The sequence below is a fragment of the Tachysurus vachellii genome, chromosome 19 (genome assembly GCF_030014155.1).
Source record: "Tachysurus vachellii isolate PV-2020 chromosome 19, HZAU_Pvac_v1, whole genome shotgun sequence".
Lineage (NCBI taxonomy): Eukaryota > Metazoa > Chordata > Actinopteri > Siluriformes > Bagridae > Tachysurus > Tachysurus vachellii.
The window spans coordinates 2,513,806-2,657,984 of NC_083478.1; the positions used below are offsets into that span (position 1 = coordinate 2,513,806).

Below are 144,179 nucleotides of genomic sequence, written 5' to 3' on the forward strand. Positions count from 1 at the left end.
ATACATGACATAACAAGAATTGTTATATTTATCCATTTATTGTTCCATTTAATGATATAGTACTGTAGCTACTGTATTAAAGGCAGGGTCTCCGATTTTTGAAAGCCAATGTCGACATTTGAAATCACCAAAACAAACCGACCCAGAAGTCACTAGCTTGTAACCCCTGTGTCTAGATTGGGAGAGTAGAGAATATTATTCAGAATAAAATATCTGAGAGTTGGAATGCAGAATTCCAAGGAACAATCATGCACATTGGAAAATACTGACACTTCTGTGTGTGGCATAAACACTGAGGTGTTTACAGCTTTGTTATGATGTTGCCTGTCCAACATGGACGTTGGTCATGTTATTGTAGAGGCAGTGTTTAGTCTTCAGGGGGTCACGGTGGCTTAGTGGTTAGCACATTCGCACATTCACACCTCCAGGATTGAAGGGTTCGATTCCCGCCTCTACCTTGTGTGTGTGGAGTTTGCATGTTCTCCCCGTGCCTCGGGGGTTTCCTCCGGGTACTCCGGTTTCCTCCCCCGGTCCAAAGACATGCATGGTAGGTTGATTGGCATCTCTGGAAAATTGTCCGTAGTGTGTGATTGCGTGAGTGAATGAGAGTGTGTGTGTGTGCCCTGCGATGGGTTGGCACTCCATCCAGGGTGTATCCTGCCTTGATGCCCGATGACGCCTGAGATAGGCACAAGCTCCCCGTGACCCGAGGTAGTCCGGATAAGCGGTAGAAAATGAATGAATGTTTAGTCTTCGTCGTTGAAGGTAACCTTCCACTTTTACAACTTCGCCAAAGGCAAACTCAGAACTATGAAGTGCTAGGACTTCAGTGTGTGCTGAGTCGCTAATAAAAAGACATGTCTAGGTAATTATGTTTGTCGTGATATATTGAACGTGGAGAAGCAAATGAGCTGCCCGGGACGTCTAACAGCTGTGCGTGCAGATGTTATCAGACCTCTCGTCCGAAGCACTAAAACAGAAGCGGGTCATTTTAACAGGTAACAGCTGTTCGTGGCTAATTTGTTCAATTACTGTGAGAGATATGCCGAGGATGTTTCTGTGTTTTAGCGGCCTGAGATGCAGCGATGACATTTTAAACTCTGCGTTTATGAAAGAGAAATTGGTGTGTTACAGCAGACAAGATCTAACCTGCTTCAATCTCTGTAGTTTACTCTAGAGAGCTGATATATGGCAGCAGATAATCAGTGAATAAACGAGAGTTGTCTTGGGTTGCTACTATTGTTTATTTAGGGCAGTCGCTTAACTAGCTCTGTGTTTCAATTCTCTAAAGTTAGCTAATGTTTGTCTGGCAATAGATTTGGTTTGGGAATATTCTCTAATCTTAGCTAAGTTTAGTTTGAGAATATTATTGAGATTAGCTAAGATTGGTTTAAAAAAAAAACTGTTATTAACTAGTTTTGGTTTGGGAATATTCCCTAATCTTATCTAAATTGGTTCGGGATTTTTTTCTACTCTTAGCTAGATTGGTTTTGGAAAATTCTTTACTCTTAGTTAAGATTGCTTGGGAAATATATTCTCTACTCTAGTCTTATATAGTTTGGGTTTGGGAATATTCTCTACTCTTATTCAGGGTAGGTTTAGTCATTTTCATGTCCTACATGTACAGTACATCTACATGGAAATCCAATGTTGTTGTCTGTGCTCAAACATCAACATTAGATAATAGATAGTGTCAGGTGAAACACAGAGGCAAGCTGAGAGGACACAACCGGAGAACTTTATTAATTCCAGACGGACATTCAAACATTACAGTAGCTGAACTGTAGTAGGAGCAGAGTGAGTAAATATGTGTTATTGTCAGCACTGTTTTATTCTGTTAAGGTTCTTCTTTTGCTCAGTAGACTTTCAAAGCAAAATGTTTTTTTCTATTCATTCACTCATTCAATTTTCTACCGCTTTATCCGAACTTCTCTCAGGCGTCATCTCAGGCATCATACACCCTGGACAGAGTGCCAACCCATCACAGGGCACACACACACACTCTCATTCACACACTACGGACAATTTTCCAGAGCTGCCAATGCATGCATGTCTTTGGACCGGGGGAGGAAACCGGAGTACCCGGAGGCAACCCCCAAGGCACGGGGAGAACATGCAAACTCCACACACACAAGGCGGAGGCGGGAATCGAACCCCGACCCTGGAGGTGTGAGGCGAACGTGCTAACCACTAAGCCACTTTATTTTAGATCAGACTCACAGACACGACATCAGACGTTTGTTTATACTGACTGAAAATATCTCCAGTCCATTTCCAGTCCACTGGCAGAATGGAACATCAGCATCCTGGTAAAAAGGGTTAGTTTGTATTATTGTATTATTATTAGGATTCGCAAGTGGCTCCTGCACGAAAATGCAAACTCCACACACACAAGGAGGAGGTGGGAATCGAACCCCCAACCCTGGAGGTGTGAGGCGAACGTGCTAACCACTAAGCCACTATGCCCCCTTATAGGCTATTATAATTGTACTGTATTTTCTGGCATTGTCTTTGGACGTGCAAAAAAAACCCCAAAAAATCTATTCTTTGTCAGTTAAAATCCATCCTGTTGTGTGTTCATCGCTCCGTGTTACACAGTAAAAATGATTAATTCCACAGTTATTTCTTAGCAAAATGCCACGGATTCTGTAATAGCTTTGGAAATTAGCCAGGTTTATACGGTAAGGACATAGTGTACTCGGTATCCTTTTTTTTAATCTCCTCTGCCACGAACTGTTAATGTTAGCAGCGTTAGCTTCAGGCGATTAGCACAGATGCAACTCCATCACTCTGAACGTCGCTAGCGTTTCAACAGCACGAAGATGAGACGCGCCTCCAGCTGCTCCGTCTGCTCATCACTCTTTTCTGCCTAATTCCGTTATACATCAGAAAGGTCACACTCCATGCCAAGTGGTTCAGAGTTTAATGTTTTCCCAAATAAGACACTTCAGCCCGAACTCGGCAGCTAATTATCACTGCTTTTTTAAGTTCAGCTCAGTTCAGCTCAGCGGCAGCTCTGATGCGGCCCTCAAGGAATCTTCATTTTCATCCATCGTTAACCTTTAGGTTTAATTCGTGTCAGAATGACCCCATTTTTATTACAAGTACGACGATATCGAAGATGTCAGTCCAGTTTAGACGTGTAGACAGCGATAATAATCAAAGGTCTCGTATTCATATTCAGGCTGAAGGAGTTTTCTGACATGATACCTGTAAAAACTGACTTTTTTATTAAAAAGAATTCACACTTGCTTCATCCTCGGTTTCGTTCAAGTGATGCTAAACTATTTTGACATATTTTGACACCAGGCCTTGATTCTTGCGAGGAATCGAATGATCAAACCTTCTCTTTGAACCCCGTCTGTCTCAGAAAAAAAAAAAACAGCGCTCAGCAATTATGCATGTCTCCTTATAAATATTTCAGCCATGATTGAGGTTGTGCTGACTGAAGCAGTTAATAACCTGCTTTTAAGGTCAGTTTATTACAGTAACCTGACAGCTGTGTTTGTTGAAGCTGCTTGAACAACCACAATCAAAGCCTGGATTAAACCCTAGGCTATGAGATAACTAGGCCGCTTTAAAAGGAAGAGTGTATATTTATGCTATTTAACACGGTTATTGAGTTAAGCACATGGGGATGTAATAGAATAGTATCGAATCCCAGGTCCACCAAGCTGCCAAGCCTGGGCCCCTGAGCAGGGCCTCAATCGCTCATTTGTACAAAATGAACAGACCGAGCCGAGTTCTGCGATCTGGAACTCGGGTTAAACCCATTTTTCTTGCGTAAGGTTGTTTTGAGCTGTATTAACTCCAGCAAACAGTTTGACAGTTTGATGTAACCATAACGCGTCGGTGTGAATTTTATGTTTCAGCTGTAAATACACTTAAGTATCTTTCACGCTGGAGGTTCAATCTGAAACAGAGCAAAATACGCATGAAAAATTGGTAACATCGATGATGTTGTGCAGACCGGGAGCACAGGAGTAAGGTACCAAACCCGAGACTTCCTGTAGGAGGTGGTGTAAGCATAAGGTGATGAGATATACGTCGAACACTAAGAAACAGAAACCGGTGATGTGTCTGGATCCCAAGGGAGTGCTAGTCCTTCTGCTGTGATTGATTCTCAGAAATTCATACATTCATTCATTCATCTTCTACCGCTTATCTGAACTACCTCGGGTCACGGGGAGCCTGTGCCTATCTCAGGCGTCATCGGGCGTCAAGGCAGGATACACCCTGGACGGAGTGCCAACCCATCACAGGGCACACACACACTGTCATTCACTCACGCAATCACACACTACGGAAAATTTTTCCAGAGATGCCAATCAACCTACCATGCATGTCTTTGGACCGGGGGAGGAAACCGGAGTACCCGGAGGAAAACCCCGAGGCACGGGGAGAACATGCAAACTGAACACACACAAGGCGGAGACGGGAATCGAACCCCCAACCCTGGAGGTGTGAGGCGAACGTGCTCACCACTAAGCCACCGTGCATCTCATGCATTTGTCAGACATACTCATCCAGAGTGACTTACTTTTATCTCATCTTTTATACAACTGAGCAATTGAGGGTTAAGGACATTGCTCAGGGGCCCAGCAGTGGCAGATCAGTGGTCCTGTGATTCAAACCTTTCAATCAGTAGTCCAAGTCTGAAGCGTAAAATGACAAGACGTCCTAAAGCCTTGTGCCGTGTGCAAAACGAGGACCATGAGACTACGAATGAACCGTTCGGGACGTGACATCGCACAGCATTTTCTGTGTTCATACCGTATGCTTAATGCGAAGCGGGAGCAAGGCCTACCTGAGCGCACGAGCCAGTGTCAGTGATCAGGTTATTAAATGAGTGTGAGCTGCTGTGAATCGCAGTCACACCAATGTATTCGCAAACACGGAGCAGTGAAGTCAAATGAAACTCTTTCCATGCTCGCTTCGCTGCACCACACTCGCTAATACCTTTGTGTGCATGCAAATGACAGCACCTTGTGCTCCTTTTTAATGAGCACGCTCACCGGTACCGCTCTGCATGCTCACGTCCACCCTGCTCACACTCTCTATTAAATATACTGTTGAAATGCCATAGAGATTCTTGCAGTGTTTTGAGAACATCTGCTCTGAGAACGACTTGTTTTACAGTCTGAAGAAAACCGAACATCCTTGCAACGAACGATTCTAGCCGCAGTTTTCAGAAAGTAGTTTTATACATAGTTATTGGGAACAAATGAGTTAGATCAGTGTTTTCTAATTCTGCACCATGTTTGTGCTTCTAATGCACTTGATTTAGTTCATTGAATTTAAAAAAAAAAAAAAATAAAAGGAATAATAATAAGAAGAAGAAGAGACATGTTGGGTTTCTAACACTTGTCATTTAGTTTCTATTCGGCTGTGAAGCTCATAGAGTATATTAAATATTTCTCTAAATGAAACTTCGTCCCTTTATGTTTTTCTCAAGGTGTCATGTTTTCCAGCTCTAACACACTGAATGAGGATATAGGATGTGAGGGCTGTTAATTAGCCTACTATTCATTAACTCTAAGTAGGAGACACGTTTAACACTCAAATTCACTTTACAGTTTTATTCCCAAATGCAGTCTGAATGGAAAAGACTTTATGTGTAATGTATTTATGAGATAGCAGTGACCTCTTGTGGCGGATTTTGTAATTACGGTCTAAAAACTAAGGTAAAGGGAAAAGTAGTGTATTTTTAATCTTTAAAGACATTAATTAAGGGGCAATTAATTGAGGGGCGATCCCTTTAGAAATATACCAAATAACAAATGTCTTTATGAGCAACTTGGACATTGTCGCATTTAACTTGAAATTGGCAAATGATTTAAAAAAAAAGATTTTTGCTCCATGATTCCATCATGTGACAAATTCTCAAGAGAGATTAAATATGTATATATTTATATTTATTTAAAATTAATATTAATATTTCAAGCAGGGTATTGCACAAGGAAATTTCCCCTCTTTAAAGAAATGAAGCCTTTATATTTGTCACATATACTTTACAGCACTGTGTACACACAAAATTTTTTTTTGCATAACAAAGCTTTGGATGTTGGGGTATCAACAATGATACAGTACTTCTGGAGCAGAGAGGGTTAAGGGCCATGCTCAAGGGCCAGACAGTGGTAACTGGGAGGTGCAGAGGGCTGAACCCTAACCTTCCAATCAGGAAGCCACCCAGAGCCCTAAACAACTGAGCTACTACTGTCTTTGTGCAACCTGCCCATCATTTCTACTACAGATCTTTATATTTCTATTTAAAAAAAAAAAAAGACAAAGTGTTGTGAAAATCTGTTCCAGTGGCTGATCAGAAGTTTTTTGTTTTGGGACCGGTTTGTGAAAATGCATTGAAGAAGACTTTAGGAGAGGATTTAACAAGCTCAGAGAAATCTTAAATGTGTTAAAATCCCACTGTAGGGTTGGGGGCTTTGACTCTCTCTATTATTCTGTGAAGCAGCTGTGTTTTAAAGCCTACAAGTACAAAATAACTGTCTGGGGATTCAACACTCTTCAGTTTTAATCAGTTTTGGCAGTTCCAGCCTTTGACTATCTGCTATGAGTGGACAAATGTACATGTGTGGTGGGTTTGTTTGTTTGTTTGTTTGTTTGTTTGTTTGTTTGTTTTGAGACATACATTAAGAACTACCTCGTTAGGCATTGCACAAAGGGAAGTTCTAGCTCTGTGGATAAGATATTGGAAGGTTATGAGTTCAAATCTCAGCATCCTCGAACTACCACTGCTGAGCCTTTGAGCTCAATTGCATAAACAAGTTCAGTTTAAGTTGCTGTCGATCGGGGGGTCTGGTAAATGTACATTATATCCAAGACTATAAAATGCCTTTATTTCTTTTTATTGTGTTTTATATATAACGTTCTAAAACACTTCGTTTCTTCCATATTTTTCCACGTTAACAGCCAGTCATTTCTTGTGAAAAACCACAGGGCCTCCAAGGAAACCAACAAGTTTTTCCTCACCACGGTCACCTCAGACTTGTTCATTAGGAATAAATACAAACGCGTTTAAATATAACTCTAATATTAATCTTGAATCTTAGAGTTATATTTAAACGCGTTTGTATTTATTCCTAATGAACAAGTCTGAGGTGACCGTGGTGAGGAAAAACTCCCATAGATAGAAGAAGAAGAAACCTTGAGAGGAACCCAAAAGTGAACCTCATCCTCATGTGTGGGTGACACTGGAGGATGTGATTATAAATATACAGTCTGATAAATAATAATAATAATAATAATAATAATAATAATAATAATAATAATCATAATAATAATTCACACAACCTTATTCTATTAACACACACACAGACACACACACACACGTGTGTTAATAAAATAAGGCTGTGTGAATTATTATTATTGAAATAAAATATTAATTATAAATAAAATAAAAAGTACAAATAAAATATTATTATTATAAAAATTATTAAAATATAATTTATATATATATATATAATATATATATAAAATGCATATAATATAATATAATATAATATGACATATAATATAATATAATATAATATAATATAATATAATATAATATAATATAATATAATATATTTGGAGCCAGCAATGCAGCACAGGTGTGCAGAACGAGGGGGCGTGGCTTAACCGCCAGGTCCATGCCTTATAAATATGGCGGCGTTGTGTTTCTGACATCTTCTCCATGTGTTCGCGGTAGTAAAACGTGATGAAGGCTTTTGTGTGTTAATTATTAGCATCTTTAGTAAAAGCTTCTGTAAACAACGACCGCGTCCCGACACATAAGGTGTTGAACATGAGCACCGGAACTCCTTATATAGGCAGTAAAATCAGCCTCATCTCCAAAGCCCAGATCCGCTATGAGGGGATTTTATACACTATTGATACCGACAACTCCACTGTGGCTTTGGCTAAAGGTAACGTTTTATTCCATAGGCTTTAATGTCGTTTCTTTCCAGAGTTGAAATCTTTGGGTCTGTTCAATTAATATATATATATTTTTTTTTTCCTTCTTAATTTTATTTTTAATTTTTTGTTCGTTAACGCAATGGTCGCGTGTTAACGAGGATTTCTGCTCACGTGACCCCACGTGGTCTTAATGAACCGATCAATTAACACCTGATTCAGTTAATTAAAGGTTTTATTTATTTATTTATTTTCCCCCAAATCTTATCACAAATTAGAGCAAGATCACTTTGAATAACATACAGGTCAGATTTTAAACCTCAGATTTTATTTTAAACATGTTGAGAGAAAGACTTTAGCTTGTTGATTGTGTGTGTGTGTGTGTGTGTGTGTGTGTGTGTGTGTGTGTGTGTCTGATCAGTGAGGTCCTTTGGTACTGAGGGACGACCTACAGACCGACCCGTACCGCCACGAGATGAGGTATTTGATTACATCATCTTCAGAGGAAGTGACATCAAAGACATTACGGTTTGTGAGCCACTGAAGCTGCACCCTGGTCTGCCTCAGGATCCTGCAATTGTTCAGGTACCATTACAATTTTTTTTTTTTTTTTTTTTCTTTTAAAAAACCTGAACTTTCCTAAACCTGAACCTAATGTCTGCCTTGTATTTCAGTCATCTGTAGGTAGTTCGTCTTTACCGTATGGCCATCAGGGTGGTTACAGTCCCTACAGGAGCATGATGCCACCTTATAACCCCCTTGCTGCTAGTTCACTGCTCAATCAGCAATATGCTGCTGCACTCAGCTTGGGTGAGAGTGTGAACTTTATTTATATTGAAACCTTTTTATTTATTTAGCATTTTTCCTCATTGCACTTATACTCATAAGCAGTTGTATTTATCCATTTGTAACGTGCTTAACCTTTTTAAAAGGGGTAAGTTTGCACCTGTTATTTCTTTCGTACCAGGAGCCGGACTGCATGGCCCTCTAAGAAGAGGTCCCATGGTGGAGCAGGCTGTCCAGACGGTGCCTGCTGAAATACCAGCTCCGAAAAAAGGCTTGGTATCCCAGCAGCAGGGCCGTGAGGGTGGCAGGGTGCAGCGAGGCAGAGGAAGTCCTCAAACACAGAGGAGCGCCATGTCTGCGAGTAAGAGCGCTGTTAAAATCAACATTAACATCCAGTGCAGAACACTTTCCAAACATCGGGTTCAAATCCTCTGCTTCTAGTCAGAGCCTCCGTAGTTCATGTTTCCTGTATTAGGAAATGAGTGTGGGTCATTTCATTATGCTCATGTTAGCAGTGATCTTGGGATTTGGTTGTCATGGGCTTTCAAAGTGTTCATTTATCTGAAGGAAGATTTAATGCTCTGTGGGATTTGAACCTCATCTAGTTACTGCATCATTAGTGCACGCTTGATTTGCACGGACAATTAAAACATGCTTCAGCTACTGTTCGTAGTTCTGTGTGGAAAATGGCTGCATCACCGCTTCCAGAAATTCTGTCAGGGTTCCCACAGAAATCTACCCACACGCTCCACATCGACCTTTTTGTCATGCCTTTCAATTTGCACCTGATGGGATGTCTGGTTGCACAGCGGTGTAGACGAGGCGTGAAACAATTATTTGAAGCCTTTGGTTAATTATAACATGCACATGTTAGGACTGTTAAGGATTTAATAATGGCATGGATTAAAGAGAACATTGGACTTTCTTTTTCAAAATACCTGCAAATGTGAGATCTGGTAAGTACATCAAAGCAAATTTGGACTTCAGATTCTCTTGATTTAAGTTGACTATACTGTCAGATCTCCTGTTGGGACGTCACTGGGGTGAGTCTGTTGGGTGTAAGGGGGAAATGTGGGATGTGGGAGCTTAGTGGTTAATGTGTTGGTCTTCTAATCAAAAGGTCGAGTTCCAATGCCAGGTCCACCAACCTGCCACATTGGGGCCCCTGACCAAGGCCCTTAATCCTCAATTGCTCACCTCTATAAAGTATGCAAAATGCTATTTGTCTGGATAAGGGCATCTGAGAACTGCCCTAAATGTAAAATAACATGTATACTGGTTTTAGCACTCCAAGATTTGCTTGCGTTACTAGTAAAGTGCACACTCCTGCGCTTCTCACTGGGGTTTCAGACTTGTACGCTTTACACAAGTGTATATTTGGTTTTTATGTTGGTCTCAAGTTATTTGTGTTGCATATTAGGATCAGTGACTGATGTGTATTTTTGTGGATAGATGCTCAGCAAGGAGAAGGGCAAAATCAAGCTAATGATGAAAACCGACCACCACAGAGGAGGAGACAAGGTACCTGCTATAAATTATCAACCTTATGAAAAAGGCTAAGAAAGATGGTAAAGTGGTTTGTGCATCAATGCTTAACTGTTTTTGTAACATTCTCTTGCTGCTTTCGCACTTTTCAGCTCTTAATTTTAAACGCCCGTTTCCCTGCAGGAAATCGCCGATCCCGGAATCGCAACCGAGGTCAGATTATTGTAGCCAACACAAAGCCCACCACACTTCAGTTTGAGTCAGACTTCGATTTTGAAACGGCTAACGCGCAGTTCAACAAGGACGAGCTGATCAAGGAAGCTGAAGACAACCCTGAAGTCAAAGGTTAACGAAGTGGCTGTTTATCAGAAGGTCCGCTTAACATCCGATTCTCCTCCTGTTGATGCTTTTATTGGGTATTTTCCTCCAGATAAAGAGGAGAAAGAGAAGTCCGACTCTGGAGTGGAGACTCAGAACAGCGAGGGAGCTGCAGATGAGGATCCCTTTGGCCCAAAGTGCTTCTACAACAAGGCCAAATGCTTCTTTGACAACATCTCTTCAGAACTTAAATCAAGGTATTTCAAACTGGTTGTACTTCCATTCCCTGTCTCTTTTTGAAATGTCCTGGGATTTGTTTATTAATCGCAGCTCTCTCCAATCTTCATATGCCCAGGTTTTTACTCGGTGTCAATTGAATTGGGCCAGTTTCACCTCAGCAGTGTTGCATGATCACTTAATATCATCGTATGTAGATACCCTGAAATGTCCCACTATGTTGGCTAATTCTGGCGCTAACCTTTGACTCAGGCGTACGACATGGGCGGAGGAGCGCAAACTGAACGTGGAGACGTTCGGAGTTCCCGGTCGCTTCCTGAGAGGCCGTGGGTTTCGTGGTGGGTTCAGAGGGAGGAGAGGAAGAGGGATGAATCAGCAGATCTCTGCTCAACCAGCTGTTGGAAGCAGTAGAGTGTGACGGGTAAGTGATGGGGAAATGACTTCTCAAAGCATTATTTAGCCAAATCAGGAAATTTCAAGATGAGGTTCTTATCAACTTTTTTTTTTTTTTTTTTTTATTGTAAAACCCCTCATGAAGCTCAATTATAGAATGTGGAGTCAATTATAAAATACCGCAAACCCAAAAGTTTCAGGTCTCCCATACTTTATGGTTTAATATTTGCTTCTACATCCAATGTCACTGGGGTTTAATTGTTTAAGGCTGCTGATGGAACAACTGTTTATAGCTGCACTGATGATCCATAAGTTTAAATAAATGTGACTGTGTAAATGGTATTAAATGCTGTTTAATAAATATTCTAATTGTAAGAATACTTTAAGCTGGGAAAAGTTACTTCATGCTCCACAAAATGTTTGCCTTTCTTTATTCCTTACTCACTTTAACTTGATCGTTTTCTCTCTTTCAGATCTTGACGAATTCTTCAGGTAGCCACCAAGTGGTTTTGTAAATAAGAAATGTTCTCCTCTCTTTTTTCCCTTTCTAAGTTTGTAATTTCAGTTGTAGTCTCGCACTTAAACTGTTATTAAATTAATTTTTTTATTTGCTTGTCCAAAGGCAGCTTTTTTTTTTTTTTTTTTGTTCATTATTGCTGCCTTCACTAGTGAAATGTTTACAAAATGTTTGCACAAACTGAACTGCACATTAATTTGATCTGTCAACATTTGATTCTAAGTAAAGCTCTTTTATTTATGCTTTATGATGGACGTAATATTGGAATTGCAGAATGTAGATTTGATTATCAATGTCAGCCTTTGGCATTTGTTCCCCGAACATTGATTAAAGAGGCTTTTTGTTTTGTTTCCTTTATTTTTGCTTTGCATATGAATTAACTGGGGACTTTGTACAAAAAAAAGAACCATTGTTAATAAATTGGAAAATGGCTGATAAACCTCCAAGTTTTAGTGCATGAATTCATTGCTTAACTTTTTTTTTTTTTTTTTTTTAAATGGATGGATCCCAGTTTGTTCAGGATGTTTTGGTGGCTGCAGATTTCTTTTTCTTTTCCGCTTCCTCTTTTTCTTTCTCCAGTGCAGATACAATCTTCTCCACTTCTTCAGGGTCCAAAATCTAGTGCAGAAATGCAAAGTTGAGGGTAAGATGTAGTTGTGCAGTGAAGGAAGGATTGGGGTGTGTGTGTGGGTGTAGTTGCTTTAAACTGACCTTCATGGTTTCACCATGCTTCATTTTGGCCAACTCGATATTTTTCCCACCTGATTGCACCACCTGCAAATAAACAGTTTAGAGGTTTTTTAATTATTTAATGTTAGTCAACCAATTTAAGGACCGTGTTGGTTGTGTCAGTATCTTTTATAATCTGGTGGACAGATTTCTGGTCTTTTTTTAAATTTTTTTTTTTTTTTGAGAGCCTGTCTAAAAACTCCCAAAATGTATTCCTACTTGTGTTGATGTAAATGTTTGATCCCACACTTGACACCCCCCCCAAACCCTTCCACCATGATGCAAATTATCCATTCAAAAATGGTAACTGGTTGGTACATAATATTATAACACATTATAAAGACAATAGTACGGTGGCCGAGGAGTGCAAAACATATTAACAAATCCGAAAACACAAGTCAGACAACCCGGAAACGGTAGTGTATCGTTTTTGAATGGAAACTTACCGATCATTGGACAAGACACCTGTCACTCAAGATATACAGGTATGGAATCTTATGTGTAAAGTTCTCCGTTTAAATATAAGAAAATAACAGAAGTAATCCATCCATTCCATCTTTTCCCTGCGGCAGACTGAACTTCATGTATACCTTGAGTGATGGGTGTCTTGTCCAATCACAAACTATAACAACCTCTTCCGGGTTGTCTGACTTGTTAATGTGTTTTCGGATTTGTTCATTTGTTTTGCACTTCTCGGCCACCGTACAATAGTGAGTTGACCTCTTGTTAAATAACCAACGTAGCACTATGCGGTTTGACGCTCAATAATTTCAGTACCTCAAGAAGAGCTCTGACTGCCAGTTTAAGCACTAATTCCTCAGACTCCATGTCCTCCTCTTTGTAGTTCTTCTCCAGGAATTCACGAACAGTTTTCGCTGAGCGCCCAATAGCGTTTGCCTGCGTGTGACAGATTTATGTAGTGAAGGCCAAAAATAGTCTAAAATGTTGTGGATATTGGCACGCTTTGAGGCATATGCTGAAGGTCAAGGGTTGATCATTTAAATTCTATCACAGCACTTATGGATTTTTCAAGTATGGTTGGAAAGAGTCTCCAGTGTGGCATTGTAACAAAGGGAAAGCTGGATCGTTCATGTTTTAGTTTAACCTAGGGCTGGGCGATAAAATGATAACGATATGTATCGCGATACACGTGATATCAATAAAAATGTGTTCGATAAAACGTTCGATATTGTTTTATTCTTCGGCAGAAGAAAACAGGTTGCTAAGCAGGTTTGGTTGCATTAACAAAGGCACTCGCTCTCTGGTAACCTAGCAATGTAGGGAGTGACACGTTAACAGCCAATCATGTAACAGTATCAAGTTTGGTTGCACCATATCGTTGTCTCGTGCTGGTCTGCTGGATTCCTCTTCAGTAACCGGCGACTGATAAGCAGAAAATGAGCCGCAGCGAGCGAGGAAATTGTAAATAAAAGGGGAAAAGTCAGCTACTTTTTTCATATTTCTGCAGGCAAACAATTACTGTACTGTATCAGGTTTGTTTTTTATATTACAGACGTATCTCCATCTACCTCAGTTTTATTCATGTTTACAAAAACACTGCACATATTTTAAAACACTTTATTCACCAGAAGGTGAACAGCTAGTGAACTTCCTAGCACTAAACTTGCACTAAATTTCTCAGGTTTCTCTATGTTTATATTTAACACTTTGCACTATTTTATTACACTTTATTCAGCATTACTTACATTTACTTTCATTTTGCATCTTAAATGTTAAGAGATAATTGTTAAGTGTTCATTGTGACTTTAGACATTATAATTATGTGAGTTTTCCTGGTTGTTGACATTTCTGTCTTAATAACTGAGGGGATTACGATCAGAGGAAGGTGAAGTTTAAAATAAAAATGTTTAAATGTAATATATTTTTCTCCTGGTCCTTATTTTAAATGGGTCATAAAAAATATCAATAATTATCGATATCGACCGATATGAAACACTGATATCGTGATACAGTTTTCAGCCATATCGCCCAGCCCTAGCTTAACCTGCAAAACTCCTGCCCTCCTTCCCACCCTTACTGACTTTCAGAGAGAGGGGGAAAAACCCAAGGGCTGGTCAGGGAATGCTGTATAGCTGCTATAACAATGTGATGAGAACTTGTTTTGCATGTCACAGCTTTACATGTAACTATACTATATTGTAATTGTTGCTAATTTTTCATGAGTAAAACTTCCATTACACCACCCAGGTTGTGTTCCTATAATGTCACCAACCCTAAAACTGTTCAGTGAGGCATACAACAACTTGAAGGAATAAATGTTGCAATGCTGTTTAAAGTAGACCATTTTAAAAAATAGGCAACATCTTATTTATTTCATGATTTCTGTAAGGAGATGTAGGTCAGTGATTTTGTAGCAAGAGGACAGAAGTCAATTTCCTACCTTCCAGGCATGGTATGTTCCAGAAGGATCAGTCTGATAGAGATTGGGAGTACCATCAAAATCAAAGCCCATGATGAGGGAGGAGATCCCAAATGGTCTTCGTCCGTTACTCTGCGTGTAACGCTGCATCAAATACATAGATGACATGAACTCCCTGTACTAGTGTTTTACTATTTTATATGTAAAGCCCGAGGCCTTACCTGTTTCATGTTGGCGATGTAGCGGGTGATGTACTCCACAGTGGCCGGATCCTCTACAGTCAGTCTGTGGCTTTGACACTCCACCCGAGCTCTGTTAACCAGGATCCTCGCGTCTGCCGTCAGGCCTGCAGATCAGATGAACCAGGAAAAATGTGTAGAGAAAATAAAATTGACTTAAACATGTTTAAAAATTTGAAATATCCAATTTTTCTTAGAGCAAACTTGAAATACGTTTAGATACCACTTAATTTCATTGCTATTTTAAGCTAATTAAGCAGTTCCTTAAGCTTTGTTGCCCCTTTTGTTTATTGTATAACTTTAGCGGGGGCACGGTGGCTTAGTGTTGAGCACGTTCGCCTCACACCTCCAGGGTTGGGGGTTCGATTCCCGCCTCCACCTTGTGTGTGTGGAGTTTGCATGTTCTCCCCGTGCCTCGGGGGTTTCCTCCGGGTACTCCGGTTTCCTCCCCCGGTCCAAAGACATGCATGGTAGGTTGACTGGCATCTCTGGAAAATTGTCCGTAGTGTGTGAGTGCGTGAGTGAATGAGAGTGTGTGTGTTTGCCCTGCGATGGGTTGGCACTCCGTCCAGGGTGTATCCTGCCTTGATGCCTGACGACGCCTGAGATAGGCACAGGATCCACGTGACCCGAGGTAGTTCGGATAAGCGGTAGAAGATGAATGAGTAAGAGTGAGTGAGTATAATGCTACAGTAGCTTTGCTTTAAGTAGTCTACCACTTTTTACTTATTTTTTAATGCAGTTCCAACTTTAATTCTGTTATAGCCGACTTGACGCTGCAGTTAATTTGATGGGTATAAAATAAAAATAGATCATTACTGATTTGAATGAATAACGGGTTTAACTTTTCTCGACGTTTTTCATTAAATCTTACGTATAGAAATGTTATGTATTCAGATCATACTTAAATGATTAGTTAGCATTTATTTATCTAACATGCTATTAAATTTAACAAAGGTTAACATGGAAGTTGTACAAATGATAACCCATGATTTTTGCTAACCAGCAAACGCCAGGAAGATGTTGTCATCCAGAGAGCAGATTTTCCGCACCGTCCTGTCATCCTGAAGCATGGCCGCCGATTTCTTCTCAACTCCGAGCACAACGACGTTTTTGCCTCTCACCCCCACCTGCAAGTGCAATGCATTTATAACCAAATGCACATAAAGGCAGGAGGCACTATACAAGAAATTCTTACAAATCTGTTCTTTTGGGGCTTTTGCTTATAGTGTGATTTTTCTGCTTGGAAAAGGAAAATGAATTTCAGGAAATCAAACTGAACCCAAACACACCAAGTACAGTTAAATCACAACCGTTATGCAGTAAATAAATTAATAAATAATAAATAAAAAATTCAGCCAAAATATTTAAAAAATAAATCGATAATTCTTATTCGATTTGTATCGTATTAAATTAGATATTAGTTGGAGTGTCAGGGTCAAATGTATCATGAGGAAATTTTTTTTTCCATTTATATTCAGACATAAACGAAATCTAAACTCATTCATTGTATGTGGCTGAGATAGATAGATAGATAGATAGATAGATAGATAGATAGATAGATAGATAGATAGACAGGCAGACAGACAGACAGATAAATACATAGACTGAGACAGACAGGCAGACAGACAGACAGACAGACAGACAGACAGACAGACAGACAGACAGATAGATAGATAGATAGATAGATAGATAGATAGATAGATAGATAGATAGATAGATAGACATACAGACAAACAGATAGGCAGACAGATAGATAGACAGGCAGACAGACAAATAAATAGATACAGTAGATAAAATGAGACAGACAGACACATAGATAGATAGATAGATAGATAGAGAGAGAGAGAGAGAGAGAGAGAGAGAGAGAGAGAGAGAGAGAGACAGACAGACAGACGGCCCACAGCTTTTGGGAAACCACATTTCTTCCTCTGTAAATTCAAACTCTTTACACTGAATGGTTTCCTTTATTCATTAATGGATAAATTAATAAAATAGAGCTTTAATCTTGAGATATACACACACACACACACACACACACACACACACACACACACACACACACACACACACACGAGCTGGCAGGGGCACATGTCAGTGTAGTCTGCTCTTACGCTGATCTTTATCTACACAACTCACTGAATCTGACATGACTTGGCAAACATAAGTGCTAAAAAGGTTTCTGTAGAGTGAAGTGTGCTGACTTCAGGCTCCTATAAGCTCTAATCCCCTGTTTAAGTCTTTAGAGACACGATATTGAGCGTCATATAGTAGTAGATTTTGCATTAACTGTAAATTGAGGCTGATTGCTCCACTTTGTCCTGTGTTTGTGTCATTGTGTGCTGTACTCACTGCAGTTGAACCCTTCTTCACTGCCTCTTGAGCATATTCCACCTGGAACAGATGTCCATCAGGAGAAAACACAGTAATGGCTCTGTCGTAGCTCATTATTCACACACGGTCTATATCTTGATTTATTTACACCAGTTTGTGGCTGGTTTGCGCTTCTGTTCTTCAAAGTAAAAGTGAAAGTAAGCTCCTTGAAGTGTAGACTAGATTTGAACAGCGCCTCCGTGCGACTCTAATGCGTAATTGCGCTGAAGGCTTTATTTGGTCACTGGCCTCCTTTTAAAGCTTTCTTATTGGATAAAGACAGACTATCAACTGCGTCGACATTAGATGATCTAAATAAATATTGCATCTCAGATGTAATGAGAAAGAACACCACAACACAACAGAAAGTCACATCAGTATCCAGTATACAGACATTTCTATTCCTTGGAACAGTGTGTTTGATGTAGAAATAAACAAACAAACAAACAAACAAACCAAAGTTATTAACAACAATATAAAAAAGTAATACATATAATATGCCTAATTATTAGTTCTAGTAGTAACAGTAGTAGTAATATTATTAATATTGTTGTTGATATTGATCTCACGAATACTCCTTTTACTTATTATAATAATAATAATTATTATTATTATTGTTGTTGTTTTTGTTGTTGTTTTTGTTGTAATTATTATTATTATTATTATTATTATTATTATTATTATCGTTATTATTATTATTATTGTTTTTATTGTTATTATTACTATTTTTATTATTATTATTGTTGTTTTTGTTGTAATTAGTATTTTATTATTATTATTATTATCGTTATAATTCTTCTTCTTCTTCTTCTTCTTCTTCTTCTTCTTCTTCTTATTATTATTATTATTATTATTATTATCTTTATTATTATTATTATTGTTTTTGTTGTTATTATTACTATTTTTATTATTATTGTTATTGTTATTGCTATTATTATTATTATTATTATTATTATTATTATTATTATTATTATCAGAACACAATTAATCCTAACCCTAAGCACCATTAACCTATCAGAACAGAGCAGATCCGATGTGGGCGTGGCCATCCTGAGCTCTGACTCAGAAAAACACAGGTCGCCTTTGTTTACGTGGTTCCGCAAGCGTACAACCCGTTTTACGTACAGAAAGGTGCGTAATGACGTTGGTGAATGAGCCGTAGTGGAAGCGTAGAGAGAGCCGCTCACTGAAGAGAGCTGGATGGAGCGAACCAAGAGCAGGTGTTTCCTCCATGTAGAACACGGGTGGGTTTCAGCATCTCCACCTCCAGCACCGTCATTACCGTTCTCACTATTTTTATTTTCAGTTTAGATTATCAGATTTTTTTTGTTTATTTCCAGAAGAGTTTTTTTTATTCTGATAAAGATCCATTTTCTTGTACAGACACCCCTATTTTCTTTATAATTATTACACCCGACCTGTCTATGTAACAGGCGCATGAAAGCCAGAGAATAAATATTTGAATAAAATCATTCTCATATTCAGATTTTTTGTTCTTGCGATTAAAAGAAATGTCAGTCGCTTTTTCATCAACACGACCGAGAGGAAAAGGTGAAGTGACCCAACAGACCATACAGAAGGTAACTATACGTTGTTGTTGTTGTTGTTGGGCGACAAAAAGCGTTTTATTATTATTATTATTATTATTATTATTATTATTATTATTATTATTATTATTATGATCACTTCATGTTTATTGGTGTAGAAGTGAAGCTGGTCCACATTGATCTAAAGCAAGGGTTTGTGTTTACACTTAATATTAAACCTCACCACAATAATCAGACCTCATTCAGGTGTCTTTCGGATGGCTTTTGTAGAACCGTGTAATGATAACAATAATATTATTTACATATTAAATATTATAGTGTAAATGCAGGAATGTGCATTATACATTATTTATATGTTATTATTATTATATACAATTTTATCATTGATTTATAGTAATCTAAAAAGTAAATATCAATATATTAATGGATAAAACCTTGGAGTTGGTGAACACACACACACACTTACACACACACACACTCACAAACACACAAACACACTCACAAACACACACACACACTTATCCTCTCTCCACACCTTTGTTTGCACTGGAAGGTGATGGATGTGTCGCTGTCATTCCACTGTCACTTTAATGGAAGACAGGCTGTTTGTCTTCGGATGCGTTACCTGTTTTTTTTCCCCCACTGAATATTTCCAATCGAAAAGGTGACATGAGGCCACAGTGATGCACTTTTATAGATCTTTTTCTTTGAAGTAAACATGCAAGCAGAAGTGAAATGTACCTAACGCACAATGTATTCGATTAGACAAGACATCTTTGGAGTCTTTAGCAAAGAACGAATTTTCCTTTAAAAAAAGAAAGCATAATCATGTACATGTTTTATTCATCTCATTAAGCCACAGTTCTGTGACAGAATACTCGTCACCTCCTTTTATATTCTGTATTAACCTAATTAAAGAATATTTTTAACGTAGAAGGCATAATTGTTAATGGTACAGTTTTTCTGTATGATGTTTATTTATCATGTATAGTCTCCAGTGCCAGGATTTTATAACGGAGAGAAGGGACTTTGAGGAGTTTACGCTGTAACATGTTTATGTTAACATTCCAGAGATCTTATATGTTATTACTCACTCACTCTCTCACTCATTTTCTACCGCTTATCCGAACTACCTCGGGTCACGGGGAGCCTGTGCCTATCTCAGGCGTCATCGGGCATCAAGGCAGGATACACCATGGACGGAGTGCCAACCCATCACAGAGCACACACACACACTCTCATTCACTCACGCAATCAGTGGTTAGCACGTTCGCCTCACACCGCCAGGGTTATGGGTTCGATTCCTGCCTCCGCCTTGTGTGTGTGGAGTTTGCATGTTCTCCCCGTGCCTCGGGGGTTTCCTCCGGGTACTCCGGTTTCCTCCCCCGGTCCAAAGACATGCATGGTAGGTTGATTGACATCTCTGGAAAATTGTCCATAGTGTGTGATTGCGTGAGTGAATGAGAGTGTGTGTGTGTGTGCCCTGCGATGGGTTGGCACTCCGTCCAGGGTGTATCCTGCCTTGATGCCCGATGACGCCTGAGATGGCTCCCCGTGACCCGAGGTAGTTCGGATAAGCGGTAGAAGATGAATGAACTTTCAAAGAAATACAGTACAAACAAGGTCAAATAATGTGTGTTTTTCTCTTTCCCACAAGATGCTGGATGAAAACCACTATCTGATTCAGTGCATTATGGACTATCAGAGCAAAGGAAAAACTGCAGAGTGCACACAGTAAGGATTTGCTTTATTTATTAAAAACGTGATGCACAGAGCAGTTGAGGGTGAACTGTCTTTATCTCCCACAACCTTATGGTTATGAATACAACTTTAATCAACAGTACTGTCTGATTAACATCGTCCACATTAATTAACTTCGCCTGAACTTCTTACCTCTCAGTGCACTATGGGCAGGGCTAAACTGTGGGTGGGGCTAAACTGTGGGCGGGGTCTGTCATCAACCACACCGATGATGTTACTCGTCCCTTTAACAGTTCAACTGATCACTTGAACAGAGTCTCTTATACTCTCACTATACCTAATCTAGTGAATGTAACCACGTATTGATGTTCATGATTAATGTTATTATTATTATTATTATTATTATTATTATTATTATTATTATTATTATTACCAATCATAATAATAATAATTTTTATAATTATGTGTTTAATTTAGGTATCAGCAGATTTTACACAGAAACCTGGTTTACTTGGCCACAATCGCAGACTCCAACCAAAACATGCAGTCCCTCTTACCTGCGGTAATCTATCTATCTATCTATCTATCTATCTATCTATCTATCTATCTATCTATCTATCTATCTATCTGTCTATCTGTCTGTCTGTCTGTCTGTCTGTCTGTCTGTCTTTTTTGTCCCTCTTACATCCTTTCTTCCTTCTTTCATTCCCCCCTTCATCCTTCTTCTCTTTATGTCTCTCCTTCTCTTAAATGTATTTTTATCTTTCATTATTTTGTCCCATATTACCCTTGCTTTCATTATTAGCTGTACAGAAATAAAACAAGCTAGAATTTAAATCTTGCTGTCTCTCTCTCTCTCGCTCTCTCTCTCTCGCTCTCTTTCTCTCTCTCTCTCTCTCTTTCTCTCTCTGTCTTTCTCTCTCTCTCTCTCTCTCTCTCTCTCTCTCTCTCTCTCTCTCTGTCTTTCTCTCTCTCTCTCTCTCTCTCTCTCTCTCTCTCTCTCTCTCTCTGTCTTTCTCTCTCTCTCTCTCTCTCTCTCTCTCTCTCTCTCTCTCTCTCTCTCCCTCTCTCTCTCTGTCTCCCCCCCCCCCCCTCTCAGCCTCCAAACCCCGGGATGAGTATGGGCGGAGGTGTGATGGGAGGGAGCAGTGCAGGAGGATCTCTACACTCTCAGAGTAACCTTAATGACGGCATGCCTTCTTCCTCACTAATGCAGAGTCAGATGAGTAATGGTGAGTCTCTCTGATCCTGCACACAGCTGTTCTCCTGCACTTCCTCTCTAACTGCACGACTGCCAATGCTTTCTGTTTCAGCTCTGCTCTGCTTTTCTCCAGATTAAAACGTATGAGGTTTTAAACTTGTATATAAACGTAAACTCTTTGTGTTCTAATAGATGACATGTTTAAATAATTGCCACTTTTAAACCCAAATAGAAAACATTAATATTCCCATTTTATGTCATATTATTTATAGAACTATAATAAATAAAATAATAAAGATATCTAATATTAATAATAATAATAATAATAATAATAATAATAATAATAACAATAATAATAATATAAATGAGTAAAACTAATATACAAAATCAAAACATCAGTATATACAGAATAGGTTAATTTGTAGATTCATTCTTTCTTCTATAAATTTCTCTATTACCTTGTTTTTTGTTCCTTCCTTTCTTCCCTTCTTCCTTCCTTCTTTCCTTCTCTCCATACTAACTTTCTCTTTAATCCTTTTGAATGACCCTATGTTTTTCCGTTCCTTGCTTTCTTCTAGGTGATATGAAATGAAAAGCGTAACACGACTTGATTAAACGAAACATTTAAGGAACGTCTTCAAGCTTCACACTTTATAATTCCTTTCCTTCTTTTTTCCGTCATTTTCTGTTGATGAACTGAACGTGTGTGTATCTCGTGCCATCGAGCCTGATTGCACATTTGACTGTGAGTGTCTGTTATCAGGACCGAGTCACACCCCCATGCAGCAGCAGCAGCAGTCCGGCACTTCCACCTCGTCCATGAGCTCCGGGTCGAGCTTCACTCATTCAGTGCCCTCATCTTTATCGTCACAGGGCACAGCACTGTACCCGTCCTCCCGCACCAACCTCAACATACAGGCCAGCCAAGGTGAGCCCAGAGAGCGCTCGCCCTGTCAATCTCAACCAGACGACCGATTGGACAGCAGAGAAATGAACAAAGATTTTTTTTATTTTGGTTTATTTTAGAATCAGATGCTTGTTTGCACCAGTGAACACGTACAAATGATTATCAGAGCAAGCTTTTGGACAGAGGAATGCGTTCAGGACAGACACTAGTTTATGCGTTCTGCAAAAAAGTTAGATTTTTTTTCTCATATTAACTGCAACAGATGGGAGGCTGCTAAAGTGATAAAAGGAACTCACTTGTTTTAGAAATGTTTCACAACATTAACTAGATTTGTAAAGTTCGTCGCGACAAACTTTGATGTTGGCTTTGACGGTGCAAGTATTCGCAAAGGCCGGTGCTTTTTGGAGGCGAGTGTACATAAGGGTCAGTGTTACTTTTGGAGGCTACACCACTGAGTTTGGTGTAGATAGTTCGAAAGCTTGCTGAGTTATAAACCTCCAAATTTTATAATGGGAGTCTATGGGGAAAAAAGGCCATTTTGAGACCCGCTACTGGAAGTACTGGTACTCGGATCGCTTAGAAAAGCAACAAACTTCAGACCAGCGCCTACAACATATCCGAATTTGGTGCATGTGGCTCAAAAGCCGTAGCCCGCATTACATTTTATAAATTTTTGTCTAAGCTGAAATAGGAAAACAGAATGTTGGCTTCTACAAAGCGACATAATTATACTTATATTATGTTGACTTAGTAAGTAAACATAAACTAGCAAATTAAAGCTAAACTCCCAGATGAAAAGAAACGAGCAAGCAAGTCCTAAAATGTAAACAAAAGATAACCTACCGAACATAGCTAACTCTGTTTCTTTGCTAAATGTAATCGGGGCAGTTTGACATACACTGTTGAACAATTCTGATTCCAAATGCTTGAGCTGTTGTGTAAATTAGCAAGATAGCAGCCGTTAGCCAGAAATGTAAATCAATAGTTTGTGCACATTAGGACAGGTATTAGGTGGGTCAAATACTATTTGAAACTTGTTTTTTTTTTCAGGTTTGCTTGATATTTAATATACCATATATCATTTTGTTGTATCAGGGTTCCAAATCTCCTGTGCTTCAATAAGAGGCAAAAGACAGCCAAAGACAAACACATTCAGTTCATCACGGTGATTATTTACCCTTCTCCTTTAACAACATTTGATCCCTTTCTAACAAGCTTAAGCAGTATTTTCTCTCCATGCAACCACTTACTCTAGCTTGGCTTCTGCTATTTATTTCTCCCTTTACTAGTTTTTGTTTTCTCTGGCTGTGTCTGATGCTTCTCCTTGACCTCCATGATGTTTCTATGACTTCAGATTTTATTTAGATGCAATCAGTGTTACGGTAATGTGTGATTTTCCCTCAGTCTCTATGATGCATCAACAAAGTTCAGGACCTCATTACTCCTCTTCTGGAGGTCAGCAGTATCAGGGGCAGCAGTCCATGGGCATGATGGGACAAAGTAATCAAGGCAACAGTATGGTCTCACAGAGGCCTCTGTATCGTCCTGCTCAGCAAGGTAAGTGTGGTATATTTACTATATGTTCTAGTGGAATTGGTTTGGAAATTTGGCTATTACTGGAAATAAGGAAATTTGGCTATTACTGTTCTAATGAACCTAAGATGCAATATACAAGTTTTAGGACAATCTGTGAGGATTCATAACCTGAGAGACTACGATTCACACAAACCTGCCATTTACACTTACAGCATTTAGCAGACACCCTTATCCAGAGCGACTTACATTTTTTATCTCATTTTTATACAACTGAGCAATTGAAGGTTAAGGGCCTTGCTCAGGGGCCTTGCTCAGGGGCCCAGGAGTGGCAGCTTGGTGGACGTAGGAATCGAACTCACAACCGTCCGATTGGTAGCCCAACACCTTAACCAATAGGCTACCACATCCCTCCCCAAGGGTTAGTCTTACAAACTACGACTAAGTCTCCATAAAACCATAACATTGTGTTCTATCTATCTACCTCATGATACTATACATCAGTGACAACGCAAGAATTGACGGCAATGGTAGAACAACTACCATCACCATATATGTTGATGGGTGATTTTATTAGTCATCATACACTATTGGGACACACACACACACACACACACACACACACACAAACACCAAAGGCAGAAGAATTGAAGAGTTTATAAATAATAATGATTTGTGCCTGATAAATGATGGCTCCAACACGTACCTTCATCCAGGACATGGAAAGTATTCTGCCATTGACCTAATCCTATGCAAGCCTGAAGTAATATTTGATTTTTCATGGCAAGTAATGAAGGAATCCTGTAGGAGTGACCATTATCCACTGATTCTAACATCTACCGAAGATGACATTCAACAGAACTCACCAAGGTGGCAAGTGAAAAAAGCCAACCGGTATATCTTCCAAAAAAGCCAACCGGTATATAAGAAAATCGAGAAAATTACAAGCAAAACCAAGAAAAGGAGAAAATCTCATTTGGCTCGGAAAACACCGAACCATATAACCAGCCTTTTTCAATGGAGGAACCTCTAAAAGCCATTAAAAGCTCAGGTTTACACTACCGGTTTTTGAAGCACTTACCTGATGATGTACAGTAGTAAGGATTATCTTCAACAGAATCTGAAAATCGGGAGACATTCCAGAGTCCTGGAAAGAAGCAATTGTCATTCAAAAAAAAATCAGTAAATACCAGCGTGGGTTTAGACGAGGGAAAAGCACTCTTGTTCATCTCATAAGATAAGAATCTTTATTTCGAGATGATTTTATCAAAAAAAGATCATGTAGTTGCTGTATGTTTTTATTTAGAAAAGGCCTATGACACTACATGAAGATATGGGATTGTAAAAGACCTGATATGATATGGGCCTTACAGGACATTTACCAATTTATATCCCCATCTTTATATCCAATAGGAAATTCTGTGTTCGAGTAAGAAATGTGTCTATCTGAAGCACATACGCAAGAATCCCAAGGAACGATTCTGTCAGTAACTCGGTAGCAAAGTCTGTATGTAGACGATGTCTGTATGTAGACGATTCCCCCTTTTTTTCTTAGAGTGTAACGATAGCATACACTCAAGCTGACATGGATTCCACAGCTTTCAAAACCCAAACATTCACTTTAAATCCATCAGCTTGTCATCTGAACATGTGCTTCAAAGAAATAAGACTTATTGTACAAAGCAGGTATCACAAATCGGATTAAATTGACCTAATTGTGCAGAATCTTGCATGATGCTAAAGCTTTCTGTTTATGACCAAAAACACCCTGGTGTAGATGACATCTGCCTTGTAAGCTTTAGATTTAGAGGACGGTTTTCCAGCCAGAAAGTGAGAATGATGGAGTTATTGTCATTTGTTGGCTACATTAAGTCTCTTGGCTTGATTTATTGTGCTTGGGTTTCTAGTGAGGTTTTTCTTAATAAAGGTTCTCTGAGACTTAAAGGTGCGGTGTACGATGTTTGAAAGCCAATGTTGACATTTGAAATCACCAAAACAAACACGCCCCTAACCCAAACGGGCGTCACCCCTGTTTTGATAGCTCCGCCCCCACACATACATACGTAACCCAGGCAACAATTATAGCGGAACCTGTTGGGGCAGCTGACCGAGGGGATATTTTTATCAATAAATGAACTCAGTGAGTAATACTATGGTAATACAAATGTGTTTTTGTAGTACTGTGTGTTGTACCGTGAAAGGTTTAGCTCCGTTTCACGCGGAAGACGTTCAGTTCTCTCCAGCGCTGGAAAGCTGATCCTATATTAACACGTCCTACTTCTTACCTTATCGTAAGCCTTTCTTCGCTTTCTTTCTTTGTTTTTATCCTCCATGTCAATGTTTCAATCGCTTTCTGCTAACGTCACACATGCGCACCGAACACTCTCATATCGACAAGACACGCCCCTTTCTGCTCATTGGCTACACGTTTGTTTTGTTTGTCGGTCCGACTCAGTTTTCTGAAGCGTTTTTCAAACAACGTGCACTGCACCTTTAAGAGGAAATAATACCTGGAGTTTCTGCACACCAGAACTACAACAATATCTTTTCCCTTTTTAACACTGTTACTTTTTTAATTACTTTTGCACCTCTTTTCTCGTACATAATTGTATTTTTATGACCATTTTTTCTTCTTTAATTTAGACCCCACATTTTTTTTTACTATGTTCAAAATTAGAGATAAACTTCATATAAGCTGACTTGTTGTTCTTCACATAAATCTTCACTCACAGAGAGATTATTACAGCCTGAGCCTTGCATATATACTGTATGCTCATTATAGTCAATACTAATCTATTCATTTATACAAATCTAGCCAATAATTCAGTGCTATCCTTAAGTAAAGATAGAAGAGGCTTCCCCAACACCACAGATTAAAACAACATCCCTTTTCTGCCCTTAAAACCACTTATTTGCTCCTCTGCTTCTTCTGAAGTGGAGGATGTTTGATCAGATCAGATCTGATTAACAAACCATGGTGTCACCCTGTGTTTCAGGATCACAGTACATGGGTCAGGAGGAGTTCTACGGAGAGCAGTACGGACACACTCCGAGCTCCAGCGAACCTATAAATCAGCAGTATTACCCTGATGGTAATCACACGGACCCTCACAAACATTCCTACAAGCAGTTTATCCACCTCCCGAAATCATCTACCACACTTCTGCTTACATTGCTTACATTTTTTCTGACCTTGTTTTTTTTTCTTCACATTTTTCACTTATTTGCAGTTCATTAATCCCAAGGTTTAAAATGTTTTTCTGATTCTAAATGTATTTTGGGGGGCACGGTGGCTTAGTGGTTAGCAAGTTCGCCTCACACCTCCAGGGTTGGGGGTTCGATTCCCGCCTCCGCCTTGTGTGTGTGGAGTTTGCATGTTCTCCCCGTGCCTCGGGGGTTTCCTCCGGGTACTCTGGTTTCCTTCCCCGGTCCAAAGACATGAATGGTAGGTTGATTGGCATCTCTGGAAAATTGTCCGTAGTGTGTGATTGCGTGAGTGAATGAGAGTGTGTGTGTGTGCCCTGTGATGGGTTGGCACTCCGTCCAGGGTGTATCCTGCCTTGATGCCCGATGACGCCTGAGATAGGCACAGGCTCCCCGTGACCCGAGAATAGTTCGGATAAGCGGTAGAAGATGAGTGATTGAGTGAGTGAGTAATTGTATTTTGTCTCAGAACAGAATTTTATTGTGAGTGCCTTTGGTGTGCTGAAATTTCAGATCTGGTAGATTTTATCTTTTATTTTGCTTGTATTTGACTGGACAAGAAGTGTACATCCTGTGTTTCAGTATTTTGAAATGAATTAATGCTGAAAAATATAGAAAGAAATGATATCATGATAACTGTACAAAGCGCAATAATGGTCAATTGCACATTACAGTATATGCTTCAAGCTCTCAATTCGAATCGGCCCAACACAAGCACCTTCTTTGCCAAAAAAAATGATTAATTAACGAGATACAGAAGCACAGTTACTGTATATAGATAGATTACCACTCCAGCTGTGCTTTTTGTTCCAATGTTATTGGATATTTGCATCTTAGCTAGCTTTTGTGAGTTTTATAGCCGGCTAGGTCAGGTTAGGTGAACTTTATTGCATTAAAAAAATTATTTTATAGCCAAGTTTCCCTGCAAGCTATCGGTTGTTAGGCTACTATGGTGTAATTAAAACTAGAAGCAAAATAGGTGAACTATTGCGTTGTTGAAATTGCATTGCATTGGGGAAATTTTTGATGATGGCTAATATATAGATCGGCATTCACTAAATTCCAGGGGTTTCGTTACCACGACGTAAAGTTTCCGGAGGTCTTGGAAAAACGCCCTCTTTCAAAAAAAGAGCATGCCTACAAAGGATTATGCAATAAAGTTCACCTAACTTGACCTAGCAGTCATACAGGTAGATTTATTTTAGAAAACAAATAAACAACCAAAAACTACGGTTAGGGTTAGGGTTAGATTATCAAATAGGCCACGCCTACCCGATGACGCAATATCTGTTACGCTGTTCTGAAATCCCTGGAAATAAGTGCATCCCTATATAGATCTTTCATGCTAACTATTGACCAAGTGATATTTATCACTTGATAAAATTTTAACATTCAGAGTTTTTTATATACAAGCAAATAGTACTTATAAAATATATCTCACCCTCTATAGGTCACAGTGAGTACTCATATCAGCAGTCTTCTTACGGAGAGCAGAGTTATGAGAGATCATTTGAAGACTCATCGCAGCACTATTATGAAGGCGGTGGGTAGAAGAACGTAACATAACGTGATTGTCCCACATTGTGACGCTTTGCACAAATGTTACGAATATGTCATATGTTTGTTGTTGGTGTTGTAGGAAACTCTCAGTATAGCCAACAGCAGTCACAATATCAGCAGAGCTCAGGTCAGCAGCAGACATTCAACCAACAGCAGTACCAATCACAGCCGGGATACAGCAACCAAGGACAGGGTTACGGTAAGAGCACAAACACCTTCACAACCTGAAACACTTACTTTACTGTCAGAATTAAGTATGAAGAAGGTAAATAAGATATCTGGTCTTATATATATATATATATATATATATGTACAGTATATAAGGACTTCCCAATGAAGTTGTAAATTTGTGCTTAACTTTGAAAACCTTTGCTTGTTGCTAGTTGAATTTGGAAATAAGATTAGTGCTGCTATTGGGAGTTTTTGGAAAATAATGTCTTTATGTTTTGGTGTTTGGTCAGTTATATACTGTAGGAATTTGCTTGACAGTGTTAGTGTTTGGTGAATGTTGATGTTTGTTGGAGAATCTTGTGTTTTGTGGAAGTCTGAATATTGGTGATTGGTTAAAAATATCTCGTATATCTTTCACCGAAATCTCTTTCACCGAGTATCTCAGTGTTTGATGAAGAAGATTGGTTGAGAATAAGAATGTTGTTTTTTTTTTTGTTTTTTTTTTATATTATTATATAAATAATATTGGTGAATGTCGGTTTTTGGTGAATTACGTTGGTGTTTGCTTACCAATACTTCATTTTGTTTTTGCGAATGTTAGGTGGGTCTGATAACGGTGGTGTTTTGTGGTGAATGGCTTTTCTGTATTTGGTGAAATACGTTGATTGTTTTGTGGAGAATGTTGTTGTTTAGAGAAGAATGTTGTGGTGGGCCTGATCTCCAACAACGACGAGACAGCCTACCTACAGGAGACTAAAAACCTGGAGAGATGGTGCCAGGAGAACAATCTTCTCCTGAACGTCAGCAAGACTAAGGAGTTGATAGTGGACTTCAGCACAAAGCAGGAGCGGTCATACCAACCACTAAACATCAACGGGACCCCAGTGGAGAGAGTGGACAGTTTTTGGTACCTAGGTGTTCACATCACACAGGACCTGTCTTGGTCCTGTCACATCAACACCCTGGTGAAGAAGGCCCGGCAGTGATTTTACCATCTGAGATGCTTAAGGGACTTCAGACTACCCTCTCAGGTGCTAAAGACTTTCTACATCTGCACCATTGAGAGCGTCCTGACGGGTAGCATCACTTCCTGGTTCGGGAAAAGCACCATTCAGGACAGGCGAGCACTCCAGAGGGTGGTGCAGTCAGCTGAACGTACCATCCACACTGAGCTCCCTGACCTGCAGGACATCTACAGCACGCGGTGCCGGACCAGAGCCAGGAAGATTGTAAAAGATCTCAGCCATCCCAACAATGGACTCTTTTCTTTGTTGCGTTCAGGGAAACGAGAACAGTAGATTTTGATAGCGTCTTTAATTGTTTTGGTCTTTTGTAAAGTATGATGATGTTTGGAAAATATTGGTGTTTGGTGACGTACATAGGTGTTTGGAGAAAAATGAAAATGATGTTTGGAGAACGTTGATGCTTGGATTTGGTGATTATACTGTATGTTGTTGCTTGGTATAGAATGCAGCAGTTTGTTGGAGAATTATTCAGTTGGTGTGCTTTGGTTGCCCAGACGTCATGTAGCCCCAGAGGAAATACACACGATACAATTAACATTAGGGCATTTATTATTATTATTTATTATTTCTTCTTCTTTTTCAGGTCCAGGACAGGGAGCTCCATCTCAGTACTCGCAGTATCAGCAGGGTCAGAGTCAGCAGTATTCCTCATATCGATCCACACAGTCTACACCTGGCCCTCAAACACAGAGATCTTATACTTACGAACAGGTAGAACATGCACACAGTACTTACTTATACACAAATAAAGTCTGGAACCGTCGAGAGTCAGATATATTCATATGTACTGTAATTGCTGAGTATTTGCAACAAAATGTTGGGTCAGATACCTCCTGATAGATTTAATGTTAGAAAATTATAATAAATCATTATAATTCCAAATAGACAATCTGTGTTAGACACCAGACAACAATTAAAACTGAGGTTAAGGATAGCATGAGAAAGGAAAATAGGAGACTATGTGCTAGAAAGACAGGAAACTCAGCTAGAAAGCCAGGATATACTGTAGGAATTGATTATAATTGTTACAGACATTCTCTGGGAACATTATTTAAAAGTCATATGTCCAAAAGCGTGGCTTTTTCACTTGAGGAAGTGTTTGTTGTCTTAATACTTAACATTTTTTATTTCATACATAAATATTTTTTCTTTTTCTTTGCAGGGTCAGTATGGAAACTACCAGCAGTAACGATACGCTGCCATGTTGACCATACGGCAAACCAATCAAATGAACAGGATCGCAAACGCCGCACTGTTCTGTCGTCCTGATCAATGAGAGAATTGGTTTGTCCAAAAATATTCTAGCTTCCACCTTCTTATGCAGATTGAGATCGGAAACCACTCTCACTGTCTGTCTATTTAACAGTTAAATATCCCGGCTACTTTCTTTCACCTACCTCCTCTTCATTTCTCACAGGGATTTAGAGCTTCTATCTCTGTACAGAGATAAAGGTATATATCAGACAGAAGAAAACCGACTAACAAATTCTAACGAATACATTCAGTATCTGTTTATATGAAGTGTGTAAAATAAGTGTGTGAAAACATTCCTAGTGTCCATCAGATGTTACGTGTTACATGTTAAAGGTGCAGGAGTTTTCTAGTTTTGCGTACTGTTAGCAACAACTCGGTATGGGTTTTTCTATTTTTTCTCTATTTAATTCTTTCTATTTTTATAGCTGTTTTTACAGTTTACAAAAGAAGTAGTTTAAGAAGGTTTACCGAACCCAACATTCTCCAACAAATAGCAACATTCACAATCACACACCAAGCTCCACTAAACACCAGTATTCTCCAACATACAACCTTCAAAACCAATACTATTAAATGGCAACAATGCACCAATATCTATCAAACACTAACATTTACCATCCAACACCATTAAACACCAATATTTACCCTCCAACACATTAAACATCAACATTTACCATCCAACATCATTAAACACTAACATTTACCATCCAACACAATTAAACACCAAGATTTACCATCCAACACCATTAAACACCAACATTTACCATCCAACACCATTAAACCCCAACATTTACCATCCAACACCATTAAACCCCAACATTTACCATCCAACACCATTAAACACCAACATTTACCATCCAACACCATTAAACACCAACATTTACCATCCAACACCATTAAACCCCAACATTTACCATCCAACACCATTAAACACCAACATTTACCATCCAACACCATTAAACACCAACATTTACCATCCAACATCATTAAACACTAACATTTACCATCCAACACAATTAACACTAACATTTACCATCCAACATCATTAAACACCAACATTTACCATCAAACACAATTAACACCAACATTTACCATCCGACACCATTAAACACCAACATTTACCATCCAACACCATTAAACACATTTTTCATAAAACATCATTAATTCAATTAACTCAGTTTTATTTTCATAGCACTTTTAACAACGAACATTGTCTCAAAGCAGCTTTACAGAACATAAAATATTTTTTAGGTTTATTTGTATTTATTCCTATTTACCCCTACTTGACCCTAACAGGCAATCTTGAGGCGAACGTGACAAGGAAAAACTTTCTGAGATGGTATGAGGAAGAAACGTTGAGAGGAACTAGACTAGAAGGAAACCTCAGCCTCGTTTAGGTGACACCAGACAGTGTGATTTATAAATTATTATAAAGACCGGAGTGTAATTATAAATAAGGTCCTTTCTATAGTCATACACAGACAATTGACTACTGAGCAACTCAGAAATTAACTTATCATCAGAAATTCAATCATTATAGATTCAACACCAACTCCTCCATGCCGAAGCCTACAAATGCTCAATGATGGAGATACAGCATATGTAGAATGTTATCTTGTGTATTGATTAAGAGGTTGTTTTTCTCAAAATCCTCAGGGGGTTGGCAAACATGGGGTTGGCAAAGCTGGCACAATCTCTATTTGCCTCGGAATGGGCAGGAAGAGAGAAGCAAGTGGAGAATAATCAGCATTAGCATTAAACACCATTATTAAACGCTAACAATCACTGACATTGTTTAGCTGAAATCAGTGTCCAACACCCAAGAGCATAAAACAGCAACATTCACTAACATTCTTCATCAGAAATCAGTATTCACCACCTACAGTAGTAGCATCAAATGCCAACAATCATCATCCAACACATTAAACACCAGCATCCACTTTACAAAACCATTAAACAACACGTCAAAAATACAGACATTATTCATCAAACAGCAACGTTCACCAACATCCCCTAACATCTTGTCCCTCACCAGAACGACACTGTTCAGGTTATCTATATATCCAGTGAGAACTTCTGTAATGTTTCTAAATGATTTGTTATAGTACGGTATATTTGCTATATTGCATCCACTCCGTTTGAATTTATGGTCTGTGTTCCATCTGTACATAAACTGTGAAGAACTGTAAAAAATATGGAAAAACTAAATCATAGTTCAGTTGATTTATCTCTCAGTTACTCACGCATATATGTGCTTTATACCTACTGCTGATTTTGTGTTTTTTTTTTTTTTTTTTGTATTGTTCATATTTTATATAAATTATAGTAGCAGATAACTAGGCATGTGCCAATATGAAGGTTTTATATTATCAATCGTTCTAAAACGTTTAACAAGTTTCTATAGTAATATCTTGCACAGGGATCGGTTTAGTGGACGTGCCACGAAGATGATACGATCAGGTTCTCTGTGAGGAGATGTTTATTTAATATTTTTGAAAGGAGTCTTGGAATAGCGGTGGTGAATCTGTCGATTTTTAGTTTCCAGCGCAGAGGACTTTACAGTTTCTATATAACAAGGTCATTTGTTTTAATTCAGGAGAGAAAACAAAGAGAGGCTGATGAGGAAACTGCTGTTTATAGCTGCTATAGCATAACTTTTTTTATGGACGTTCCATAAAACGACGGGGCAGTGGTGGCTCAACTGGTTAAGGCTCTGGGTTGTTGATCAGAGGATCGGGGTTCAAGGCCCAGCACTGCCAAGCTGCCACTGTTGGGCCATTGAGCAAGGCTCTCAACCCTCCCTGCTCCAGGGGTGCTGTATCATATCTGCCCCTGCACTCTGACCCCAACCTCCTCAGTTGGGGTATGTGAAGAAAAGAATTCCACTGTGCTGTGATGTGTATGTGACTTCTATAATGAAGACTTCTATGCCCCCGTTCTATTCTATTCTATTTAATAAATTAAAATTATTAGCACTTGAAATTTGCTGTCATAAAAGAAATATAAAAATCTTGGGGACGTGTAGTTTTTGGAACATTATCAACTTTGGGGTGGTACTGTACCAATCTCTCATTACACCACCCCATTGTTGATTATGCTCATATATTCACGTGTCCCTAAGAGCTTTATTCCTAACTTATCAGCACATAACTACCTATAACCACATAATTCTGTTTATGTAAAAATCTTTATATAATTTTTTTACTTGGATGTTTTGTTGTTGTTTTTTTTCTGAATTTGTACGATTCATTTAATTGGCACCTTATTTTTGTTAAATTTGTTGAATGAAAGAATGAGCATATTTATCAAAACTGCACATTCATCCTGTCTTCTAGCATGACCTCGTATGACATAACGTTTGTTGTTGTTTGTTTTTTTTTTGTTTGTTTGTTTGTTTGACATTTTAATCCTAATAGTTGCTGGGTTCCAGGAATGCAGAAAATGAAATCTGTGACCAATTATAGCCAAAGCTTACAACCTGTATGTTTTATATTTTGTACATATTTTGAATTAAACATTCTTTTTCAATGTAATTTGATTTTCTAATTGTTATTTTATGCTTTTTCATCCTTGATAGTTTCCTATTACTATCAACTGACGGATATAAAATGATCCCGTCTAATATTTGTAGGTATTTAGGTATCTAATGTTGTATAGACATTTTATTTACATTTCCTGTATTAACAATTTCATATTAATATCAAAATGTCATTATATTACCAGGTTGTAAAACATCTAAAGCTGCGATAATTGCAGGTTACTCGTGTTTACATATTAATTCATTTATATATTTGAAATGTTTTGATTCAGAGATAAGAATATAATCACTCATTACTTAGTACTTGGCAAAATACATCTGGCTTGCTCTTCTAGGAAGGTTCTGAACAAAGGCTTGGACTGTGACTGTGGGGATTTGTCCATTCAGCCAGAAACAGCTGTGAAGTCCAGCAAGAACATCTGGCATAAAATCCCAAAGGTGTTCAGTGGGGCTGAGTTAAAGGTTAACTGAAAGACTCTCAAGTTCTTCCAGTCTAAACTTTACAAACCGTGTCTTCACGGAGCTCTCTTCGTTCACAGTAGGTGTTGTCATGATGGAACAAATTTGGTCCTTTTAGATCCTGTGAAGAGAAATCTTAATGCTACAGAATACAGAGACAACCTATACAACTATGTTTCCAAACGTGTCGTTAAAGTTAATTTCGCCATATTGGTGTGATGCTCAGGTGTCCTATATGTATATGTACAATATACATATAATAAATACTAAATAATAAATAATAATAAAAACATTTTTTTGTAACAGAATTAGTGATAAAAAAATATAACAAGAATAAATCTTAAAATTAACAATATTGTTTCTAAAAGTATATACAGTTTTGTTCAAAATATTTAATTGTTTAAGTTAAATGTGACTGGACAATGTCAATAAAGTAAATCTTTCCTATTAATAATAATAATAATAATAATAATAATAATAATAATAATAATAATATAAATTGAAATAAAAATTAACCGCATACAATTAAATTAAAATGTGCATGTCTTTTCTTATAAAACGTTTAAATTAGATTTAATATACATCAATAAATATGTCGAAAATAATAATAAAAACAAATGTGAGGCGAATAAAACTAAAACTCAAGACGAATAATCAGGTAACTTTTTTTTGGCCTCCGCTCGCCTGCCGTAGTTTTATCTCCGCCCATCATCTGGTGTTGTTTCTGAAACATGAAGCATTAGAGGTGACTTCTGTTTTTATAGCGATCATTAATTATAAAAAAAAAAAAAAAACGGTGGAATTTTACTGAATAAATATATAAGCGCTAAAGCTATATTTAGAAAGGATAAACTCGATAATTAATGTATATGTGGCAGCATTATTAGCACAGCGGCTAACACACTCTGCTAGCATTAGCATTAGCATTGTAGCATTGCTAAGTGTTATTATAGCAGCACATTTAATCTGTCGCTCTGTATTTACTAATCATTTAATCATCAGTGCTTTTGTGTTTAATAAAATAGTTGTACTTTTAATTAAACCGCCTCTTTTCCTGCTATGAAGTGTAAAGGGGATGTTTGTTATCTAGTAGATATAAATATGTACTAACTATATCTATATAATATAGTCTAGTAGTCCAGTATAATCTGTATGTGTGTGTATATATATATATATATATATAAATAGTGAATGCAGCATGTAGAAGATATTCTTCTTAAAATTGTTGCTAATTTGTGGCCCACTGTTGAATATAATACAGTGATGCAAAGGGGTTTTGGTAAAGATAGATAGATATTTCCTTAATGTTATATTCATTCATTCATCTTCTACCGCTTATCCGAACTACCTCGGGTCACGAGGAGCCTGTGCCTATCTCAGGCGTCATCGGGCATCAAGGCAGGATACACCCTGGACAGAGTGCCAACCCATCGCAGGGCACACACACACACACTCATTCACTCACTACGGACAATTTTCCAGAGATGCCAATCAACCTACCATGCATGTCTTTGGACCGGGGGAGGAAACCAGAGTACCCGGAGGAAACCCCCGAGGCACGGGGAGAACATGCAAACTCCACACACACAACGCGGAGGCGGGAATCGAACCCCCAACCCTGGAGGTGTGAGGCGAACGTGCTAACCACTAAGCCACTGTGACCCCCCCTTAATGTTATATATTCAATTCATTTCAAGTTTATTTGTATGGCACTTTTTACAATTGACATTGTCTCAGAGCTGCTTTACAGAACATAAACATAGAACAAAAGGTTAATATAAAGAATAATATAAAGATTAATAGAATACAAAATTCAAGATTAATATTAGATAGATTTAGTTCACAATGTGTATGTATTTAACCCCAATGAGCAAGTCTGAGGTGACTCAGGTGACTGTGGGGAGGAAAAACTCCCTTAGATGGTAAAGGAAGAAACCTTGAGAGGAACCAGACTCAAAGGGGAACCTCATCCTCATATGGGTGACACTGGAGGGTGTGATTATAAATATACAGTCTGATAAATGTTGTATTGATGTAAAAGATCACATGGAGTTCACATCTCCTCTTTAGTATTGCAGAAAATGTGTTCATTTATTTTTGTCACTCAAACTGTTGTACCAGAATGAAGCTGGTGATCTGGAGGATCCTGAGCAAAGCTGTTAGTGTGCGCTCTGGGAATACAGCTGCTGGGGAGAAACATCTGTACAGATGTGCAAACAGCACCGTATTCATCAGAAACCTGTGGCTGAGCAGCAAACTGTGTGGAAAAACTCAAGGAAGTTCCAAGAAGAAAGAGCTGACTGAAAAGAAGCTGGTACGTAGAGCACGTGTTTGTCACGTGGTTGATAGAAATTCATTTATTGTGATCTCAGAAAGCTGAACATTTTCAGCCCTCGTAGACAAATTAGTGATGTGACTTTGTGACCTGTTAACATTAACAAGGTTTTATCCTCTTTCTGAGCTGTTAATCGCAGCCTCTGAAATCTGACATGCTTTTAGTAATAATAAAATAACATCATTTTTCCTGTTCGTAATTTTCAGACACGGTATTTCGTGGACCAGCGCAGAGTGAAGCTCCAGGCCGGGTCAGGAGGAGACGGATGCTGTAGCTTTCACAGTGAACCTCGCAAAGAGTGGGGCGGCCCTGACGGGGGCAACGGGGGTAACGGAGGCGACATCATCATAAAAGGTAGAAGGCTACTTTATTTTAAATGCTTTTAAAATGTATTTCACCCAAAGCTTGAAAGTTTAAAAAAGAAGGTACAGATTTCAGATGAAGTAGTATTTATTGTATTTAAGTTTTTATGTCATTTCTTTACATTTTGGAAAACGCATTTTCTGTCATTGACATCAGTGCCGAACAATTAGAAGAGTCTTAACAATTAAACAATTTAAAGCATAAAATAAAACAAATACACTGCCAGAGTAGTTTAATAACTGAATATATGAACTATCCCAGTGCTCTAAGTTTTCTTATTAATTATGTCATTTGGTTTCTAACATTTAGTTTCAGTCCACCGGATTGGACGAGTTAAGCGTCTTTCCAAGTGTGTTAATATTAAAGGTCGGGTCTCCGTTGTTTGGAAGCCAATGTTGACATTTGAAATCACCAAAACAAACACGCCCCTAACCCAAATGGGTCCCACCCCTGTATTGATAGCTCCACCCCACACATCCATACATAACCCAGGCAACTAATGGAAAGAAATGTGTCTTTATCATAGCTGAAGGGAAGAACAATACGATTGCAGATAAACAAACAAGCAAAAATCAAGCATAATCATGTAAAGGACAAAGGCATATATTAGTTCTGTGTAACAAAGCAAAACCAACGTTACTCACCTAAAAAGCAACCTCGGTGTTAGAGGTGTTATTTGTGTAGTAACAGCGTTTAGCTCAGGAGTTATTGACTCAGGAAACTCCAATCTGTGAATATGTGACCAACTTCCTGCTCCTTCAGTTCTCTCCAGCGCTGGAAAGCTGATCCTATATTAACACGTCCTACTTCTTACCTTATCGTAAGTCTTTCTTCACTTTCTTTCTTTGTTTTTATCCTCCATGTCAATGTTAAAACCGCTTTCTGCTAATGTCACACATGCGCACTGAACACTCTCTCCGCCCATATTGACAAGACACGCCCCTTTCTACTCACTGGCTACACGTTAGTTTTGTTTTTGTTTAGTTTGTCGTCCCGTCTCAGATTTCTGAAGCGTTTCTCAAACAACGGAGACTGCACCTTTAATTCCAACTGCCCATAATTCATTATAACAGTGCCATTTTTTTGAGCTTGTCACTTCGCTGGTGTTCATTCATTCATTCATTCATTCATTCATCTTCTACCGCTTATCCGAACTACCTCGGGTCACGGGGAGCCTGTGCCTATCTCAGGCGTCATCGGGCATCAAGGCAGGATACACCCTGGACGGAGTGCCAACCCATCGCAGGGCACACACACGCTCTCATTCACTCACGCAATCACACACTAGGGACAATTTTCCAGAGATGCCAATCAACCTACCATGCATGTCTTTGGACCGGGGGGAGGAAACCGGAGTACCCGGAGGAAACCCCCGAGGCACGGGGAGAACATGCAAACTCCACACACAAAAGGTGGAGGCGGGAATCGAACCCCGACCCTGGAGGTGTGAGGCGAACGTGCTAACCACTAAGCCACCGTGCCCCCCTTCGCTGGTGTTCACCAGGTAAAAATTCACTTCCTAGTTTAAAACGCTAACTACAGTAGTGTGGTGACATCATCAGTGGACAGTTGAAACTATACTTTTTATAAAATAAAATAAAAAAAAAAAGCTAATCAAAGGAAGACAAAAAGGAAGAAGGGACACCAAGTTCACAGGAAGCAGCTTTAACAGGAATGTACAAATCAATGACAGAGAGCCAACGTGGAATAAACCGAGTGTGTCATCTTTCAGGACCTGTTTCTGTTAGCGGAACAAAACTAAACAAAACATTGACCTATTTTGTGTTCAATTTAAAAAATCGTTCTTACTCAATACTGATTTCTTGTCCATAGAACTATTGTATAAAAAGCATTACATCACTACTGATGAGCCAATATTCAATATATCTGCAATACTGTTTGTGCAATAATAACAATTAAATACAGAATCAGGATATAAAATTGTCAGGACTCGGCCCGGACTCTGGCCATGTGCCTTTTTAGGGGTAGGTGCAGACACGGCAGTCTTGCTTGCGAAGCGTTTTCTTCTGATAGCCCTCCTAGACAAGGGTTCAGGCATAGGAGCGGCTATTTTATGATCTGAGACAGGCATGTTGGCGGCCATATTGGGAGCAGAGACCGGCCTAGTGACGGCCATGCTGTCAATGATTTTTCCATCCAGGGTTTCCCATAAGTTCCATCGGCTTCGGCTTTCTAAATTACTCACAAACCCCCAAAAGTCCAAAATTTGTAAGCTGTGTCTCTGCTGGAGACAAAGGTTCATCCAGACAGTCATTTAAGTACAACTTTAATTCTTCGTCGCTGAGGTTCAAACCAGCCGCACATGTCCAGAATAATTGGGCAAAACAACTCACTGCTCGTCCTTGTTGGCGGAGGGACATCAAGTCCTCCAACCTGTCCCACCATTCTTCCTCAGAGGAGGGGGGCAACACTTGGATTTGTATGCCGCTGTATCGGTACATGTCGGGGTACGGGAACACACCAATCGAAACGGGGAAATATCACTGCTGAATCCTAGATAAGTGGTCATAAAAGGTGCCGGAAGACTTACTGGGAATGCTGGATTTTGTCGGGCGAAGTATTCTGTCATAAAGCGTGAAACCGGTTAGATCCAAGTGCAGGTTTATTTGCAAAATCCAAAAACAGGCAAGGGTCAAAACACCAGGCAAACAGCAACAACAAAGGAAATCCAAAAGCAGTAGTCAATAATCCAGGCATAGGGCAGGTAGCAAACAAACACTAAAAACAGGCAGGATCAAAAACGAGGCAATAAACAGAACAGAGAAATACGCTCAGTATGCAGACAGGCTAACAATACTCCGCGTCGTAAGAGAGTTCTGAGTGAGCTTAAATAGACCAGGTGATTACAAACAGGAAACAGGTGTACCGAGTTGGTGGTGCAATGGATAGTGGGAATTAGAGTCCTGATGATAACGTGCAGCAAATCCTCTGCAGGCCAGCAGAGGGAGCCCTCATGGCTCACATAACAAAAATAATGATATAAAAATTGCAGCTTTAATGCAGTGCATTTCTTTATTTGTGAATTTATATGTATGTTGTAGTGAAGCTTATTGTTTTAGTATAATGACAAAAAATGTGTTGTTTTTTCCTGCAGTGAACAAGCAGATAAAGTCGTTGTCTCTCATATCGGCTGCATATCGAGGAGAAAACGGAGAATCTGGGAGGAGTAAGAACTGTTACGGACGCAACGCTGCTCCGAAATACATACAGGTAGGTTCACTCAAATCCACTCAGACTGAAGCAACTGATGATGGAATATATCACGATAGTCGAATAAACGATTAAAATGCCATAAAGTGTGTCAGACTTTTCTTTATCTGCTTCCCGTATGAAAGGTCACAGCTATATGACAAGGCATGTGAAACGTTCTAGTAGCTGTCACTTTGTCACTGTAGTAATTACAAAGCTATTACATGTTGTAGCTGACAAGGAGAATTTAAATCCTATAAACTAATGAGAGTCTGACTCCTAACCCTAAGGTTGTGGGTTCGAGTCTCGGGCCGGCAATACCACGAATGAGGTGCCCTTGAGCAAGGCACCGAACCCCCCAACTGCTCCCTGGGCGCCGCAGCATAAATGGCTGCCCACTGCTCCGGGTGTGTGTTCCATGGTGTGTGTGTGTGTTCACTGCTGTGTGTGTGCACTTTGGATGGGTTAAACACAGAAAGATGGGTCACTGTACTTAGCCGTACGTCACGTCACTTTAACATTAACAGATGAAGCTGAGAACGCTTTGAACAGACGGGACGATGCGATATTTCACACTGCGTCTCGAGCCGAAACCGGACCGACAGAAGGATCGAAATGAGTCGGGTGTTAATTAATTAGCGAATAAATCTTAATTGATTTAGTTTTACTGACCTCACTACTTATTACTGTGCAGCAACACTTTTATTTCCGAAGCCCTACTACTCTCTCACACTAGAACTTTGTAAACAACAAACTTACCTGCAAACTAGTCGCTTTTCGGCGAAATTCGCCGTTTTTAATCAAAATATGTCATTTGTGTGAATCGTGTAGATCAGAAGAGTTTATAGTATGGGGGTGGCTTCTTTCAGCTGTGCCCGAAACCGCTTACCTCCATCCAATAATTAGGCGAAATAGTGCTTAGGCAGCGGTTTTGGACGCAGCGTAGTAAACCATCTATCAAGCTGATGCCTCGCGTCTCTACTTCTAATGACTTTTTATGGCGGATGGCAAACCAACTTTTGGTGCATTCACCGCCACCAAATGGACTGGAGTGTGACGCACTAGTAAGTAGATGACGCCTCACGTCTCAATCATCCTCACGTCTTATATATTTGTGTTCATCAATTTATTAAGGTTCCAAGCAGGGGCGGTTTTAGGATTTCATCTTTAGGGGGTTTTAGCCCTCAGTGAGAATTTAAAACAAGAAGAGTTTTATATTATATATTATATGACAACTCTGGTAATAAGAATAGTGAAATTTCACTGCTTTTGGTTGCCGTCTTTGCGGCGATTAACATTATAGATAAACACATCCAGCTCTGACTGCGCGTGCACGCTGCGCGTACCTGTGCTTCTCCGTTCAAATAACGCACTTTTGAAAGACTACAACGCACGCGCGTAAAAGCAAAGTAAAAAAATCGCTCTTGGATCAAACTGATAAATAATTTTCTTTCCCATCCACGACATGTCCTGCATTTTAGCGTAATTTTTATTGTTTATTTATGAAAGTAAAAATTATACTTATAGTTTTAGGGTGGCTGAGATGACAGACAGGGGGCTGGAGCCACCCTAAAAAAGGTCTCGAACCGCCCCTGGTTCCAAGGCACTCAAATTGTACAGAGAAAAATTATTTCCAAGAAATTTTGGTAAAATTGCTTTTTTCACTTGAAGCAAATGTTGTCTTTTCCCTTTATGTTCTTGTCCGAGAGCTTCATTTTAAGTTCTCAATTTTTCAAAAATTTGGTGTATATTTCGAACCTTGTCACCTTTTTCACCTCTTGTGAGTTTGCAGGTATGTAAATGTAAAAAAAAAAAATTATCCTAATAATTATGACAGCATTATGACCTTCCTTTAACTACGGCACTATTAGTTGTTGAATTTGTGGTGAGTTGTGTATGTTAGCCGTTTTATGTGTGTGTAGGTCCCCGTGGGCACCGTGGTGAAGGAGCAGGGCAGAACAGTAGCCGATCTTGCTCATCACAGGCAGGAGTACGTAGCTGTACATGGAGGAGCAGGAGGAAAAGGCAACCGCTTCTTTCTTTCCAACGAAAACAGAGCACCGATGACGAGCACAGCCGGGGAAACGGGAGAAGGACGAGTGCTCCAGCTGGAACTGAGGACGATGGCACATGCTGGTTTGGTGAGGATGAGTGGGGGGGGAGCGACAGATGCAATGTAACAGATGCAATGTTTATCTATCCTAATAAAGCACTGTTCTTTTCTGATAAATAGATGATAGAACAGGAACGACATTGTGGCTCTAACCACCACGGCCAGGGTTCGATTCCCGGGCAGTTAATGCCCCCTTTCCACCAGAGCTAGTGCTGGTGCTGGTTCGAAGTTGGTTCCGCTGGCGAGCCTTTTAAGAACCGGTTTGCCTTCCCATGGGCTAGAGAGCCATCACAGGGCCGAGTGTTACATCACTGTATACAACGTTATACAGCAACGATATCGCAGCAGCGACAAACACAACATCAACAATGTTGGATGTTGCTTTACTGTTAATGCTCATGGCTTTGTGATTTAAAATGATTTAAAGGGGTGGTAAAACACGTTTTTTCGAAGGCTTGATTGTGTTTGTGGGGTGCACTGAAACATGTGTTCATGCTTCGTTTTTTAAAAAAATGCATTATTTTTCATATATTTTACCTTTATTCTACACTGCTCTGTCCCTCCTTGTAAAACGGTCTGATGGCTTCCGGGTTCTATGAAGCCAGTCCCTCAAAAATAGCAATGGGCTTTGATTGGTTAGCTGGCCCAGTGTGTTGTGATTCGCTAACCGCCTAGTGCACGTTTTTCGGAAACGTCACGCCCCTTACCTTTACCAGTAGTCTGTGCTTTGGTGGTATTATAAACAATGAATATAATAAATCATACTTACATGTTGTGGCCCGTAAACAGCTTCTGTTTTTAAAGTTGGAACTGCTCCATCTTTCAGGACAAGCCGTTGGGCGAATCCTGCATTGAACTCGCGAAGATTGCGGAAGCTTTCCTCCGTAAAATGTGCAGCACAGAGAGCGAGATTTGGGTAATAATTTTGAGGGACCGAGTTCAAAATAGATTTTAACCATTGATCCCTAACTTCCCCGTCCCTAGGAAGGCTGAACAAAGAGGACCTGCAATCCGGATGAAAATAACAGCGTTTCGTCTGCATCGCGGCAACGACACTCCAGCCTACTAACTAAACCACAACAACTCTTCTCCACAGCAATATAAAATGGCCACGCCCCCCCCTTATTTAATATTCACGGAGGAGGGGTTTATGTAAATATCGGGGTTAGTGACGTCAGCAACCCTGGAGGAATGTCGTGTAGTCCCTACCGGCCGTTTGCTGTAGTCCTTAGAAATGGATTTCTTTAAAAGCAAATATCTCCGTTTGGTTAAAACTTTGAACGTTGTAACTTTGCAGATGTTGTTTATGATCAACCAGGAACATTACACACTAGCTAAAGTTAGAAAAGTGAAATCGTGTTTTACCACCCCTTTAAAAATGGCGCTAACGACGTTCTCTTTTGTCTTTTTGGTCACAGTAGCCCCGCCCCCAGCCCCGCCTCCAGCCTCACGCAAGCTGTTCTTAAGTCTAGACCAACAACGTTTTGGTGCTACTTAAGAATCACTTTTCCTGGTTCAGAGCTGGTGCTTTGGCTGTCGAAAAAGAAAGAACTGGTTCTAAATTAGGCTCCGAACCAGCACTCAAACTGCCTCGGTGGAAAAGGGGCACTTGCGCCAGTCATACGGCCAGATAAGGGAGGGTTATATCAGGAAAGGCTTCTCTTATCCTACGTGTAGGTCATCGGCTTACACAAGCCTTCGTATCAGAGCGAATTGTCTAGCGGACAGGTTTAGCATCATGCACACCGCATGCTTGTAACACTCTCCTCAACCTTTTGGAGACCTTTGTTTGTGGTTTCTACTAAACACTAATAACTGGACACAATACCATTGTGTCAAAGCCTTCTTGAGCGTCCCGAGTGCTGATGTTTGAAGGTCAAGTCACATAATTATAAGGAAGTGTTCTGATCGATGTCATTTCCGAGACAGTGACCTGACACCAAAATACCATTTCTTCCTTTGGAAAACGATTAGTAATAAAAAAATGTCCCCTCCAAGCACCTAAAATCCTCTTTCTAAAGAAATTTGATGGAAATTAGCGATTAATGAGCCTTTTTTAAATTTGTAACTGTTATATAATCACATTCACGGTCAACTGGTCAATCTTTAGAGCCCGTGTTTACAACAATATCCTGTTTATTGTCTGCTTGTGTTCTTAACATACTTTTAACAGCATCAGTGTGAATGTTGTGAGTTTGTAGTTTTAATACATTCGGCCAGAAGATGTCACTAGCGAGAAACAATTTCCAGCAAAGGGGATTTTAATGTTTCATGAAGCTTCTTTTCACACACAAATATTAACATTCATAGCTTTATTGTGAAGCTAGAAACCCTTTCTCGCTTTTACTCAACATTTTCTCACCAACGTGAGACGTTATGAAAGACAAGTTTGTATGTGGAATTGTACGTCAAACATTATATGTAGCACATCAGTTACATCTAATTTGTACGTTTAATTCTTCAATGCAATGTTTTTATGCTGTTTCAAGAAGTCGGTTATGTACAAAACATATTACTGAGCCGTAAAGTGGGTCTTTTTTTTGTTATGTTTTCAGTCAAGCCCTAAGTTAAGATCCCTGTCAAATGTGTAAATGCTTCGTTGAAGCTTATTTTATATATTCGCGACAATTTAATTAATCATTTGTGTCCTGTTATTCCCGCCTCCGCCTTGTGTGTGTGGAGTTTGCATGTTCTCCTCATGCCTTGGGGGTTTCCTCCGGGTACTCCGGTTTCCTCCCCCGTCCTAAGACATGCATTGTAGGTTGATTGGCATCTCTGGAAAATTGTCCGTAGTGTGTGATTGTGTGAGTGAATGAGAGTGTGTGTGTGCCCTGCGATGGGTTGGCACTCCGTCCAGGGTGTATCCTGCCTTGATGCCCAATGACGCCTGAGGCTCCCCGTGACCCGAGGTAGTTCGGATAAGCGGTAGAAGATGAATGAATGAATGAATGAATGTCCTGTTATGTTTTAGATCATATTAAATATATTAACAACGGTCTGTAATTCAGAGTTTGCTACTAATCGGCAGAGATGGGGGACTCGAGTCATATGACTTGACTCGAGTCAGACTTAAGTCGCAGACTTGAGACTTGCTCGAGAAATATTAAAAAAAGTCTCGACTTGACTTTGACTTGACATTCATGACTTGAGACTTGGCTCGGACTTGATTTAAACGACTCAGAAATGGGGGACTCGACTTGACTCGAGTCAGACTTAAGTCGCATATTTGAGACTTGCTTGACAAATATTAAAAAAGGCTCGACTTGACTTTGACTTGACATTCATGACTTGAGACTTACTTGTGACTTGCACACGTGTGACTTACTCCCACTTTGCTAATCAGGTCCTACAAAACTGTTCCCAGGTGGGGTTTCCTAACGCAGGAAAGTCATCGTTGCTGAGAGCGATCTCTAACGCCCGTCCTGCTGTAGCGGCGTATCCCTTTACCACGCTAAATCCACACGTAGGCGTCGTCAAGTACAGAGACCACGAGCAACTTGCAGGTAAGCGTATGTCGCTCGTCATCCCAATAACTAACCGTCATTTATATTTTGTGATTTGATGTACAAACCTTTTACATCGTGACATGAACGTAACGTCATGTTAAACAGAATACCGGCAAAGCTGTGAAAATGCATTCAGTCTAAGGCCACGTTCACACTGCAGGTAAAAGTGGCCCAAATCTGATTTTTTTGGGGTGAAGTGACCAGGTCAGACTTGTTCAGGAGTAGTGTGAACACTCAAATCTAGCCCAGATCAGATTTTTTTTCAAATCAGATTCAGACCACTTCCATATGTGGTCCTGAATCAGACCCAAATCTGATTTTTTTCCAATGTGACCGCAGTGTGAACAACCGAGGCGGATTTGATGCGACTTTTACGTCAATCTACATCGACATTCGTCACAATTACGCACCGGCGATTTCGCACACAAACGTGACTACGCCTACAGAATGGATCAAATAATCAAAAGTTGCCCTCGACATCCGAAAATCTTCAAAACACTGCGTCTCTGTGCTGCCATTACACAAACATTTAGAAAGGAAAGTGAAAGTGCTTACTTCCTCCATAACCTCGCCAACTTTAGCGCAACGGCGTGCTGCGTGTGACATCATTGTTATTGTTCGTTTGCGCATGCGGGTCAGTTCAATACAGCAAACAGTTCACACTGGTATCTGATATAGGCCACATTTTAAAAGGTAATGTGAACAGCCAAACAAAAAAAATCAGATCTGAGCAAAATATCCGAATTGAGCATTAAGACTTGCGTGTGAACGCAGCCGAAGTTTAGCAGTCCAAACTGAGCACTTATTATAATGAGCATTTTTTAGGGTTTGAAGCTTAAGTGCTGTTTTATATGGTGTATAATGTATTATGACCACATTATATTATAACATTTTTATTTGATCAGTTTATCAGTAACATATCAGTTCATTCAGATTCAAACATCTGGAGTTCTGTTTTTTAATAAATGTGTAATACATTAAATTAATTTAAAATGACTAGCGTTCAGAAATGTTTTCATAGTAAATAAAGATTTCATATCATTTAAAGTATCCGTTTAAAAATATTATTATATTTAGAAATATTTTAGAATAGTGCTGTGGTGTATTATTGGACGTTTTAGATTACATAGACTATTTTATATTAGATTAGATTATATACAGTAGTAGGGCACGGTGGCTTAGTGGTTAGCACGTTCACCTCACACCTCCAGGGTTGGGGGTTCGATTCCCGCCTCCGCCTTGTATGTGTGGAGTTTGCATGTTCTCCCCGTTCCTCGGGGGTTTCCTCCGGGTACTCCGGTTTCCTCCCCCGGTCCAAAGACATGCATGGTAGGTTGATTGGCATCTCTGGAAAATTGTCCGTAGTGTGTGATTGTGTGAGTGAATGAGAGTGTGTGTGTGTGCCCTGTGATGGGTTGGCACTCCGTCCAGGGTGTATCCTGCCTTGATGCCTGATGACGCCTGAGATAGGCACAGGCTCCCCGTGACCCGAGGTAGTTCAGATAAGCGGTAGAAAATGAATGAATGAATGAAATAATATACAGTAGTAGTCTCTTATTTTTATGACTAAAAAAATAAAGAAAAGTAATAGAACTAGTTTTTGTCCCACCCCCATTATTCCTCTCATATTCTTTCTCTCTCTTTCTATCTCTCTGTTTTTGGTTCAGTGGCCGATATTCCCGGTATAATCCGCGGCGCTCACCTGAACCGTGGCCTCGGTTTGTCTTTCCTGCGCCACATCGAGCGCTGTCGCTTCCTGCTCTTCGTGTTGGACATGTCGTCCCCGGAGCCGTGGGACGAGCTGCGGTGTCTGCGCTTTGAACTAGATCAGTACGAAGCAGGTCTCTCTCAGCGTCCTCATGCCATCGTGGCTAATAAAATGGACCTGAGAGGCACACAGGAGAAACTGGAGGAGCTGAAGAGCCGAGCGGAGCAGCGCATCATCCCTCTCTCTGCTCTCACCGGGAATAACACAGAGGAGCTGATAATCCACCTGAGAGAGCTGTACGACGACCATAAGGAAGAGAACACGTTCAACTGGTAGACACGAGAGAAAAGATTTTACAGGTGTCAACATGTCTGTTATGTGTACGAGTCTCTTAGTCGCTGGCTATGTTAGCCTTGTAGTGTTTCATTACACAACAAAGTCAGGAAGCAAATGTCACACACCACACGTCATGTTCGGTCGACTGTAGATTCAGGAGCTTTGACGATCAGGATGAAGAACAACTTCTGAACTTCTTTGAGAGATTTAGAACAGGTTCTGGTCTAAGACTGCTTCCACAATTGTTTTTTTTTTCCTTTTTCTCCCCTTAAATATTATTAAGAAAAGTATTATTATTTTTTTTAACGTTGCAACAATCATAGAAGGCAAGGTGTCAGTGATATATAAGCTTTTTTTATTGAGTGAATTTAAGATTTGTTGCATTGGAAAAATGTATCACAGAAACCACTGACTTGTCTAAAGAGTTTGTTAGAGCAAATTGTATATTTATAATATACAGTATGTCGCTCTTTACTTTGACTTTACACTGAAACCGTTAAAACATTTGGAGTGAAAGAGCAGGGATGTAAAATGTTTTTCATTTATTTAGTAAATGCATTTCTAAATAAATATGTTGTTGCTTGATTATTATCACAGCTTGTGATTACGGTCCAGATCACTGATTATAAATGAACTAGAAGTTGTTAACACTCGTGTCATCATATTATAGTACGGTAAAAAAAAGTACTCTTATTATTAATAAATAATATGAATTAATATTTAATTAAAAAAGTATTCTTAATATTAACAAATAATAGTAATTAATATTTAATAAAAAAAAGTACTCTTAATATTAATAATATTAATATTGAATGAAAAAGTACTCAATATGAATACCTAATATTAATGAATATTTAATAAACAGTACTCTTACTATTAATACATAACATTAATTAATATTTAATAAAAAAGTACTAAATATTAATAAATAATGTTAATTAATATTTAATAATAAAGTACTCTTAATATTAAAACCTGAGAAAATGTAACCTTTTAAAACTCATCTATATCTATTTTATTTTTCATGTTATCTATATATTTTTCTCTAATCATTAAAGACACTCTGTTCCTCCGTGTTAACCGTCGCCAGCCGGTAGGAAGAAAGACCCAGCACATATCATTACAAATACATTTCTTCTTTCTTCTTTTCATTGTCTGTAATGCAAAAGCTGCTATAGTGGAAAAGTAGGAGCGCTTAAGACTCAGTTGAGAAAACACTTTTCTAAAAGTAGTGAAACCTGACATGCAGAGCGGAATGTGCTAAGAATGGAAATAACGCAAACGTCTGTATCCTGTAAATCACCTACACAGGAGGTCGAAGTACAGGACAGATGAGGGAAAGATAGAGGTGGGGCTCTGGGTTACTAACAGCTGGTGTGCGTGAAGGTTTTTATTCCGTTCCAGTCAATCTGGGAGCCACACCTCGATTCCACCCGCATAATCAGTCGATCTTGTCTTCCAGTAGACTTAGATGTGGCTTCTGTCTGGTTGAAAAGAATACCTGCACCCACACATAAAAAACATCTGGTCCGTCGTTATAAGAATGCACAAAAGCATTTGCGTCTCACGAAATTGTCCTTTCTCTTCCATGGGGGGAAATCTATAATAATAATATTAATAACAATAATAATAATAATAATACATTTTATTTAAAGGTGTCTTTCAGGGCACTCAAGGACACTGTACAGTTGAGTGGTGATGATTAAAATTAATACAACAAACAACAATTATTGACATTCATTCATTTTCTACCGCTTATCCGAACTACCTCGGGTCACGGGGAGCCTGTGCCTATCTCAGGCGTCATCGGGCATCAAGGCAGGATACACCCTGGATGGAGTGCCAACCCATCGCAGGGCACACACACACACACACACTCATTCGTGCATTATTTCAATGTTATATATTAAATGGTAGCCTAGTGTTTAAGGTGTTGGACTTCTGATCGGAAGGTCGTGAGTTCGAATCCCAGGTCCACCAAGCTGCCACTGCAGGGCCCCTGAGCAAGGCCCTTAACCCTCAATTGCTCAGTTGTATAAATTGAAATAAAAAAATTGTAAGTCGCTCTGGATAAGAGTGTCTGCTAAATGACAGAAATGTAATACAGCATGATTAAGGCTTTTATTGTCTGTGTCTACAACTTGGACCTTTGGAGAGTGCAAATCTGAGCGATAAATATATCTTGAATAACCGCAGTTGTCAGAAAACGGGTGTCTTCAGTGATAAAAACCCAGACCCAATGTGGTGATCGCTAAAAACATGATTTATTACATTAAAAACACAACACAAAACACAAAACCAGAGAACACTGGGAGAAAGAAAAGAAAAACAAAAATCCAAAAACAAGACCGAGACAACAAAGACGACACAAAGACGAGGATTCTGAATGAAAAGGAAAGACAAGTAGAGACGTACGGAACAAATGTGCTAAAGTGGGAAGGAATAAAGGCTAATTACGCAGCCAGCTGTAACTAATTTCCCACGCTATTTAAGAGCACACTTGAACTTGACCCTGGTGCGAAGTCCTAAAGGTCAGAGAGTCTGACTCCTAACCCTAAGGTTGTGGGTTCGAGTCTCGGGCCAGCCACGACTGAGGTGCCCTTGAGCAAGGCACCGAACCCCCCCAACTGCTCCCCGGGCGCCGCAGCATAAATGGCTGCCCACTGCTCCTGGTGTGTGTTCACGGTGTGTGTGTGTTCACTGCTGTGTGTGTGCACTTTGGACGGGTTAAATGCAGAGAACAAATTCAGAGTATGGGTCACCGTAATTAGGCGTATGTCACGTCACTTACTTTCTTTCTTTCTTTCTTTTTAGTCTCTAAACTGGCTTTAAAGTTTAAATTGTTCCACTGATTCCAAATTCAGAAAATTTACACATAGTCACACATGATCTTAAATTTATCCTTGGGGAGGTGACATTAAATCAGGCCTACACACAGCTGCCAGGCTGGAAAAGCGTACGTTTAGATTTGTTAGGATGTCCGGATTAAAATCGTTCTCAGGAACTGAGAGTGTATCTAGATTTTCATCATGGATTTCTTCTGGTCCTTCATCTGCATAGCTGCGTGGCTTGTAATCGCCGAGCTCCTGTTCTGAAGTTCGGAGCTGGAAGAGTTTCTGTAGTGAGCAAATAAAAACTTCTTCATCATTATATACGGTTTATATAATATAAAACATTTAAATGTACATAATTAAGTCCAGTAGGATTTATCTGTATAGTTGTAAAGTTGTATGTTTATGATTTTTTTTAAAGAAGATAGAGAAGCATGATTCCTGATAATTCATTCATTCATTCATTCATCTTCTACCGCTTATCCGAACTACCTCGGGTCACGGGGAGCCTGTGCCTATCTCAGGTGTCATTGGGCATCAAGGCAGGATACACCCTGGACGGAGTGCCAACCCATCGCAGGGCACACACACACTCTCATTCACTCACGCAATCACACACTAGGGACAATTTTCCAGAGATGCCAATCAACCTACCATGCATGTCTTTGGACCGGGGGAGGAAACCGGAGTACCCGGAGGAAACCCCCGAGGCAGGGAGAACATGCAAACTCCACACACACAAGGTGGAGGCGGGAATCGAACCCCGACCCTGGAGGTGTGAGGCAAACATGCTAACCACTAAGCCACTGTGCCCCCCATGGCACATCGTAGCACATCGTAGCACATCGTAGCACATCGTAGCACATCGTAGCACATCGTAGCACATCGTAGCTATTACAATTATAATATATACTTAAGTAAACATGTGGTAAGGTGCAGTCACACTTTCTTTCTTTCTTTCTTTCTTTCTTGGCAGAAAAATCACTGGTTGTGGTATTTTTGTAGTGATATTTGAAATGTGCCTCATGTGACATGCACTCTAGCCATAACAATGGAGTTTCTTCTTTAATTAGCTAGTATTAACTAACCTAGCTGAATAACTAACCTAGTTTACTATTTTAATCCATTATTATTAGTAGTAATAGTAGGTATGAAGTAAACATTAGGTCACATGACACATTCTGGTGAAAAGTTTAGTTTTTTTTAGTTTCATTTTGCATTGTCGGATTAAATAAAGCTCCTCATTTGCTCACTAAAAAGCCAATTTTTTTTTTTTACTGAGACTCACTGCTGCTCTTTTGTTTGTGACCAGACTGACAGATTTACCAGAATAACAGATTAACAGAGCTTTTTTTTTCTTTTACAGCATTGTCTGATGTGACAAAACAGAAACATACCAAAAACACTGCCAGTGCATTTAAAAGTGGCTTCGTTTTGTCCGTCTTTAAGCTTTCCACTCATTCTTGTACAATAATATGAAATATATGCGCATTGCATTTCAAAAAACCCAGTCAAGTGCTAATTTAGAATGCAATACACACATGCATCAGTTTTATCATTGAAATGATTTCAAATTCAAAGACTGTTTATACACCAGACTTAAAGGTGGGATGCACGATCTCTGAAAGCCAATGTTGACATTTGAAATCACTAAAACAAACACGCCCCTAACCCAAATGGGTGTCACCCCTGTTTTGATAGCTCCGCCCCACACATACATACGTAACCCAGGCAACTATTATGGTGGAACCTGTTGGGGCAGCTGACCGAGGGTATATTTTTATCAATAAATGTTTTTGTAATACTGTGTGTTGTACCGTGAAAGGTTTATCTCCGTTTCATGTGGAAGACGACGTTCAACACCTAGAACCCGAAGCAGAGGTAACGGCAGGTATCCGCCATGTCAATGTTTCAATCGCTTTTGGCTAACGTCAGACATGTGCACTGAACACTCTCTCCGCCACATAATGACTAGACACGCCCCTTTCTACTAATGTCACACATGCGCACTGAACACTCTCTCTGCCGCATATTGACAAGACACGCCCCTTTCTGCTCATTGGCTACACGTCTGTTTTGTTTGTCGGCCCGACTCAGTTTTCTGAAGCATTTTTCAAACAACGTGCACCTCACCTTTAAATCCACCTATTGACTATTACCAGCTTTAGTGGTAGATTTATTTTTTGTTTTGCTTACTTCCTTTGAAACCCATCCTAAGTCTAAAATCTGTGAAACTGCATCATAAAGAATAATAAAATGTGATAAAAATAAAAAATAGCACAGCATTACCTGATCAAGTCGATTCGACAGAACTCTGCTAATATAAGAGTAATCTCTGTAATTAGGAGAGTTTGTGCTCATTGACACCTGTTGGTAAAAAGAAATTAAATCAACATGGATGCTTTGGGGACAAATACTGTCTGATAAAAACTTTCAGAAATTTCCCTTTTTAACCCATTTCTGAAAGGAATTTACTGGCATCAACTGGCATGATTATTTTAACACACGCAAAAATACACCGACTTCATACGTTTAATTAGATCAAAATGGTCTTGCTTCTGTTATTATGCTTTTGTTTGAAACATTATAAAATTAAAGATGCTTTCCATGCTTTAGCATTTGACTGTCATGTCAATTAAGCCAACTCCTGTTCAGGATTTACTGTATGTATGTTGCCGTATACAAAGAGAACCTCCTTCAGAACTACTGAGATATAACCGTAGGTCTTCAGGAATGTATCAGGCTTTCAACGCTCAGTTTTGTGTGATTTACGAGTAGGTTGTAAAGATTGATATTCAATTTGATTTCATTAAATTAACCACATTTTAAACTAAAATTAACAAGTTGGCTAGTAAGTAAGTAGGTAGGTAAGAACTGATAGAATTTAAGATCTAAAAACAGATCTACGCAAGAACTAAACATTGTTAGCATCTGTAAAGTTGTCAGACGTGCATAAAAAAATACTAATCACCTTGCAGGGGGATTTTCCCAACATTTCATTTTCAGTTGATGTTGCAGAAGTACCCTAGAAATTAAATAAAAAAATGGTGGGCTGGTGAGTATTAAAAACTTGGACTAGAACATTATTAATACAGTTTGTGCTGCTGTGCACTGTATAGTACTGTATATGACTTTCCTGTGTGACGTTTTGTTTTTGTTCTGGCTCAGGATCCGGCGTTGCTCTTTGCTAACTAATGCCATCTAGTGCAAAATAATGTTTTGTGACAAATATTAATTAATCTAAATATATTTGTTGGTCGTTTCATTTAAATATATTTAATATTGATCTTGAATTTTGTATTATATTAATCTTTATATTATTCTTTATCATAAACTTTTGTTCTATGTTTATGTTCTGTAAAACTGCTCTGAGACGATGTCAATTGTAAAAGGCGATATACAAAACATTTGAATTGAATTGAATTAAATTAAAAGTTTCAATCCCAATTTCCTCCAAAGCACTTTCAGCTTTAAGTCTGTTGGAATATAATTCTGTCAGTGTTGCACTTCTGGTGAACACAAGAATTGTGCTCATCCTACTTCAGAAGTCAATGTTGTATTTGAACATGACTCACATTTAGGTGTTTTCACTAAATATCCACATTTTCACTTAAACAGCCACAAGCTAAATATTTTAAGCAGAAGCATTAAAATTACATTTCATCAAGTTACATGTATAATCAAGTTACATGTATTTTTTCTACTGTTATTTCTCTTGCACTTTGTCTCAACTAGTGTTTTTCATTGTTATTTATTATCGTTATACGTCGAGGATCTTAAAGTGATCATACTGCAGTAAACTTTTTTTTTTCCGGTTTTTTTTTTCTATTTTGAAACAGTGAACGTTTTACATTGAACAAATTACATACGTCGTGAAGGAGTGAATTCTTTCTGGAAAAGCCATTGGTCATCTTCCCGCTTCTTGCGTTCAGTAGTAATCGGGATATATGATTCGGGACCTTTATAAAAACAATAAGACACTTTATCAGCATGTTTAGTTGTTTTTTAAAGCTTGACATATAATATATCAAAGAAAAACTACTCGTTATTAATGTTACTGTAAACGTTCTCTCTAATAAATAATAGCAAATACAAAGTTATCATAAATTCTATTGCTATTTTACTTTGTGCCTTTATGATTAAAGGTCTAGAATACATGATATTATTGAGTATTTAAGTGTAGTATTTGTTTAAATAATGTGCATCTATATCCCTTAATAATTCTTCAGCTTTGGACTCACTGAAGGTCAGTTTAGAACTGTATGATTTTTTTTTTTTTTTAAATCTCTTCACACATCCTTTCAGGAACCTTTAGGTTTTTTTTTTTAAGTCTGTAAATTTGATTACCTCACAGTCTGTTCCAGGCATTTCAATGTTTGATATCATGAGATTCCCAGGAACATCATCATGCAGGATCATAGCTTTCTTTCGCTTTTTGCCGAGCTGGAGAGCCATCAGTAAAGTCGCTATCAAAGAAACATTTTCAGTTCTTTTATAAGTTAGAGTATGTATTAGTTGTGTCAGTATTGGTCATGTGACTCAGACTTACCTAGCAGAAGCAGTAAAGTGAAGATAATTATCCTAACAGCACTAAGGCCTAGCCGGACAGTGAGATGGTCGCTGGTGCAGAAACGCACTTTGACAAACAGGTTTTGGACTGAACCATGTCCTTGTACATCCGAAATTTTGATCCTTATCACATAATTGCCACCATAGACCGTGTCCTTTTTGACCAGGCTCACATTTGTTCCTGTAAAAAGATCAAATTATAAATGATATTTTCTTTTTTAAGATTAGATCAGATTTTTTTTATACATTATATTAATTAATTGTATTTTTCCTTGTATTTCTTTCGTTATTTTATGCCAACTCATGGGTTTATAGAATGTATAAATTTCATCTAATGATTTCAGCTTCATACATACATATATTTATATTTATAATTTGAAATTTGTTTTTCAGTACCAAAGTTTGGTTCTATCTTCCATTTTTCTTCCGTTTGGTCATCTTCCAGTAGCCAGTAAAACGGTGCACTGTTTGGCGGAAGGTCTGGGTCAGCAGCGTAGATATTAGTCGTTTTGTCAGATACACACATTTCCCCTGTATTTCTCACCAACAATGGCACATTATCATTCTCATCAAATAAGTGTATGAGTAGCGTCCCTGTACCGGTCTGTTGAGGATCAGCTGTAGGTCAGAGGAGAGAAGGCTTTTGGAAAAAATGTGAATAATAATAAAAGCCCAATTTCAAACTTTTAGTAAGAAAACAGCAGAAGTAAATACTGAGTATACAGCATGTATCAAGGTTAGGATTAGGGTTAGAAGTATTACAGAAGGGTTAGAGTTAGGGTTAGAAGTATAACAGAAGGGTTAGAGTTATGGTTAGAAGTATTACAGAAGGGTTAGGGTTAGGGTTAGAAGTATAACAGAAGTGTTAGGGTTAGATGTATAACAGAAGGGTTAGGGTTAGATGTATAACAGAAGGGTTAGGGTTAGATGTATAACAGAAGTGTTAGGGTTAGATGTATAACAGAAGGGTTAGGGTTAGCTGTATAACAGAAGGGTTAGGGTTAGAAGTGTTACAGAAGGGTTAGGGTTAGAAGTGTTACAGAAGGGTTAGGGTTAGAAGTATAACAGAAGGGTTAGAGTTAGGGTTAGAAGTATTACAGAAGGGTTAGGGTTAGGGTTAGAAGTATAATAGAAGTGTTAGGGTTAGAAGTATAACAGAAGTGTTAGGGTTAGAAGTATAACAGAAGGGTTAGGGTTAGATGTATAACAGAAGGGTTAGGGTTAGATGTATAGCAGAAGGGTTAGGGTTAGATGTATAACAGAAGGGTTAGGGTTAGATGTATAACAGAAGGGTTAGGGTTAGAAGTGTTACAGAAGGGTTAGGGTTAGATGTATAACAGAAGGGTTAGGGTTAGAAGTGTTACAGAAGGGTTAGGGTTAGAAGTATAACAGAAGGGTTAGGGTTAGAAGTATAACAGAAGGGTTAGGGTTAGAAGTATTGCAGAAGGGTTAGGGTTAGAATACAGAAATACAGAAGTATTTTCTGCTTTTGTGACCTTATCCATTTAGCAAAAAAACAAAAAAGACCATAAAACTGTTCTTATTTCTATTGTTGGATGAACTGTAATAAAGACTTTGTGTTTACATCCTACTGCCTTCGGGTCACTTTGATTGGACTGTAAACAAAAATTCTTGGAACACAAACTTTTTATTTATTTATTTTATATTTAATAAAAAAAAAAAATACAAATTCTAATCCCAGTCAGCTTGGTATACTCGGTTTAATAAGTGGCTTAACTGAAGTTATTATAAAGTAGTGTATTTGTCTCTTGTCCACAATGGTCCACTGTGGCTGTAGGCTTCTCAGTTCTCTCCGTCTCCAATCAACTATCACATCTGCCTCCTATTTGGCTGGATGATAGCTTGCAGCCACACTGTAGAGAACCCTATTATAACATTTCACATGCACTGTATATTACCTTTATTTACAGCATACACGATGACAGTATAAGTGTCGTTCTTCAATAACGCCGATTCTCTGTCCATAACATCGTTGACCAAAACCTGACCAGTTTCTGAATTAACAGTAACCCAGTTAATTTTATCTTCTTTTTTTTCAAAGCTGGATGACAGAAAGAAAGTGAGATATAATTATAAATACTTCATGAAGATCCGATGATTGTCAAAAACAATATACACATACTGTAGATGTCACAATGGTTAGATGTCACAATGGTTAAATTCTGGAAAACAGTCAGTGGATTTAAATAAAATTGTGTTGCGTTTGAAGTAAACACTAGGGATGAGCGAGTACAGCATTATCTGTATCTGTATCCGTATCTGTTAACCATATGAATTATCTGTATCTGTATCCGTACTCGGAGTGGGTGGGGCCTAACCCGAAAGTAGGCGGGACTTGTCTTGAAATGGGCGTGGCTTTAACCGGTAATAATTAATTTTTAATATTTATAACACTAGCTTACTACCCTCATGTTTTTATGAAATACAGCAAAAACGTGTCAGACACTCAGTGTCTGGTTACTGGTTAGAGACAGCTGAAGGTTTAAAAAAGAAAAAAAATCTCAGGCAGAGACGCAATGCGAGTCGCATTCTACCAAACAAGCACCACGTCTGAACGAACCCACGTTTACCAGAACTCTACTGGTTAGTAAGTACGTATTATTAACGTTACAACCCGAAGTACAAAGCTGAAGAAACCCTAAACGTTAACGGAAAAGACCCGCGAACCCGAGTGACTGAGGGAGAGACAGAGAGCTGTTCTGTGTGTGACTGTGAGTGTGCAGAGCGAGACATAGCAACACAATACATCTGTATGTGTGTAGGGGAAGGGCGCTGTGACTAGCCTATCACTGTAGGGGAGGGGCGCTGTGACTAGCCTATCACTGTAGGGGAGGGGCGTTGTGACTAGCCTATCACTGTAGGGGAGGGGCGTTGTGACTAGCCTATCACTGTAGGGGAGGGGCGCTGTGACTAGCCTATCACAGAACGCTGACACAATCAGCTACCCAATGATGATTTTCATTCAATCCGAGCACAGATATTGACTCGTATTACTCGTATAATACTCGTACTCAGCAGAAGTGCTTTATCCGTACCGGATACTCGTTTCAGCCGAGTATCCGGCTCATCTCTAGTAAACACAAATATGTTCTACCAAAGTAACAAACATGCGTTGTGTAACCTTCACATTGTGTAATCTTCAAAGTAAGCCTGCAAAGTTCACATTGTTTATCTGGTCAAATCTGTTTGTTTTTTCCTTCACTCAAATTGTTTATTTGCCGATGTGTAAGAAAAGTGTATGAAATAAGAAATAAAAAGAAATAAACCTAATCAGATTCCAGCTGTCACATTATTTGCGATGCTCCTGTGCTTGTAGCATTGTTTAAAAAATGTTAAAATGACTGAAAAAAAAAGAAATTTAGTCAAGAGATCCAACCTAATTGCTAAATTAATGAGTGATTATTTTCCCACATATTTACATATTGAATATATAACATTCAAAATTACAATACATTTCACATTTAAATGCAGTGTGATTATCAATAATTAGCATATTTTATGGTCAAGCACGGTTAGACAGAATATAAAAAATGCAGTTCCACTTACTAAAATGTGTTATCGAATGTCTTATCCGGGTCTGTGACTGACATTGTTTCCAAGACGGTACCTATTTTTATATTCTCCATGATTGTGATTTCTTTAAAAGGTAGTACGAATTCTGGAGGGTCATTTACATCCTCAACATTAATGGTGATGTTATAAGGCACACTGAACTCTTTGGGACGAGTCTCAACATCCCATAAGTCTGATGATTTACGTTTTTTCACCCTACAGAAAAAGTAGGGTATGTCATTTTCCACACTGATCCACAGATTCCTTGCAGATCGCTCCTCATAATCCATCGCCTGTATAATAACAGTTAAAAAAGTTTGAGTAGCACTTTGTTTGAAGGACACCTTTATAGTTCATTTATAACACATTCAAATATTTGCATGAATTTAAGAAATGACATTCATTCATTTATTCATTCATTTTCTACTGCTTATCCGAACTACTTCGGGTCACGGGGAGCCTGTGCCTCAGGCGTCATCGGGCATCAAGGCAGGATACACCCTGGACGGAGTGCCAACCCATCGCAGGGCACACACACACACTCTCATTCACTCACGCAATCACACACTATGGACAATTTTTCCAGAGATGCCAATCAACCTACCATGCATGTCTTTGGACTGGGGGAGGAAACCGGAGTACCCGGAGGAAACCCCCAAGGCACGGGGAGAACATGCAATCTCCACACACACAAGGCAGAGGCGGGAATCGAACCCCCAACCCTGGAGGTGTGAGACGAACGCGCTAACCACTAAGCCACCGTGCCCCCCTATGAAATGACATGTTATTGTAAAATTTCTGCAGCTTTGTCTTTACATGGATGCGAAAACGGGACCCATAATTACCGTTGTAGATTGACTGATATTAATTCATCAATCAATTTAAATGTGATTACATTTGATTATCATTAGTTCAATAAACATTTATTTGATTTGCATGGAGCTCCATAATCATTTTAATATCTATACACTGAACGTTCAATTTCATGCTCCTATAAGAAGTAGATAATAAAGTTAATAAAGTGTAGGCAAAAATGTCTCATTCAGCCAACTTATCTTTTGGAAGGTGTACATACAGTATCTTCTTCTTCATATTCTTTGTTACACTATTTTGAATTCAACCCATCCTTTCAGGTTTTTGCAAGTAAAGACATGTATTGCATTATCTTTTTGGCATGCACAAGCATGTGAAGTCTTGCATTAGAGATTTTCATACAGACATTTACGTTGCTGAACTAGATAGTTGTAAATCTACTGGCAACTCACAATACTATTCTTATTGTCTTCTTAATCCTGTATACTGTATATCGTCAATATATATTGATGACTTGGTTCCAAGGTTAGTGTCTGTATGTTCGGAGGGTTATCTAACAAGTGACTTTTTTTTAATGGAGATTAAATTGCATTTCTGTCTATTACCGTTTTATCCAATCAGGTTTATTACTCCAATGGTTCCCTTTTGTGTCCGTAAGTGTTGTTCCAAACTGTCCACAACTCCCTTGTGTGTTTTTTTTTTCTTTTTTTCTTTTTAAGTCATTTAATATCATTTTACTGTAACAGATTTCAATTTTGTAGGGGATGTTAAAAAAATCTTGTTAGCAAAAAGCTGTAATTTTCTTGGTTGTATAGGAGGTACAGTATCATTAGTGTAAATATTACATCACAACGATACAGACAGCAGAATGACACATTTTCGACAGCATATTTCTTCAAAAACTAATCAAACAAATACCTTTACAACAGTCAGGATTCCTTCATTAGTGTTGGGGTCTGTCTGGATTTTAAAACAGTTCTCAAGATCTCCATGAAGTGTGAATTTAGCTTTCCATGCTAGTGAACCCTTACTGTCGTTGTCATTGACCTGCAAGCGCAGAACCTCTACTCCACTCTCTCGTTCTTTTATCCTTGCAGGACCCTAAAGGGAGGGAAGATGATAATATGCTGACAGTAAATACTGGGCACTCACTATACCATTTTGCTAGTGTTTCATTTTTGTAGACTTATTTGAAATAATAAGATCTGAGTACAACAACAACAACAAAAAAAATAGATGTCAGTTTATTCGTTTCGTAGATCCTTGTATCCAAAGAAATTGAATTCAAGCACAAAATTGAGTGAATAGGAATGTAGATAATGTAGGTAACACATACAGGATGGATTTTTTCAGATTATTATATAAAATTTCACAAAATCAGTTGGAAAGAAGTTGCATGTTACTTAAAGGTGGGGTGTTCGATGTTTGAAAGCCAATGTTGACGTTTGAAATCACTGAAACAAACACGCCCCTAACCCAAATGGGTGTCACCCCTGTTTTAGCTCCGCCCCACAAATGCATATGTAACCCAGACAAGTATTATGGCGGAACCTGTTGGGGCAGCTGGCCGAGGGGATATTTTTATCAATAAATGAACACAAGAGTAATACTATGGTAATACACACGTGCTTTTGTAGTACTGTGTGTTGTACCGTGAAAGGTTTAGCTCCGTTTCACGCGGAAGACGTTCAGTTCTCTCCAGCGCTGGAAAGCTGATCCTATATTAACACGTCCTACTTCTTGCCTTACTATAAGCCTTTTTTCGCTTTTCGTTTCTATCCACCAAGTCAATGTTTCAATCGCTTTCTGCTAATGTCACACGTGCGCACCGAACACTGTCTCCGCTGCATATCGACAAGACCCGCCCCTTTCTTCTCATAGGCTACACGTTTGTTTTGTTAGTCGGCCCGACTCAGTTTTCTGAAACATTTTTCAAACAACGTGCACCCCACCTTTAACTCTACTTTGCATTTCTGCATTGATTTTATTTTTATTTTATAGTTTTAAGTTATTTCATTAATATACATAAGCAGTACTCACTGTGTGACCAGTAATGTAAGGGTGGTTATTGTTTTTGTCGATGATGTTCAGTACCACTGTGCTCGTACTGGACAGCTGCACTTTGTTTCCATTATCTGTAGCTTTGATCAGGAGTGTATATTTCTGTACTTTCTGAAATCATACAATTTTGTGTATATATATATATCTATCTATATATATATACGTATATATACGTATATACGTATATATACGTGTATATATATATATATATATATATATATATATATATATATATATATCTATCTATATATATATACGTATATATATAATAGATATTTTTAAAAAACAGGAATGTGTTGAGCACTGAATTGGATTTACCTGGTAGTCGAAGCAGCCTTTGAAATAAATACTTCCTATGTTGTTGTTCTGCTTGATGTAGAACTCAACATTATCTGTTTCTGGGGTGACGGAGACGATTGCGAATTTAAAGGTGCCATTGGGTGTGTTTGGGTCATCGAGATCTGAAGCAGAGACTGTAGTAACCAGATTACCTGCAAAGTTTTTAACAAAATAAAATGAAGTCATTTTCTAATTCACTCAAACCAGGAAAATTAAGCCTAGATAATTTTCTTAACATTTCTTACTTTGTACATATAAAACTGCAGCACCTTTATTTGCATTTTTATGTTCACAACTCTTTACATTCAGGAAGGATTTCACTATTCTGTTTTAATACCTTTTTTATTTTGTTTTAATTTTTATAAAATTTCACATTTATAAAGTCTATAATTTACTTAAGTGTTAAATGTTAGTATTCCTTAAGGGCCATATTCATAGTTGGTGCCTTAAGTACAAAAGCTATGTACATATTTAAACAAACACATAATTAATGAAATAAATCAGGGATTGGAAATGTGGCTTTTAGTACAGTACCTTGTGGTAGTTTGTCTACGGAAATGAACACTACACTTCCGCATGGTACAGTTTATTGAGCCAGGCTTTTTTTATGCCAGGCTGCTTTTTTCCTGCAAGTGCTGTTCTTGGTTATCTGAAGTAACATCTGAGGTCTGAACACTGATGTGCATAATTACTGCATTAAATCAAAAAAGTTCAAATTTATAGTGTAAGGTTTTGTTAAAATTCACATCCATATAGTAGAGTCTGTTTTGCTCCTTAGGGCACAGATGATAGCATATAAACGTGACCAAGACAATTACTGTATTTATTATTATTATTATTATTATTATTATTATTATTGTTGTTATTATTATTATTATTATTATTATTATTATTATTATTATTGTTTTTTATTATTATTAGTGTATTATTAGCATTATTGTTATTGTTGTTGTTATTATTATTATTATTGTTATGATTATTATTATTTTTGTTTTTATTATTATTATTTTTATTATTATTAATGTATTATTAGTATTATTGTTATTGTTGTTGTTGTTGAACAAAGCATTAAAAACACTTAACTTAACTGTTATTAAGATTAAATATAGTTTTTGGTGATTCTAACTTAGAAGTATATTAGAGATGATTGGAGTATTAACACGATAAACTAGACTTTTGTTCATTATGTCTTTAAAATGATCTTTCAATTTCGTTGATGTTAATGTTCTGTTAATTTATGTAACATAGCAGCATAAACATAGTAAACATAGTAAATTAACGATATGAAGACGTGGTATATACAGTTAAGTCACCTTGAGCTACAGACTCATCAATTGTTGCTTCATAGAGAGAAGAATTAAAAACAGGAGCGTGATCGTTAATATCCAGAATCTTAATCTCAACTCCAAGTTTTGTTTTCAGTGTGAAATGTTCATCCCGTTCTTCAAAAGTGAGCTGCAAAAGACACAAAGACATGTTGTGATTTAAATGCATCACTGGAGTAAAAGCCAAACGATGTACAGGACATTATTTTCTGATTTATAGAAAATTATAATAAAAGCTATCTTATAAACTTTTACAATGTTCAATACATTTACAAACATACATATGCTAATCTACTTCATGCATTAGCTTGAAGTAGATTAATTAAAATGAGATGTGCTTTTGTTTAAGTATATCCTTACAGTAAGTGGCGTCAGGCCGACAACAACACCCTCTTTACATCTGTTGGAACGAGTGCGCTAAAACTTGAAACTTGTGATTTGAATTTGCGCAATTTAATTGTCAAAGCTACTACGAGAGAAAATTTGTCTATCTTCTGACCAGTTAGAATTGAGAATTCACCAGTACTGTGTTATATGGTTCAAATATACTGTATTTACAAAATATATAGGAGTAAAATATACCGAGAGAGATTTATACGTCTCGTAGTCGACTTTCTTATGCACAAGTAATTCACCGGTTCTGCTGTTGATACTCAGCACATTTTCAGGGTCTTTCTCAATACCCATCCCTTTGAGAAAGATCCACACAAATTTGTCACGCTCCACATGGATCTAAAACAAAAGCAAATACAAAAATAAATATTTTCTTATTATTATTAACAACAAAAACAACAGTAATAACAACAATAATAACAATGAATTAGTTATCGTCTTCTAGTTCTCGCTTTGATTGCAACTTGATTGCAGTGCCTTGTAGTATCACGTTATGTATTGCAGTGTTTAGTATTTTCTGTAATCATTTGTGCATTTGGGGGGGGGGTGTGTGTGTTACACTTAAATTAAATTTTAATTTAATTGTATTTAAACATGCCTTTTTAACTCACTAGAATGCTAAATCAATGAGAACCCTTAGCTTGTTTCTTTGCAACGAGACGGTTCCATCTGGGGTAATAGGAGACACTGACACCCGAAGTGTGTTGCTTATGTCCAGTTTATTCTGTTGTTTTGTTTTGGTTGCGGTCACTGCAGAAAACCCGACATGAAGCGTCACACAGATAGCATGTCGGAAATGGCAATAGGGATTTAAGTGCTGTGGTGGCAATCTTAGGGTATTCCGCCATGACTTTAATCCAGAACACCGGCAGAGTTTCTAACTTTCTAACGACGTCTGTTTTGTACTCCTTTTTGCTAATTTGTGGGTTAAATTTGAGCAAACACAATATACACGTACACCAAGCACTGTTACACATGAGAAAGTACCGGTGAACAGAGAGAAGAGCGATACACACTTTCTCTGCACCAAAGCTACAACGCCACTGCCGCTTGCAGCCGCTCAGCTCCAGACGTCACCTAAAACCGGCCCGATATCACGATATTTTGCGCATGCGCGGTAAGCGCGGCTTTATGTGACGTCTCTCAGCTAAATAAAATAAAATGGAAATAATTTAATGTTCCTTGGGTGGCCCGGTACCATTTGGTCCACGGACCGGTACCGGTCCGCGGCCCGGGGGTTGGGGACCACTGATCTAGGATGTTGGTGCTGTTTATGGACTATAGATTATGTTTAATGATGTGACTGGTGTTTTAATGCCATTTTACATCATTGGTCATTATGGTATCAGGTAAAGCAAACAGCAAACAATAATGTAGCTGTAAGATATTTATCGATACTACAGTGATCAAACATTTTTGAATATAGCTTTTTAAAAATTTAAATATACAAACTTTAATGGAATCTTGATCTATTTCCGTGTTCTAAGAACCATTTTCATTTTGGTTCTAAGAACCAAGTCGCTTAAAATCTCAACTGTTTCCATTGACACCAATCTGACACCAGCCTTGTAATTGGTGAGAGTCGTGGGCTTCTCAGGCATTGTGCTTGAACCTGTAAGTTCTGTCCTGATTAATTAACCGCCTGATTAATACTAGGGTTTTAAGATCAAGAGGAACTGTTCAAAGTTTAATGATTAAAGGAAAAGCTATATGTCAGCCACTGACACCTTTGGACAATAAACACAGCCTGTCACAGCCATAGAGAAAAACTTGGCTTATTTATTAAGCTGTCTTATTAATTACATTCATCTATCACGTACCTACACTTATTATTACTTCAAAGTTTATCATTAACATTTTACTGGATTATACAGTATAATAGCGTATAATAAAATAACGCAGAAATCTGCTTCACCTTCCATCACAGTACATGATGAGTTAAATCATTTTACCATATTACACTATTGTGGTATATACAGTATTATATACTATATTCTTCCATATTACCACTTTATTTAACTTATTTAACTGTTGTAAACACTGTATATGCTGCTATTGCACTCTGGTTAGACCTAAACTGCATTTTGTTGCCTTCTACTTGTACATGTGTAATGACAATAAAGTTAAATCTAATCTAATCTAATCTAATCTAATCTAATCTAATCTAATTTTGCTCACAAAACCGAGTCTTATTTATGTCTAGCCTTATTTTGTCCATAGCGATCTACCGGCTGTAATTAGAAAACATTTTTTAAACAATGACAGTGTGGGACTGGGAATAGCAAACCAGTATGTTTGTGTGTTTTGTTTGCTTTGTTGGTGTAAAATTGCATTCTACATAATAAACTACTCTATATTCTACTTCAATAGTGATTTTTTTTTTCACTGTATGATCTTAGCTAGTACAGGTATAATACAGATTTAACAGTAGGCTTTGATATTCAGTACATACATATGTAATATACAGTACCCACCGTGCCAAGTACATATGGGTAAGGGCCTGGGTTTTCTTCTTCTATAACGAATGAGTCAATGATCCATGTTCTCTTCTGTCTGATTTGGCTCTGGCCGGATACCTCGACTTCGCACTGCAGTATGTAAGGAAAAATAAACATCTGAGATTAGCAGTATTTAGTTAGTATTTTTAATAAAAGTGTTGTAAGACATGAGCCTGAGCTTTAAAACTTTAGGCTAAGTAAACAAAAAGGATAGAATTGGATTGTGACGACAATATCACCACGTTGGCTTCTACCGGCACAGAATTATAAACACCGAACATCAGATTGACATTCTGCCAAACGTGTTTATTTTATTGTAGCTATCGTACATTTAGCTATTTTGTCTTCCTAAGTAAATGGAGTGGGATATTTAACTGAATGTAATATAATGTTTATATCTTATAGTGTGAATTTACATTACGTTAAGATTAGATTCATCTTTAGCTGCACACTGTATGTAAAACGCTGACCTAAAGGCTTATATCCTTTGAAAATAGTTGTCGTAGTTTAGTGAATTGATTTAGGAAATTTTATTCATTTCTACTGCGCAAATAGTGAGTCATTGATTCTTTTGTTGTTTTTAACCCGAGGCATCGATTTTTTTGTTGTTTGTTGTTTAACATTATTTGTGGTTCCTTCATAATCCCAAGTTAATTATATTTATACGTTATTATAAACAATATTATTCTAAAATCTAATTACTATAACTATTTTGACTTTAGTTATTTAGAACATATTTGTTCCTACAGCATTCCTACAGTGTTCATTATATAACAAAATATAATGAACATTAAGGATGTATGCAGAAAAGTTCAAATAAAAAAAACATGTTTATGTTAATGTTTATGTTAAACACATGTTTATGTTATGTTTATGTTAAAAAAAATACATTTCATTAAAAAACTTACTGTCACAGAGAGAATAATCATCGTAGTAATTATCGTCCTCATGCTGTCTTCATTGCCTTTCTTCTCTTATTTGGGTTTTTGAATGTGTGTGTGTATGTGTGTGTGTGCATGTGTCTGCGTGTGAGTGTGTGTGCTTGTGTGTGTGCGTGCCTGCCAGTGTTTGTGCTTGTGTGTGTGTGTGTGAGTATGTGTGAGTGTGTGTGTGTGTGTGCGCCTGCCTGTGTTTGTGCTTGTGTGTGTGTGTGTGCCTTCCTGTGTTTGTGCTTGTGTACACCTGCCTACCTTATCAGTTTCCATTATTTTATAATGGCTGTGGGAGGAGAATTCGGATGAAATTCTCTTGAAACGCTGCCTTGTTCTCTGACGTTTCACTTTTAGTGCCCTGTGTGTTTTTAAACTTGCTCTTAATAAGTCAGCACTCATTTTTGCTCTCGATCAAAGAATTTGTAGTCAAAAATGTCCTTTCAAAAAGACCTTACAAAGAGGAAAAGCCAAAAGAGGAGCTGCTTATTTTTATTTACTGGTCACACCAGACATGTTGGTACACATGAAAAATAAGCTAACAAATGAGGAATTGTGCTTGTAACTTGTGCTGCAACAAGCTGAACACTGAGACGGAGGTAGAACTAGAGGTGAATGAATACATTTTATTAACAGAATTGTATTAAAGTGAATAATAAAGGTGCGGTGATCGTTTCAGAAGGTATCTTTCCTATCATGGCATGCACTGTCCTGGGCTGACTGTGTGACACCATACCTTTATGATCTCATCTATGACCTTGTCTAATACCATGATATCCTGGGATTTGGCCTGGACATTCTTTCTGTTCTGATAAAAATGCACCAGGTATAACAGGGTAGAGAAAGTAAGAGGAGAATTCTTCATATGCTGTGTTATCTCAGTTAGGATTACACACATTTCATAATCTTACCCTGCAGTGTTTCTGTCAGCATCATTCAGTTTAAGAATTTTTGGCACATGAATTGTGTAAGGAATAACTGAAAGGAGCAGATAAGTAGATCCTCGGTTCTGTTCGTTCCCAAATTGGTTTGTTTTCCAGTCCTCCATTAGATTAAAACCTAAAACTTTACTTTCTCCAGCTGTTTGCACTGCCCAAGCTTCTCTAACTCTGTTGTCTGTCTGTCTTGTTTTTGTATATTTTGACAATTTTTGAAAGTGGACAGTCAGCAAATTGAAAAGTTTTTTTAGTTGAGGAAACTTTACTGAGCTGAAGCACGGCTCTTGTGGTGGCGATGGGAAGCTCCGGCTTGGGTCACTGAAAGAAAAGCAGCAAGCAGTTGGTATTTCATAGGGAAAAGTCATGTTGAAAAAGTGTTGTTAATTTCAGCTCTTCTCCGGTGAATCTAAGTGGGAGACAGAAAGAAGTGACACATAAGAGTACGGTGGCCGAGAAGTGCAAAACAAATTAACAAATCCCAAAACACATTAACAAATCCGAAAACAAATTAAAAAATCCGAAAACACATTAACAAATCCGAAAACAAATTAACAAATCCGAAAACACATTAACAAATCTGAAAACACATTAACAAATCTGAAAACAAATTAACAAATCCCAAAACAAATTAACAAATCTGAAAACAAATTAACAAATCCGAAAACACATTAACAAATCCGAAAACAAATTAACAAATCCCAAAACAAATTAACAAATCCCAAAACTGTAATGAGTCTGTTGGATGTTGGATGTTTCCTGTTAGCCTGTCTGCATACCGAGCGTATTTCTCTGTTCTGTTTATTGCCTCGTTTCTGACCCTGCCTGTTTTTCGTATTTGTGATTGTTTGCTACCTGCCCTGACCTACGCCTGGATTATCGACTACTGCTTTTGGATTTCCTTTGTTGTTGCTGTTTGCCTGGTGTTTTGAACCTTGCCTGTTTTTGGATTTTGCAAATAAACCTGCACTTGGATCTAACCGGTTTCACGCTTTATGACAAAAACACATTAACAAATCCGAAAACACAACGACATTTCAGACAACCTTCAGAAGAGATTGGTATAGTTTGTGATTGGAACACGTCACCTGTCACTCAAGATATACATGAAGTTCAACAGTCTGCCGCAGGGAAAAGTTGGAATGGATTACTGTGGATTAATTCTGTTATTTTCTTATATTTAAACGGAGAACTTTACACATAAGATTCCATACCTGTATATCTTGAGTGACAGGTGTCTTGTCCAATGATCGGTAAGTTTCCATTCAAAAACGATACACTACCGTTTCCGGGTTGTCTGACTTGTCATTGTGTTTTCAGATTTGTTAATGTGTATTCGGATTTGTTAATGTGTTTTTGGATTTGTTAATGTGTTTTCGGATTTGTTAATTTGTTTTCGGATTTGTTAATGTGTTTTCGGATTTGTTAATTTGTTTTGCACTTCTCGGCCACCGTATAAGAGATCTCCCAAAATGCGCTTTGCCCCTTAAAATCATGAAAGGCAAGAAGTCATAATATGCCATTTGTGGGTGTTGGTGTGTGTTTTGCTTTCACAGCCATTTATTTAGATGTGCAAGAAAAAGACATGATATGACAGTTAATATACGTTTCAGAATTCCTATTGCCTACAAAAGCTCAGAAAAAGATTGATATATTTCTCTCTATTTTTATTAACTCTAACCGTTACTTGTATAAGTATTCAATTCGATTTGTAGCAAGGAATTTCACAACCCAGACTGATAGAAAGCAAGCAGAAAGAATTTGCCAAAAAGAACGGACAATATCAGGCATTAGGTGTGCAAAGCTGATGGAGATTTAACTTAGATCATTCAATCAATAAATACCCACTTTTTTCAAAAAAAAAAAAAAAAAAAAAAAAGTCAAATAGCAAAAAAACAAAAAAACAAAAACAAAAAAAAATAAAAAAAATCAAAACAATTTCAATCCCAAGAGTTCTTATTTGTTTGACCAGTGATTTCAGGAAACCTTTTTTTTGTCTGTGATGTTTAGGGCCACTGTGCTGCACAGTTACTCATCACACCACCTTGTCATAGATTCTACTGATAGAATAACTGATTAAGATGCTTTAAAAGAGAAGCCTATTTAAGTAGAAGCTGAAATATTTAACCCTTGTATGATGTTCGGGTCTGTGGGACCCATATTCATAAACATCAATAGTTTTGAAAAACTTTGCTTCCTTGTAAATTTGTTGATTTTTTTCCACTCATAACTTGATTAAATTTGATTTTCCTTTTGTATTACATTTTATTAAAAAATCAACAAAAAATGAGTAGCACTTTAATTAAAAAATGTGATATAATAAAGGTAAAGGGCTAATATTTACCATATATGCTGTTTATATTGCTTGTAATTGGAATGAAGTAAACATCTGTAGAGTGTTTTAACATAAAATTTTGGATTGTGTTGAATTAAAAACCCAAAAATGCTGCGGGTCAAACAGACCCACGAACACTGGCTGAGTAACAAAATTACGAACAACATACAAGGGTTAAAATGGTATGTAATGTCATCTTTTCCAGGTCTACCATGCATTTATTATGGTTGTATCACGGTCTATTCAGACTAAAGTGAGATAAGGGACAAGTCTGCTCCGTTTTATTAAAACAAACATCTACTCTTTTAGATAGAAAAATAGTTGCATGCCAACACACTCCTGATTACGGCTTATCTCTCCCTGATGCAAACGTGTCCAAACAGGTTTCATCATGAAGAACTGGTAAAGAGAACAAAGTGATTTATTTATTCTTATTCCTTCCTCATTTGTACAAGTTAATGGTAACCGAATCCACCGACCTGCATGTATTTCCTCTTGTCCTAAAAGCTGTGGCACCTCCATGGTTGTTTTTGTTCTCGCCGTCTCCTACTAACAGGGAAAATGACTTTCATTTGAATTTAGAGTGTTCAGTTTATCAACAAGTCATGCGATATTTTAATGTTTTAACTTGAAATAAACTTTAAATAGGGGGGCACGGTGGCTTAGTGGTTAGCACGTTGGCCTCACACCTCCAGGGTTGGGGGTCCGATTCCCGTCTCCGCCTTGTGTGTGTGGAGTTCTCCCCGTGCCTCGGGGGTTTACTCTGGGTACTCTGGAGATAGATAAATAAAAAAGTATATAAACTATATAAAAACTATATAAAATATGAAGTGAAGTAAAGTGACGTGACATACAGCTAAGTACGGTGACCCTTACTCAGAATTTGTTCTCTGAATTTAACCCATCCAAAGTGAACACACACACCGTGAACACACACCCGGAGCAGTGGGCAGCCATTTATACTGCGGCGCCCGGGGAGCAGTGGGGGCGAACCCCCAACCTTAGGGTTAGGAGTCAAACTCTCTAACCGTTAGGCCCCGGGTTTTCGCATATCCCAGGCTATTATGAGTCTGGGGTCAGAGCTCAGGGTCAGCCATCGTGTGGCGCCCCTGGAGCAGGAGAGGTTAAGGGCCTTGCTCAAGGACCTAACTTAGGCCATGTCCACACTAATCCGGATATATTTGAAAACGGAGTTTACGTCTAAAAACGATCTGCGTCCACATTATCATTTTCAAACGTTTTCCAAAAGTTTCTCATCCACACTGAAATGTATGAAAACGCTTACATCTCCCTACTGTGCATGAGTAAAGCTTCGACCTTCGTCATATCCGCTATGCGTTTATTTACTTTCCGGCTCTCAAAAACTTAGCGGCAATGTCGAGGAAAGGCACTGATTTTTTTAAATGGACCGACAGTGAGGTGGAGTTGTTGCTGCGAGTAACACAGGAATATAAAGTGGCCAAAGCAAGCGAAAATGTAGACTGGGAGACGTGCCAAAACAAATACGGCGAAATACTGGACCATACTGGAGCAATATCCCGGGGACGACGTCGATTACCCCCACAGTAAGGACGAGGTCACAAAACTCACACTAACCACAAAATTAAAGGCTATCAGGCTTAAGTACAGGCATGCAGTAGACTCCGGAAAGAGAAGTGGGCATGGAAGGGTTGTACTACTGTACTTTGAACTCTGCAAGCAGATCTGGGGTGGTTCTCCAGCTGTCACCACCATTAATTGTGGCATTGAAACAAGCGACATTAACATCAGAAGCAGCACCACCAGCGATGAAAGTTATCCACCATCAGTCAGTCGCGATAGCCCTTCTCATGCTACAGCAAGTGAGGACTCAGATGGGATGCCTACAGAGACTCAAAACAGATGTGACAGGCTGAACGCAAAGCTGTCATCATATAGACAAGAGCGGCTTAAACGAAAATTGTCAAATGAAGGACAGCTCATTACACTTGCACAGGAAGATCTTAAGCTAAGGAGGCAGACATTTGAGAGGATGGAGGCTGCAAACAGAGAGTTTTCAGAGAACATTGGCAGACTGACATCAAACATTGAAAAACGTACAAATTCAGTTACAGACGTATTTTTACTTATGAGAAAATCAATGGCCCAGACTCCATTTGTAGCACCACCACCGCTGCCACAACGATACAGCTCACACCATTGGCAACCTGGTTACCTCTATGGTTCAGCTGTTGCCTCTGCTCCCTCTTCAGCACCAACCAGACAAACAGCACCACAGCACCATGAAGATTCTGCTCCATTTTCATACACTGAATATCTTTACTCTAATGACACAGTGTAGTCATGTCTTTAATACACATGATATATGTGCATGTTGAAAAAAGAAGCACTTTTTGTTATTGTTTGTTTAATTCTAAGTTTCCTGTAGCCATGGTTACAACGTTGTACCTGTGTTTAAATTGTTTAAATGGACTTTTTTGGTAATGCTCTGTTTTTCTCGGACTCCTTTCTGATGACAGACATGTAAAGTTTACATTAAAGTAAAATGTATTTTTTGTGAACATTTTCAGTTTCAACAATTAATGTTTACAATGCCTACAAGGACATGAGTTAATTTTCAGTTTTAATGTACAGTTAATGTACAGTTTGAAAGACTGGAGTTTTTTTTATGCAGTAACAACAAGTAGGCTAACTTTTTCCCCTGCTGAATATCTTGAAGCAATTACACAATAAATGATTGTTCATAAACAAAATACATTTTATTCATTTATTGAATCACAGGAGCCTAAGCACTTCAATAGACATTATATAACGTTCACAATCTGAAAGTATAATTTAATCAGACAAGCGTAATGTCTACCAAACTGAATTTTTCTTAACGTTTTAATTCAGAGAAATAACAGTAAGTGGCAAAATTTATATGCAATAATCTGAAATGAGCATCGTTCAAGGGTCAAGAAACTTGGCGAGCACATTTCTTACTCGCCTCCCCTCAGTTTCATTGCATTCTGTTCTGATATTATTGTGCCATGTTGGTGGCTGGAAGTCTCTGTCATACTGGACAGCTGCAGCAACATTTTGTTCTGGAATGATTTCTCTGTTAGCTTCACAAAAGTTATGCAAAACAAAACAGGCATTGATGACGAATGGAAGATCATCCAGATTTATGTCCATTGCCCTTCGTAATGCTCCAAATCTTGCTTTTAAACGTCCAAATGAGCATTCAATCACCATTCTGCACTTGCACAGTGAAAACCCAAAGTATTGTTCATGAGGAGTAGAACCTCCACTTGCATACTCTTTCATAACATAGGGCAGCAGGGGGTATGCTGGGTCTCCGAGAAGAAATACAGGAACAGGATCTTCTCCCTCCACAATTACTTTTGGACAAGAAGGAATCTTTCCATGTCTCAAGTAAGCATTGATTTGTGAATTGGCAAATATTCAAGCATCATGAACGCTGCCAGGCCATTTAATAACAACGTCCATGAATGTGTACTTGTAATCACAGGTAGCCTGTACATTCAAGGAGAATTTGCCTTTCCTGTTGATGTAATCAGTGGAGTTCGATGAAGGCTGCTTAATTTTGATATGCATGCCATCAATAGCCCCTAGACACTGTGGCATTCCGTGTGTTTTGTAAAAGTTTGTGACAAGTGTCTGTACCTCTGGTTCTGTGAATGGAAGTGAAACATACTCGGGACCAAGGTGAAATGTGATAGCTCTGCACACTTCTCTGATTATTTTAGACACAGTTTGTCGGGCTAATCCAAACGCATTCGCTGTTTTCCGCAGTCGACCTTCGTCGCTTAAATAGTATAGAGTACATGCAACCTTTGTAACAACGTCCACAGGTGATCTCATTCGTGTTGTCTGGCCTTGAATGTGATGTCGTAATAGTTCACTCAGATGGTACAGAGAATCCCTAGACATTCTGAAGTTTTCACGCCACTCCTCAGGCACGACAATTCCACGCACAAAGTTATCCCACCAAGCACGGCAGCGTCCAGGTCTCACCCAAAATCTCCGATCCATGTACGGTCTGAAACACAACTGTCCTCGAGTTCCGTCGCTAAACATCAACTGCGAGTATACATTCCGCCTTCTTTGAAGAAACGCAATCTGCAGTATGTACAAACTGACATTAATTTTTATCAAGGCTGTCAAAACGGAGAGCATCCAAAACAACTGCTGCACAATGCCGTTCACTATCTTGGCTGAATTGGTCACATGACTGCATCACATGACTAAATGCGTCATAGTATTCAAAAGCCTCCGTCTTTACAGTCCACACTAAGACGCGAAGACGGCGTTTTCAAATTTATCCGCTTTGGAGAGCGTCTTCCAACAGCTACGTTTTCGTTGACTTAAAACGGCGTCTCAGTGTGGACGAAAGGCCTTAGTATTAATAAAGGCACTAATATTCAAACGAAAACGTATTAGTGTGGACATGGAGTTAGATGTCTCAGCAGCTTGTGGGCTTGAACCCTGACCTTCTGATTAGGAACCCAGTGCCTTGACCACTGGACCATCACATCCTCATAATGTATATACATATACATAAATATACATATACATAAATGTGTATGGTTTTTAAAGATTGTCCTTAAAGTGCCCATGTGCAGTATGGTGTGCAAATAGTGTATATAGTGTATAAAGTGGCACTGTGCTGTGCAAGTCCACAGTTAAATCTTCTAGGAATCTTTGTGCAATGTCTAACAGAAACTATTAAACTCTATGCATTATTAGGCCTAGATCTCTCTATCTCTCTGACGACGAGATACGCTGGTTCTCTCTGACGACGAGATACGCTGGTTCTCTCTGACGACGAGATACGCTGGTTCTCTCTGACGACGAGATACGCTGGGTCTCTATGACGACGAGATACGCTGGTTCTCTATGACGACGAGATACGCTGGTTCTCTCTGATTACGAGATACGCTGGTTCTCTCTGACGACGAAATACGCTGGTTCTCTCTGACGACGAGATACGCTGGTTCTCTCTGACCATGAGATACGCTGGTTCTCTCTGACGATGAGATAAGCTGGTTCTCTCTGACGACGAGATACGCTGGTTCTCTCTGACGACGAGATACGCTGGTTCTCTCTGACGACGAGATACGCTGGGTCTCTATGACGACGAGATACGCTGGTTCTCTCTGACGACGAGATACGCTGGTTCTCTCTGACGACGAGATACGCTGGGTCTCTATGACGACGAGATACGCTGGTTCTCTCTGACGACGAGATACGCTGGTTCTCTCTGACGACGAGATACGCTGGTTCTCTCTGACGACGAGATACGCTGGTTCTCTATGACGACGAGATACGCTGGGTCTCTATGACGACGAGATACGCTGGTTCTCTCTGACGACGAGATACGCTGGTTCTCTATGACGACGAGATACGCTGGGTCTCTATGACGACGAGATACACTTTTTCTCTCTGACGACGAGATACGCTGGTTCTCTATGACGACGAGATACGCTGGGTCTCTATGACAACGAGATACGCTGGTTCTCTCTGACGACGAGATACGCTGGTTCTCTCTGACGACGAGATACGCTGGTTCTCTCTGACGACGAGATACGCTGGTTCTCTGTGACGACGAGATACGCTGGGTCTCTATGACGACGAGATACGCTGGTTCTCTCTGACGACGAGATACGCTGGTTCTCTATGACGACGAGATACGCTGGGTCTCTATGACGACGAGATACGCTGGTTCTCTCTGACAACGAGATACGCTGGTTCTCTATGACGACGAGATACGCTGGGTCTCTATGACGACGAGATACGCTGGTTCTCTCTGACGACGAGATACGCTGGTTCTCTCTGACGACGAGATACGCTGGTACTCTCTGACGACGAGATACGCTGGTTCTCTCTGACGACGAGATACGCTGGTTCTCTCTGACGACGAGATACACTGGTTCACACATTAACACCCAGTGCATTTCCTGAATTGCTTGCATCACAGCAGATAGCTGTTCATTATAAGAGGCTTTCAGCACTGTAAGATGTACAGTAGAACTTGTAGCATGTGGGCAGTCACTATGCTGCAGGTCTATTATATATTACCCTTTATTGCCCCGAAGTATTAAAAGTAGCATTTGATATAAAACAGAACAATACAGTACATTTAAAAAGACTTTTATTTATTTTGCAGACACATATCCAAAACAATTTACATATGAATCCAGTCTTAACACAGCTGAGCAGTTGAGGGCTATAATTTAAAAATGATCATTTCTTGTGTAATTGTTCTAAATGTGTCTGTATCACTGACTCATCTTAATGCTTCTATTCTCTGATGGAAGTGAGTCCATGGAAATATTATTATTATTATTATTATTATTATTATTATTATTATTATTATTATTATTATTATTATATCTGCACAAACTGGGCTTGAATCTTGACATTCATTATTTCACGTTTTATGTATAGATCTAATTCTCTCATAGCCCACGTAGACCATGTAATGTTCAACACAACAGTTTTACAAAAGTATTTTTTTATTGTTCATTTTTTTATTGGTGTGAAATATACAGTGTTGCTTGAAAGTTTGTGAACCCTTTAGAAATTCCTATATTTCTGCATGAATAAGACAAAAAAACATCATCAGATTTTCACAAAAGTCCTAAAAGAAAACAAAGTGAACACAATCAAACAAACCAGCCAACAATATTATATTTCTTCATTTAATTATTGAGAAAAATTATCCAGCATTACATGTCTGTGACTCCAAGTACGTGAACCTTTGCGTTCGGTATCTGTTGTGAGTCCTTGTGCTGCAATAACTAAGTAAATTGTCCAGTAACTTTTCATCGGTTCTGCGCAACAGCTTAGAAGAATTTTCTTCCATTCCACAGTACAGAAGAGCTTCAACACTCAGATTTTATTGGGTGTCCTCATATGAACTAGTTGCTTCAGGCTCTTTCACAATTTTTCTTTTGGATTAAAGTCAGGACATTGACTTGGCCATTCTAAAACATCATCTGTGTTCCTCTTTGTTCTTCATCCTTTGGTACAGAGTGCATGTGTTCGTTGTCTTGATGTATGACCCATTCTTTTTAGATTCAGTTCATGGACAGATGTCTTGCCATTTTCATTTAGAGATCACTGGAATAATTCTGAATTCATGGTGCAAACTGCCCTGGCCCAGATGCAGCGATACAGGCCCAAAGCATGATACTACCACCACCATGTTTCACAGACGGTATAAGGTTCTTATGCTGGAATTCAGCATTTTCCTTTCTCCAAAAATAATTCTTCATATTTAAAACAAAATGTCTTCTGGCTTGTCCACATGATCTTTAGCAAACTTCATGGTCAGCAATGTTCTTTTTGGAGAGTAGAGACTTTCTCCTTGTGACTCTGTCCTGCACACCGAAGTTGTTCAGTGTTCACCTGATGACAGACTCATGAACGTTAACATAAGCCAAAGTAAACGAGGCATTTAGTTGATTAGAAGTTCCCCTCTGTATTCCTTTCTGACTCAACAGACTGTCACATGTCTTTCTTTTGGAGTGATCTTAGCTGGTTGACCGCTTCTAAGAAAGTACCAATGGTCCAAACTCTTTAGAACCTTTTCCAACCTGATGAGCAACAATAACTCTTTTTCTCAAGTCCTCAGAAATCTTCAATGATCCTCTTCCACAAACTCACGACATGAACGTCAGATTTTGATACATCTCTGTTCTTTAAATAAAATAGGACCCTCACAGAGACCTGATTGTCTTCTCGTTGACCAAAATCAGATGGACTCGAATTTGACCTTACACTTGTCCCTCTCACAGATATATAATATTAATACATTTTCCTGAATATAAAAAATGAGCAAGTCTGAAAATCTGATGTTTATGGTCATATTTATGCACTCTCACTCATCTTCTACCGCTTATCCGAACTACCTCGGGTCACGGGGAGCCTGTGCCTATCTCAGGCGTCATCGGGCATCAAGGCAGGATACACCCTGGACGGAGTGCCAACCCATCGCAGGACACACACACTCTCATTCACTCACGCAATCACACACTAGGGACAATTTTCCAGAGATGCCAATCAACCTACCATGCATGTCTTTGGACCCGGAGGAAACCCCCGAGGCACGGGGAGAACATGCAAACTCCTCACACACAAGGCGGAGGCGGGAATTGAACCCCCAACCCTGGAGGTGTGAGACGAACATGCTAACCACTAAGCCACCGTGCCCCCCATATATATGCAGATATCTAAAAATGTCTAAAGGGTTCACAAACTTCCAAGCGACATTATACATGTTCTCCGTTGTTTTTAAAAGAAAATCTTTTTAGAATATCCGTGGACATTTTAATGAAATGCTGCTTAAAGGACACCGTTCTGACTCACCGCAGCACTGTGTCCCAGCTACAAAGCTACATTCTGGCAGCGGTTCAGATCTGAATACAGATGCAGATATTTACATCGCTACACAGATACCGTTAGTGGTATTGCATTACACCTTTAATATGTTTAATTATCATAAAATAAATTCCTCTCCAAAAAAATTCTTAGGTCTTTCCCAGTAAAATTATAAGTACTTTGAGTTAAAAAAAATCTTCCACCAACTACTAACACAGAACTTAAGATACAATACAACCCAATTATAGCTGCAACCAATGCTGTTTTCTTTAAAAAAATATTGTTCCCATCATTCTTTTATCTTCAGTAAGTGCCTTAACCCAACCAGGGTCTCATCCTGGGTTGGATGTTAGTTCACACACACATACTGTACCCACACTCATATAAAACAAAACCTAGGAGCGATGTTGAGTAGCCAGTTCAAATATATTGTTTTCATTTCCTGAAAGATAACGGTTTTGGAGATACGAGGATTCCACCTGACATTGACGATATGCAAGTTTGTAGGAAGTGGAAGCAAACCGGTCAAACAGGTGCCCATCTTTCCGTCCATCCATACATGAGGTAGGTATGCTAATTCAGAATAACCTACATATGTCAGTGCCTTTCAAACTTACAACACTAACCTTAAGCTGCTCACGAAGAGCGAGCTAAAATATTTAACGATTATTAATGTTTCAGTGTTTTCTCATACTATGACATTAGATCAGGTCTGCACACAGCTGCCAATTTGTTGAATTGGATATCTAAATTTGTAAAGATGTCTAGATTGAAATCTGTCTCAGGAAAGGAGAGGGTATCAAGGTTTGGGTCCGTCTCGAGTTCTCCTTCGTCTGCATAGCAGTGTGGTTTATAATCACCAAGCTCCTCTTGTGGGTTCTGGAGTTGGAGGAGGCTCTGTTAAGGAGGAATAAGGGGAAAAAAACATATATTAAAAAAAAAAACCCAAACACAAAACTTCTGCTAATAATTTAAGGTTGTAGCCGTAGAAATGGTTCAGCTAGAGCGGGTTCACATACGCTAGAGGATGTTCACAACTAGGATTTTTAGTAGTAGCCTTACATGATCAAGCTGGATCAACAATGCTTCTCTCATATGAAGGTCATCTGAGTAGTAAGTGGAATAGTTTCTGCTCATTGATTGCTGGGTGGGAAAAAGATATCATCATATCATTAATGTTTATCTGTTAGCTTTGGTGAAAAACATACAGTTATACCAACCAATATACAGTGATACCTCGAGATACGAGTGCTTTGACATACAAATTTTTTGAGATACGAGCTGTGATTCGACCAAATTTTTGTCTTGATATACGAACAAATTTTTGAGATACGAGAATCCGAGCCGCCGCCGCCGAAACAAAGATCCCCAACAACCACGTGTGCTCTGTTTCCCCGCCTCAGCTTCCCGCGTCTCTTTCAGTTAAAGCCGCCTTTCTACTGCACACGACAAACGACGGCCGATAAACAGGAAGTCATTCATTTCCTATGGAGAGTCGCAAAGGCGACTACACCGCATCCGATATGCCGACCGGACAGGCTTTTATTAAAACGACCGGCAGATGTTAGTGAGGAAAGAGTGACAAAAAGGGCAAAAACAAGTGAAAAGCGATGAAGAAAATTAAGCAAAATTAATGTAAAGAAAACAGAAATTGTAGCAATTAAGTTCAGTTAAGTTAAGAGAATTTCAGTTCTGTCAGGACCACTTTGTCAAAAGAGAATTTATTAGATGATACGCATACAGTTAGTGTTTGCGGTATGGTTCTGTTCTGAACAAAAATCCACGCGCCCGTCCATGCGCATGCGTGGTCAGAGGGCGGAGAGCAGCGACTAGAAAATAGAATAGACCCCCCGTATAACAGAACCATTAATCATGCATAGTATTAGATATGTTGGCGCACGGTGGCTTAGTGGTTAGCACGTTCGCCTCACACCTCCAGGGTTGGGGGTTTCCTCCGGGGTTTCCTCCGGGTAGTCCGGTGTCCTCCCCCGGTCCAAAGACATGCATGGTAGGTTGATTGGCATCTCTGGAAAATTGTCTGTACTGTGTGAGTGAATGAGAGTGCGTGTGTGTGCGCCCTGTGATGGGTTGGCACTCCGTCCAGGGTGTATCCTGCCTTGATGCCCGATGACGCCTGAGATAGGCACAGGCTCCCCGTGACACGAAGTAGTTCGGATAAGCGGTAGAAGATGAGTATGAGTATATTAGATATGCTCGCTTACGCGTTTTTGGAAAGTAGTAAATGAATGAATGGATAAATAAATAATTAAATAATTAGAGAGAGAGAGGGAGACAGATTTATGACGTAAACTGGAACAACGAACACGGGTTCCGGCATGGTGGAGTTGGGGTTGGAGGAGGGAGTTTAAATCGCGGCAGCAGCGAAGCGCTAGAGCGACTCTATGAATGGGAATTTAAATGGTCGGGTAATATGGATGTCGTAACCGGATTGGTGCGCGTCGTGGACAACTGATTAACAAATGATGCACGCTTGACGACGTGGCCTGCCAGAACTAATGTGATGCTTGATTTAAGTTCGTTAATTTTAGTGAAGTTTAGTTAAGTTCCATTTAAGTGTAAAGTAGCATTAAGAGTGTACAGTAGCGAGTAAGTGAACGAAAGTGAAAGTGTAATTCCTCCTAACTCCTCCTCCTGTTTAATCCTCCCTCAACCTCCATGCGCCGTAAAGTAAAACCAGTTTATTTTATTTTTTTTAACATTCTCTTTTATTACTGTATGTTTTTATACAATATTTGTCATTTATAAATACAGTACTGTACATTTTTCATATTCAAAACACATAAACAAAACAACTGGAGTGGAATTTTGCAAGCTGGAACGGATTAATGGGATTTCAAATCATTTAAATGGGGAAAATTGTTTTGAGATACGAGCAATTTGAGATACAAGCAAAGTCACGGAACGAATTAAACTCGTATCTCGAGGCATCGCTGTATATGAAATTTTCCAGCTGTCTAAAGAGTTAACTTTCCTCAAACATAATGGATTCTTTAAGGGTTTTTCTGACTCCTACTGGCACGATGACACATAAAGATTTATAATTCATAAAACTGAGCAAAAATTGGATTCAGTTAGCATTTACATTCAATGCCTGATATGATGTATTCGAGAGTACGATATGTAGCCTGAATAGCGGTGTCTTGTAAGAATGTTTGAAGGTAAATAACATCTTACCGTCATGTCGTAATTGTTCATCTGTCTGTAAGAACGTCTTGTCGAACTCTGAAATGTGCATAGAGTAAAAACAGTGTGTCAAATACAACTGTAATCTGGCTAATTTGTCTTGATTATTTATACCTTACCTTATCAGTATCTAGCACTGCTCCATGAGGTGTATAGTATGTGTTGTGCCTTTATCAACATAAAAGCGATACACACACAGCGCATGTAAGGAACATACCAACTACACAGAAACTGTGCGGTCATCTGGGATGGAACCATTCGATCATTTCAGACGTTAAGACATAAGACAGTTAAGTCTTATTTACGATAAGTCTTAAAAAACTTTAGTGCACACCACTTACTCATGTGCTGACTAGATACTATCAGGATTTTATTGCATTGAAACCAGATACTGTTAAATGTGCAGCAGATATTATCAGGTGTGAACCAGATATTATCAGGTGTGAACCAGACACCACTGCAGCTACACCCAAAATAGTTTCCTGTTTAACAGAACATAGTGGATAATATTTTTACCTTGCATTTATGCTGTAACTGAATGAATGTTGTCTAGTTTATAGAAATCTGCGTTTAGCTTGGTCTCAAATATAAAGACATCACATTTATTTATTTATTTATTTATTTATTTATTTATTTATATTTATATTTATATCTCACAATTCAAGTTTCTGACATTCTGTAAATAAAAAAAAAAAACATAACTGAATTATATTTACCCGTCGGAGAGATCTCCTAATGATTTGTTGTTCACTGGATGATCCAAAGCCCTGCAGAAGGGAAATGAAGAGAAAAAATAATGAGCTGATGAGTATAACAAGGATTGATCAGTTCTAGGATGCTGGTGTTTGTGGAACTGTTTGCTCATCATAAGTACAAGATGAGGTAGTACAGATCACTAACGAGGTATTTATAATGAATCTTAAAGCTAAAATGCTCCTGAGCATTGTGTGAAAGGCCAAACCTGTGAAAGCCTAAAATCACAAACGTCTCGAAAATATTTACCCAAGCAGTCAAGTTTGTGTCGTATAACATACAGTATATACACACTCACCGGCCACTTTATTTAGGTACACCTTACTAGTACCGGTGTGGTCTTCTGCTGCTGTAGCCCATCCGCCTCAAGGTTCGACGTGTTGTATGTTCAGAGATGCTCTTCTACATACCTCGGTTGTAACGAGTGGTTATTTGAGTTACTGTTGCCTTTCTATCAGCTCGAACCAGTCTGGCCATTCTCCTCTGACCTCTGGCATCAACATGGCATTTGCGCCCACAGAACTGCCGCTCACTGGATATTTTCTCTTTTTCCGACCATTCTCTGTAAACCCTAGAGATGGTTGTGTGTGAAAATCCCAGTAGATCAGCAGCTTCTGAAATACTCAGACCAGCCCGTCTGGCACCAACAACCATGCCACGTTCAAAGTCACTTAAATCACCTTTCTTCCCCATTCTGACGCTCGGTTTGAACTGCAGCAGATCGTCTTGACCATGTCTACATGCCTGAATGCGTTGAGTTGCTGCCATGTGATTGGCTGATTAGAAATTTACGTTAACGAGCAGTTGGACAGGTGTACCTAATAAAGTGGCCAGTGAGTGTATATACTGTATACAATAGATTTTTGACAATTGCTGTCACTTCTCGCTTTGTTGTCAAGAAAGAAATTGTTTAACTCTACAAATGTGTTCAAAATGTTATGCAAACCGTAGCCATTGCCATGATACTGAAGAAGTGAGGAACATTTTATGTTGTGCTTGGTGATCTCACGTACGTTGTGAACCAGTAACTCCTTAGTGGAAATCCCATTTTGAGCTTCAACATATTTGGATGTCTTCATGTTGTTCTCACTCATGTCCATTTGAAACGCTTTAGGTGGCAACTTTATAAAAAAAGATAAATATAATTAACACTTAATCATATATAAAGTTACACAGTACACAAATGTACACAATACGCCCTTTCCTTTACTGACAAGGTTATAGACCAAAGACGATTATACCAGACAGACACAACTTATTATTATTCATTCATTCATTCATCTTCTACCGCTTATCCGAACTACCTCGGGTCACGGGGAGCCTGTGCCTATCTCAGGCGTCATCGGGCATCAAGGCAGGATACACCCTGGACGGAGTGCCAACCCATCGCAGGGCACACACACACACTCACTCTCATTCACTCACACAATCACACACTACGGACAATTTTCCAGAGATGCCAATCAACCTACCATGCATGTCTTTGGACCGGGGGAGGAAACCGGAGTACCCGGAGGAAACCCCCGAGGCACGGGGAGAACATGCAAACTCCACACACACAAGGCGGAGGCGGGAATCGAACCCCCAACCCTGGAGGTGTGAGGCAAATGTGCTAACCACTAAGCCACCGTGCCCCCACTTATTATTATTATTATTATTATTATTATTATTATTATTATTATTATTATGAATCATTATAATATTAATAATAATAATAATAATATTAATACTAATAATAATATGAATCATAATTGTGAACATTTTCCACATTTCCTTCAAGTACAAAATCTATTTGAGTATTTATTGTAACTAATACAGTAATATATGTGTTTTAAATAATGATAGAAAGACAAAAATCGATTATAGTATTTCTAATGTAAATATACTGTTATAATGTATTTATAAGGTTTAGTAATCCTAATGTATTTTCAGTAACCTTGCAATCTGTTCCAGGTGTCTCAATGTTGGAGTTAATAAGATACCAGTCAGGAGCATCATCACTTGGGATCATAGCTTTCTGTTGTTTGCACGATAGCAAAAGAGCCATTAGAAGGAACACTGTCCAAAAACAAACAAACAAACAAACATTTTAGTTGTTATATCTGTTGGACAAATCCAAAGATATATCTTTAACATGTTGAAATTGTATTAATTTTAATACATTTATTAATAAAAATGATTAATAATTATCGTATTAATGATTAAATTAAGCATTCCGCATTTTTTTCTCATCTGATTATTTACATCACTGTTTAAAAAAAAAAGATTGATTTTATTGTTCAGCTGAAACTGTATATCTATTTGGATGCCCTGTTTAATTTATTACATTTTTCTTATGTCATTTATTTCATTCAAATGAAAGGATAAGATAAAATGAATACATCATGTGAATATTCCTAAATCTATTCAATTCAATTTTAATTCAATTTATTTGTATAGCGCTTTTAACAATTTCCCATTGTCTCAACTCAGCTTTACAGAAGTATGGAAACAGAAGAGAGAAAAATAAATAAATAAATAAATAAATAAATAAATAATAAGAAGAAGAAGACGAAAGAAAAAGAAAAAGAAAAAGAAGAAGAAAAATAAATAAACGAATATATACAATTAAAGCTTAAATTTAATTAAAATAATATATAAAAAAAATAAATCTCAGCTTTACCTAGCAGTAACAAGAAAGCAAAGATTATGATCCCAATGGCACTAAGACTCGGTTGTGCAGACACGGATCTTTGAACATGGCAGTTTGGTGTGATGCTGCAGTCACACACAGTGACGGACACGTTTTGGACCAAACCGAAGCCTTGGTTGTCTAATATTTTGATCTGAAGCATATAACGGCCTGAAAGTACGTTCTTCTCTCGGATAAGATTTACGGTCGTTCCTGCAGAGAGATCAGATTATGTGTTCGTTATGTCACATTAATTCAGCATTTTGATTTCTGTACAATATCAGTAATATTTATGAGTAACGGTTTATAAGATAACAATACAAATTGTTTCTCTTTAATTAGTATTTGGATTCTGGCTTAAACTGTGTAGAAATAAGTAACTAGAATTGTGGGTAAATATATTAAAAAGCAAACTAAAGATTACAGGAGATTTTGGCATAGACTTTATGAGCTTTGCATAAGTTTTACAGTGTAAACAATAAGCAACAAAGGCATGAGATGTAGCAGGATATTCAGATACACAACATAAAAATAAACGTTTACATATTACTATTATTGTTAATATTATAATAATATAGTTTGTTATACAGTATATTAGCTGTTATATTTTTCAAGGTCTTTGCAACATATGCATCATATTTTTAACCTTTTGTCACGTTTCTGATTTCAGGGCACACACACACTCTCATTCACTCACTACGGACAATTTTTCCAGAGATTCCAATCAACCTACCATGCATGTCTTTGGACCGGGGGAGGAAACCGGAGTACCCGGAGGAAACCCCCCGATGCACGGGGAGAACATGCAAACTCCACACACACAAGGTGGTTGTGGGAATCGAACCCCGAACCTGGAGGTGTGAGGCAAACGTGCTAACCACTAAGCCACTGTGCCCCCCTCTCTGGTTTGTCTTAAATTGCCTTATTTTCTGTACACACATGTTTTACATTTTTATTTGCTTATTAGAAGCAGGGTCAAAATGTAGAGTACTCTTGATTTTTTTACGCCCGAGCCGTTATATATCCGAGTATGACTCGGTCGGCTAAAATTGCACAAGCCTGTTATTACTATTACTTATTTATTTTCTTTTGCGGTAACTAGAAGTTGCAATCAGTAAATTATTGATATCATTAAGGATTTATTATTGGTCAAATCAACTCCTATTAGTGAAAGCTAAGTAAAAAATTGTCTAAAAAATTGTTGGATCATAAAACCATGATCGTGAAAATCATGAAACCATGATCCATGTCTACTGTTTTATCCCAATTTTAGGTGAAAAAGTCAATGATAAAGTGAAACTTGTACCAGGGTTCGGTTCAATTCTCCAATTTCCCTTGACATCTCCCAGGAGCTCATAGTGGAATGGTTCACTGTATGGTGGAAGATCCAGATCTTCAGCAGTGATGTTAGTCATAGTTTCTTCGTCTGATAAACACAGATATACTTTTTCACTGGCCTTCTGCAACTGCGGCACATTATCATTCTGATCTCCTAGATGGATGATCACCATCCCTGTACCTGTCAGTGGAGGTTCAGCTGTAGGTCAAATGACAGAGGGGGAAAAAGCAAATTGGTTATTATGTAGTCTATGGAGAGATGTCCATTAAAGCACAGGGGTGAGAAAGAATATTTTCTGTGTTCTTATATAATATGTTTGTATAAGATCTGCTCCTGCACTCTGGGTTCTGCATTAGAGAAGAAACCAATGAAGAAACTGACTACCACAAGAAATAGTGCTTACTACAGGAACCATCATACAAAATACTATACAGTATGTGCTCATCAACTGAAAAACACATAGGTGAGTGTTAATTTGAGACCATTCATCATCATGAGCTCCAAGAAGAGCTTAATGATAACAATTACAAATGTAAAAAAAAACCCAGAATATTTTCAACATGAATCAATTCCAAATCCATTGCAGAACTTATATTTTGTTATAAATGCATACAGTATATAGCATTTTTCTCCTTCTTCTCAGAAGTTCTTTAAGTATCACTGTACATTTCTTCTAGTTTCTGCTTCATAATCTCGAAAAAAAATCTATTCTTCTAACACTGGCTATGATACCTATATCTTTTAAAAACCTGACCTTGACCCCTGACAAACACTGTGAGGCAGGTGGGGGAGCGAGGGACATGGTGTGGTGGGGGTGGGGGGGTGCTTTAGTTAAAACACTGTGAGGCAGGTGGTGGGAGCGAGGGACACGGCAGTGCAGGTGGGGGGGAGTGAGGAACATGGCAAGGCAGGTGGGGGGAAGCGAAGAAAATGGCGCCGTTGCCAGAGGGAACCAAGCGACATCCACAGCCGAGCAGAAGGGCCGAGTGACAATCTGCGGCCAGACCCACGTCGAGAAAGTGAGGGATGGCGGGAAAAATTTCTCCACTACATCTACCACAAGAGCTAAAAAAAAAAGCAAAAGATATAGGCCTGCAACATCCCCCAGCAGCGTCCTCCACTGAAAAACAGGAAGTGAAGCGACGTCCCCTACAGGAACAGGTGCAGAGCGAAGTCCACCGAAGAACACTAGGAATCCAGGGGGGAAAAATTCCCAAAAGGCCTGAATGAGTAATCCAGAAAAAGTAGTTCCACAGATAGTAGGTGCCAGGCATAGTTATCCCTCTGGGTCTGAGTCTGGCTGAGTCCTTCTGTCAGGGTACGGGGGTGTCTTCACAGATAAAATTCAGACCCATACGCAGGGATAACATATAAGGGCTTTTATTTAGGGAAAAGATAACCAGGAACATAAGACACAGGAACACGGAAACAGGAACACTGACACAGAAACAAAACCAACAACAAACAAACGACAGCAAACCAAAGACACATGGTACAAGACACAAAAACTGCTAGAATGTCCCCCTAGTGTCCAAGCAAGGAAAAGTCCAGGTATTTCCTGACACATATGTACCTATGCAGGAATAACATGCATAAAACATATCAGTCAGGATTTATCCTCATCAAAGCACAGAGTCAGCATTAGTTAAAGTGGTAAATGACTTACTACTGGCTTCTAATTAGGACATTGTCTCTTTGCTGGTGTTGATTAAACTTTGACACCAATGATCATACTATTCTCCTCGATAAATTAGAAAATGTTGTCAGAAAAGCTCTCTCCTGGCTCAGGTCTTATTTGATTGATCGTTAATAGTTTGTACACGTAAATGGTGACCTTACCAATCTGTTATAGGCCACTGTTTTTTTTTTTTCCATATACTGTACAGTATATCGTCGCTGTCAGACGGAATCCTCGTATCTCCAAAACCGTTATTTTTCAGGAAATTAAAAAAACGCCGTACCTTATCTGCAGTGCACAGGGTTTAGTCCGCGTTGCAGTGGATTGTCTTGCGCTAAATTCCTGTCCTCAGACGAGCACCAGAACTAGCGGGGGTCAAGATTTTTTTTTCTTTGAGCCCAGTGTTTTGAAGACATTTACCTCAGAAGACGTGTTGATTCGTTGCGACTCTTCTTGAGGAGAAATATGCCGCGAAGCTCTCCCGCGGAGTGAGGAAGAGGTGGGCAGTTGAATTGTCCAATGGAGTTATGAGATTTGCGCTCAAGCTATTTTCAAGACTTTAGATTGGTTAATAACTTGTAAAAATAACAGACCCACGTGGGGACTGACCAATAGCATCGATATGTGAAAAAATATGAAATTGACCAAATTTGGACATACGAGGTTTCCGCCCGACAGTGACGATATGCTACCTTTGGGTACAATACTTTGCACAAATGCTGATGACACGCAGTTTTTAGCTAATCTTAATAAGTTTAAGTAATATGTAAAGGACGTTAGACGCTGGAGGCTTAGCTTATTAACTTCCTTATACATAATACTGAAACGATAGAAGTTCTTGTACTAGACCCAGAGTAACTTTGGATGGCTTTCAGATACAAACAAGCACTAACCACAACTTGTTAATAATTACAACATATCAAAAAAGAAAGTTAATGGATCAACCTTACAATTTCTTACCATTGTCCACAACATACACAGTGACACTGTAGGTATTGTTTTCCACAAATGGTGATTCTCTGTCCAGAACCTTGGCTGCAAAAACCTGCCCAGTCTTTGAATCTACAGTCACCCAGTTATCTTTATCTTCTCCTTTAACAAAGCTAGAAGAGATAGAGACAGCAAGATGGTATCAATATCCAGTTGTAGTTCTTGGTAATAAATTCCTAACGTTTGTATTCTAACATAATGTACATTTTAATTCAGTCCTTTTAGATCAGGAATTTATCCTTGCCAACATTTTTGACTAACATTTTCCTTAAACCATGTGAAGGAAAAACAATATTACATTAAATAATATTCTCTATTTTTTGCTGTTTTTAAGAGTCGAGCACAGTTTAACAATGATCTAAAGGCACCTTTAAAAAGATAGTTTCACTTACTAAAATGAGCTGCCAAATGAATTATCTGGGTCTCTGGCTGTAAGGGTTTCCAAAAGAGTTCCAACTTTTGTATTCTCCATGATCATTATTTCTTTAACAGGTGGTACAAATTCTGGCGGGTCGTTGACGTCCTCGATAGCGATAGTGGCGTTATAAAGCTGAAAAGCTTTAGCGTCAATCATTGTGGACTTTTCAGTTAAAGTCTCTACATCCCATAAATCATCCGAAGTAGGATTTTTCACTTTACAGTAGAAGTAGGGCACCTCATTTTCCACACTGATTGACACGTTTCTTGAAGTTTGCTGCTCGTAATCCATCGCCTATTTAATAAAGCAAAAATAACGTTTGTGATGCATGTAAACAATTTAAATAAAGTAGAAAGTTTTTACAGTGCTGAAGGTAACAGGAAATAACCCATAATATGGGAAGTTGTATGGTTAGCAGTATAAAGTGATTTACAGTTTAAATCATTGACACATTCACACCCACTGCTGGAGAAAAACATAAGACAAGCAGACATCGGGAGACTAAATGATTAATTAAAGACGGGATTAGACAGAGAATAAACTGATCAAACGCTAAACTTTACACTACCAACAACACGTTTCACTTTAGGGTTCTCAGGCTGATAGGGTTTGGTGCCAAAACCAAAAAGGTTGCTTCCCTCTCGTATTTTCACTTGTCTGCTGAATATCTAACATGTCTTTAACAAACTCTAAATAAATTCCTTCACTTCACCTTTATGGACTTTTATGTGTAGATTCGTGACTCATCATCTCAATTAAAGGCAGGGTCTCCGATATTTGAGAAACGCTTCTGAAAACTGTGTTGGGCCACCAAACAAAACAAAAACAAAACAAAAGTGTAGCCAATGAGCAGAAAGGGGCGGGTCTTGTCAATATGGGCGGAGAGAGTGTTCAGTGCGCATGTGTGCATGTGCGAATATTCACAGATTGGAGTTTCCTGAGTCAATAACTCCTGAGCTAAACGCTGTTTCTACACAAAACACGGTTGTAGCTGCGTCTCTACATTACTACGATAGAAAAGAGGTGTTATTTGTGTAGTAACAGCGTTTAGCTCAGGAGTTATTGACTCAGGAAACTCCAATCTGTGAATATGTGACCAACTTCCTACTCCTTCAGTTCTCTCCAGCGCTGGAAAGCTGATCCTATATTAACACGTCCTACTTCTTACCTTATCGTAAGCCTTTCTTCGCTTTCTTTCTTTGTTTTTATCCTCCATGTCAATGTTAAAACAGCTTTCTGCTAATGTCACACATGCGCACTGAACACTCTCTCCGCCCATATTGACAAGACACGCCCCTTTCTGCTCATTGGCCACACGTTTGTTTTGTTTTTGTTTAGCTTGTCGCCCCGACTCAGAAGCATTTCTCAAATATCGGAGACCCCACCTTTTAAACTTTTTCAGTTACAGGTTATATTACAAAATATGGAAAAGTTTAGAACTACATACAGTCGAGACGTTACAAAGTTAACCATGTGAAGTGATTTCCAGTCTGCCACACAGGTACGTAGCTAGTTTCACTCTGTGTGCAGTGTACAACTTGTATTGTACTTTTCACTGTAAAATAAATAAATAAATAAATAAATTCATACCTTTATAACAGTCAAAATTCCTTCATTAGTTTTGGGATCCGTCTGGATTTTAAAATAGTTTTCCCGATCTCCATGAAGAGTAAATTTAGCTTTCCAGGCTGGTGAACCTTCCGTGTCTTTGTCTTTTATCTGTACACGCAGAACTTCCACTCCGCTCTCTCGTTCTTTTATTTTTCCAGGACCCTAAAAACAACTTATGTTTATTACATAAATATCTGAAATATCAAGATTTGAGCTTTTAGTTGATTACCTTAAATATTGTATTTAAATATTTTTCTTTCTTTTTTTTTTTGATAAATGATTATATAGGAACTTCAGTTTATGAGCAGTCTGATTAGTTAGTTTGCGTAATGTATAACCAGGTTAGTACTCACTGTGTGACCAGCGAATTCAGGGAGGTGATTATTTTGGTCAATGATGTTCACGACCACTGTGCTTGTGCTGGACAACTGCACTTTGTCTCCGTTGTCTTTCGCTTCAACCAGGAGGGTATATTTCTGGGCTTTCTGTAAATAATTAATAAACATTAATCCACTATTACATTCTACTATATTCTAAATCTACCCATCAAATCCCTGTTTTGAACTAAAATCGTTTTGTTGACTGTAATTGAAAAACTCCACTAGGGGGCACAAATGCAGGCCTATAAACTCTGCTACTGACAAAATGTTCTAATGACGTTTAATTCTTTATTGGCAGCCTTAAAAATGTATGTTGTTTACATGACTTTTGCAAAAGAACATTTTTAGAGTCTTCAGTATATGGGGTTGAATAGTACAATAACAAATTTTACATTAATGTCGAGGAACCATGTTTAGAGTTTTTAATTTTCTGTGTGTGTGTGTGTGTGTGTGTGTGTGTGAATGCATTCATATTACTGGCTGATTTGTGTAGATTTTTTCCAGAATTAAGTTCAATTCACTTCCAAGTTTTAACACCACAAAGTGTGGAAAAGTTAGGGGGGTGTAGACAAAGTGTGTATTAGCATAGTACAATAAAACCACTACATTAAGTAGAAAGGTGAGATTTACCTCATAGTCCAAGCAGCCTTTGAAATAAATACTTCCTATGTCCATATTCTGTTTTATATAAAATTCAATGTTATCTGTTTTTGGGGTGACTGAGACGAGTCTGAATTCGAAGGTGCCATTGTTGGTGGATACATCGTCATCATCTGACGCAAAGACCGTCAGAATCAATTTACCTGTTGGGAAAATTATATTTTGTTTTAGTACAAAACTTGTAAAATTTGTAAAGTTCATACAAAGTTCATACAAAATGTGCAAAAATCTGGTGATGTTAAAATGATCTGATCCTATGTTAAAATGAAGTTATAGAGGCAGAGTTAGCTTATGAGCATTAACATCTAACCTTGTATCTCAATCTCAGTGTTAAGAATTTTGGTAAACTTTTCAGTAAGCCATAATTATAATAAAGCTTATGATTATTTCTAAATAGTAAATAATAATCATTTATTCATAATCAGTGAATGCTTTATGCACTATTCATGTGAATTCATCAAATTCATCCTATCCTTGTTTCTTTCCCGAGATCTATCGTGTCCAAATCTGTCATGACTGAGGATTTAATTAATATACTGTAAGGTGTTAATAAAAAAGTTTTCTTTTTTAAAATCGTACTGATATATTTTTTGGTTCTGGTTGCTGATTGAATATGATTTTTTCCCTAATTAAGTTGAATTCACTACAATCGTGTGTGTGTGTGTGTGTGTGTGTGTGTGTGTGTGAATACATTAATATTATTGGCTGATTTGTGTAGATTTTTTCCCTAATTAAGTTGAATTCACTAAAATCGTGTGTTTGTTTGTGTTTGTTTGTGTGTGTGTGTGTGTGTGTGTGTGTGTGTGTGTGTGTGTGTGTGTGTGTGTGTGAGTGAATACATTAATATTATTGGCTGATTTGTGTAGATTTTTTCCCTAATTAAGTTGAATTCACTACAATTGTGAGTGTGTGTGTGTGTGTGTGTGTGTGTGTGTGTGTATGTGTGTGTGTGTTTGGCAGTGCTTATGTGCTATGTTTGCAAAATCCCCAAACACTTTCAATTTAATTACAAGACCTGCAGTATATTTTAATATGTAAAATTAAGGTTATGTTACAAAGTTCTTAAAAAAAAAAAAAAGACACTCAGCCACAAAACAGTGGAAACTTTCACTGCTGCTCAGATGAACCCTATCTGCAATGGAAATTTTCTGTTTGTGGTAAACTTAGACCAGGTATTAGATCAGACGTTGATATATAAGGTTTGCATATCTGTTTCTCACAGAATAAATGTTTGAAAAGTTTCACTTTCGATTTCACAAAATTAATTATGTTGCAAAAAAGAAATAGAAATAGAATTATATTTAGAAATAGAATAATTTCAGATAGAAATAATTTCAGAAGCTTTAAGTAGCAATACAATGTAAACGAGCCACAGCACAAGAGACATTCGTTGTTTTGTTGATTCAATAATTATTTTTTTTAATCAGTTTTAATTATTAAGTAATAAACAAGCAAAAAGATGAAGAAAAATTACATTAGAGTTAGTGTTGTAAATGTGTAATATTGATGTATTTGTACCTAAAAATAGTTTGTAATTCTTTCTTGCGTTAATGGAATTTTATTGTAATTATTATTTTAATGTATATTATGTATTTCTTCAAATTTCTTCAAGAAATGATTTGGCAAAAAGTGGCTAACTTCATTGTATTGTAACCTAGTAGCTAATACAACACATGGACATTGTGTGCATATTGTTACACCACCTTGAGGTTCAGATTCATTGATTGCTTTTTCATAGTTAAGAGGTTTAAAAACCGGTGCATGGTCATTAATATCCTGGACCTTGACCTCAACGCCGAGCCTCGTGTCCACTTTGTTGTTTGAGACATTCTTTGCTTCGAACTTTAGCTGCAATAAGGAAAGAGTCTATTTACACTGTTGAAGTAATGAATTACAATCAATGTAGGGAAAATGTAAACAACAACAAAAAAATAGTGACACATATATTTTCTGACTTAATAGATGCTGATAAAATCCTTAGATGTTAAGTATCTTGTACTCATTATCGGATTAATTTAAATAAACAGGAATTATAAATCATGTAAAGTGTATGAAAGGTGTATAGGTTTATCAGCTGATTTGTGTATAGCTTTAAATGCTAAACTTTAATCTTGTTAGGTCATACATACCCTGAGGACTGGAAAGGCCTCAAAGTCGACTTTTTTATGCACAAGGACCTCACCGGTTTTACTGTTGATGCTCAGCAAACCTGTGGGTTCCATATCAACACCACTGCCACTGAGTTGAAAATTTACTAAATATTTTTTCTCTATATTAATCTGAAACAAAAAGCACACACAAGTGAAAGAAAGATTGATTGATTGATTGATTGCACGAGCCAGGGGATCAGCGTGCAGGGTAAGCCATGACACAGTACTTGGCTCTTTCACAGAAAGAAGTAAAGAGAGGAAGAATGGCACAAAAATGATGCAACAGAGCGTTTGCCCAATCATCAGGAGATCGCCGACTTTGAATCCCAATTATGCCAACGTGATTTATGGCTGTTAATCATGGTGCCGCTAGCAAATTGTGGATATCTATAAGCTCAAGTATGCTCTTTCCCACAAGTATACTATGCTGCGTTGTGGCTTGAGCAGCAATCTGTATAGACACAGTTGGCTGGCATTACCTGTCTTGGAGGATGCACGTGTTAACCTTCACCCTTCCAGGTTAGTACCTGTTGTATTATAAGCAGTGAGCTGGCTGTTGGTGCGATCGGCAAAACGATCAAATCTGTTTAATAGGCTTAGATTATGTTAAACAAACGTATTCAACACCTTCTGACCAATAGGATCAGAAAATTCAACAGCACGGTGGTATAAAGTAGATTCAGTCTGGTCTATGTTTTATAATACACATTAACAACACCCAGAAATGTTGGTCAGATTGGATAGTAAATGTGTTAAAATTATATTTAGGTTTGCTTCCAATTCCATTTTCTCATTATTTATATTATATCATATTGCACAGCCATACAAAAAAGCATTTTTAATAAACATATGTAATTTTGTTCCATATAGGGCTCATAGATTCTGATATTTATTAGGAGGAATGTTACAACTTTATATATATATATATATATATATATATATATATATATATATATATATATATATATATATATATATATTTGGTTTTTGGAGGGACGTCATCACACGCTAAACCCCACACCAACCCTTTTTTCCTTTTTGCGTAATAGCATCAGCACATATTCATATTGAAAAGATCAGAAATATTTGGATTATGTACATAGAGTCTGAGAAAGGGCACCTGGTGCTTAAAGCTTTAACAACATGCGTCATCAACGCTGCATTTTCTGCGCGCACAGAAGGTAATAAACAGCTTATAACCTCAGATTTATAAAAAATGTAAAAGATGATAAAAAAGATAAAAGATGTAAAAGTCTCCTCAAAGATTCCATTTGTACCAGTTTATCTCAGTTATTAAAGATACTCACAGTGCCGAGTACATATGGGAAAGGGCCAGGAGATTCTTCCTCTATAGTGAAGGAGTCAATGATCCATGTTCTCTTCTGCCTGATCTTGCTGTAGGCCGACACTGCAGCTACGCACTAAGACAATAAAGAAAAACTCAATGAGATAGACCACAAACAAGGCAAAACATTTGAGCAACTGTAATTTCAAACATGTCAGTGTATTTACACTGCTCTCTTTCTGAGTGAATACTCGTATTCATCCTGGTCCTGGAGAAACGTTGTCTCATTTCACTATGTACTGCAACAGCTACAGTATATATGGTTGAAATGACGATAAAAGGTTCTTGATCTGACTCTTGACTTGACTATAATTTTATATATACAGTAAAATTATTATATATTTGATCATTTTTGACCTATCCTATGTGTCAGGGTCAGCTCTATATAGTAAGTAGTGGTTTCCTAGAGCTACTGGACTCTAATGGTGCCATTATGTTTACAGTAAATATGTTTAAAAGCCTACTTTATTATTACTTGCTGCAAAGTTTCACAAGATGTCACCTTGTGATGTAAAAAAAAGACTAGAAGCTGCATTTTACTGAATAGCTTTATGGACTCATTAGGACGTATGAAAATGGCCATCGATTCTGTCGCATGGATTCTGCCGACTCATCCTTACAGCCGTCCTGAAGGGTCGTGAAAATTGCACTTTTGAAGTTCAGCAGGCTATTAAAACTGTTTTTTTACTTTAATATCAGTGTTAATAATAGAATTGGTACACTGCCAGTGGTTAGAAATGTTATGCATTTTGTTTTTTCTTAATTTAAGATAAAACAAAATGTTATGCATTTTGTTTTTTCTTAATTTAAGATAAAAAAAAAGTAATAAAAGTAATTAAGTAAACAATATATATGAATAATATGAGAAATGATTATTTTGATAGTATATAAAGGACTGAGGACCCAGACTTTAAACAATCACACTGGGCAATGTATATATATATATATATAAAATAAATTTCCAGCATTTAACAGACACCTTTATCCAGAGTGGCTTACATTTGATCTCAATTTATACAACTGAGCAATTGAGGGTTAAGGGTCTTGCTCAGGGTCTCGTAATAGAGTACGAATGGAAAAACAAACAAACATCTTACTGTATGACAAGATACAGATCAGGGGTGTCAAATCTTATCTGGGATCAAATCTTATACAGAATCCACAGATGAAAGCCAGGATCAACTGAAAAAACAGGTGAAATCAGGTGCGGCTCATGATTGATTGGAATGAAAAACAAAGCCACACACCCACAGTAAAGCTTTTAAGCTAAGATTGGACACCCCTCAGACAGACAGACAGACAGACAGACAGACAGACAGACAGACAGACAAAAAGATAGTTCACGAAAGATTTCATGACTTTATTATTTAACAAAGTACAGATTAAATTCTCATAATCACACTGTCACAAAGTTACTGAGTAACATTAATGTTGTGTTAATAATGTTTCTAAATGAATAATTATGGCCAAAGAATTTAAAAGACTTTTTTTTTTTTACTTCAGTACATTAGCTTTGTACATTCCATGTGTTTTAACAGCTGATTTTAGATTAAGAATACGCAACGAGCACGCAGCGAGATATGCAGCGAGAACGCAGGCTAATTTTAGAGTGTGGATGTTTCCAGAAACGGTTCTGATTATTTCAGATTAATTTTACACGATGATAAAACTTTTACCTTGAAGTTTGAACGATTTCCAAGACTACAGCTGCAAATTCAACCTGCACAAATAAAACAGGTGGAAAAAGACCCTTGTGTTGTCATCGCCCCGACCTCACCCAAACAGGATGAACTGGATTTTTATTTATTATCATACGTAAAGTTTACCCAGAAAGACGTGTACCAAAATCTGTTGTCAGGGAAATGTTACCACAGTAGTGTCACGGACATTCTGAAAAATACTGAACCAGATATTTAGAAGTAAAAGCCTAGTAAAAGTATAACCATCAGTTTTAGGGAGTAACTTAAAAGTAATTTCAGTAATGAGTAATGGGATTACTTTAAAAAACAAAATGCAAAGGAATCTGTATTATATTTAGAAAGAAGTATTAAATGAAGGAGTATTAAATGTTTGTGCCTCAGAATTTAAGCATAATGATTGACATATAATTAATTTATATGACTGAAGTCACTGGGGGGGCACGGTGGCTTAGTGGTTAGCACGTTCGCCTCACACCTCCAGGGTTGGGGGTTCGATTCCCGTCTCCGCCTTGTGTGTGTGGAGTTTGCATGTTCTCCCCGTGCCTCGGGGGTTTCCTCCGGGTACTCCGGTTTCCTCCCCCGGTCCAAAGACATGCATGGTAGGTGATTGGCATCTCTGGAAAATTGTCCGTAGTGTGTGATTGCGTGAGTGAATGAGAGTGTGTGTGTGCCCTGTGATGGGTTGGCACTCCGTCCAGGGTGTATCCTGCCTTGATGCCCGATGACGCCTGAGATAGGCACAGGCTCCCCGTGACCCGAGGTAGTTTGGATAAGTGGTAGAAAATGAGTGAGAGTGAGTGAAGTCACTTATTTATACAGAAGGCATTGATTGTTTTTACCAAACCAATTAAATGCTGCACACACTGTTGACTTGTTCTTACTTAATACTCTTTCGATTTTCTAAGTACATGTATTAACATGTTATCCTTATCATTGTATTTACATATCCTTTTCTATCTCAGCCTTTTTTTGATTGTTGCCCAGAAGACTTTTGTGCACAGGAATAACTAGTTATTTTCCGACGTTCCCTTTCAAAGCCAACAAAAAGCTGTCGGTTAAAACAACTCAGTCATTGTTGAAGCAATGATTAGTATTTTATATGTGTTTATAGATGTCACGAGGCCAGATGTGAAGCACAGTTCCGGTCATTTCTGTCACCCCAAACTTAATTATGTTCCTCTAAAAGCACAACCTGAAGTGTTTTATTCCCGTTATACCACAGCAGTAGACTTCATTTCTAGTGACACTTCTTATACTGTATGATAAATCATTTCAGTTCTATGTTAGTCGTTTGGGAACCTGCCCAAAATAATTGACATGACCTAAAGGTGGTGGTAATTCACATATGATCAGCTGTAACCTGGTGTTCCCTCACAAGTTTTTCTTTTTTTTTTGTAAATTGAAATTGGAAAAAAAAGCAGCTTGGTTATCTTTCTGCCCTGAAGCACCTAAGGATACAACTGATGTTCACCTCTGACTATTACAAAGCACTGACATTGGAGGCTCACAGACAGATCAAGACGAGACATAAACCTATTTAGAGATGACTAGCAAAAATATAATTTTATCTAGTTTGATCTTCCAAAATTGTTTGTTACTGTAATTTACATGTATTATTCTATAACGTGAACAAGGACAAAATGTGACAGAACACTGATTGCGTCAATTCAAATAAATAAATAACATATAAAACGTCAATGGCCAAACCTTTCTGTTGCATCAGGTAGCATGAACTCATTTGGTGTTCCATTTACTTAAACCCTCCTTTGTCAGTTTTGACAGGAACATATTTCTTACCTCTGGCTGTTTACTTTGACACCAGCTACAACAACACTTCATTGCCAATTATGTGTTGATGACAGTCCAACTTTCTTCTGTCAGTACGAGCAGTGATATCGAAACTTGCGTGGCATGTTATATGAAGCATTTATACATAAATCAACACTGTAGTTAGGAACAGTTTTTCTATACGTTTTTCTTCATGAAAATGAGTAAATTATAAAATATAAATGAAAGGAAAACTGCATCAAATTTAGATGTAAAAAATCATCAACCATGTGGAATTTACATGTTTTTTTTTGTTTTTTTTTTTACATGTTTTTTATATGTAATGAACTTTATTTATTTATTTATTTTTATAATTTTCCATGTGATAATTTACCTGTAAGATATTTAATAATGAAATTTATATCACATCATCCACACAAGGTTGCATACCTTGCAAAATAAAATGCTTAGTGTTTTTCCTGCACAACAATACAGTAGTTTCAAAATGATCTGTTGCAATTCATATTTGGTAAAATATTCATTAGTATTAATCATGCACAAAATAAGTGATGAAAGTTGGACGAAGGTTGGGATTTTTGTCAAAATTTGACATAAAACATCTGTAAGAGTTTTCACAATGTTGTAAGTAAGTCATTAAACAAATATAGCAGTGTGAGGTCTGAGTCTGACAGGTCTGAGTCTGAGGGTCTGAAGGTCAGGTCTGAGCAGGTCTGTGTTTGCTGTTAAGCAACTGTTTTTTTTTTCTCAAAGGAGGTTTCATATTAATATTTGTTGAATTAGTAAGTGGGGGTCACGGTGGCTTAGTGGTTAGCACATTCGCCTCACACCTCCAGGGTTGGGGGTTCTCCGGTTTCCTCCCCCGGTCCAAAGACATGCATGGTAGGTTGATTGGCATCTCTGGAAAAATTGTCCGTAGTGTGTGAGTGCGTGAGTGAATGAGAGTGTGTGTGTGCCCTGCGATGGGTTGGCACTCTGTCCAGGGTGTATCCTGCCTTGATGCCCGATGACGCCTGAGATAGGCACAGGCTCCCCGTGACCCGGGGTAGTTCGGATAAGCGGTAGAAAATGATTGTGAGTGAGTGAATTAATAAGCTGTTACCAGATTAATAAACACGGTGCTAGTTTTCCAGAAAAATCTTCAGTAAATATTCTGTAAATTAATGAGCCATTCAAAGCTCCGCACAGGTGGCAACACGAAATATGTTTTATAACAGCATGTTATTTAGAAGGATAAATCTGAAACATACCTGATTCGTGTTAATGTAAATTTTATGCTAGGTTTTTAAATTTATTTATACAGTAAATTTTCTATTAAAGTTAAACGTTTTCACTTTATTATTGAATTGAAAACCAGTAATGAACTATGATCCTATTCGTGTTCTAATAGGCATCAAATATTAAATATAATGTTTTAATTGTAAATAGTTTGAAATGAGGAAATTCCATAATTTCAGGCAAAATGTTTGTATCCTACTCACGATTCTGAGTGCATACGAATTTACACAAAGGAAGATTAAGTTAAGGTGCACACCAGTGGATTAACTTGAATCATATAATTAGCATGAATTATTGCTCTTTTATATCTGAAATATACCGTCAAGTTTCAATTGTTAATTTTTTATTATGTTTGCATCATTCGGTTATGACGCATATTTTGGGCGACAAAAAAAATAAACACGGTTTATTTTAAGAGCATTTATTAAGAGCATCATAATCTTAGAATTTCATTTAAAAAAAATAATAAAAAATTCAATTTAAATTAAATATTTATTTTCCAAATCTACAGGGAGCCGCAGCAGAGGGACGAAAGAACCACCTGCGGCTCCGGAGCCGCTGGTTGCCGACCCCTGATTTAGTAGATGCTAAAAATAGTTATGTATATGAATAGGTAAGGTATAAATGATTAATGATCAACAGATGAAAAATTGTCTTTTGGCTAATAATCATAAATATTTTAAGCTAATAAAAGCTTTTTAATCTTACCAAACACACAGCTAAATACAGTCAGTTAGCATAAAGCTAGTTAAAACCTCACTGGATAAGCATGAAGACCTTTTTTGATTAGTTTTTTGCTCCATAGCGAAAAATCTGTATGCCTCAACAATTAGGTTTGTAATCATCAAAAAGCAGCTGTCAAAATGTCCACAATGCATCTGTGCGATCATTTTGTCATCAAAGTCGAGAAAAGTCGACGCGCTGTGCAAATGACAGAAGTTAGTCAGTGAATCAGCTTTTATTTCTTCAACACAAAATGTTAGAATGAGAGTTCGGTCGAGCAACGTGACTTATTACGTTACAAATCCAGTACTACAGTTTACTATAAAGACCTCATTTTTATTTAAATGAATAAATTCCATGCTAAAACTGCCTATGATATCATGTGACGTGACCTTCCCTGACAGCTAAAAATGTAAGGTGATGGATATGATCATTTTCAGACAATGCTGAAGTCAAATTAGACAAAAATCATCTTGTGTTTTGCAATAACATTAAATGAGCTCATGCATTTATGTCATTGTTTTCTTATCTGTCTTTCTTACGTGACTGTACAAGATTTATGCTTTTTTGTCCTTGGCTGAAAAAGCTTGAACAAACACAGAACATGAATTTCATAATATTAAATGATTAAAAATCATATTGTCATATTGTGCAAAAAAAGCAAAAGACTAAAACTAAACAATATCAGTCACCAATGGGTAAATGACGACGTGTTACTTTAAGGTTGACACTGATCAGGTTGTTGACTGACACTAGATCAGGTTGTTCGCACTAATATAAAATAATGTTTGTTACTGTAATGGAAATATTAATGTTTGTTACTGTTACGACCTCAAAAGTGATAATTTTCTCTTTACTCTTTACGACACATCCTGAAATGTGTTGTAAAGATGTCTTGATGTCTTACATCGTAACAGTTTTGCAAACTATTAAAGTTTTGTGTCAATATAATTGTGGTATATGTTGACGTTTTCTGTACGAGGTTTATTTAATATACGTAGAAAAAGACACCGGTGTCAATTTATTCATTCATTCATTCATCTTCTACCGCTTATCCGAACTACCTCGGGTCACGGGGAGCCTGTGCCTAGCTCAGGTATCATCGGGCATCAAGGCAGGATACACCCTGGACGGAGTGCCAACCCATCGCAGGGCACACACACACACTCATTCACTCACGCACTCACACACTAGGGACAATTTTTCCAGAGATGCCAATCAACCTACCATGCATGTCTTTGGACCGGGAGAGGAAACCGGAGTACCCGGAGGAAACCCCCGAGGCCGGAGTACCCGGAGGAAACCCCCGAGGCACGGGGAGAACATGCAAACTCCACACACACAAGGTGGAGGCGGGAATCGAACACCGACCCTGGAGGTGTGAGGCGAACGTGCTAACCACTAAGCGGTGGAAGCTCGTTGGATGAACGTTAAATAAACCTCACTACCATATATCAACAACTACATGCGTTTAGAAATGTAGAAGGTCGTCTGTTCAAATCCTTGTGTAAATTGTTTTTGCTGCTTCTTCAGGAAAGACAAAAACGGTTTGCTTTAGTAAAGTGATCCTAGTTATTTACTTATTTATTTAGTTTTGTTACCTTGTCTTTGGTTCTTTGGCGTATTAATATACATCCATTTTTTCTGAATAGATAATCGTTCATATTTTAATCATCGCTTTTTAAGAAGCTCATATCCTAGCCAGAGTTAGTGTGCTGTATTAAAAGGTCCCTTTCTTAGGCATGGATTGACAGTAAAATGAATATCTATGCACATGTACTGAATTTAATCCATTGGACTAATGTATTATTGGGTATTTTTGGGATTCTTGGTGACACGTCATGTCATTTCTTCGGTCAAAACCAGTAGAAACAGATTCATTGCAGCAGAACCAGAGGAATTGACTCAATGTTTTATTGTCAAAGGGAGTGGTGCTACAGTAAATCATCCATAACCATTCTGTGTTTTTGAACATGTTTCGTTTTGCCAGTATTGCAAAAATAAGAAGTTGAACATGTGATTAACCGAATGCCTAATATTTATTTATTTATTTATTTATTTATTTATTTAACTTGTTCATTGTCCACTCTTAGTGAAACTGTAATTGAGTGCTCTATTAAAAGCACCTGTTTAAAGCTCACTTTCACTCACTCATTTTCTACCGCTTATCCGAACTACCTCGGGTCACGGGGAGCCTGTGCCTATCTCAGGTGTCATCGGGCATCAAGGCAGGATACACCCTGGACGGCGTGCCAAACCATCGCAGGGCACACACACACACACACTCTCATTCACTCATGCAATCCTGTTTAAAGCTTTTACTCTAAATTGGTGAAAGTTAATGCAAGTCAAGACTTGTCTTAATTCGATTTAATTGATATTCGAGTGTTATAATATAAACCCAAATAAAAATGATGTTTTGTTGGGTAACACTTTACCTAAAGGGAGTGAATTACGTAATGCTGATTTACAGTTAACATTATTCTCATTAGCTTTACCAAGGGAAAGAATAAAGAAAGCACAAGAACATGTAAAAGATCATTGTACTAATTACAGCGTACTGAAGGGAGCACCAATGTAAGGAATTATGCTGCATGTCTTTGGGGAACACACACACATACATACACACACACACACACACACACACATACACACACACTCTCACAATACACACACACACACACACACACATACATACACATACACACTCTCTCACAATACACACACACTCACAATACACACATACACACACACACACACACATACATACACATACACACTCTCTCACACTACACACACACACACACACATACACACAGACACATACACACACTCTCACAAAAAACACACACACATACATACACATACACACTCTCTCACAATACACACACACACACTCACAATACACACATACACACACACATACACACACACTCTCTCACAATATACACACAAACACTCACACACATACATACACACACACTCTCTCACAAACACACACACACACATACTCACACACATACACATGCATGCATACACACACATACACACACACACTCACACACACATACACACACATATACACTCTCTCACAATACAGTACACACACACATACACACACACACTCTCTCACAATACACACACACACACACATACATACACACACACACTCTCTCACAATACACACACATACACACACTCTCTCACAATACACACATACACACACACACTCTCTCACAATACACACACACACACATGCGTACATACACACACACACTCTCTCACAATACACACACATACACACACTCTCTCACAATACACACATACACACACACACTCTCTCACAATACACACACTCACACACACACATACATACACAAACACACTCTCTCACAATACACACACATACACATACACATACACTCTCTCACAATACACACACATATACACACACTTAGTCACACACTATGGAAAACATAGAGATCCCAGTGGGTCTACAATGCATGTATTCGGGCTGCGGAGAGGAAACTGGGATCCCCGAAGGAAACCCCAAAAGCAGAGCACAGGGAGAAAATGCTAATTCTTTACACATAAGCAGACATTGGAGTTTACACCACCAACCCCAGAGGTACACGGCAAACATCCAAACCACTAAGCCACCGTAATCAGAACTGCTAACATTTTTAAAGTTTGTAAAAATTACAAGCTTTATAATACTATGAAAGCTAACCTATAAATAACAATAACTTCATCTGAAGTGCTCAGTGTTAAAAGTTCAGTTTATTACCTCATGATTGAACAGTGTGAACTGCTTTGATGTAGCAAACTGGTAGAATCACCAACCCCACCCTTAACTTAGTGTGATACTGTGTTAAAGATAATTATTACTTTACAAAAGGTGCTTTCAAATTTTATTGTACTTTGCCCAAGGCATTATAACAAGCCATGTATGTTCCAACAGGTTTGTAACTGATCAGAGAATTATGGTTAATGATAATAAGGCATTTATAATCCTTCTAAAGAAACATTCATCTTTACAAACTAAATAAACAATTATTTTATGCATGTTTATAAAGATTCATGGATAAAAGCTGCCCTGTAGTCATATCTGAATCCCAACAGGATCTTGGCTAAAATACCGTAGTATGAGACTATTTGCAGTAATAAGAAGGTATGTAACATGAACACTCACCAGTGTGAGGATAAGCATGAAAGTCCATATCTTCATTTTTTGTAGCAGTGAATAAACAGGTGTGAAAGACGGAGCTGTAAAACCTTCACCGTTCTCAGATACCAGTCTACAGCAAGGGAAAGAGGAGGAGTGTGTTTTTATATGTATATGTGTGCTGGGTGTGAACGTGGACGTGGATGTGGACGTGCGTGTGTGTGTGTGTGTGTGTGTGTGTGTGTGTGTGCATGCATGTGTGCTCAAAAATATTTGTATTTGTGTTTAAACGAAGCAGATCAGGCTCGGTTGATGTGCTGTCATCAAAACCAGTGACGTTCTGCATGGGAACATTTCTTCTTTACTGGAAACTAGGCTTCTTAATGTGGGAATATTTTCTGCACCAGGGTCTCTTTTTTTGCCCTCCTCTTGACATGAAGTTAATGTTGTTATGTGGATGTGGATGTAATTCAAAATTAACCTTTATTTTTACATTATAGTGTCTTAACAAGGGGCACGGTGGCTTAGTGGTTATCACGTTCGCCTCACACCTCCAGGGCTGGGGGTTCACATGTTCTCCCCGTGCCTCTGAGGTTTCCTCCGGGTACTCCGGTTTCCTCCCCCGGTCCAAAGACATGCATGGTAGGTTGATTCGCATCTCTGGAAAATTGCCCGTAGTGTGTGAGTGTGTGAGTGAATGAGAGTATGTGTGTGTGTGCCCTGTGATGGGTTGGCACTCCGTCCAGGGTGTATCCTGCCTTGATGCCCGATGACGCCTGAGATAGGCACAGGCTCCCCGTGACCCGAGGTAGTTCGGATAAGCGGTAGAAAATGAGAGAGAGAGAGAGAGTGTGTCTTAACAGCCTTAACCAAGATGTAGTAAAGGCTCAAGATGGTGTCCTATTAACATATTCTGGCCTGGTGACACAATTTCTGCAGTCAAATGCACTTAGCCTTGATTCCATGATTGCGGTGCCAAAAAATACTTCAAAACCTCCCACCTTTAAAAAACCAAGCTTTATATTTAAACATTTTTCAACACAGAAACTTGCAAAAAGGCAAAAAAAATGCACTTAACCTTTTATAACCACTTAAATTCATCTCAAACAATCATCTGGATTGAATAGGATTTATTTTGCATCGTTAAAATTAAAAAATGTTTCAAAAGTTTCAAATGTCGTGTTATTATATTTTACTGTATTCTTAAACTAATGTAGTTTTAAAGGTTAAAATAACTACAGTTATAGTTAGCTGGCATAAGCATCATGCTGTTTGCTAAGTGCTGTAGTTTTGGGAAAGATTATTTTATACATTTTTTGAATTATTTATCATAAACAGGGACATCATTTCTCCAATGTTTTGTCCATTAGTTACTTTATTAAATGCATCACATTTATTGTTATAAAACATAAATTTCACATAGATGAAAATTATGTCTTTCAATGGCAGTTTTTAATAAAACATAGGAACATGAGAATTTTTAATGGATTTAGGATTGTTCCTCGGGTGATAGCGTGTATTTAGTATATGTATTTGAGTTCTTTGGTATTTCTTTTTTAGACTAAAAATATAAAGGTGGTGAATTTAAGTGTGTTTCTGTTGATTGTTGTTCGACATTTCGAAGACCTGACACCGGTACGTCGTGTTGAACGCTGGTCTTATTGCACCACTGAGATAACTTGGTTATAGCCTACAGCCTTATTTCACTATGCTTTAGATTAGACTTGACACTTGAACATCACACCCATATGTGGTTCTGTTGGAAGCACACAGTTGTCTAGAACACCATTGTATGCTGTTACATTGATATTTGGAATTAAATGACAAACATGTTTGAGCATGACAATGCCCCCTTGTACACAAAACAAGGTCAGTGCATAAAGTCTCTGTGATGAATTATTCATTATTTTATTGTTTTCATTGCATCACAAAGCATGAGAATATATTAAGTTTAGTGGTGAATTTAAGCAGAAATCCATTTTGTAAGACAAGTGATCTGTGACAATCAGTAGAAATGTCACAGATCACTTAGTTATAATAGAAAAGTTGTATGTTGACAGATGAGACAAAACTGGCTGGGTGACTTCACACAAAACACTTGAAAGCATGAAAGATGTTGAAAATTCAGTGTTGAAAGCAAACATAAGAAAAGTGATACCAGCTTTTGCGTAATGGGCAAGGAAAGGCAAATTTCCCAATCTGTCTATAAAATCTGACTTTTGACTTTTGTGTGTGTACAGGTCAACTTGTTAACTTGTGTGGTGACTTCACACATCACACACACACACACTATATATACTATACTCAAAAGTCAGAATTTATAGACAGATTGAGAAATTTTGGTGGGGCGCTGCTTTTCTTATTGACACACACACAGACACACACACACACATATATTTATTTATATATTTATATATCGGTGTGTGTGTGTGTGAGTGTGTGTGTCTGAGTATATCTCCTAAAACTCTCCATCAGTCAACAGTTGATCATGTCAGCGAAATAGACTTCATATTATAACTAGATCAAATTTCCTGTTTACATACTGTAATTGCACTTTTTGCCCTTATAGTACCCAGCTACAGAATGGAAACTCTCTGGTGTCACCCAGACAATGATAGGTTCCCTTTGAGTCGGTTCCTCTCCAAGGTTTCTTCCTTATAGCGTCACAGAGAGTTTCTCTTTGCCCCGTCACCTCGGGCTTGCTCAATACTCAATACGTATACATTGACAAATTTATGTACAGTATTTACACAATTTGCTCCTGAAATTAATCGTTATCGCTTTGTCACAACGTCTGTTATTAAAAGTGCTATACAAAAAATAAATTGTAATGAAAAGACAAAGATTTTTTGACACTTAAATAACCTCTATGACATCACAATTTGGAGGAAAGTCTCTAAAATGTATGAACTCTGTACTGTACATACTGTAATCAGCTTCTGTTTCTGCTTTTCTTAATATAAAAAACCGCGGACATATAAAGGGTTAAACCTGACGACTGTTAAAGTAGCTACTGTCATGGCTGGGGGGCTTCAAAAGCTCATATAGAAGCTGTCATCTCTCTGAAAAATTTCACAGAATCTATATGAGAATGAAACAAGTCACAGCCTGAAAGCTCATTCACCTTTGCTTTACGATACTTTTACCACTGCAGTTTCCCCTGATGCAATATGACACCTGTATTTTTCTCATACTCACAAGAATTCTTCACTAATTACTGCCATTGTAAAGATGACACCTTTACGGCCCGAGTCTTTTACTTTGCATATAGTGGGTGCAGATGGTAAAGCCTCGTTATATTAATGGCTTTTAATCTTTTTGTTTTCGTGAGACACCTGACTCACTGCTGGAGTCACAGACACAGCAAACAGCAATTAACTCTATGACGGCAACTGAGCAATTCTGATTTATGTGGAATTATAGTAAATACAACTTATGGTACAGTTCCCTTATGCACCAATTTGCCTACGATATGTTTTATTAATTACAAATTATCCACCATAGTTTTTTATCCATTTATAGTTACATTTTAATGTTGTGATGATAATAATCACCTATTAAACAAGTTTACGTTCTTCTTTACGTTATAGAAGCGGTTGCCGCCTCGTTTTAATCTCTCTTGACGTTAATGAGACAAAAAAATGCAGCTTGTCATGTAACCGATCTTCCTCGAAATCGTCTGAAAATTAAAAGAACCGATTTAGCTCAAAACACCGATGTCTCCTTCGCAATACAAAAATCTTGATAAGTTAAATTCATTTTAATTTGATGGTTGTGTAAATATAAGATTAGGAGTTTTTAGATATTTTTACTCAATTAATGCTTGCAATTGTCATGTTCCATTCCCAGATCATATTGCTTACTTCAAATATTTGATCTAATAATTTATTTGCGACTTTAATTAATTACTTGCTAATTAATATATAAAGTTTGCAGTAAATTATTTATATTTTCTATGTTTAATAACAACTTTTATTTATTATAAACTTTAATCTATTCATTATTAGACATTAATTATGTTAGTTTTTTCTATAGAACATATTTCGAGTTTATATTTTATGCTAATACCAACCTTTGATTTCAGACTGTCAGAGCTGCTGTTGTAGGAAATTAATGAACACCATGTGACCAATCCGAATAATAATAATAATAATAATAATAAAAAAAAAAAAAAACATTACCACAATTTAAAAGTCACAAAGACAAAAAATTGTGTCCTTTACACCTTTTTTGTGCAAATATTTACCTCAGTTCTGTTCCATAGACTCAGTAATGTGGGTTTAGGACACAACTCATACAACTCATTGTAATCTGAAGCCTGCAACATTAGACTTGTGGCCATTTTGAACTTATTAGAATCGCTATTATTTAGTTTAGTATTGCTCCACCCTCTAAGCCTTGCCACCCAGTGTTTAAAGACAGATTTGATCAAAAGATCTAGCGATAAACCTAAAATACAGTTAAAGGTGTGTATAAGTACAGGCATCCTGCAGAACCAAACAAAAAAGTTGTGTGGTAGGTTTTACACTCATGAGATGAAGATAGGTCATGTTGATTCAAGGTCATGTTGATTCAAGGTCATGTTGATTCAATTTTGGACCTCGTGGTTCCCGCATTCATTCATCGTCAGTGTAACTTTTATTTTAGTCATGTTCTCATGTTTTTATACATATATGTTGGGAGATCCGACCAAGTTAAATTGATAATATCGCAGGGTCATACATGTAAACATACTGTAGCTGTATGATCAGGAGGGAATGGGATTAAAAATACAGGTCTGTGCACATTGAATTCTCCTTTTTGTGAAAGATTACAAGCTGTTTAATAAGGTTTAAGCCTCACTTGTGAGATGATAAAAGACAGAGTAAGTGTAAGACAAGATAAGTGTACAATATTGTTGAAAGACCACGTTACCACAGGATTTCTTTCTTGCAATGAAGATATACAGTATATGGGAACTGAAATGTGTAACCTGATTAACAGAAGGACTGTGAAAACAACTGAAAAGCTAAAACCCCTCTGGGCTTTTTCTTCTCAGAGCTTTCAGTGGAGAACATTTAAGAAAAGTGTCATTAAACTTTGGCAGCTATGCATGTGAGAATCTGCCTTTCTGCTTTTTACTGTATCGCTTTCTTAAGCGACGTCCTGAGGCTACATAACGATACTGATTCAGCAGAGTGTAAAAGGTCAGAGGTTATACTTCAAATTTTCCATGAGTTTTAAATTGAGAATTTGCTTACAGTTGTTTTCTTTGCTCCTCTTCATAGTTAGCTTTCAAGTGAGGCAAAAGATTTAGCATAACTAAAAATATAAGCGTCTGTATTTTTCAGTACACACACACGAGGCCTACGTTCATCCGGGTTTTGCAGTGTAACAAACTAGTTCAACGACCTCCACCTAACACCTCAGGGGAGAAGTTACAGCCTGTCGTTTTTATATAGCCTTTTCCGTAGCAGAGCTTGTAGATGCAGAGCAGCTAAAAATCTGCATTTCTACAAAAAAAAAAAAAAATCTTTAAATCATCCGGTAATCATTTAGTTTTAACCCAAACAAAGCAGCTAAGCAGTAAGCTTTATTATTAAGCGATTAAATGTCTCCCCATTCATGAAGCCCCTTACCCAGGTGAGGTGGAGTTACATGTTTATCTTACAAGTTAGCTAGCTAGCAGCATGTATTAGATATAATATATAAATATGTTCGTCCATATACACACAACACCACTTAGCTTACGATGTGTATTATCTTCTGCTAGTAAACTAACGCTGTGTTGTTTAGTCCAGATGAGAAAATGGGAAGGGCTTAAGAGGAGGTCTCAAAGAAGAGCTTATGGGTAATAAGCCGATAACCTTGAACTCTCTGCAATGAATCAGCTCTGTCCTAATACCCAGATACACATCTTTATTACAATACATTCTCTTGCTTTCTCTATACTTCCTCATTGTTTGCACATCACACATTCTTACTACCAGTTAAACGTTAATTAGAATTCAGATCTGCAGTAGCCCTTGGTACACACTGCACGATTGTTTGTGTTCAGTAGCACATGTCTACAGAGGTGTTCGGCTCTACGGAGAAACGCTTCCCTCTTCTGATTACATTTATCATTGCAACTTTCTTTGACAGCTAGTTTAGTTTGCAAAAACTCAGACACATTTAGTAATAAAACATTTTGTTCTACAGGAAATTTTGTGTGAACACAGTGGCATTTTGAATTTTGATGATTCTTTATACCAGACATGTTGTGTTTTCTTTTGGATGACACCAGATGGTGGGATATTTAATTATTACGGTATGTATGTGTAGAAGAATAAAGGCAAACAGAGGTGAATGAGAAACTGCACATCCTAGTGCTCTGAAGCAGCAATGTTACCCTCTGCAAAACATGACCGGATTTGGGTGACTCGAGTCATATGACTTGACTCGAGTCAGACTTAAATCGCAAATTTGAGACTTGAGACTTGCTTGAGAAATATTAATAAAAGACTCGACTTGACTTTGACTTGACATTCATGACTTGAGACTTGACTCAGACTTGAGTTAAACGACTAAGAGATGGGGGACTCGACTTGACTCGAGTGAGACTTAAGTCGCAAATTTGAGTCCAGCTTCTTTGCAGAATGTTTGCTGTGTTCCTGAGTCATGCGGTACAAAGAGACTTCTGTTTTTTTTTTTTTTTTAATTGTATATGCAAGTTACTCTATGCAATGTAATTAAGCTTTCATCTAAATTTTATGTCCCCACACTGTCCTGTGTGCCACTGTGTGTAGGGATGTGGTAGCCTAGTGGTAAAGGTGTTGGGCTACCAATCGGAAGGTTGTGACTTCGATTCCTACGTCTACCAAGCTGCCACTGATGGGCCCCTGAGCAAGGCCCTTAACCTTAAATTGCTCAGTTGTATAAAAAAAAGAAATAAAGTGTAAGTTGCTCTGGATAAGGGCATCTGCTAAATTCTGTAAATGTAACCACACACAGCATCAGAATGAATTAATTAAAAATGTGCTCTCATGACTTTGACTTCAGCATGATTGCTGATACCAGTTTGAATACGTCAGTTCGGAAACCGTTTTTTGAGATTTGCATAGAAAAAAATCTGTACATTTTATCTACTGGACTAAGGCCAAACAAATAAAACAAAACACTTTTAGGGAACTAATTTACCTATAACACTAGAAAAAAACACTAGAAAATATTCTTTTAACTTATCTCTTCTTGCAAACAACAGTAATTGCAGTCACATCCCTACTACCTTTAAATATACATCTGTATATCATCGCTGTCGGGCGGAAACCTCGTATGTCCAAATTTGGTCAATTTCATATTTTTTCACATATCGATGCTATTGGTCAGTCCCCACGTGGGTCTGTTATTTTTACAAGTTATTAACCAATCTAAAGTCTTGAAAATAGCTTGAGCGCAAATCTCATAACTCCATTGGACACTTCAACTGTCCACCTCTTCCTCACTCCGCGGGAGAGCTTCACGGCATATTTCTCTTTAATAAGAGTCGCAACGAATCAACACGTCTTCTGAGGTAAATGTCTTCAAAACACTGGGCTCAAAGAAAAAAAAATCTTGACCCCTGCTAGTTCTGGTGCTCGTCTGAGGACAGGAATTTAGCGCAAGACAATCCACTGCAACCCGGACTAAACCCTGTGCACTGCAGATAAGGTACAGCGTTTTTTTAATTTCCTTAAAAATAACGGTTTTGGAGATACGAGGATTCCGCCTGAGAGCGACAATATATGTATACTGTTATTTGCAAACTAAAAAGCCAACAAAAATCAAGTGGAAGAACCAAAAATATTCACAGCAAAACTTACCGCCGACAAATGCAAGCGAACACGCGAAAGCATGGACAGGTCAAAGCTGAACGCAATGGCTTTCATGAAACATACAGTAATATGCCCACACACTTCACACTGGTTATAAAGCAATGGTATAAATAAAATTGAATTTATGTCTAAAATTTACCTTAGAAATTATTCCAGAATGATAACATGCCAGGGCCAGCTAGCTGGTCAGTTTATTTTACTGGCTAAGAGATTGGATAAGAGATCAGAATATTCAATGGCTTCCCCATTCAGCAGATCTAAATCTAGTAGAGCACATTTGGGGTGTCTTAAAAATCCTGTAATCGTGTCCACATTGGCCAGAATATCTATGGAATTTTTTCAATGCCTTAGGAAATCCATGTCATAAAGAATTGAGGCTGAGAGAAAAAGCGGTCCTGTTCAAGATTACTACAGTGTTTTGTAAATTATGTACAGGAACTGTTGTTGCTGTAGCCCAGCTGCTTAAGCTTAATATCCTATGCTACTGATTCCATCAGCCTTTCACCCTACAGTATTTGTCATCATTCTACCCAACACTGCGTATTTTGTTGTAGGACCCTAGCGCTCCAGTGGCAGCCTGTTATTACTTGGGACATAAATCAAATGCAAAGTATTAAGGTGGTCTCAGTATGGACCGCTCATGTGCTGCTGTAGCGGGGTCCGAGTTTCTGTTGTGTCTGTTGTGCAAAAAATAATAATAATCTGATTCCTTTATCAGAGACAATCCGGAATGCTAAACAATCATTAGAGACAGTGAGGTAATAAAAACTGGAAGTCGTGGCCAAATATAGAAAGTGGGAAACGAAACTGAAAAGTTAAGGATTGATAAATGACACCGAAGATGAGACACCAAAAAAATGAACAGTTGTAACAAGTCTTAGGGATTAAAAGGGGCAAATATCCACAGAAGATTCATTGTTGTAGGTATTACAGTGGTGTAGTTACAGTACAAAAACATCCAATAGATATCCAGAAGGTGGAGGTATGATATCCGTAAAATCACAGATGTGGGAAGCAGAGCTACTCAAAAAGATCCATTAGGAAGTGAGATCATTCAAAAAAATTACTTCTCTTTTATTCCTTGCTGCACGATTTCACCCAGAGTGCAAAATTTTGGCCCCAAATCCACCAGAAAGTCCAGACCATCATCTTCTGTGCTGTAGACAGAGAGCTTGTCAATTGACACAGCATCGGTAAAGGTTCCTTCAGAGCTGTAATCTTGTGGGTGATCTTCAGGGAAGTTCTTCTGCTCCGTAGCAAGATTCCAGAGCTTCTACAGTACAGAGTCATCAGGAGAAGAGAGAATTAACATGAAGACCAAAAATATAGAGTTTTGATATTGACAAGAAAGATCATTTGCAGCTGATAATTAGATGGTAAGTGATCTCACATAAGCTCAGCAGATTACTACAATATTTTGAAGGTTTACTTAGTACTCAGTACATGCAAAAAACATCTGTAAAGATTTCTGTACATAATTTTTTAACCTTCATTCCAATTTCCCAATCTATAGGAAATGTTCTTTCTTTCTTTGCCAGAAAACAGGAGGTCTTTACAGATAAAAGCTAGACCCAAATGCAGGATAATATAAAAATGGGTTTATTAAGGAAATAACAAAACTACAAACGCAAGGAAACCACTAGAGAGATTGGACAACAAAAAAAAAAAAACACAGAAACCAGGAAAGATGAAGCACAAAACCACAGGATTAAATGGGGAAGGTAATCATTGAGACACAAGGAACAGGTGTGCAGAGGCGGGAACGGATTAAGGAAGGGGCGGGGCTAACACAAACAAAACAAAAACAAAACACATGGCGCAAGACAAAACAAAGCCTGTCAGAAGGTCCCCCTGGTGGTCAGACAGGGAACAGTCTGTCTGACTGTCTGCTGTCTGTCTTCTGTCTGTTTGTCTGTCTGTCTCTGAAGTTAAATATTTGCAGTCATAACAGCAAAGGTTCTTTTTGAACGTTTTTTTTTCTTGCATTTTTTAATAAACAATGGTTTAATAATAATTAGGTTATTATTAGGCTTCCATTATGTAGCACAGCTGTCCTTGTGAATTCATTGTAATGTATTGGAACAAGAACTCTTATCCAGAGCGACTTACATTTATCTCATTTATACAGCTGAGCAATTGCCTTGCTCAGGGACCCAGGAGTGACAGCTTGGTGGCCCTGGGATTTGAACTCACGACCTTCCGATCAGTAGTCCACCTTAACCACTAAACTACCACACCCTAACTTGAGGTAGCAATTTCTCATCACTGTAAATTTCTGACCAATCAGAGACCCATGTAGCTTTTATAAAGATCAGCTGTGCATGTAATATATAAGTGAGCTAGATTTTACCTTTTCTAGATGCTGTTTCGTTATATCCTGTGACAGGAAACTAAAGGATGATTGATTGGCTCTGGTTAATTGGCTCTGGAAAGTACAAATATATGACAAACGGAATATGCAAAATTATTAATTGTATATACCATTTTGAAATGATATCTGAAAGCTTATGATGTATGTAAATCAGTTTACCCTGGTGGCGTTGTGTGTGCTATACTTTCTTCTAGTCCGGGTCTGATGGGACATAAAACACAGGTGACATTATGAACATCACAATTTGTTTTTGCTGTAATAATTCCACATGAAAATAAATAAGCATTTAAGAGAAACGCAGTGTGGAATTTCTAATTCACAATCAGATGGCGTTATGTAACCAGCTATTTTTGACAGCTGACAGATAATCTTTAGTAAATGTGAAACTTACTGGTGCGTAGATGTTCCATGATTCATCACTAAGTCCAATAGGGACCTGTGTATGCTGTAATGGGGACAAGCTCCAATAAAAGCCAATTGGGCTGTGGGTGAATTGTGGAGGAGCCTGGAAGAAAAATGCAAAATGTTAAGTTAAAGTGGAGCAAAAAAGTTATGCACTCCAGGAAAAATATCCCTTCAGCTGGTCAGGTCACAGGTTTACAATTTTGTGCATCAGATTAGATTTCATAAATATGCATTTAAGAGAAATGCAGTGTGGAATTTTAAATTCACAATCAGATGATATTGTGTGATTTCCAAGTTATTTGCCATTAACCAGCTATCACTGAAAGGTGATGACATAATCTTTATTAAATGTGAAACTTACTGATGAGTTTGCGCAGATGTTCTTTGATTTATGTGTGTCACTATGTCCATTAGCGGCCTGTGTAAGCTGTAATGGGGACAAAAACATTTAGAGAGACTGTAGGAGATGCGGAAAAAAAAAGGTTGTAATTGGTTAGTACAGAATTTTGTTTGTTATAGAAAGGAAATGAAATAGAATTTTATTAGAATCCCAGCTATAATATGCGAATATATAGCATAGAAATGCATTTAGATACTGATATACCATGAACATCAAATCATGCTTGGGAAGAATGTTGAAAACAGCTTATACAATCTTGAAATGGTCTTTGAGAGCATCTGTCAATATAGATTTAAGTTTTTTGACCATGCCTTCAGTATTAATCCAAACTCTAAGAATGTTTAGAATCTTCAGGAGCTCCAAGTCCTTTCTTCCTCTTCTTCCAAGTTTCTCCTTTAGGGGGCGCCACAGCAAATCATCTGTTTCCACCTAACTCTATCCTTGGCATCCTCTACTCTCGCACCAATAACCTTTATTTCCTCATTTAGCCTCACTGTTCTACTTCCCTCACTCTCGTTCATGTACATGTATTCTGTCTTACTACGACTGACTTTCATTCCTCTTCATTCCAAAGCAGACCTCCACCTTTCAAGGTGTTCCTCCACCTGCTCTCTACTCTCACAACAGATCACAATGTCTTCTGCAAACATCAATGTCCATGGCGATTCCTGTCTGACTTCATCTGTCAACTTGTCCATCACCATAGCAAACAAGAAGGGACTCAAAGCCGATCCTTGATGTACCCCCACCTCCACCTTGAACTCCTCTGTCTGGCCTACAGCACATCTCACTGCTGTCATACTCCTCTCATACATATCCTGAACTACTCTGACATACTTCTCTGCCCCTCCTGACAGCCTCATACAATACCATAGCTCCTCTCCCAGCACCCTGTCACACGCTTTCTCTAAATCCACAAAGACACAGTGCAGCTCCTTCTGACCATCTCTGTACTTCTACATAAACATTCTCAGAGCAGAAATTGCATCAATCGTACTCTTCCTGGGCATCAAGCCATACTGATGCTCACAAATAGCCACTTGCTTAGCTTCTGCTACTCTTTCCCATAGCTTCATTGTGTGTCCCATCAACTACCGTCCCAAAGCAAAGTCCATCATCATCTGTCCATCTAGGTTCCTTTCCTGAAGACCAAACCTCCCCATCACCTCCGCATCACCTCTGTTTCCAGTCATTACTCTCTACCATCTGGGAACACTGTCTATCACCTAATCTAACTTACTCCAGAATCTCTCCTTCTCTTCCGACTCACAGCCTACTTGTGGAGCATAACCACTGACCATATCCAACATCACCATTTCGATTTTTTTTTAGTTAGGAGGTGAAATAAAACATATATTTGTGAATACTCCACCCGCGCCATCCCGTACATTCCCCATTCCACACAAAGAAAGAGAAGTGAACTAGTTAATAACTTGACATTATATTGAAGGGGAAAACATTTGCGAAGAATACAATATGACACTACAGTATATAAACATGCACCAGAAGGATTGATGTTTTACTGAGTAAAAACACACCTTGCGTGAACCTTCTCCTTCCAAGTTGTATTTGATCAAAGTTTGGTTTCCATCATCTTGCAAGAATTCCATGAAATCGTTTATCTTTTTCTTTCTGTTCATTTCACATTTGCAGGCAAAACAAAAGAGCAGCACTGGAAAAAAAATCCTTAATTACATCTTAAAGTCATTAGATAATTAATGATGGTAAATCTTTAGATTTTAATCCAGGATTTCTAGTGGAATATAAAGGAATCTGTCTCTTTTTCTGTTTTTACTTTTATTAGACCGAGTTTTCACTTAACCAGTCTAAAGCCTTTATTTACAGGTTTGAGCTGAAATACTTTAGAAGTGTTTCAGATTATGATATTGTTCTAAATTTCTAGCTGTGTACTTTTTTATAATTCAGACTTGGGGTGTCTTTGGAATGACCTTTTAACCCCACTGAAAGCCAGCATAAGTTTATCATGTAATCCTTTTGGAAGCTGCAGCAAAGTCATGCTTTTTGTTTATTATAACTGGTTTAAGCAGCATGAATGTAATTGATATATATATGTGGTCATGTGACCATTGGAATAAAAACACGTGGTCATGTGAACAGTGGAATATTAAAGAATAAATAAATGAAATAATAAATAAATGAAGCAGATCTCTGAGCACTTTGGGTCTGTGTTCAGTGTTTAACTGCTAGAAACATGATTTATGTCATTTTTATTTTACCTAAATATGTTTTTTTTTTTTTTTATTAATTAATGTGTTGATTTTTTTTGTTAACATTGGGAATGAGATAATACATTATTATTAATTCATTCATAAATAATTAATTCATTTTGTCAAGAACACGTGCAGCTGAAATATATATATATATATATATATATATATATATATATATATATATATATATATATATATATATAAAGACTCACAAGCTATCAGGAGCAGTATTCCCAGCAAAATTCCTATAGCTGATATATGGAGGGTGGAGGATCGTGGTAGCCGGTTCTTGCACACAGTTCCGTTCCCACAGTCACATACCACCACTTTCAAGACATCGTTTGCTTGCACCCCCTGTTGGTCAGCAATCTTCAGGGGAACTGTATAATTTCCATATGGCAGAGTCTTCAGGCTAATCAGTAAGATTTCAGACACTGAGGCAGAAACACAACAGATGTGGATTGTTATAAACAAGACCTAAAGGTAATTACAAGTTATATATATATATATATATATATATACATATATACATACAGTATATATAAAAAGTAGAACAAGTGAATTAATGTAAGTCTGCGATTGTACAGATAGCAACAGTTATAGTTATCAGTAGTTAGTTATAGTTATATAGCAACAGTTATAGTTATCAGTAGTTAGTTATAGTTATATAGCAACAGTTATTCAGTTATTGTAACAGAGCTGCTGTTATGAAAGCATTATAAACACCATGCGACCAATCAGAATCAAGAATCAAGTATTCGACAGTATTGTGGAATAAACTGTTTTAATTCAAACTATATGAATTGCTTAAATTCAAATTTATTGTTTTGCATAGTCAACAATTAAGCAGATTTTAGTTTAATAAAAAAAAAATTATATGAAAAACAGCATTATCCGGTAATTAATCACCTGTGTGCTCAAACTTCCACATGCTCTTCAGCTCCTGATCATCTTTGTCAAGTGTGATGGTGAATGGTCCGCTATACGGATAAACATCAGCATCTTGTGCAGTGACTCTCACTCTGTCACCTTTGTTCCCACATATCACAGAAGGGTTGCAGGTTAGATAAGGTGCATTATCATTCTTATCTCCCAGCTTGACCACCAGAGTCCCTGTACCCGTGCCAGGAGGTTCTCCTGTGTGTATAAACAGTGTGGATATTGAGGTTAATTTTGTTTGTTTCACCTTTTTTTATTATTATTATTTATTAACATGCAAACATCTGTGCTAAGAAATTGTACCATCATCTATTGCTCGCATCACAACAGTGTAGGTGCTCTCATTGACATACGGAGACTCACGGTCCATTTTTTTTGCCAGGGTAATAATGCCAGTCTGTGGGTCTATGGACATCCAATTAGCTGGATCTTCTACCAGTTCATACCTTGAAACACACATGCCATTTATTCATTGCTGCTCTTGAAATGTTTACACTTTAAAGCTTAAAGCATCTGTAAGTCTTTTTTCACAGAAAATTGCTGTAATTATCTGAGGCTCAAAACAACCCGACTTCATGTCATCCCTCACAGTAAAACCTGCTTTTAATTGCATACCTGATCTTAGCTTGGTCTGAATCCTCGTCTGTGACCGTGGGAGTGTACAACACCTCTCCGGGCTCTTCCTCCTCAACCTCGTAAACGATATGTATTTTGTTGTGAAACACAGGTGGATCATTCACATCAATGACTTTGACGGTGACTTTAACGTTCTTGCTCCTATTTAAAGTCTTTGGAATGGGATTAACTGGCTTTCCATCAACACAAAAAAATAATGGCTCCTCATTGTCTACTCCTATTTCCAGTTCAGTCAGAGTGGTTCTCTCATAATCCTTTCCCTGTAGAACAAGGACATAAATATTGACATATTAAATCTCTTTCGCACAATATGTCGTGTTATATATGTTTTACACAATAAACAACAACTCTTTGTACACAAAGCTATTCTTTATATCTTATACTATATTTCTTAAACAAGCTTAACTTTTAAATAATATTGTAATCTATTGTGAATTTCTGAAATCTACCTTGATGACAGTCAGAACTCCTTCATTGGTAAGTGGGTCTGTTTCAATCTTGTAGTTGCCCTCCTCATTACCCTTCAGGATAGTGAACACTGCTCTAGATCCTGGAGTGTTAGGATTGTCCTTATCTTGCACAGGAATCCTTAAAATTTCTTTATTGGTTTCCATTTCCAAAACATTAGCGTTGAACTGGACCAGTTGAAATAAATTGTTAGATCAGTTAATGCATTATGTTCAAATTTAAGAGGTTTGTAAACCAGATATTGTGACACATAAAATATGCATTTAGCAAGATCATGAAGTACAATAAAATTTAGTGTTTACTTGTAGTATATCATGTAGTACAACATTTAGTATTTACTTCATGTATGAACTGAATTGTAAGCAATGTAGTGAGTCTAGTTTTAGGAGTGCCTCAGGGGTCAGTAATAGGATTATTTTTATTTACTTCACACATATGCGTTATTTGCAAAAACCTACCAACTCCTGCTAATTTAGTAAACTAAACATTTAAAGAATAGAAAGAAAAACAGTAGTGTGCAAAAAATAGTTTTCAAATGTATTTTTAAACGGCATCATATACATAAAATCCAACAAGACTGTTTCGCTTTGAGGGAATTTATATATTTGGATCAATAATTATGGGAGCATTTTGAGCATCTTATGGATCTTATGGACTGATACTTGAGTTTTGAGACTTGTTTGATTTTATTTCATTTGTCATTCAATAATGAAGTATGTAGAGTTGTATTTGTGTCAAACAGATATAATCTGGCACAGTTGAAGTAAATCAGGACGAGGTACTGTAGAGGTAGAGATAGAGGCAAATGCTCACCTTTAGGTCAGTGAACACAGGAGCGTGAGTGTTAGAATCAGTGATGTGGATATTTATAGTCGCAGTGGATGAGAGTGATGGTATTCCATGATCCCGTGCTTCGACAAACATTTTATATTTCTTTACTTTCTAAAGTACATGAGAGCAAAACAAGTGTCTATGTGAGTACAATGTCATTAAGATATTTCTCCAGGTGAGGAAAAGTCTTTATACAGATTAGATTATTACATCACATCACCTCATCATTGAATTATTTTACTTTACCAGCAGGACACAGTGTACTTTATAACAAAAAAAACTGTAAGCCTTTTCACAAGTTTTCACATTTCACCGTTAAACAATTCATGATAATAGTAATAGTATAAAAATAGATTATAAGCTAGATATAAAAAGTATGTGTGTTTACACTCACATCATAATCAAAGCACCCGGTGAAGACGAGTTTTGTGAGCTGGCTGCCTTTTTCATCCAAGATAGAATACAGAGAGATTTTTGGCAGTGCTGGCTCCTGAGACACTATCCTCATGGAGACATGAGAATTCTCAGTGCCTACCTCATCAATATCTGTTGCTTGCAGTAAAATAGGAAGCTGACCTAATGCATCAAGAATAGACAGAAAAAGTGTGATAAAATAATGAAAAAAGAAAACAATAGTGTAATGGTAATCTTACCATTTTACCTAGATAATGGCCTTAAATTAGACAAACAAATCAACACCATAGTTAGTACCGGCTTCTTTCACATACGCAGGTTAGCTAAAGTCAAAACTTTCTTAAGCAGGAAAAGTTTTGAAACAGTTATCCACGCTTTTATCTCAACTCGACGGGACTACTGTAATTCTTTGTACTCTGGGTTACCTCTCTTCCATCTCTCGTCTTCAAATGGTCCAAAATGCGGCAGCCCGTCTACTCACAGGTGGCCGCAAACAAGACCATATTACACCACCGTAACGAATACAAGATTCTGCTATTTGTCAACAAAGCTCTCAATAATCTAGCTCTCAAATATTTATCTGACTTGATTGTTATGTACAATCCTTCAAGATCACTTATGCCCCTTTTCCACCAAAAAGAACCGGGTGCTGGTACAGAGCTAGCGCTGGTGCTGGTTCAAAGTTGGTTCCACTGGTGAACCTTCTAAGAACCGGTTTGTTTTTCCACCGGCTAGAGAGCCATCACAGAGCCGAGTCTGACGTCATTGTATACGTGTCACGTGTCCCAGCAACTTTAGCACAGCAGTGGCAAACACAAACACATCACATGTCGGATGTTGCTTTACTGTTAATGCTCATGGCTTTGTGAACCTACATTAACATCCAAACGTGGCGAATCCAACGTGTACGTGCAGCTCCATGTAATCTGTATAAACGGAGGTTGTAATCGAGAAAGTACATAACGTTATTTTATCATTAACACAGAAAAAAGTTAGCCTTAGCATGTAGCTACCTACTATCATGTGTGCTGATAATGTATCATATTGCGGTAAAGTAAAAGTGTATTAAACATTAGTATACTTAAGGTACATTATCAAATGCGCTAACAGTAGCCCCGCCCACAGCCCCTGACACAAGCGGTTCTTAAGTCTAGACCAGCAACGTTTTGGTGCTACTTAAGAACCACTTTTCCTGGTTCAGAGCCGGTGCTTTGGCTGTCGAAACAGAAAGAACTGGTTCCAAATTAGGCTCCGAACCAGCACTCAAACTGCCCTGGTGGAAAAGGGGCATTTGATCCCAAAATGGTCATTTTTTACCGGTACCACGTTCCTGTCTACAACGCAGGGGAGACCGAGCTTTCGCAGTAGCGGCCCTAAGCTGTGGAATAGCTTGGCACCACCAGTCAGAACTGCGTCTACGTTTGGTGAATTTAAATCCATGTTAAAAATACACCTCTTTTTTCTTGCTTTTAATTGTTGGTAATTTGTATGTGTTCTTTTATATTTATGTTCTTCCTTTTTTCCCTTTCTTTTATCTCTATGTACAGCACTTTTGCCAGCTCGGGCGGATATTAAATGTGCTTTATAAATAAAATTGAATTGAATGGTACGTAATAGTGCTATGGGCCAAAAAAATAAAGTGTAATAATTACTCCAGAACTTTTTTCAGGAGATCCTTCAAAAGATTTATTGTGTAAGTAAGAATTCTTAACTTTGTAAAGAGGAATCATTATTGACAAGGAAATCTTTTGAGGTTTTTTACACATAAAAACTTTGAATTTCTTAAGCATCTGTGTGTGTGTGTGTGTGTGTGTGATGTGTGTGTGTGATGTTTACCTTCTTTTGTGTTCTCTGTAACATTTATGTTTAAAACTTCAGGTTTGAACAACGGTGGATTATCGTTCTTATCTTTTACTTTCACGTCGAAAGCCAAGGTTTTGTCAACAATTTTATGACTTTCTTTGTCGATCACATCAAAATTCACCTAATTATAAATGAAATAAAACATCTATTGAAATTTTATATTAACTTTATTTTCCTGAAATAAACATCAGAACACAAACATCAGATAAAACAATTATTTTGATCAAATTTAAACACATTAAATAAATGCCTTACAAATACATTAGTTTTTTCCCCTCTTTCAGCTGATCCATGTTTTTTTAAGGGGTCACCACATATCGGACCCCGAAAAATCCATTGAATTAATAGTGAAAATTAATACATTAAACATTCACTGTACAAATTGTTATTATTTATTTTGTATAAAATAAATACTTTAAAAAAGATCTTATTAAAATGCATACTTGATTACTCACCTTGAGTATGGGGTGGGTTTCTCTGTCTATGGGCTTGTTCAGGAAAATTTCACCAGTTGTCTCATTAATGGTGAACACACCTAATGGCTTTTCTGTCACACCTTGGCCACTGATTTTGAATAGGATGGAGTGATTCAGGTGCTTATCGTTGTGCAACTGGAGCCAGAAGAAGAAAGGGAAAAGTTCAAATCTAATTAAGATCAATAAAAACAATAGATCAGTAGATCAAAGATCAATAAGAACAATAAAAAAAATCATCATATCATATATAGTGATTAATCATAACATTAACTACCTGAGTAATATTAAAGTAAAAGCTTGCGATGTACTGTATGAGTTGCCTCCTTTCAGCATAGTCTTTTTTCAGCCACCCGTGGGATTGGACTAGATGGACTAGCCTTTGCTTCCCATGTGCATCAGCAAGCCTTGGGTGTTCGTGACCCTGTCTCCAGTTCACTGGTTGTCCTTCATTGGACCATTTTTGGTAGGTACCAAAGGAGGGAGCAAGTAACAAGTAAGTCTGAAGTCATGAATGTCAAGTCAAAGTCAAGTCGAGTCTTTATTAATATTTGTCAAGCAAGTCGCAAGTCTCAAATTTGTGACTTAAGTCTGACTCGAGTCAAGTCGAGTCCCCCATCCCTGAGTCATTTAACTGAAGTCCGATTCAAGTCTCAAGTCATGAATGTCAAGTCAAAGTCAAGTCGAGTCTTTTTTTAATATTTGTCAAGCAAGTCACAAGTCTCAAATTTGTGACTTAAGTCTGACTCGAGTCAAGTCATATGACTCGAGTCCCCCATCTCTGGTAGATACTAACCACTGCACATCACTATTCAGCCCTTGTCAAAGTCTCTTAGATCCTTACACTTGAACATTTTTCTTACACCCCGTCCCTTTGCAGATGCCATTGTAAGGTTCATTCATTCATTCATTCATTCATTCCTTTTCTACCGCTTATCCGAACTACCTCGGGTCACGAGGAGCACGGGGTCACGGAGATCTCAGGCATCATTGGGCATCAAGGCAGGATACACCCTGGTGTCATCGGGCATCAAGGCAGGATACACCCTGGACAGAGTGCCAACCCATCGCAGGGCACACACACACACTCTCATTCACTCACGCAATCACACACTACGGACAATTTTCCAGAGATGCCAATCAACCTACCATGCATGTCTTTGGACCGGGGGAGGAAACCGGAGTACCCGGAGGAAATCGAGATCGGGACTCGAACCCCCAACCCTGGAGGTGTGAGGCAAACGTGCTAACCACTAAGCCACCACGCCCCCGTTGTAACAAGATAATCAATATTATTTAGTTCAGCTGTCAGTGGTTTTAATGTTCTGGCTGATCTGTGTAATCTGTATTTTCTTCTTTACACACTCCTGAGCAAAATCTTAACACCAGGGGAAACATTCCAAGTATTTGCACTTTGTATTGGTGGATCACAACCAGGTTGTAAGAACTGCTTCAAAACAGAGATTGGCAATTCATTGAAAACGGGATTTAAACTAAAACAGGCTATTCGTCAGCTGATGAAAAGTTTAAGACCATCGCACAAAAATATTTACAACAGAACTAAAAGTGTCAAAAAAAGGACTCAGTTCTGAGAAGCTCCACTGATCTTGTTGGTCAATTTACACACTTGTTTCCTGCTTGATTCGACTATTTCCATGGTCCATGTTGTGAAGATGGCTTCATGAAGATCATCCACAGTCTGGAACTGACGTTCATTTTTGTAAACTTCCCTTGCCATCCATCCCCTATCATTCTCAATGGGGATTTAGATCAGAGGAACACGCAGGATGGTCCAGAAGTACAATGTTATTGTCCTGGAAGAAGTCCTTCGTCAGGTGGGTGTTGTGAATTGCAGCCTCATCCTGTTGATAGACCCAGTCATTACCACACACACAAAGGGCCCCAGGTCGAGAGGGTTTCCTGCTGCAACAGGTCCACATACCTGGCCGTTGTCTGACAATCCTGCACGACCTGAAGCTCCATTTTCCCATTGAAGTAAAAAGCACCCCAGATAATGATGGAGGCTCCTACACTGTGTCGGGTAGAAAATATCTCCAGTAGGATCCCCTTGTAATCCAGGTTAAATGTTTTTGATTGTCCAAGAATAAAAATTTTTCTTCCAACTTTCAGTGTCCTATGTTTTTTGCTCCCTTGCAAATTCCAAATGGGCAAGTTTGTGTTGTGGGAGGAGACGTGGCTTTCGAAGACATTTTTTGTTCTTTAAGCCCTACTCTTGCAGATGCGGTTAATGGCCTTAATTTGCGTCGAGGATCAGCCTGCGTCTTCACGGACAGCCCGTTGGATCCTCCGGCTAGGTTCAGGTGAAATCTTTTTGGGTATACCACTTCATTTCATTGTCCCATAACTCTCAGGATCTTTTAAGAAATTTAAAACGATTGTCTTACTGCGTCCAACCTCGGCAGCAATGGCACTTTGCGAGAGCAAAAACGTTTTGCTTTTGCCATCAGGAGATCAAGACAGTGCGACTGCCTGAAGAACAATGACATTAAAGCCATATTTTTTAACAGATTTTAACTTTTAAAGGCTATGGTCTTAAACTTTTGATCGGCTGATGACAAGCCTGTTTGAATTCAAATGCAGTTTTAAATAAATTGCCTACTCTCTATTTCTTGTCTCTTGCTCTTGTTTCTTCTTTTGGCATTTTAAAGAAATTCTTACAACCTGGTTACGATCCACCAGTGCGAAGTGTGAATACTTGTAATATTTTCCCTGGTCTTACGATTTTGTTCAGGAGTGTATTTTCACATAACCTGATGTTAATATCTGGATTTTAAAGGCGATAACAGCTTTAACTTCAAAGATTCTACCTTGCGTCTGCACAGATATATTGTGGTGTACTGATAAGCCTTACTGTTACTGACGAAGGCTGCAAAGCAATTTCTTTCTCTCTAGATGCTATAAGTGTAAATAAATAAGCAATAATCTGAGACACTATATGATTGGACATTATATGATTTGCACCCATGACATGATTTTCATGAACACCAGATTTCTTGTGTGAATGTTTTATTAATAAATCAGTTCATACAGTATAGAAATTAATAAATGATGCCCAGTGATACCTCTGTAAATAATTGAGGGTAAGGTCCAGGAATTTCCTCATTTATTTCAAAAGTAGAGAGCACCCATCTCCTCTTGGACCGAATGAGCACTCGCTCCTTAGAAAAAAATAATGTTAATAAAAATGTTATCTATTGTAATCACTATCATTTTTGTGAGTATAAGCTCAATTAAGTTATTAATTAATACATACACTTGTCTTGTTTCTGGTCCCGTCCTGGCTTGTCTGCTCGTGAGAACTCTCGGCCCACAGCTGAAAAACGCACAACACAATGAAAGCTTTCTTATGAAACTAAGCTTGTTAAACCAATAAAATCTTACCACAAATGTTAACCAGAGAATATATTTTCTAAAAAAAAAAAAAAATAGATACACAGAATAATTACATTTATAATTGCAAATTTAAAATAAATAAAATAATGTAAATTTTATATAATGTATGTATTAAAACATAGTTGCCAGATAATTAGTGATCAGATCGATATAACGGATAAACTGGCAACTTTCATTGTTTTCAGTATTTAACCCCCTACTCTAATTGTTTTACCCTCCATTTCTAAAATATATACAGGTGAAAGAGCATTTGGCATGGAGCGGTAAATACATTCCAGGCTTCCTTATTTAATTGTGTCACTTAAATCATAATGACAGTAGTAAAGCTGTAATAAACAGTTTGTAAGTCTAGCTGTTCAAACATATTTGACAGGCGGTATATATTCACAAACTGGTTCTTGCTTAGCCTTTAAGGCTTTCGTGTTGATGCACTCAATGCATAGTTAGAAGGATGTACAGTGAAATCATAAACATAATCATTTTTACGTGTCGAGACCCATCCTGATGAACCATTAATGAAAACGGTAAAGGTGTGCTGCACCTTTTTTGTTCATTCTGGCATGATAATGACCCAGAAATATCTAGAATACTTATGTAATATTTAGTGGTTTTATGGTTTATGGTTAGGTGTGAATGCTTCTTTTAGTCCCTCAATGTCTTATGGAGAAGACCAGGCATATACACATCACGTTAGAATGTTAGAATTTGGCTGGAAATGTGCACAATATGGTGTAATTACAGCCTCATACACACAAAGTAAGTAATTAAGTAAAAAAAAAAAAGTCAATAAATAAATGCACTAATGATCTAAACTTGCTTTTAAACAACATGAACCCAATCATTCAGTTGTAATAGAACAAAATTGCAGCATAAATGATTTTTCCTGTGTCTACAGTGTATGACGCTCTAAAGCCCCAGACAATAATATTAATAATATTAATTATTCATATTAATAATATTAATTACTATTATTGTTATTATTAATAATAATAATATAAATAATAACTGTTGTTGTTATTATTTATATAATTATTATTTATGTTATTATTATTAATAAATATTATTATTAGTAGTAGTAGTAGTATTAGTATTATTATTATTATTATTATTTATTTATTTTATTATTGTATTTAAATTTATTATTATTATTATTATTATTATTATTATTATTATTATTATTATTATTATTATTATTATTGCTGTTGCTATTATTATTGTTATTGTTATTATTTGAACACAGGTTACAGCTACCAAAATGTCTGTGATGCTTGAGCAGTGCTTGTTTGTTTTTTTACATGCTAGAATTGCAAAATCAAACCATTTTCTGAAGTTTTTTCCAGAAATATTACTCGTGTATTAGTTGTTTAATCAAATATATTCACCCTTAAAAATGAAGCTGTTAAAAGTAAAAGCAGACCCCTGTAGATTTTTGGGTTGTGCTGAAAAGAACCCAACAGTAAGCATTCTCTATCGTACTATAATCGTGTAAACAATTCTGCACAATTCTGTGAATTATGTCTCATGGTGTTTTTCTTTTTTTAATTCTATACAGCTGCAATAATTCATGTGACTTCATGTTTCTATTAAAATCTATAGTTTTTGGTTCACTGGTGCTAATTCACATGTACAGGTTTTTCTTTTGCTATTATCCCCTTCCCCAACTCCTAGATTCTGGGAAATATGTAAATGAATGTATAATATCCATCCCAATAAGCCTCTGACTTATGCAAAACAAACTATAGTACAATAAGATTAGTACAGAAATATTTATACTTACCACCAGAAGAAAAAGCAAAATGATGGTCTTCAACATCCTGAGGCTTGTACAAGTAGCAGTTCCTGTACTCCTTTTCTGTGTGTTTCTGTTGTGTGTGTGTGTGTGTGTGTGTGTGTGTGTGTGTGTGTGTAAAAGCATATATCCATGTCAGTGATGTGGGAGTGGCCATGCTACAGTTGGTGAGAAATAAAAGAGAATTTCTGTTTCCTCTGTTGTGCATCCTGTCATCTAAAGCATCCTCGCAACTGAAACAGGATTAGCTAGTTCTGTTTCAGAAGAAGTTTGTATCTGCACGTTTGTTGTGTATTGTACGTGGTGTCAAATATACAATCTGTAAAAACACACTGTTTAAACGGTTGTTGAATTTCTGGGTGTTTCTTGTATTTAAAATAAGTAAGCATATTGAACGTAACATCTCATTCCATATCCACTGACATAAGTGTTAAATTGTTCCCACTATACTGCTAAAACAGCAACGTTTTCACTCTTATGGAAATGTGATCTGCTGGATATTTGTAGTGTGGCTCTAGGGATTTGTCCATTCGGAAGACGAAGAAGCCTTGCATAATGTTTGGCACATTACAGCACTTGATTTTCTTCACATATCCCATGTTAAGAAGATGGGGTTAGAGCTAGCTATGATACAGAGAGGGTTAAGGACCTTCGTCAAGCAAGCTCAACCATCAGGGGCACCTGGATTGCGCTGGGGCTTGATCACCCAAACAGCAACACAGTACCTTAACTGTTTGAGCCACAACTGCCCTTACATTCAGCTACAAGAGCTTCAGCTTTCCAGTTCATCCCAAAAGTGTTCAGTGGAGTTGAATCAGAGTCAGGGCTCTTGAGTTCACTGGAGTTCTTCCATTCCAAACTTTGCTTGAACAGGTTCATGGCTCTTAGTTCCAGGGAAGAGAAATCTTTATGCTACACCATACAAAGACATTCTTTAAAATTATTTGTTTGAAGCGTAAGTTATGCTGCAATTCATCTGTCAGTCTCTTACCTGTATGTGTTTGAACAATGGAGCAAAAAACACTGTAACAAGTTCACAAATCTTAAACCAGTGCAAATCTTATAATTTTGTAATTTCTTGTTTTGTTATTGTTCTTATTAGAACAATGAAAATACATTCAGGTTAGAATATTTTATAATAAAAATCAATTTATAAATTAATCAGGTTTGTTTAAAAAAGTAACCTTACAAAAATATCTATTTATATACAGTAGTAGAATTATCATATTATCATTTAATTTGTTTATTTATTTGAATTATTTTACATTACATGGGTTGAATGTGTTTTAACAAATAAATAAATAAAAAAGTAATATTGTGGGGTTTTTTATTCATTTGTTAAAATTCATTTCTTTTTTTTCTTTTCTTTTCTTTTTTACACAAGCATGTATTAAAATATACAGTAACCTGTGAGGAAAGTCACCACTGAACCAGATATCAGATCTGATCAAAATCAAAAAGCAATAACAGATTTCAATGGCAAGTCCAGTACGAATGTTTCAAAGCCCTCGCTGGTGTTTCAAACAGTCAAAGCCATGTTTCAAAGCCATTACTGGTGTTTCAAACAGCCAAAGCCATGTTTCAAAGCCCTTGCTGGTGTTTCAAACAGCCAAAGCCATGTTTCAAAGCCATTACTGGTGTTTCAAACAGCCAAAGCCATGTTTCAAAGCCCTTGCTGGTGTTTCAAACAGTCAAAGCCATGTTTCAAAGCCATTACTGGTGTTTCAAACAGCCAAAGCCATGTTTCAAAGCCCTCGCTGGTGTTTCAAACAGCCAAAGCCATGTTTCAAAGCCATCGCTGGTGTTTCAAACAGTCAAAGCCATGTTTCAAAGCTATTGTTGGTGTTTCAAACAGTCAAAGCCATGTTTAGTTTGGTTCAAAGCCTGATACAGCTCATTTACATTTATTGATACCCAGAAATCCCCAGAAAATACCCAGAAAAAAAAAAGTCAAAAAGTGCGCTGAAAAGTCTGAGAGCACAAAATGAATAATCTGGGTAAAAAGCAGAAGTGGAAATTATTTCTCACTTCTCTGTCAATAAAAATATTGAATATCATCATCATCATAATAATTTGAGTGCTAAATTTTTCATTAGCTTAGGCATGTGTTTTTGGCTTCGAATCTATTGCTAAACAGACAGACTGTATGGTCATCTGTTTATACAGCACCACTGATGTTAGTACTTCGGTCGTAGATTAGTCAAAAATTTTAAACAATTTAGCATTTAGCTATGTGACTAGCTGAGCTACAGTAGATAGACTATGATGCTTAATCATAACTTAAATCTTACTTCATGGAATCTCATATTCTTATTTTCCGCACGTGTTAAACGCCATGATCAAAACTAACAAGAAGCTGAAGAGGAAGCAACTGTTTGTCCACACCCATTCACTGACATTTTAACACCAGCCCTGCTCTTCATGTGTGCCGTTCCTCAGTAAGGCCAGTTGACAGGAGCAGGGTTTTACCTGGCACAGATGAAAAAATGTGTGCACCTGTGCTTTATCAGAGCTCCTCTTGAGAAATACTTTTGTAATGATTACTTGTTTATAACTTCCAAAGCATCTAAATATAGTAGGATGGAGAGGCATTTCTACCACTGAGTTCATTCCAGAGAAAGAAATAAAAAATGTTGCTGAGCAGAGGTAATAACCTGCTTGTGATGTGTCATGTCATAATCCTTTGCTTCATAACTGGGTTAATAAAAGTTATCACCTTTTGTTGTCGGGATAGTGACATCTAATTAATTAATTACATCTAATTAAACAGAAATGAAACCATGATATCCTTTTATCACTTGTTCATTCACCAGTCTCTCTTTTTCTCTCTCTTTAAGTTAATAACAAAAACAACAGCAAAAGTTTGTCTTGTGACAGAAAAAGTTTCCATTCCTTTCCATTCACTCATGAGGCGCTAACACTAGAGACTCCTTCTATAAATGTCATATCCGCAATACACACGTTAGAATTTACAATTCCGTTTGCTTTCATTTTAAGTTTTCTTTTAATTAGCTGTACAGTATTTTGAGCTCTCGTGCATGTTGAAGGTGAACATTTTTGACACGTTTTACCAAGGAACCCCACATTATTTTACTTATGAAGTTCTCAGTAACTCACCTCGCTTAAACAGAAACAGCTGTTCATTTGTTAACCACAGCACCGGTTTTACAGCGCTTTAGCTTTGTGTTAGTGCACAACCGAGCAGCGTTTTTGTCTGCAGTGCACGTGTTGTGTTTTTGCTGCAATCGACATTTGTGTTTGAATCCTTCATCGCTATTTTTGATAGGATATTTAGTTGCAAAATAACTTCGGTAGAAAATCAGGAGTCAAATCACAAATAAAGTGTGCACTCATGGACATTTTTGGAGTAACCTGTTCAACTGGGCATCACAGAACACAAACACAGATTAATTAGCAAACGCACCATGTAGCACTGCACGATTCCATTCAGGATTATTGTTAACTTGAAAGTTCTCTCTCTCACTCACTCATTTTCTACCGCTTATCCGAACTACCTCGGGTCACGGGGAGCCTGTGCCTATCTCAGGCGTCATCGGGCATCAAGGCAGGATACACCCTGGACGGAGTGCCAACCCATCACAGGGCACACACACACTCTCATTCACTCACGCAATCACACACTACGGACAATTTTCCAGAGATGCCAATCAACCTACCATGCATGTCTTTGGACCGGGGGAGGAAACCGGAGTACCCGGAGGAAACCCCCGAGGCACGGGGAGAACATGCAAACTCCGACCCTGTAGGTGTGAGGCGAACGTGCTACCCACTAAGCCACCATGCCCCCAACTTGAAAGTTTTTCTTTTTTATTTTGTAAAATATCATATAAAAAAACAAAAAAAAGGTTTTAAAATATTTTTTATATGATATTTTAGCTTTAATTATATTGTTTTTAAAGCTAAAAGAAAAAAAAAAAGGATAGGACGTTGGCCAGAATTGTCAAAAAGGTTGATATCTCAGAAAGTCATCTCAGAATGTTCACTTGAATATTTGTGGAGCCTGTGTAATAACAGCTGAAGCCTATGTTGTGTCGCAACATTCAGACAAGAACAGGAATCAGTGTTTATAACAGGATCAGCCAATAATATACAGTTGATTTGGTTAAAATTGAACATCGGTTAAAAACACAGGCTGACCCTTTCTATTCTTTAGCATGTATGAATCCTGGGATTAAATTAAATTTTTAGAAAATATGCTAGGGTTCTATAGATGAGTTATACTTCATTTCATGTATAATTTTAATTTATTACTATGAAAAATGTATTACTTGATACTCGCTGGAAGGGAAAATAGGTGCCACTTAATGATGTTTCCTCTGAATATGTCGCGACATGTATTTGCAACTACATTTAAGGCAGTTGGCAGATGGCCTTATCCAAAGTAATATACATTTTTATCTCATTTTATACAACTGAGGGTTAAGGTGGCAGTGGCAGTGGCAGTTTGGTGGACCTGGGATTCAAAAACAAGTTATTAAAGTCTTAGTTTTCAACAAGGATTATTGAGGGTACCTTGGATGAGCTTAAACCATGCAAGTAAAACAGGTCAAACACACTTCTGGTTTCAGTTTAATACTTTCTTTATTTATTTCTTTATTTAACCAGGTGAGTCAATTGAGAACCAGTTCTCGTTTACAGTCATGACTTGGCCAAATGACTTGCAATAAGTTGCAGAAAGCAAACAGACGGTTTGAAGCATCTCCTCACTGCACTTACGCAGCTTTACGATGACTGGATGAAAAGATAGGATTGAAAGAAAGCTTATTTTGTAAAAGTCACCTAAAGTATATCACTGACCTTGGTAAGAATGTCTTTAGACACCTGCGCTTAATTTCATTTGCTTCTCTTTGTTTTTTTAGTTAGGGGAACTATTTGTTATGTTCAAACAAATCAATACCAAATGTTTCCCAGCAGAACATTGCACAGGGTGTCATGATGCCTTTGTGCTGGAGGGAGAGGGTGTAGCCAGTGTTGTAGAAGTAATATAAATCAATCAGGAAATATAAGAACCTAATAAACCAGATAATGTACTCTTTGGCTTAATTTTATTGGATGTTCATTACTCTACAAGTTTTGTTTAGTAGCTTTAAAATTTATACTTGTTTACACCCCTAACCTCCTGCTGCATGCTTCCTTTTACCCCACAGTTTTCCTCCTCCTCCTCCACCACCACCATGACCGCCACCATCCATTTTTCTCACAGGTTTTGTGAGAAACACTTGTGTAACACATACTAAAGAAACCACAGCATAATAAGCACCTATCACAGGGTATAATTAAAGAAATCACTAAGAATAAATACAAGGTCTGAGTGCACTTTAAGGAAGTATTAGATGAAATTATGATTATGATCATTTTCATATTTTATGGTAGTCTTCTTGGGGTCTTGATGAAAGTTTAATTGAAGGTTATTTGTGGTAAACAACAGCCGGGCCAGCACCCATGACACCTTAGATCAATGTTGATTACCAGAAGGGTAGGCAGATTCTTTTCAATAGAATCAAATGCCAGGTTTGTCAAGTTTTCTTACGCAGGAATGTGTACAGAACATTCCATTCAGTCAGCCCATTGAGCGCATGTTTATCAGCTAAACAGCTGAAACTGGCAGATTTAGATTGCAAAATGACAGGCTGAGCTTTTCTGTTTTTATATTTATGACATCTGGCAGAAGCCCTTATCCAGAGCAGCATACAGTACATATTGTAAACGTTCCACCTGCATTTCTCCCTCCACACCACCAGAGGGAACCATTGCCTAAATATCAGTTTTTTGCTAGGTTTAGGTGTGTGTTTCTTCAATAAATCTCTGCACATGGATTCCACTCTCAACCTGCCTCATCATTACTCGTATATCTATTTTACTGCTCATGCGCCCAGCAGTGGTGGTTTGGCAACACTGGGATTTGAGCACACAGCCTTGTGAGCAGTAGTCCAACATTCATCCAACAGCTCAGCAGTCTATTGAGCTCCCACTTATATGCTTTTTTTTAATTCAATTTTAATATAAATTAAATTAAAATCGATCGTCTTCAAAAAAAATGAGGTTATTCAGAATGTGCACCAGACATGCGTAGTGCTTATATCACAAGTGTGACAAATTGGAAGAATCTAGAGGAAAACAAAATGATTATTCACATTTCTACCCAAAATATATGATGAAATGTAACAATGCTCTTCTCAATATATATAAACTAGACAAATTTTTTTTTATAAGAAATATATATATGTGTGTGTGTGTCTCATATATGTATGAGACACAATTAAGACTTTCTGTTTGCTTAAGCCACATTTACATTTACATTTACATTTACAGCATTTGGCAGACGCCCTTATCCAGAGCGACGTACATAAGTGCTTAAATCTCTAACATTGAATACATTAATGCTGGATCACTAGGTTACATACTTAAGATACCATGAGTTTAAAACATTTGTTCAAAGTTACAATGAAAGTGTCAAAGGTGTGTTTTTTTTTTTTTGTTTTTTTTTTATTTTTTTTATTTAAATGCAAAAGATAATGAAAGAAGTGCTAGTTGAAGTGTTTCCTGAATAAGTAGGTCTTCAACCGCCGCTTGAAAATAGCCAGTGACTCAGCTGTCCGGACCTCTAGGGGAAGATCGTTCCACCACCTTGGTGCCAGTACAGAGAAGAGTCTTGTAGTATACTTGCCTCTTACCCTGAGAGATGGTGGAACCAGTCGAGCAGTGCTGGTAGATCGGAGGGTGCGGGGTGCAGTGCGAGGAGTGATGAGGGCTTTGAGGTAAGAGGGAGCTGGTCCATTTTTGGCTTTGTAGGCCAGCATCAGTGTTTTGAATCTGATGCGTGCAGCTACCGGAAGCCAGTGGAGGGATCGCAGCAGCGGGGTGGTATGAGAGAACTTTGGCAGGTTGAAAACAAGCCGGGCAGCTGCATTTTGGATCATTTGCAGAGGACGGATTGCGTTCATAGGTAGACCTGCCAGCAGTGCATTGCAGTAATCCAGTCTAGAAATGACAAGAGACTGAACAAGTACCTGAGCAGCCTGTGTGGACAGAAATGGTCGAATCCTTCTAATGTTGTAGAGAAGAAACCGACATGAGCGAGTCACATTAGCAACATGAGAGGAAAAGGACAGTTGATTGTCCATGGTTACCCCAAGGTTGCGAGCTGTGGCTGAAGGGGAGATCAGATCGTTGTGCAAGGATATAGCAAGATCATGACCTGGGGATGAATCACCTGGGATGAAGAGCAGCTCAGTTTTGCTAGGATTAAGCTTTAACTGATGAGCAGTCATCCATGATGAAATTTCTGCCAGACATGCAGAGATCCGGTCAGAAGCTGTGGCATCTGCGGGTGGGAAAGAGAAGATAAGTTGTGTATCATCAGCATAGCAGTGGTAAGAGAACCCATGTGAGGAAATAACTTCACCAAGAGAGTGAGTATACAGGGAGAAAAGAAGAGGACCAAGTACTGAGCCTTGTGGGACGCCAGTGGAGAGTCTGCGTGGAGTAGATGTCACTCCCCTCCATGTTACCTGATATGAGCGTCCTTCCAGGTAGGAAGCGAACCATTCCCAAGCTGATCCGCATATCCCAAGACTCCTGAGGGTGGCTAAGAGAGTCTTATGGTTAACCGTATCAAACGCTGCTGAAAGGTCAAGGAGGATAAGGACGGATGAGAGATTGGCTGATCTAGCAGCATGTAGTTTCTCAGAGACATCTAAAAGGGCTGTCTCTGTGGAATGAGCTGCTTTAAAGCCAGACTGGTTGGGGTCTTGGAGGTTGTTCTGTGATAGATCTGTGACAGACAGTTGATTAAAGACAATGCGTTCAAGAATTTTTGAAAGAAACGAGAGAAGTGATACCGGTCTGTAGTTACTGATGTCTGATGAGTCCACATGAGATTTGACTTGTCAACATAGCAATAGTATTTTTTTTTCATAACAATGGAACTCACTGAACCCAGTAACACAAGTTCAAAAACAAAACAAATGATGCTTATAATACAACAGTTATTGTCGTTCTGGTCTCGTTTGACTGGACTAGCAACAGTCCCACTGAACTCCTACTACAGTAAAGTTAGTGAACTCATCAGCAATTCTGACTTAAAATATGAAAGCTTATCAGATAAAAGATATTTTCACCAGATACACATTTAACAAATCATTGTGAGCTGGAAAGCCAACACGGTATCAAGTAGTGCGGCTTATTCTGGATGTATTTCAGCTCACAGAGCAAAAATGTCCATATTGTATCCGAAATATCAGTAACTGCAAGCTAGGATAAATCTGTCTCTAAAAGCATATGTTTAATACCATTCATAACAACAAACAGTATAAACATGTATCATAGCAGGTAGAGGAAAATATATGATCATTCAAATCCTTCAATAACTAACAATGAGAAAGCAGTGATTTTTGACCAAGTGGACCAATTGAACAGATTTCTTAGACCCTTTTGGACGATTTCTCATAGCCCACACCTGAGTGGGACGTTCTCACCTGCCTGAAGAAAGGCATGAAGGGGAAACAAAAACACCAGGGATCCATTCAGATAGATTACACACAATATGTGAAAGGAATTTTAGGTAACAGTTTAGAATAAGAACTAAAATAAAGTAGGAAGTAGAAACCGGGGAATGGAATCATCCAATCATGAGAGACTGATTCGAAACAAATATTGAAAAGCGAAAACAAGGCTCAAGCTCAACAAACCAGAATTGAAGAGAATTAGAAAACAAATTGAAAGAAGAAAACAAAACACCTCGACTGCCGTGCCAAGATTTAAGAGCTGACAGGGATAGAAATCAGAGCAAATTTAGCTTTTACTAGACCTACAGTATAAGTCATGATTTTCAGTCTGTTGTAACAAAATCATTATTTACTTAAGATATACTGGACGTATTTATCTGAAGAGAAATTGTTATAAAATAGTGAAGCTGTATAAGATGTGAAGATGAGAAAAAGGACTGCTCAAAAAGTTGAAAAGCAAATAACTTTCAGAATAATTACAGCTTAATCTTCTTCTCTTTTATCGCTTCTTGGCAGATTTCTTCCAGATTGTTAAATTTTGGCCCCAAATTCTGCAAAAGTCCTAGTTCATTTTTAGCGCTGCGGATAGAGAGCTTGTCCAGTGACACGGTGTCGTTGTTAGTCCCTTCGGAGTTGTAATTCTGTGGGTGATATTCAGGGAAGTCCTGATGCTCCTTATTAAGTTTTGAGAGCCTCTGCAGTAGTGAACCATCAGGAGAAGAAGGAGTTAAAATAAAGACCATAAACAAAGATTTGGCAGCGCTAAAACATCTCAGAATTAGAAAAAGAATAATGACACCTTCTGACTACTCGGATTTAAGATTTCAGCTGTATCGTTAATAAAAGAATAAAAAATAAAAAAAAGAGAGATTTTACCATTTGAAGGAGGTCTTCCATGTTAAAGCTGAAGGTTCTGCTCATCCCACTCTGAAACATGCAAGTAAGTGAGCATCAGAATACAGTATGTAGAAATAGTAGCTGCTGAATTTTAATAATAACCACTGAATAATTGGTGGCATTTTTTAAGCTTTTTTTTTTTTTTAGAAAATATATTGTCAAAAAGCTTTTAAAATCTTCTAGAACAACTTACCCAAACAGTGTCATATGCACTATTCCTACTATTTCTGGTCCAGGTCTGAGGGGACACAAAAAACAGGTGTTATAATGAACATTAGAACGCATTTCAGTTTCAAAACTATGGCTATATTTATTCCACATTCTTAAATGTTGAATAAGTTCGGAATAGGAATTTCTGTCATTCTATCCTCTCTCTCTCTCTCTCTCTCTCTCTCTCTCTCTCTATATATATATATATATATATATATATATATATATATATATATATATATATTTTATGAACATAAATAAATAAATAAATATATCTTCTTCTTCATCTTCTTCATCTTCTACCGCTTATCCGAACTACCTCGGGTCACGGGGAGCCTGTGCCTATCTCAGGCGTCATCGGGCATCAAGGCAGGATACACCCTGGACAGAGTGCCAACCCATCGCAGGGCACACACACACACTCTCATTCACTCATGCAATCACACACTACGGACAATTTTCCAGAGATGCCAATCAACCTACCATGCAGGACCGTGGGAGGAAACCGGAGTACCCGGAGGAAACCCCCGAGGCACAGGGAGAACAGGCAAACTCCACACACACAAGGCGGAGGCTGGAATCGAACCCTCAACCCTGGAGGTGTGAGGCAAACGTGCTAACCACTAAGCCACCGTGCCCCCTATTTATTTTCAAGTATCCAATTTTTTTAAGTGCTCTTCTCATTCAAACAGCAGTCAGTGTGTCAGAATTAAGTGACCCCGTAAAAAGGCACCTGACTCCAATGCACTAAGCACCATTTCACAATACACCTCTGGAATAATTTGGAATGCTAACTGTATGGCCCAGTATCTCTGAGCCTCAGTCATGCCCTGGAATGGTTTAAATCTTATCTGTCATATAGAAAGCTCAGTGTTAATATTGGGGAATATACATCAAAGGCTGCAGTTCTATCTTGTGGTGTTCCTCAAGGTTCTATTTTAGCTCCCATTGTTTTTAATTTACTGTATATATGCTCCCGTTAGGGTCTATTTTCAGGAAACATGGGCTGTCGTTCCATTGCTATGCGGACGACACTCAAGTTTATTTATCCCTAAAACCTAATCTTGATGGGCTGGAAACACTTAGGGCCTGTTTATCTGATGTGAAAGCTTGGTTATTTTTTAATTTTCTCAATTTTAATGAAAATAAAACTGAAATAATAGTTTTGCTTTAGTTAACTCTCCCAGTCAAATAACACTAGGTAATTTAACTATGTCTGCAAAGCCTTGGGTAAAGAACTTGGGCTTTGTTTTTGACGATGTAAAACATTAGTGACCTTAAAAAAGGGATAGTCAAATATGGGATCGGTGGAACTTACTGTCGACATTCCGTAGAGGTTCCTCGAGTCAGCTATATTAACTTCATTGTCTAGCTGTAAAAAATGACAGTATGAAACCTTTTAGAACGACTGTAACTCTGTTCTATTTAAATATACACACTACTACATAATTGCAAAACACATTAAGAACAGCAAAACCACGTGCACATTGCAAATTGCACACTGTGTATTTTTTTGATATTTCAAAAACAAAGTTACTTATATTATTAAAGCTAAGCGTAATGTTTTCTTATGTTTGTAGGTATGTATGTACCATTTAGACCATCATGCACGTTTATGTAATCAAATAAAAAGAAAGCAATTATTCTGCACGCACCTGCACACCGTTCTCTCTCTTCGAGTTCTTAAAATAACTGCTGGAGGAGAGCTGAAAATCAAAGAAAGAAGAATAGAAGGATGTTAGAAAAAGGTTTTGTATGAACTATAAAAGAATGGTGTCCAGAATGGAATAGGCAGCTACAGTAAGGGGATATCGTAGAGAGCATAAGGAAAGTTCATGTAGGGTAATTTGTCGATTAGAACAGAAAAGAAGGTAAACAAGTAGAGATAGAAATGGCAGAAAAGGAAAGATAAAAGTCAGATAATCCACAAACAAAAGGACCACAAATATACCTTTAAAGTTTTTTTTTCTGAAATCTAATTAAAGGACCACCACATGCAAAAGATGCATTTTAAAGGTACAAAAGACGTACCCTTGATAGTTACACCCTAGCAACAAAGTTTAGGGTAGTTTGGTACACTTATATTGTACGGAGATTGTAGAATAAAGTAAAGAAATGTAAAGGAGGATATGGTACAAGAAACAATAAAGTGGTGGAATGCAATAGTAAGGTTTTAGAAGTTTACAGGATGTGTGATGTGTCGTGTGGTCCGAGAGCTATGGTATGGTGGGATGGGAAGATGGGGTGGAGTTTAAAGGTCTTGGTAGGATATGGTGAAGTGGGCCAGGTTGTAGGACAATCAGAGTTATAAAGGAGTACTGTATGGGAAGAGGAAAGAGACCTCTTTTACATGTTTTAGTGGTTTCCTTGCAGCCAGTGCAGATTCAACTAATCAGCTAATTAATACCCTTCTTGAGTTGGGGGGGGGGTGTCTCTTAAAATAGAGCAGGGAAACTTTAAAATGTGATAAGATGAAGGTGAAGGGGTTACTCCAGAGTACACCAGGGTTGGGAACCTGTGGAATAGGATACTATTAAATTTGATTAATGTCAAAGATTAGAGCAGGTTAGAAAAACATACATAAAGCCAAATCTGTGCCAAAAAAAGGTGCGACTTGTTTGATGAGTAAAATCTTACAGTCGGCTCTTTGTCTGGCCTGCAAAATCACCAGACCTGAAACCCATAAAGAACCTGTGTGTACAAGTGAAACCAAAATAGGCTGACTTGTGCACACAGTGTATGAAAGATTTAGCTAAATAGCTAAGAAGTACCTCAACCCCCATACACAAGATTGGTGCAGTTAATAAGACCTGAGAAGATAACATAATATGGATCTTTAAAAAAAGCCCTCAATCTTCAGGTGCATAAAATGAGATAAGGATGTCTTCTAAATGTCCGAAATGTAAATTTTAGCCTGTGCATATACAGTATAGCTTGTATATGCGTTAAAATATCAAATTATGGAGTACAAACCTGTTCTTTAAGTACATTCTTCTTGTCAATTGGACTCGGGAGGAATGGATTAGTCTAACAGGAAAATATAAAAAAACACAATATTACAGGTTCAACTAGGGTGAAGGTTCAACATCATGTCTAAAAATGTCAGATTAAATCACGATATATTAGATATTTTGATCCATTTTTTCTCAAAATGTCTCATGCCATTGTCATTGTTTATGTAAATGTATATTATTAAGAGCTCTATATAAATAAATAAAATAAATCGAATTAAATTAAATGTCTCTTTCTAAAGTTTACTACATTTGTATTGTGGTAACTTGATGCCAGTTCCTTTCTGTGACAGACTTTAATAATGACAGGGTATCTGACATTCCTAGATTACAGACTTCCTGGTAATCTACTGATAGGGAACATGCATCATCAGGTAAGAGATCTGCAGCAACTCTACATCAATGACATTAGAAGACAAGCGGAAGTCCAGAAATTATAAAGTTTATTTGGTGTGAACAGCATTGTTTTAAATCAGCATGCACACACCTTGCAGCTTGAACCTCCTCCTTCATCATTGTAGGCCACCAGGGTTTGGGTTCCGTCAAATTGCAAGTATTGTTTGAAGATTTTTTTCTCTCGACACTCGCAGAAGAAACAAAGGCAGAGCAGAAC

At 38.0% G+C, this 144,179-nt stretch overlaps 8 protein-coding genes across 12 annotated transcripts in view; 3 read left to right on the forward strand and 5 right to left on the reverse strand.

Annotated features, from left to right (window-relative positions):
* Positions 1–7,722: 7,722 nt before the first annotated feature.
* On the forward strand, positions 7,723–11,717 carry lsm14b (LSM family member 14B). The gene is made up of 9 exons (XM_060894510.1): positions 7,723–7,922; positions 8,333–8,496; positions 8,586–8,721; positions 8,879–9,058; positions 10,150–10,218; positions 10,366–10,527; positions 10,613–10,757; positions 10,990–11,158; positions 11,604–11,717. The coding sequence occupies exons 1-8, from the start codon at positions 7,802–7,804 to the stop codon at positions 11,153–11,155; spliced, it is 1,143 nt and encodes a 380-aa protein (XP_060750493.1). The 5' UTR covers positions 7,723–7,801; the 3' UTR covers positions 11,156–11,158; positions 11,604–11,717.
* Positions 11,718–11,984: 267 nt separating this feature from the next.
* Positions 11,985–17,547, reverse strand: LOC132862473 (proteasome subunit alpha type-7-like). Its single transcript, XM_060894511.1, has 7 exons — positions 17,348–17,547; positions 15,999–16,125; positions 14,978–15,102; positions 14,778–14,900; positions 13,154–13,273; positions 12,359–12,421; positions 11,985–12,265 (listed from the first exon to the last, which is right to left on the reverse strand). Exons 1-7 carry the CDS (start codon positions 17,441–17,443, stop codon positions 12,164–12,166), a joined length of 756 nt encoding a protein of 251 aa, XP_060750494.1. The 5' UTR covers positions 17,444–17,547; the 3' UTR covers positions 11,985–12,163.
* A 1,134-nt stretch (positions 17,548–18,681) lies between these two features.
* LOC132862147 (calcium-responsive transactivator-like) lies at positions 18,682–32,116 on the forward strand. 2 transcript variants are annotated; one of them, XM_060894027.1, is made up of 11 exons: positions 18,682–18,948; positions 20,573–20,649; positions 21,094–21,178; positions 21,716–21,848; positions 22,581–22,745; positions 24,129–24,281; positions 27,254–27,349; positions 28,912–29,004; positions 29,101–29,220; positions 30,801–30,928; positions 31,380–32,116. In XM_060894027.1, the coding sequence occupies exons 1-11, from the start codon at positions 18,880–18,882 to the stop codon at positions 31,404–31,406; spliced, it is 1,146 nt and encodes a 381-aa protein (XP_060750010.1). In that variant the 5' UTR covers positions 18,682–18,879; the 3' UTR covers positions 31,407–32,116. The 2 variants fall into 2 exon arrangements, with proteins under 2 accessions (XP_060750010.1, XP_060750011.1); XM_060894028.1 differs by lacking the exon at positions 22,581–22,745.
* Positions 32,117–36,154: 4,038 nt separating this feature from the next.
* mtg2 (mitochondrial ribosome-associated GTPase 2) lies at positions 36,155–49,609 on the forward strand. The gene is made up of 7 exons (XM_060894171.1): positions 36,155–36,213; positions 37,590–37,782; positions 38,010–38,157; positions 41,282–41,397; positions 43,299–43,517; positions 46,854–46,992; positions 48,663–49,609. Exons 2-7 carry the CDS (start codon positions 37,591–37,593, stop codon positions 49,037–49,039), a joined length of 1,191 nt encoding a protein of 396 aa, XP_060750154.1. The 5' UTR covers positions 36,155–36,213; position 37,590; the 3' UTR covers positions 49,040–49,609.
* Positions 49,610–50,058: 449 nt separating this feature from the next.
* Positions 50,059–68,596, reverse strand: LOC132862271 (cadherin-like protein 26). 2 transcript variants are annotated; one of them, XM_060894216.1, is made up of 16 exons: positions 68,350–68,596; positions 67,418–67,531; positions 65,133–65,282; positions 64,539–64,680; positions 63,205–63,377; positions 62,866–62,997; positions 61,744–61,926; positions 60,007–60,305; positions 58,359–58,501; positions 56,836–57,057; positions 56,420–56,620; positions 56,218–56,336; positions 55,740–55,829; positions 54,842–54,895; positions 54,160–54,237; positions 50,059–50,540 (listed from the first exon to the last, which is right to left on the reverse strand). In XM_060894216.1, the coding sequence occupies exons 1-16, from the start codon at positions 68,389–68,391 to the stop codon at positions 50,481–50,483; spliced, it is 2,202 nt and encodes a 733-aa protein (XP_060750199.1). In that variant the 5' UTR covers positions 68,392–68,596; the 3' UTR covers positions 50,059–50,480. The 2 variants fall into 2 exon arrangements, with proteins under 2 accessions (XP_060750199.1, XP_060750198.1); XM_060894215.1 differs by lacking the exon at positions 50,059–50,540 and adding an exon at positions 51,282–52,155 and having other exon boundaries at positions 68,350–68,594.
* Positions 68,597–77,756: 9,160 nt separating this feature from the next.
* cdh26.2 (cadherin 26, tandem duplicate 2) lies at positions 77,757–106,985 on the reverse strand. 3 transcript variants are annotated; one of them, XM_060893965.1, is made up of 18 exons: positions 106,882–106,969; positions 98,880–98,923; positions 97,166–97,279; positions 95,838–95,987; positions 95,412–95,556; positions 93,679–93,851; positions 93,022–93,153; positions 92,648–92,830; positions 91,032–91,351; positions 90,610–90,752; positions 87,939–88,169; positions 86,624–86,845; positions 85,898–86,019; positions 84,975–85,082; positions 83,925–83,975; positions 83,200–83,247; positions 81,067–81,147; positions 77,757–80,901 (listed from the first exon to the last, which is right to left on the reverse strand). In XM_060893965.1, the coding sequence occupies exons 4-18, from the start codon at positions 95,928–95,930 to the stop codon at positions 80,698–80,700; spliced, it is 2,256 nt and encodes a 751-aa protein (XP_060749948.1). In that variant the 5' UTR covers positions 95,931–95,987; positions 97,166–97,279; positions 98,880–98,923; positions 106,882–106,969; the 3' UTR covers positions 77,757–80,697. The 3 variants fall into 3 exon arrangements, with proteins under 3 accessions (XP_060749948.1, XP_060749949.1, XP_060749947.1); XM_060893966.1 differs by lacking the exon at positions 106,882–106,969 and adding an exon at positions 99,030–99,233; XM_060893964.1 differs by lacking the exon at positions 98,880–98,923 and having other exon boundaries at positions 106,882–106,985.
* Positions 106,986–115,626: 8,641 nt separating this feature from the next.
* LOC132862283 (cadherin-like protein 26) lies at positions 115,627–131,021 on the reverse strand. The gene is made up of 18 exons (XM_060894234.1): positions 130,909–131,021; positions 128,992–129,051; positions 128,801–128,896; positions 125,700–125,855; positions 125,218–125,365; positions 123,362–123,543; positions 122,950–123,078; positions 122,118–122,303; positions 121,648–121,928; positions 121,336–121,478; positions 121,003–121,230; positions 120,306–120,527; positions 119,401–119,534; positions 117,824–117,889; positions 117,449–117,562; positions 117,217–117,258; positions 117,037–117,111; positions 115,627–115,959 (listed from the first exon to the last, which is right to left on the reverse strand). The coding sequence occupies exons 1-18, from the start codon at positions 130,942–130,944 to the stop codon at positions 115,750–115,752; spliced, it is 2,508 nt and encodes an 835-aa protein (XP_060750217.1). The 5' UTR covers positions 130,945–131,021; the 3' UTR covers positions 115,627–115,749.
* An 8,185-nt stretch (positions 131,022–139,206) lies between these two features.
* Positions 139,207–144,179, reverse strand: part of LOC132862412 (cadherin-like protein 26) — a 17,290-nt gene continuing 12,317 nt past the window's right edge. Inside the window, exons 13-19 of the mRNA XM_060894414.1 lie at positions 144,054–144,178; positions 143,529–143,582; positions 142,211–142,261; positions 141,874–141,927; positions 140,539–140,583; positions 140,325–140,375; positions 139,207–140,143 (exon numbers count right to left, since the gene is read on the reverse strand). Of these exons, the coding sequence (XP_060750397.1) occupies positions 139,925–140,143; positions 140,325–140,375; positions 140,539–140,583; positions 141,874–141,927; positions 142,211–142,261; positions 143,529–143,582; positions 144,054–144,178 (599 nt within the window). The 3' untranslated portion in view covers positions 139,207–139,924. The remainder of the gene's footprint in view (positions 140,144–140,324; positions 140,376–140,538; positions 140,584–141,873; positions 141,928–142,210; positions 142,262–143,528; positions 143,583–144,053; position 144,179) is intronic.

Excerpts from the sequence above, each read along its gene's own strand:
- LOC132862271 (XM_060894215.1), bottom strand. The coding sequence starts at position 68,391 with ATGAGGACGATAATTACTACGATGATTATTCTCTCTGTGACA. Across the intron at positions 56,337-56,419 it reads CACTTTACTGCTTCTGCTAG|CGACTTTACTGATGGCTCTC; the intron begins GTAAGTCTGAGT and ends TTTCTTTGATAG. Across the intron at positions 55,830-56,217 it reads TGCCTGGAACAGACTGTGAG|GTCCCGAATCATATATCCCG; the intron begins GTAATCAAATTT and ends GTTTTTATAAAG.
- LOC132862473 (XM_060894511.1), bottom strand. The coding sequence starts at position 17,443 with ATGAGCTACGACAGAGCCATTACTGTGTTTTCTCCTGATGGACATCTG. Across the intron at positions 15,103-15,998 it reads CATCTTCCTGGCGTTTGCTG|GCCTGACGGCAGACGCGAGG; the intron begins GTTAGCAAAAAT and ends TCTGATCTGCAG. Across the intron at positions 13,274-14,777 it reads GAACATACCATGCCTGGAAG|GCAAACGCTATTGGGCGCTC; the intron begins GTAGGAAATTGA and ends TGTCACACGCAG.
- mtg2 (XM_060894171.1), top strand. The coding sequence starts at position 37,591 with ATGAAGCTGGTGATCTGGAGGATCCTGAGCAAAGCTGTTAGTGTGCGC. Across the intron at positions 37,783-38,009 it reads AGCTGACTGAAAAGAAGCTG|ACACGGTATTTCGTGGACCA; the intron begins GTACGTAGAGCA and ends CGTAATTTTCAG. Across the intron at positions 43,518-46,853 it reads CGATGGCACATGCTGGTTTG|GTGGGGTTTCCTAACGCAGG; the intron begins GTGAGGATGAGT and ends AACTGTTCCCAG.
- LOC132862283 (XM_060894234.1), bottom strand. The coding sequence starts at position 130,944 with ATGTTGAAGACCATCATTTTGCTTTTTCTTCTGGTG. Across the intron at positions 125,856-128,800 it reads ACCCTCAATTATTTACAGAG|TTGCACAACGATAAGCACCT; the intron begins GTATCACTGGGC and ends TTCTGGCTCCAG. Across the intron at positions 121,479-121,647 it reads TCAGACCAAGCTAAGATCAG|GTATGAACTGGTAGAAGATC; the intron begins GTATGCAATTAA and ends GTGTGTTTCAAG.
- lsm14b (XM_060894510.1), top strand. The coding sequence starts at position 7,802 with ATGAGCACCGGAACTCCTTATATAGGCAGTAAAATCAGCCTCATCTCC. Across the intron at positions 8,722-8,878 it reads TGCTGCTGCACTCAGCTTGG|GAGCCGGACTGCATGGCCCT; the intron begins GTGAGAGTGTGA and ends CTTTCGTACCAG. Across the intron at positions 10,219-10,365 it reads ACCACAGAGGAGGAGACAAG|GAAATCGCCGATCCCGGAAT; the intron begins GTACCTGCTATA and ends GTTTCCCTGCAG.
- LOC132862147 (XM_060894027.1), top strand. The coding sequence starts at position 18,880 with ATGTCAGTCGCTTTTTCATCAACACGACCGAGAGGAAAAGGTGAAGTG. Across the intron at positions 18,949-20,572 it reads CCCAACAGACCATACAGAAG|ATGCTGGATGAAAACCACTA; the intron begins GTAACTATACGT and ends CTTTCCCACAAG. Across the intron at positions 29,005-29,100 it reads GCAGCACTATTATGAAGGCG|GAAACTCTCAGTATAGCCAA; the intron begins GTGGGTAGAAGA and ends TTGGTGTTGTAG.
- cdh26.2 (XM_060893964.1), bottom strand. The coding sequence starts at position 106,917 with ATGAAGATATGGACTTTCATGCTTATCCTCACACTG. Across the intron at positions 97,280-106,881 it reads TCATGCTTATCCTCACACTG|TGCGTAGCTGCAGTGTCGGC; the intron begins GTGAGTGTTCAT and ends TTATTGTCTTAG. Across the intron at positions 93,154-93,678 it reads AAGGCTGCTTGGACTATGAG|AAAGCCCAGAAATATACCCT; the intron begins GTAAATCTCACC and ends AATTATTTACAG.